The sequence below is a fragment of the Neofelis nebulosa genome, chromosome 7 (assembly GCF_028018385.1).
Source record: "Neofelis nebulosa isolate mNeoNeb1 chromosome 7, mNeoNeb1.pri, whole genome shotgun sequence".
Taxonomy (NCBI): Eukaryota; Metazoa; Chordata; class Mammalia; order Carnivora; family Felidae; genus Neofelis; species Neofelis nebulosa.
Window position 1 is genome coordinate 130505920 of NC_080788.1, and position 144179 is coordinate 130650098.

The 144179-nt window shown below is 40.5% G+C and overlaps 1 protein-coding gene across 2 annotated transcripts; it reads left to right on the forward strand.

The window, feature by feature from the left end:
* Positions 1-11371: 11371 nt before the first annotated feature.
* FLRT2 (fibronectin leucine rich transmembrane protein 2) lies at positions 11372-113791 on the forward strand. Of its 2 annotated transcripts, none has more exons than XM_058739924.1 (2): positions 11372-11484; positions 105034-113791. In XM_058739924.1, the coding sequence occupies exon 2, from the start codon at positions 105420-105422 to the stop codon at positions 107400-107402; it is 1983 nt and encodes a 660-aa protein (XP_058595907.1). In that variant the 5' UTR covers positions 11372-11484; positions 105034-105419; the 3' UTR covers positions 107403-113791. The 2 variants fall into 2 exon arrangements, with proteins under 2 accessions (XP_058595907.1, XP_058595908.1); XM_058739925.1 differs by lacking the exon at positions 11372-11484 and adding an exon at positions 14861-14975.
* The last annotated feature ends 30388 nt before the right edge of the window (positions 113792-144179 follow it).

Below are 144179 nucleotides of genomic sequence, written 5' to 3' on the forward strand. Positions count from 1 at the left end.
TTTGGAAGCGACGTGTTACCAAAATATCAAAAGTTCTAGTGAATACCAAATGTACTCTGATCCATATCCCAAAGGTGGCCTGGCTTCTTAGCTGTCTCGAGTGGCCCATTCATACATAAAAAAGACTTTGCCAATGGGACATATAAATCTGTAAGCAATAACACTTGCCTTTTCATCTCACCCAAAGTATCCATAGGAAGGATTGTCAACAATCTTTTTCTAACTACAACTTTATGGCATTAGTTTCCAAAGGCAAAAAAAAAAAACAAAAAAAAAAAACAAAGTGGAATATTATGGGATTCACATAAATGATTTGACTTATCCTGAGAAAGGAAATCCCCCCTACTGTTCTTAATGGTTATGTGACTGGGACAAGCCATGTTTGTACCTTTTGAATACATATCCCCTTACTCCTGCCTGGTGGGATCCAGAGTCACCCACTAAGCAGGGTTAACTAATGACTGAAATGAAATCCAGTCAGTTAAGAAAATCTCAAAGGCGTCCTGGAGTTAGGCTGGAAAGATGTCACTCATAGAAAGGCTGCACTTTATGCTTTTGCAATGTTTACAGAACCTCTAACACAATGGAACGTGATTAATGAGGTTCTCCGAACTCCCGCCCAAGCACGGGACTTTGTACTTGTCATATCTGAAGATCAGCCCTTTATCACCCTCATAACAGAAGAAATGTAAAACAGAACCCGATCATTTCCGAGAGGAGTTACCCTGGTTTTCATCCTCAAGTAAGCTAAGGGGTTAAATATAGGAGACATTCACATTTTTTAATAAGAATGGCACTTTTGCTTAGGGAAATGCTTTTCTCCTAGATATTTCTACATTAACCATTTTATCCTATGCTTACAAAAAGATGTAAAGCAAGTTTGCCAGAAATTATTATCACCTCTGAGATGAGACATCTAGGGCCTAAGAAAATTGAGTGGCTTCCCTACATCTTCAACTAGGCCTGCTTTTATTCCAAATAGACAGCAACATGCTCTTATACTTAAACACACCCTATAAGGAATTGGCAAAGAACCTGGCTAATTAGCAATTTTTCTTAATATCTTCAAACCTGGTCTCTACTTTTTCCCTAAAGCCTGAGAGTCATGTTAAAAATGAAAAAAAAAAAAAAAAATGTGATTTTCCCTCTATGATCCAAGATTTTTCATTGTGTCAGCTCAAGACGTTGATCTCAACACTTTCCAAATTTTGTTTTCCTGTCCATTTGGAGTTCACACCTCATTAAAGGTTCTCACGCTCATCCCTCTTCCATCTGGGACACCGCTGGGAATGAGTGATAGACGGCTCACAGTAGATAGAGCCCCGCTTCCGACCTCCTTTCTTCTAGCAACAATTTCCGGAGGCCTTAAAAACAAGGTCTTCCTGACTGTAGAAAGGTTATTAAAGAGCGCATAAACTCGATTTCACCACACATCTAGTGGGCAAACTCCTGTTCGAGAAAAAATGAGTGCCGAATACCAACCAGGGCCGACTTTCCACTGAGCACAACTATGTGACTTGTCCTGAGGCTCCTCATGTGAGGATTATAAATCTGTAGCCTGGATCCTTTGATACTGTTGAAGGCAGATGTAGATTATTCTCCATCGACATTTTCATCAGCAGTACCCAGAGAAGCATGATGCCGTTCATCCCATGGTAAATAGACATGACATGCCCTTATTCTATTTTCTTCCTTTTTCTTGTCTGCTTGAGCTAATTTTTTTTTCCAAGTAATCCTCCTAGTAAAATGACACGTTTATCCACTCCAGGCATGGTGGTAGAAACCATGGAGAAACACCTTTGGTGGTTTTGCTTTATTTTCTGGTTGCCCATAGCTCTCGGGCTGTCATCATTTGAGAAAAAAAAAAAAAGACTCTTGATCTGAGCTCCTTGATGGACAAGATGTTGCCTTTATTATTATTATTTTTTTCCCTTTGGTAACTGATACTATGTCTGACTTTCTTCTTCACCCATCTGTCTTATGCTTTCTTATTTAGCCAGAAAGAAAGAAAAATGTGACATCCTCACAAAATGATATTTATATTGCCCTAACTGGACATAAAGAAAAAAGATTCCTGATTGATGAATATCTAAAGAACTAAGCTGTTCAAAGGCTATGTTAAAATTATTGATAATTCTATTATCAAAAATAGATTTTTATTAATAAAACATTATGCTTCCTTGAGTCATAGTAAACAAATGTACTATGTGTTATAAAAATAGAAGAATCATTTGGCAGAGGAGTCTGGTGAGCAGAGAACTTAATACAAAAGCAAAGAATTTGTTTTCCCTTATTGATTCATAGACATTTTTTAAATGTTACTTATTTCCTCCAAAGAATGGAGTGGAAATGCTATGTCAACCTGTATTTTGTTTATTTTGTTTCTAAATTTTACAGATCTCATGAGTGGATTTAATCAGACTGCAAGTGACCTGTTTTTTTTTGAAAAAGTAGGTAATAAGAAGAATGTTTAGACTCACATATTAGTTTATTATTTCTGCTACTGGGCATATTCCTTATTCATTACTCCTAAGATACTTCAAGTCATTTTTATTGGTGATGTAAGGGGATCTAGGAAGAATATTACCAAGATGAAATATTCATAGATGTTGACATCAATCCTTGTAGCTTTTAAAAAATAATTTTATTTAGACGTTTTGCATATCATATAATTCACTCCTTTAGAGTGTACAATTCAATTCTTACTTTTAGTAAATTTACCAAGCTATGCATACATCACCATGAATCATTTTTAAAACATTTTAATCACTGCATTATGAGCTTTTATGCACATTTACTGTAAATCTCTGTTCCCTCTTCCCCTGGCAGTTACTAATTTGCAATCCTCAAAAACTTTGCTACTTCTATAATTTCAATAAATTAAGTCACACAATATGTAGTCTCTTGAGCATAGCTTCTTTTATAGATCAAAATTATTTTGAGGTTCATCCATGCTTTAACATGTATCCCTGCTTTGTTCAAATAGTAGTCCATTGCATGGATATACCACATTTTAGCTACACATTCACCAGCTGGTAGACATTTAGATTGTTTCCAGTTTCCAGTTCCAATAATGATAAATAAAGTTCCAGTTTCCAAACTGGAAACACAATGCTGCTAAGAGCATTCATATAGAAGTGTTTGTGTGGATGTATGTTTTCATTTTCTTGGGTAGATATACCTAAGAATAGAATTTCTGGGTTATGTGATAAGTTGATGTTTAACTTTTTAAGAAGCATTCACACCAAACTGGCTGTACTATTTTATAATTTCATCATTAATGCATGTGGACTCCAATTTCTCTACTTTCTTACCAACACTGGGCATTTTCTGTTTTGTTTTGTTTTGTTTTTTTCTAGTATAGCCATTCTACTAGGAGTTAGATGATATCTCACTGTGATTTTGTTTCCCTAATGATGTTGAGGCTTCCTTAGCTTTCACAGCCTTGCTTCTATAATTTTTAAGTCTGCCTGCTTAGGACAGACATGGGAGAAATGCACAGCGTCTTTTAAGCAAACCGTCTTTTAATTTATAGATGTTTAGAAATAAATTTAAATAACATTGGTTTTGTCCAAAAGGATAAAAAAAAAAATATTGCCTGCTGATGAGAGAATTAAATGTACAGCAGACGTAGCTACACTATGGACAGGTTTCTGGAGATCTATTGTCTACTACCAGTTGCTTTACTCCTTCTGTGACCTCTGACCTGTGGGTGGAGGGCAGGGAGATATCAGACACAGTCATCCATTTGAGGAGGCTGTAAGGGATAAAGGCTCTACAAATGGAGGTATTTTAAAGGATGCCTTCTTGGGTCACCTGGGTGGCTTAGTTGGTTGAGCATCAGACTCTTGATTTTGGCTCAGGTCATGATCCCAGGGTTGTGGGATGGAGCCCCGCATGGAACTTGCTTGAGATTCTCTCTTTCTCTCTCTCTCTCTCTCCCTCTGCCCCTCTCCCCACCTGTGCATTCTCTCTCTCTCTCTCCCTCTGTCTCTAAAATAAAATAAAATACAATAAATAAAATAAAATAAAAATAAAATAAACAATAATGATAAATAAAGTTCATCTTGCTTCTCTACTAACTTTGATCTGTAACCCGTATTCTTGTATCTGCTGCACTTAATAATCGAACACGATTCCATTTACAAAGCACTGAAGTGAAAAGAACAGGAAACTATACTATATAAATGTGGAAATGCAGCAGAATTCCTAGAAATAAAAATAAACACAGAATCCAAGAACAGAATGATTCAGATATTTCCACAGTTTCATATTATGTTTGAAACTCCTTAGATATCTCTTCAGAACACCAAGGAAAATGGGAAAGCCTTTCAAAATCAAGTTTTTAATGCCTTCTTCAGGGAAAAGAACATCATGGCCTTTACCAACCTATAATCCAGACTTTGATCCACAATGGCCCCTCAGTGTTTAGGAAGAAGAATTTAATTCCTGCCCTTGATGAAAGAGTAAAATTCAAATGCTAATAAGTTCATATTCATAGTATATGACTTTCAGTTGTGTCAACAAAATATGGTACAAATGGAAACTTTCAAAGGCGAGGCAGAGTGACAGAGAAAGAGACACTCTCTGTGAGCAACTTCCTCTTTAATATTTTTATTATCAAGTTTTAGTAAGAAGTTAATTTTTCAAAAATGTTTCAAGGGGAAATATGAAATCCAAATTATGCCAACTAAGGAAGCAAATGAGGTGACCAAATCAAGCATGAAAATAACGTAACAATAAAATTAAAAAAAAACATTAAAGAATCACTTGGAAAACTGTAGTTATTTCTATCAGCTAAGTGGGAGAAGCACGAAAGGAAATTGGTCAACAGCAATTTTTGTGGAATTTTCAATGATACAGTGAGAAGACAACTAAGAATTCCCTATGTTGTGGGACTTTATTGTTTAGGTCATTCAAAAGTTGGTTGAAGGACTGGTACCTGAAAGTATTGTTTGGAGCAACTTTACAGGGATCAAGCAACTCTGTATCTTTGAAGCTCTGAAACTTTGTGTAAAACAGGTTACCAGAAAAGCCAGAAATGGCAATACAAGTGAAACCCGTATCTTAAGATTATACAAAGTAAAATAGTTGTCCCATTAAATTATGTTATGTAAAACACAGTAATTACATATATTATAATAGCTTATTTCTTTAAGTTTATTTTGAGAGAGAGAGAGAGAGAGAGAGAGAGCCAGCATGAGTGGGGTAGGGGAAGAGAGAGCGAGAGAGAATCCCAAGCAGCATCCACAGCGTGGGGCTCCAAGTCACAAACCATGCGATCGTGACCTGAGCCGAACCAAGAGTTGCATGCTTAGCCGACTGAGCCACCCAGGTGCCCCAATAACAGTTTATTTTGAGCTTCTAGATAACCCACTTCACTTACTGTTTATTAATTGACCCTAGAAGATAGTTTTGCTTTTCCTTATTGGAGAAAAGAGAAACTGAGGCTTTGGGCAGTTAAGTGGTTTCCCTGATAAAGCAGTAGATACTTGAAGTACCATCATCCAAGTCCAAGTTCAGACCTCCCGCCACTACACATAGCTTAACTGATGTAGTGTTTGTTCTTATAATAATAAGAGTCAGGCTTCAAAACTATCTCTGACCTTCTAAACCTTCTAAAGAATATAATTTTAGTTTTCTAATATATCAGTAGACTGTGGGAAGTGTGTGTGTGTGTGTGTGTGTGTGTGTGTGTGTGTGAATACTTGTGCACACAGTGGGAAGTTATATATATTTATTATATATATTATATATATTCTAATTCAGAATATTTTATACTCATTGATTTAAGTATGTTTTCTCAGATTAAAATGGCGCTTTCTGGGGTGCTTGGGCGGCTCAGTCGGTGAAGCGTCCGACTTCATCTCAGGTCATGATCTCGAGGTTTGTGAATTCAAGCCCCGTGTTGGGCTCTGTGCTGACAGCTTGGAGCCTGGAGCCTGCTTCGGATTCTGTGTCTCCCTCTCTCTCTGCCCCTCCCTTGCTCATGTTCTGTCTCTCTCTGTCAATAATAAATAAACGTTAAAAAATTTAAAAAAAAAATAAAACGGTGTTTTCTTCTTCATCAGAACTGTAGTCAGATACAGAAGGCTTGGTAACATTGTCTACAGTTGTAGCGTCCAGGTTTGAATAAATCTCTGGGTAGATTTTCCATCTCTTCTTGAAATGGCTTACATCTTTATACCAACTGTATACCCTTTTTAAAAAGGCATTTCCCTCACTTATTCTTCCCCAGTGCTGTTGGAGAAGGTTTGCTTCGAGTTTTTGCCAGCTTCCCTCCGGATTCGAGGAGCAACCACTTAACAAATGGCAGGTTTATGTACAAGGAAATCTCCATGGTTTAACGTGCTTTTGTTTCCTGTCAGTATGTACCTTCTGTTTGTGTTCACGCATAATCGTCTTGTAACCTCCATGGAGAGGCAAAGAAACCAAGGCTTAGGGGAAATGGATATTCAAGCAATTACTTCTACACTGATTTTTTAGTTCTTGGCCCAAAGGGATGTCCAGGAGACAGGAGACTCCAGCTGGTACCTGGGGTTGCGGTATGCAGAAGGCTGGAAGTGAAAATAATGATGCAAAGTTCATATAAAATCAGTACATTAGCAAAAGGCCTTCCTTCTACAGAGACTCTGTTTCAGTGCACTAAAGTACTTTGCATATACCTGAGTTGTTTTATTTACCTAATGAGTGTGTAATTATTTGTCAGTGTATCTCCAATGCACTGAAGTTTTGACAGAATAGAGACTAAATCTATTCATCAAAGTTTTGCTACATGTTTCGTGTTTTCTACAAATGTTTGTTGGGTAAATGGGTGAACCATGAACTGTATTGTGCTGCTTCATAACCAGAAGAGTATGCGTTTTAGTGTCACAGATTCACATGAATCAAGCCAAACCCACAAAAAATGCTTCCGTGTGTTTTATTCCTGTGAGAGAAATGAAAAGTTACCTACTGGGGCGCCTGGGTGGCGCAGTCGGTTGAGCGTCCGACTTCAGCCAGGTCACGATCTCGCGGTCCGTGAGTTCGAGCCCCGCGTCAGGCTCTGGGCTGATGGCTCGGAGCCTGGAGCCTGTTTCCGATTCTGTGTCTCCCTCTCTCTCTGCCCCTCCCCCGTGCATGCTCTGTCTCTCTCTGTCCCAAAAATAAATAAAAAACGTTGAAAAAAAAAAAGAAAAAAAAAGAAAAGTTACCTACCCACAGTGTGTTAACCATGGATTTCTTTACAGTGGCTCTCATTTTTAGAAAAAAAGATCGGCTTTTGCTCTACCTGCTACAGAAGCTTATCCATGATGTCAGCAAGCATGTTTCAAGTGTTTACCAGAATAATAGAAATGTAACAGCAACTAAATTCTTTGAGTAATTAGACTAATTAAACTAGACATTTAGACTAATGTATAGACAAACTTGTTGTTTGCTATTGTCCCTTGGAGGGACAATGAAATGAACATCATACTGTCAGAAAACCATGAATGGAAAGGAGGGATAAGAGGTCACGGATGCCATCATTTTGTAGGAAAGTTGGAATTCACCAACCAGCTGTGGCAATGAGAAGCAAGAAGGTAGGAGACATTTTAGAAAAGAACAGGATTTGGGGACTGGGTTTGGGGACAATAAACCCTGGAATAGTTGAAGATGGGTTTAAAATACATAGCCAAGAAGAGATAGTTGAACACTTTCCTGAGGATGTAGATAATACAGGAGGAATTTCCTGAGAGATTATTCCTGGGTGAACTCAATATCTGGGGTGTTTATGAATTGCACTAAATGCTTATTTTGTGCTTTTAAAAATTCTAAATTCATGAAGGTCAGCAGGACTTGTGACTCACTTCCAGAGCACAGAGTATGGAAAAGGACAAATAGTTTGTATAGTGGAGAAACCTTGCACACGATACGTTAGAGAGTGATGATGTTATCGTGAGTGACGTCATGCTGATATCATGCACCACCTGCTACGATGAGATGAGAACAATAGTCCACCTCCCTGGTATTTTTCTTTCCCTGAACCCAGAACTAGAGTTAAATCAGACAAACCTGAACTGAGAGACAAAATACCCTGCCATTATTCTTCAAAACTCCCAGGGTCATCAAAAACAAGGAAAAATGGAGGAATTGTCACACAGAACAGGAGATACGATGACTAAGGCTATGTGGTATCCTACATGGGATCTGTTACCTCCTGTGTTTTGACAAACGTTCCAGGGTAATGTAAGATGATAACATTAGAGGAAACTGTTCAGGTTGATGTAACTTTCCAATGTTTTGAAGGCTGGGACTGTGTGATGTAATGATAATATTGTTGGCAACAACTGAATAACAGCTGAACTTTCTAAAGCATTTTCACATGCACCGACTCATACTGTGACCATACAGAGAGTCTGGTAGAACAGGTATTTTTATGGCCATTTTATTAACGAGTAAACAGTGGCTCAGAGCCGAGCTTACCCGATATCAAAATTTTCAGTGCCTTGGGCTTAAACCATGATCTTATAAACCCAAATCCTGTGTTAGCTTTACTTCCTCAAAGTATTAGAAACACAGTCCAAAGTACATGTGCGTGTGTAGATGGGGGTGCGTACAAATAAATGGAGGGCGACCTAAAAGATTTGAAATGGCAGTCAAATTTCAATAGAGGTAAAAACCCCACTGAGGATCAAAGTCCAAACAAAAAGGAATGAGCTGATTTTTTTTTTTTTACTTTCACAGATGTGCTTTTTCTTTCTCTACTCTTGTACCCTTTTATATTAGTGATAGTTTCTTAATAAAAATAAAGTGACCTCAAAATCCCGGTTTTGTGAGGCTGCTAACTTATTACACTCTGGAGCCCCCGGACCACTTTGACTACTTTTTTCCTTCCTCTGGCTCCAGCAGCGCATATTTCTAAAGCTGATGTAGGGGTCACGTGGTTAAGAAACTCGTTGCACTTATTCTGTTCATACATTGGATGTGATATTTTTTTTGTACTTAATTTTCCTCACCCCCATTGCAATCATCACATCAATAGTCTTTAGTAAGGAGCACATCCAGAGGATATTGTTTCCTTACCATTTATTTAGTTTTTATTTTTTAGGGTTTATTTATGAGAGAGAGAGAGAGGGACACTGCTAGTGGGTGAGGGGCAGAGAGAGGGGGGGACACAGAATCCTAAAGAGGCTACAGGCTCCCAGCTGTCAGCACAGAGCTGGGTGCAGGTCTCGACCTCTCAAACCCTTGAGTTGGGGCTTAACTGACTGAACCACCCAGGCATCCCTATTTCCTTATAACTTATAAACAGCGATAATCTATAATACAAATTCTGTACATCTGCAGCTACCTTGTCTCACATTTTCAGTCTTCCTCATTTTCTGGCAGCACAAATGACAAGGTAAAACCTGTGCAGAGTTCCCTCTTCTTTTAAACCAAAATGTATTCTTAAAGATGAAATAATTATACTGTTATGTCAGGTTAAGGTTTCAGAGACAGAACCTTATGTGGATACTCCTGTACACTTATGCACACCAAGATGAGTATTTGAAAGCAGGTAGATGAGTTATTTGTGCTAAAATGTGGTCTTCCCTGTGGAGTCTGCCGCTTGACAAGCTCTCCCTAGGCTTTGCTGCCCCCTTGGCAAACTGAAAGGATTTACAGCGAAATTCTGCACCAAGCCGGCTGGAAACTGTTCCCATTTCCTCCCTGGGTCGGCCTCTCTCCGGAGGCGTTTGGAATGGCTATTACAGATTCCCATTGGTTTGGGGAGGGTGCAGAGAAAACTTAGAACATCCATCCTGTGGAAAGACACTTTTTTTTTCTTTTAAAAATAACTCCGTTTTCGCAAGAACCACGTGTTACCCTCTAAGTGATTTTTAAAGAACTTTTTCTTTTTTCTTTCTTTCTTTCTTTCTTTCTTTCTTTCTTTCTTTCGTCCAGAATGGAGATGCAGAAAAAGGGAATCTGTTGAAAATTGTCTGAGTTTGCGCCGTGGGTGACGTTCTGGCTCATTTGGGTGTGACGGTGACAGCGGAGGCGGCTGGCTGTCAGTTTCTCTTGTCTAGACTTCCATTCCCCCTCCAGGAGATGACTTACTTCCAACTCCAGTTAACTTCTTGGGAGTCCGGAACACTTAGACAAAGATGCTTACAAAACGCAAAGCATCTGGGTGGCCAAGGCTGAGCCTCCTGTATTTTCTCTCTCTCTCTCTCTCTCTCTCTCTCTCTCTCTCTCTCTCTCTCTCTCTCTCTCTCTCTCTCTCCTTATTTTTTTAAGAATTCATTCATTCATTCATTCATTCATTCATTCTGCTTCCACAGGATCCCGGGAAATATTGTCAATCCAAATCTAGGCACTTAAAGCTGACCTACTGTTTTCAATGTTGGTACGCAGATGTATTGTCTGCATCATCTTTCTTGTCTGTGTTTCCCTTGTTTATTCCGTCCTAAGGCGCGCGCTCTCCCTTCCATCAGCCCATTCACATCTTAAACTCCCTCAAACTCGCCCCCTACCCCATCCTCCCGTGTCTTGGTCTTATTTGAATATGTGGTCGTCTGCTGTGGCTGACACTGGGTGAGTGGGTGGGAGACAGCTCTCCCTGCGTTTTCATTTGGATTTCGCGTGGGTGGGTGGGGACCCTCCACCATTCGTCTCGCACACGCAAGAACAGTTATAAGCTAGAATTAGAATGAGCGGCGAGTTCCACATCTTCAAAGCGCCGCTAGGAAAGGAAATAATGCGGCGGGGGGCGGGGGCGCGGGAGGGAGGGAGGAAGAAACAGAGGAATAAAACCCAACTTTGCTGGCAACTTCAATACATCTGGTAACTGGAGGCAAAAAATAGATTCCGAGGGCTGGGTCTGGTCCGGATGAAACGCTAGGGCTCTTTCCCATGCCGGGGCCGGGCGCTGGAAGCCTGCCACTGGCGTCTTGCCACGCGAGTGCCCGCTGGAAACGCACGTGAACAAAGCTCTGGCCCCGCGAGCCGCCGCCTGCGGTTTCCTTGTCGATTCCAGCTTCTCCAGGGAGTGCAGGGCGCACACAGGGTTAAATTAGTTCCCTCCCCAGTAGGAGGGAGAGGAGGGGGAGGGGGGACGCAGCCTCCGGTCTCAGGCTGGGTACCTTGTAGTTAGTTGTACGGACGAAACCTGTCGCTGTCACTTGTGAGTTGGGCATCTTCCATTGTCGCCGCAGAAGAACCAGCGCCTGGAGGTATCGGCGGCGGCCGCAATCCCCGCGCCAAGGCGCTGCGCTGCTTCCGCCCGGGGTGCGTCTGGAGCCCTCGGTTCCGGGTGCGAAGCAGCTGCGAGGCAGCCGCACCGCGCCCGCCGCGGTGTCCACCCCGAGCAGGGATCAGGTTGGCCGTTCTCAACGATGGGCAGGAGGGACCTTGGCGGTGACCCCTAAAACAATACCATGCCCCGGGAGCCCCGCTGCTGCCGCGCCAGCTTCTTCCCTTTCCACCTCCCCGACCCTGTCGGATTCGGATGAGCCCTCTGCGAGGAGACACGGCGGCCAGGTAAAGAGACAGAGGTGCCAGGTGGAGTTTCCAGCAACTTCCAGGGCTGCTGCTAAGCGGCTGCGCGGGGGGGGGGGGGGGGGGGGGGATACGTGTATTTTTTGAACCAGCGCAGGGGTGGTCATCGGGATGGGATGTTTTGGGGTTTTGGGGTTTTTTGTTTTTTTTTTTCTCCAGAGAGAGCCCAGGCTGCTTAACTCTCCCCCGACTTTAGGGAGGTCTATTTGCAGGTAGAATTCACCTCCTTTAAAGAGTTTTGTAACTGAGCTCTGGGTCAAACGCAAATTTGCTAGTTTGCTAGGAGGATCCATCCCCAGTTGGGGGTTCTCCAGCCATTAAGCTTGCTGGAATCCAGCTTCTCACTTCCCCCGAATGAATACGCTAACTTCTAGGAGTAACACCCCCTACTCCGCCACCCCCGCGCCCGCTCCATCTGCTGATAATGTCACCGCTGTTATCGAGCGGCTGCATCCAAAGCCGGTAGCCCGCCTCCTGCCCGAAACCCGGGACTGATTCCTGGCTAAACGGACGCGGAGGAGGTGCCTTTCCCTTCGAGGTGCATTTCCCTTCGACTTGGGGAGAAGGTTACTTTCTTCCAAAACCAAGTCTTTCTCCAGCTCTGCTGCTCTTCGGTGGCCCAGCTCTGAGCTCGGCCAGCGCGTCTTCCTGGCGCGCCAGTGGGGGCGGTGAAGGCTCAGGGAGCACACCAGGCTGAACCCGGGTTGCGTTCTCTGAGCCGCGAGCGTGGGACGCGGAGAGCCGGCGGAACACGCCACCCCGCACCCCCTGGCGCTAAGTGCGGGGGCCAGGCGGCGGCGAGGAGGGCGGGAGCAGAGCCTCGCCAGCTGCCACCGTGTCCCCGCGCGGGTCCTGCGCAGCCTGGGAAGATCCCTCCGCCGCGCTGACCAGTGTCGGGCTCGGCTCCGTGCCTTCAGCGCCGGCGCGGTCACTTCTCATTTCTAATCAGGCCCAAGATCAAGGTTGCCAGTTGAGGTCGGGGCATTAACCGGGGACATTAAGAATCGGGGAGCAGGGTGATTGGGGCCGACTGGACTCTTACTAGATGCCCGGGAAACTCCTGGATCGCATGGGGCTCCAGCCAGCGGCAGCTGCTGGTGGAGGTGGAGGCCACCACGGCTGTCCTCGCTGGCGCCTTGGTCCTGGAACCTCCCAGCAAGATGGCACTCTGTCCTAGTCCAGTTAACTCCCCCAGCCGTGCCCCCTCCTCCCGTGGATATTTGTTAGTCACACACTGAGTCTGGGGAGAGGAGCGGTTATGTAGATGTGAATCAAAGTATTTTCCTGACCACTTTGCATAACGCAACAGGAGCAGCGACCCGCGGGCACAAACCCAGGTCGTGTGTGCGTGTGTGTGTGCGCGCGTGTGAGCGCGTGTGCCAGCGTGCGTCTCGGGCGTGCGTCTGGGTGGATCCGTGCGTGGCTTGTGCTTAGGCGGCAAATGGGGCGTTTCTCTAAGTCGTCTTAACACGGCTAAGGCACTCAGATAAGTGAAGGCGGTAGACACAACAGGGATGAGAAGGAAATGGAAACAATTGGGAAAGTGGTGCCAAGTGACTCAGGCTTTGAACTGAGGACGGGGAAATCCTCCCGAGCCCGTCGCGGCCACCGCCCCTGCCCCACTCTCGGTCCGCGACAGCCCGTGGATCCCCCCTGCGCTAGTTTCAAGCTTGCTGTTTGCTTCTCGCGTGGCCCCACCGACGGCGCCTCTCCGCGCAACCCCACGCTTGGCGCGAGCTCGCTCTCCCTCTTCTGTTCGCATTCAGCCTCTCTACAGACTTGTTAAAACATGACAGCAACTTACTGGAGCCAGGAGGAGCGACGATGAAACGAGAGCAGAAAACCAGAACCTTTTAAAATATGTTTTCCAAGAAAGAGACGTGCACCTGGTTTTCTTACATTACTCTTTAACCTTTGCAGAGAGATTGCTAAGTGGAAACGTCGCCTGTATACAAATCAGGCTCTTTTTGCTGTCAAGTCTTTTTTCTGAACCTTTGAGGCTGAATTCAGTTGTCCGTGGTAATCTACGGGGAAAGTGAACACCCCTTTTTCCCAGCAGCCAGAGTGAAGGGAGAAAATAGGTGTTCAAAATAATCATGTTAAACTTCGGATTATTTTTCCAATTAAAGTTATTTGATAAGGTCCGGGATCTGGGAATTAACGGGGGATGGGATGGGGGTGGGGGCGCAAATCACCAGGGTTGCCTTCATTTGAAATAACGCCATCTTGGTTGTGAGACTTGTTATATTTTTACCCTCTAATCTCACGTTTCGATCATTTCTCCGAGTCTAAGTAATAGATCCTCTGCCTTGCAAGTACGTCGCAGGCGGGCGGGGTGGGGGGGGGAATCGACTTTCAGCGCTCAGACGGTGGCATTATCCCTGAGAGTTGGGGGGGTGGGAGGGGGTGCAGGCTAGGGAGAGAGGAGAAGGCGTGCTCGGTCCGGGTGGCATCCATGGTGTTGGCCCAGACGCCCTGCAACTCTCTTCAGGGAGGAGAGGGTTAAAAGCCGAGTGCGACTTTGCCTCTTGGAAAGCTTAGGGTTGCAGCCGCGCCTCCCAAGCATTCTTTAAACCAGAAATGTGGGAGGGACTCCGAAAGGGAGGGAGTAAAAGAGGGGGGCAGAGAAAGAGGACTCGAGGAGGGGAGCGCGCCAGAGCGCGGGGGACGGAGGGAGAGGAGGAGCGCGGGAGCGGCGGAGGCGATCCCGCGAATTCATTACTGTAAACATCTCCCGGGGGTGTCAGGAGGGGTGGGGGTGGGGGCCGCGGCGTCTACATTAGCCCGGCCGCGTCCGAGCGTGGCAGCAGTGAGGTCGGAGCAGCCTCGGGACCCACACCGGGGCCGGCGCCGCACTTGGAGCGAGCCCCGCGCCCGCCCCCGCGCAGCCCTGCGCTGCGCCCGGGTCCGGGGCTCTGAGCGGTCGGCTCCGGGGCGTCCGGGGCGCGCACGCCCGCCTCTCGGGCCGCCCCCCGAGGTCCTCCGCTTCCGCGGAGCTCCGGCGCTGCGGGGCCTCTTTCCACTGCCTTCCCCGCTCGCCCTCTTCTTTCGGGACTCGTGGCGCGGTCGAGGCGGAGAGGGGGAGGCGGAGGAGGACCGGAGGCGGGGGCCGCGGCGGCGGCGGGAGCCGAGAGAAAGTGGCATGCCCGAACCCTGGAGGCGGAGGTGGCGGAGGAAGGGGGAAGACGATGCCGCGGCTCCGTAGGGGAGAAAGGCGAGAGCGAGCGAGGCGAGCGAGGCGAGCGGGGCGCCCGGGCTCCGGCCGGCTGCGGGGAGGCGCGCGCCGCTCTGAGGCTCCGGCCTCCGCACCCCCGAGCCCCGACGCTGCGGGCGACAGGGCTGGGCTTCGGCAGCCGCCACCGTCGCCGCCTCCGCCACCCGGAGGACCGAGCAAAAGTTTGGATCTGGGGGAGGACGCGGCGCTGAGCGAGATTACCACCGGGGCTGGAAGGAGACCTCGAGAACCTTCGCAGGTAATGCGCACCCCCAACCCTCTGCTTTCGTGCCCGGCCGCTGGGCTTCTGCGCCTTTGCTGACGCTGGCCAGACAGATCTGACTGAAAGTAAGAGGGAAGCGAAGTTGGAGATCCCGGGGATGGGCACTAAGCGCGGCGAGATCTACAGTCAGGTTAGAGGGACCCGCGGCGCTTCTCTGCCCCCGGTGGGCAGCTGTGCGGGGAGGCGAAGCTCCCCCTGGGGATGGAGGAGAACCCTCGGCTCCAGCTGGGGCCTCTTTTCGTAGCTCGTTGGAAATTGAGAATGTGGATTGGGGGGCTTTTAGTATTCTTCAATCCGGGGGAATGATGCATGGATTGCTAATTCCCACCCTCACCTTCACCCTCTCGCTCTCTCAGCCTTATTTAGCGTCTTTTAAAAATGATAGGAGCCCACTCCCATTCGCCCACTCCGTTTAGCTGGTGCAGGAAAGCAAATCTGGGCGTGTGTGTGTGTGTGTGTGTGTGTGTGAGAGAGAGAGAGAGAGAGAGAGAGAGAGAGAGAGAGAGAGAAAGAGAGAGAGAGAGAGCGCGCGGGAGGGAGGAGGAGAGAAATTCAAGGAAAGGGAAAAATTCTACCTTTCCCCCCTTTGACATCCTCGGATCTTTCCCTTCCTCCCTCCTTCCATTCACCTTCTGGCGTCATAAAATAAAAACTTTAGAAGTCACATTTTTATTGCAGGCTGATAAGAAAAGCATTAACCATTGACGACGTGAGTTTGCAGTGTTTGTAGTGTGTGTGTGTGTGTGTGTGTGTGCGCGCGCGCGCGTGTGTGTGTGTGTGTGTGTGTGTTGGGGGGGGTAGTGGTGTTGCGGAGAGGCCGGTTTTTCCGTGGTGGCCTGATGCGCCATGGTGTGTGTGGGGGGTGAGTGTTAGAGTGTGTGCACTTGGGGAGGGGGTGGGGGGTGTGCAGCGGAGAGAATATGGTCACGTTTCCCAGAACATCAGCCTTACTTAAGCTAACTAAGAAAAGAGCTCCTGCTTTTCCCTCAGAGAGCTACAGAAAGATTCCAGCCCCAACTCTCCAACCTCCCCTTTCCCCCCTGTTGAGTTTTGAGTTTCAAAGCAGCTCCTCCTTTACTGCTGCCACCATCACTATTGGGATCATTATTTATTCACCTGGAAGCTCATCTTGACTCCTCTTGTAAATGGAAATCAGTCTCCAAGACCTTTTGATTAATTTTAGTGGAAGGAATCTCTTGTAAAGCTTACAGTAAGCTAATCAAGTGCAAGGCGCAAATCCGTGTAAATGCTCACACGGGAGTGCAAGGTGCTGATTAGGTTTCTTCACATGCTGCATTTGCTATGCAAAGCCCCATCTAAATGGGAGCTATTGCTTCCCACTCAGCTGGGAGGCTCTTAAATCACACAGCATTTCAGGGAGCTTTGGGGCATGTCCCCTTGCTCACAGGCTGATTGCTAAATGTATTATGTCTAATTTCTCCTAGCCAAAAGCTAATATGTAGGCTAGCTTCCATATAGGAACCCATATTGCCTGTGGACTTAAGTGATATGACCTTCTTAAGTCTCCAGTGAAAGGATCCCCCAACCATTTTGAGGTAATAGAATGCAGGTTGGCGTTTGTCCGGGGATGTATTTAGTTGTTGCAGTATGAACGTAAAATTTTAGGTCAGTATTTAAAGTGTGAGAACTGGACTTTTTTTCTTTTTTATCACTAAGCAATATGCAGCAGATTCATAAGATCGACAGGCCACCATATTAGAAGAGAATAAATCTTTGGGGAATACATATGCCATGAAAAGTTGCCCGTTCCCCATGATGCTATTGTTCTTCCAAATATAACTTTTCTTCCTCTCCTCCTCAAAAGCCCCAAACAGGATAGGGTTAAACCATTTAAGAATTTTTAATGATCATCTATGGCAGTGCAACACCATACTGTCATGTTGAATTGCCAGTATGTGAGTGGAGGAGGTTGGAAGACGAAATTTCAAGCATTATTCAATGTCTCTGCCAGTAGGTACAAGAAATCGTAAAAAGAATTGGGCTAGCTGTGTAGCAGAACCTATTACAAATACAAACCTAGCATGGAAAGAATGCTGGTTTTTGTTTGTTTGTTTGTTTGTTTGTTTGTCTTAATGCCCATGTCTGAACACTTCAGTAGTTTCATTGCAGTTTTAGAAATTCCCAGGGGGGGGGGGATTTCTTCTTTAACAGAAGAAAGTAGATTCCCAAATGACACCATGCTGGGCTGCCTTGAGGTTCCCTAGGCAGTCATGGTTTTTCTCCCCCCCATGCTAGGTTTCAGATGATGTGATCTTATCCGAGTTTGACTTTGACCGGCTGGATCTAATTTGAACCTCCTCTGATGCCTGTTACATTTATATTCTGGCCTGCTGGAGAGTTTGATTTAGGATTTAGACATATCTCCCTGAAGCAACCTTATATCTTCCCAGTTTGAAGCTGTGGTTTTAAGAAAGGCTCAAGTATGTACGTCCAGAAGCTTTATTCTGTAGAGAATCAGTGTGAACATCTGATCTAGTTTGACTCTTTGGTCTTGTAGCCTACAAGGAAGAATTCCCGCTTCTGCAATGAGCAGTGTCTGAAGTTAAAAAATAGCAAAGGGTGTGTGGGGGGGGAGGGGTCTCGGTTTTGCTCACTATTTAGAAGATTCAAAAAAGGTCAAGGTGATGCAGTTTTATTTCTATTCAGGTCAGACCTTTCTGGATAATCATCTTTTGGTATTTTTACTTTAATTTCAATTCAAGTTCATTTTTCACTAGGTTACTTTAATAACTTTGTGGTTTCTGCCATGGTGATTCAAATTCAGTCCATTAGTGACCTCTATCTGTGAGAAGTGAATACTCATTGTTTTTCTTTCTTCTCATCAGTCTGCAGATTATGTAGGGGGAAAAAACCCAAAGGCTCTGTAGTTCTTTCGGAATATTTAGATTTCCGAGCCTCATTTTTCTAATACGGAATTCAGTATGGGTAATGATATTTAACAACAGTAATAAAATGTTACAGGCTAATAGGCTACTAAATGGTTATTCCATATAGCATCGACAGTCTGATCAATATAAATAAAATACCAGTGCTATCCACTGCCAGTAAAAAGATTGTACAGTCAGGTAGACTAATGTTTTGAGACTCACAATGCTGCTGGATGTAAGTGAAATTTTATTGCCCCTAAGTGCTTACATAACAAGGGAAGCTTGAGACAGGCTCAGAACATATATGTGATAACTAGACTTCGTGGTAGCAGTGTGTGTATGTCTTTAAATTCAGCTGTGCTTCTGCTGTGAACTTATGGGACAGATCAAGGACAGGCGAGGTGGGATGTGAGAAGGGTGTCTATAAACAGATGGTCTTTTAAGGAGACTTTTAAAATCTGATTCCTAATCCCAGCTTTGTCTTCTGAGGGTTTTGAAATTGAAATTTCAATTTGAGTTGATTATTCTAAATGGTAATTGAAGACAAAGTTTACTGAATTTCTTAGGTGGGTGGATACCATTATCTGACATTTTCCAGATGGTTTTTGATGGAGTGGTATTCAGGGATATGGAATTTTTAGGAGGTTTTCTTTCTTTTCCCTTGGGCAGGTTTTACGCAAAAGACATTTTTAAAGACATTATTATTATTATTATACAACCATTATAATACCCTAGCCAACTTTCTTTCTTTTCCCCACCTTCCAAATGCTTTGCTTTTTAAAAGTTACGTATTTTTTTTTCTACATGTTGGGGATAGGAATATGACTCCGGTATCTTTTTACTCTTTTCAGCAACGTGAACTCCAATTAAGTATCTGTTTATAGTAAAACACATACACACACTCACCTACACATCAAGAACCCTTTTAAGACAGAGATTCTTTTCAAGGTTTTAAATATGGTTCTTTTTAAAGAGCTACGACACAAATATTGTAATAAAAATATCCTGTGTTCCGATGAATACAGAGACTTATTTCAGTAGCATGGAACAGTAAAACACTGTATTAGCAAAATAATCAGTGGTATTTTCAGTACATGGTCAAAATCTGTTAGAACCTTCATGGGTTTTTTTTTTTTCTTTCTTTCTTGGCGAATTTCACATCTACTGGTCTTTTTTGGTTTTCTTTGATTCCTTCTACTGAGGCTCTTTGAAGTGATTCAAAATTAAACAGTAGCTACTTTTTTTTAGGGAAATTCATCATGGTATATTCAGGATTCCAGAAGAGTTAATGATGCAGAAAAAGTCCTGTAAAACATCTTTCTAAAAGAAGTCCTTCTCTTGTGGGCTTCCCACTTACTGGCCTCCTGTACCATTTGCAGTGAATTGGAACTCCGTTATTTATTTATTTTTCAAATACCACCTCTAACTTAATTTAATGTGGGATGTGTTTCTGCAGAAGCATGCAGCACCATGTGTCTCGAGTCTCCTGAACAAAGCAGTGTCGTTTTTATGGATCTGTAATAAGGGAAAGTCAAAGAAAATATCCTTGTATACTTTGGGAAGTCAAAAGGCCACATTCACGATTCTCAAACACTGGTCAGTTATTCTGCTGATGCTTAATAAGGCCACACGTTTTCCGGCAGTTTAGTGGTTAAAGACCTCAGTCATTTTTTTTTTTTTTTTTAAGCATTCACAAAGTAAATCTCTGGTCCTCCTACCCGTTAGGTGCTCATTAGAGCTGAGCAGTTTTTCTCACTTTCTTCCCTGGTTGCTTTTAAGGGAATGTGCAGGAAACTTGGCAAAAGTTCCTCTGTCCCCTTCAGTTCACAGGTCATGTGTTATATTTCAGTTCTCTTTATTAGAGCTTTCAAGACACAGATAAAAGAATCTTCTATCTGAACCTTTTAAGAACCTGAGGGCTTTTGGATTTAAACCCACCAAAAAGTATCAGGTCTCAAAGTTCATAGAACCTATTAGGTCCTTGGAATATCGAAACCCCCTTCAACAAAGAGTACAAGAACAGTGGCTCCTAAAGTCTGTTCACAAATATAGTGCCCACTGAAGTCAACAGAGGTCATGAGCTGAATGGAAAACATTAGACTCATATCAGTCCCGAAATAGGTCCATGTGCTGGTGTCACTCTTATCCCCAGCTGCCTAGGGGCGTCACTTTCATGAAAATCCAGTGTCAAAATAGCCTCTGTGATAGTTTCCTTTCCCACTTTGCTCCAGAACTTGGACTCAAGTATTTTGAAGAAGGAAATAATGCAGGGAATTCTAATACTCCTCATAGATAGAGGGAGGTGAACGTTACGGAAGTAGGTTGGAGAAGCATTTGACATAGAGGTTCCAGAAAATTCTGTCTAGGCTCCGAGGGATGAAATTGATTCATACCTAGCCTTTCCCCCTCTTCTTGTACCTTTTCCAATTATCACATGCGGGATTTTGTTGCTCACAACTGCCTCTGTGAGTTGGTCTGAGAAAGCCCTATTAGTCAATTGTCTCACTGGATGATGGGAACCAGAAACAAGTAGAAGGCTACGTAAGTCTGCATAGAGTTCCCCTTGAGATCCTTTGGCTTTGCACAAAATGATGAACGTTACATTTTATCCCATAGATGTTGAATTCTCCAGATACAGTTTATAAGTTTCTTCCTTTACCAACCTAACCGAAAAGATTAGAGTTGGATTTTTTTATAAAAATGGTAACAATTATTTCAATCACATAAATATTTAGATGTAAAAAAATAGCATTTCTTGTCTCCCCACCATTATGTTAAATACAAGTTTTCCTGTTGTGGATGGCTTTAATTTTATGATGTAGGCCTTGTGATTTGGGACCTTAACTGTGGTGGGGAGTGAGCGGTAGGGAGATTGTTGTGGAGGAAAGAAAATATATGTCTATATAAAGAAAACCTGTATTCTCATGTCAGCACACTCCTTTCTACATTATGACTTTGGACAAATTACTTAATCTGCTGGAGACTTAATTTCCTTTCTGCAGAGTTCCACAGGGTTGGTGCAGGGTCAGATGAGATTAATGTGTGGGAAAATACCATGATAATCATACAGTGTTATAGTTCCATAAAGGCGCATTATTCAAATTGATAACATTTACCTATGCAAGACTGTCATATGCCAGGATAGTTCTAGGCCTTATATTAAGACAGTGTCCTGCCTTCCAGGAGCTTTGGTTTCTGCGAATGCCATGAGATATCTATCACCCAAGCAGTAAAGTGTCAGTGAAGTGTCCACATCATTTTTTCCTTTCATTTAATGGTGCATTTTCTTCTTTTGTGAGTCTTCTCTGTTTTGATGCAAGTATTCTTTTCACGAATCAAGGGTAATTATGGTGAGATCTGTGTAAGGGCCAAGCTTCCCATCCTTGAGGTTGGCTTAATGTTAGAAACTAAATTTATCACAAATGGATTCCACTGAGGATCTTTTGGGAAGAAACCATTAACATTCCCCGCAGTAAGGCTGTTTCTCTTCTTGGGTGCATTTATACTTCAGTCATCCAAGTTACCTTTTGCAAAACACAAGTCATTAGTAGAATATATGATGGTGTTGGGGCACCTGGGCGGCTTAGTTGGTTAAGCACCTGACCTTGGGCTCAGGTCATGGTCTTGTGGTTCTTGAGTTCGAGCCCCGTGTCAGGCTCTGTGCTGACAGCTCAGAGCCTGGAGCCTGCTTCAGATTCTGTCTGTCTGTCTCTCTCTCTCTGCCCCTCCCCTGCTCACGCTCTGTGTTTCTCTGTCTCTCAAAAATGAGTAAACATTTAAAAATTTATATATATATATATATATATATATATATACGTGTATATATACACGTATATATATATATATATATATACGTGTATATATACACGTATATATATATATATATATATATATATACGTGTATATATATATATATATATACACACGTATATATATATATATATATGTGTGTGTGTGTATATATATATATAATGGTGTTTAAAACTTTGGTTTTGCAACATGAGGCAGGCTGGTGAAAAGCCTGCCTTTTTGGTAGAGCAAACCTAGTGAGCTCATTACCAATGAGTGGAAAGACTTGATTTATTAAGATACCAAATAACTCTCCAAAGGTTGGCCTTATTTTGACATTGTTAGTATCACAAAACCCTTGTGGGACAGTTTTTTGCAACTTATTTTTCCATAGTGTTTTTCGGTTGTGTTTTTATAACTGTCACATCTGAGACATTTTAATTTTAAATGTTTCAAGAGTTAGCGTGTTTATTTTACTTTCCTGATTTGTATACATGTAGGACCTTGTAAAGGTGAATTTGTAATCATTTTATGGTTGCTTAATTGAAGCTTGCAGAAAACACATGCATATGGGAAGTGTATTTATAAAATGTATGGTTAGGTTGTGATTCTTGATCAGAAGAATGTTTTTATCAGTCGTTTGGACTTATGACAATCTGTATTTAATAATGTTCTTTTCAGTTTCTGACTTACAGTTTGCCAAAGTTCTGACACTGCCTTCCTTTTTCTTTTTCTTTCTTTCTTTCTTTTTTTTTAACTGATGAGTATTTTAGCAGTACGTTGTAAAGTACCTGGCCATATAACTATATTTTTACATGACAAATTACCTTTGTAGTTTGGCAAAATTAATCTGAGTGCTTTCTGTTCTGGCAGTGCTGAGTGACACAATAATAACATTTGAAGAAGGAAAATGTTTGCAACTACTCTGAAGAGTTCTGCTAATAAAACAAGAAGAATCTGGAGGTATATGTGTGGGAAGTTAGAAATGCACAAACAAGTCTAAGTCTTAGATACCATGGGGAGGGTGTACTATTACATTCTTAAGCTTGGTGGTGCTAATCTAGCCCATATGTCCCCAACAGAATGGAATAATGAGATAGCCCAAGTTATTTTTAATTGGACATTTTCTTTTCCAAATGGGTCCTAAGGAAACTCTAAATAAAGAGAAGCACAAAATGCAATGAGGGGATATATTTTTGTGTGAATGGCTTGGTACTCATGAAGGAGATATGATTCTTTTAGAGACAGAAGGTATGCACCAGATGATAAAGCTTTTCCATTCATCCCAGAGGTGACTTTTACCACTTACTGTATGCCAGCCATAGAGTAGGACTGGAGAGGCAAGCAATGATGCAGGAGGATCCCTGTCCTTGAGGTTGCCTAGGCTGGGGAGGAGAGAGGGAGACACAAAACCTAATTGCATTATACTTCTACATGACCGAAGATTAGTCAACCCTAAGAAATGTGCCAGGAACACACAGTATTAATGAAAACCATGGACAGATTTTTCAACATCTTTATTATTTTTTTTTAATGTTTATTTGTTTTTGAGAGAGAGAGAGAGAGAGACAAAGTGTGAGCAGGAGAGCGGCAGAGACAGAGGGAGACACAGAATCCGAAGCAGGCTCCAGGCTCTGGGCTGTCAGCACAGACCCCAATGTGGGGCTTGAACTCTTGAGCCGCAAGATCATGACCTGAGCTGAAGTCAGATGCTTAACCAACTGAGCCACCCAGGAGCCCCTTCAGTGTCTTTTAATCTTTATGTCTAGTATAAAATGGGAGAAAACATTTTCTAGTCACCGAGCTGTTCTTCTGAGAGGGTTGAGATAATTATATAAAATGTCCCCCTGTGTGGCACACAGTAGAGGCTTAATAGATGCTGACTGCAGATCCTTCTCTCTCCAAAATGATGATTATTCCACTATGTTACTTTTCCCCTTCTACAAATATCTTTGCCATTTCTCTGGAATCCCAAAAAAAGGCATTTGACCCCTTGAGCCGATTCACCAACAAGATACAGCAAAATAAAATCTCAGTAGTATGCGTGTAACAGAGCATGAAAAGGACAGCAAAGGAAATAAGCACTTCACACGGTGGCAGAATGAGCTCATAGCTAGTGGTGTATCTCACAGTCGGCTGGTGTCATAGGGGTCGGAGAAGGGAGGGGAACAGAAACGAGGACACTTTCGTCTGAGTTCTGGGGAATCAGAAAGTGGTGTCAACTGGGGCTTGTCGAACTTGTGGTTTTGCTGTTATGGTTGTGGATGTTGTTGTTGTTATCGTTGTTCATTGAAAGCACAGGATTTGGCACTCGAAGAGTGCTTCTCCACGCAGCCCCCTTCACCTCCATGCACCCTTCCGGGGTGGCCAATGCCTGCAGCTTGCAACAAAGTCCTGCGTCCAGACTGTGACACTGGGCTTAGTGAGCTACGGTTAGTAGGTCTTTGCCAATGTACAGAGATTTTTATCCGGATGAATTTTAAACACTTGCTTCACACAATTCATCTCACACATGACTCTTGGCAGAGTCCTGAGAGTATTTTATCGTAGAAGATTAACACGCAAATTATTGTTAGGTTTATATGATGCTTAGTTTGTACTTATAGAATGATTGTACCTTGCTGGTATAATGACAGATGCCTGAATCAGAATGATGCTAGTGGATTATCAGTTTAATGTGGAACTATTGCTTCCAGAAAGTAATTTCCAGTGAAATTAAGCAAAGGGGCTTCTAACTGCTTCCATGGGAGATATTCTGAACAAATATAGTGCTCAAGGTCACTGGTCAAAATACACAATGCTGGGGTTATTTTTCATTTATCACCGTAATTGAATGTATGTATAGTATAAGTTTGGCTTTCTACTCAACCGTTGAAATTTAGGTGTTTCCCCCCAGTATAAATCTATAAATTTATTGCTGTAGGAAATTATAGTTAACAAGATGTTAAGCATGTCCCAGACCTCCAAGTCCTGAAGTGCAGAAGCTTTTCCTGGGAAGATCACATAATATATAATGTGGTATATATACATATAATTAATCAAATCGGAGAAGAGAGAAGCAGGCACGAGAGCATAAGGTGTCCACATCTTGGTAAGTAGCTTCTGAACCAAACGTTCTACCCGGCGTAAAACAATAAGACCTTGTTTTGCTACTTTAGAACATGTAAGAGAGATTAACATTCTTTGGAAAGTAGTCTAAAATTTTTCTTTGACTCAAATAGGTAAGGAACAAGTCCAATAGTGCTGACAGCAGTGGAATTTAAAACTCAAGTCTAATAATCTCTGAGTCCCGAAGGAATGCACGGCAGACATCCGTTCTAGTCACGGGCTTGTAACTGGGGATTTGACAAAGGTTGAATCCTTACCGTGTGCCAAACACCATGCTGTTTTGGCGTTTGGGATGTTCTTTCAAAGAAGACTTCATCCTTGCTCATCAAGAAATATGATGGGTTGGCCTAGAGATGCCCTTTGCCAAACTTGACTCATCCGTCTTAATTAACTGGAGAAGTTGGTTAAAAATCCAGGCTCCCGGGCCTTAGGCCTGGAGATTCCGATTTGTTAAGCCTGTGAGAAGCCTGGGGATATGGATGCCCAAAGACTCATGGAATTGGAATTTACTGACCTACATAATTTTTTTAGGATTTTTTTTTCTGACCCAAGATCCAGTAGTTTTAGAATCATCTGGTTTATAGTCATGTGTGAATTTCCATCAGTAATTTTTCTGTGTATTTTGTCACAAAGAAAATACTGCTTGAGTTAACCCAACTATTCTAGGAAAGAACCTTCAGAGGGCCAGACGCCCGGGCTGGCTTCTCTCTTGGTGGCCACAGGCTCCGTATGATGCCTCCAGCTTCCATCCGTGTTGCCTCAACTATTACACTGTACTGTTTTTGGTATCCCTGCAATTACCCTCCTAAAAACCAAATGACATTACTTCGGTCATCTACCACTTGGATTCCCTGTCCCTCTGGATAAAGCCCATCTAAACTTGTTGTCATAACATGTGAGATCCATGAAATCTGCATCTCAAACCATCATTTAGACCTCACTCTCAAGCGCCCATCTCCTGCACCCACCTTTATGATAAGGAATGGCCTCTTGAGCCTTTCCCGTACTGTTTATCCTTTATGTGGAATATTACCTCCTCGCTCTCCATTTGGCAAACTCATTTCCTTTAAGACCCACACAAATGTCACCTTCCCTCCCAGTCAAAATTACTCACTCCTTCCTCTGAGCTACTACAGCATTTTGTTTGTACCTTTATTATTTCCCTGTTCATGTTGTGTTGTACTGTGTCTGTTCTAATGTCAGTCTTTCCCATTAGATTCCAAGAACCTTGGCTCATTCATTCCGTCTCCCTAGTGCTAACAATCATGCCCAAAGCACCTGGTTCTGCAGAAATGTAATTGAATGAATAAATGCATGATTGTGCTGGCCAATCCTGGAAGACAAGAAGATTCATAATCTAATGATAGGAATGGCTTCCTCAGAAGTGCATTTTCATTCCCATAGACTGGTTGCCCAATGGGGACAAAATACAATGCCCACCTTTCTACCTCACTCTAAGCAGGTTTGTCAGGCAAATGCCTGCTGGTTAACCCAACCCTGATCAGCATCAAGCACTCCAGACCACACGTGAGGCAATTCAGATGCCACACTGGAAGATCTGTTTAAAGAAGAAATAATTCCACTTGATGATCTATCTTTCTTGGCGCTGAGTAAAACCATCAGTTAAGTAGATGTGCACGCCGATGTGGTTAACCATAGAATGAGAACTTAACTCATACCATTAACTTTGTGTATCTTTCTTGGCTTAATTAAAGAGAACGAAGCAAAGAACTTGTGAAAATTTTGTGCATTTGTACTCTCATTTTTTTGCCCTTTGCTTTTATTTTGTTGATTTTATCTCAGGCACATGATTTCCTGATGGAGATATCTGAGGAGCCAGGGCTCTCCAGAGAGGAGAAAAGAGGACCTGAAATCATAACTCCTTAATCGCTCTGTCTCCACAAAGCAGGATCCACCTTAGTGTTCATGACGTGCACATGGAGAACATTTGAAGGTTACGATAAATTCTAAACTTTCCAGGTTTAATGTGGTCATAATGGTGACAGACGTTGGACTCTCAGTCCTTCCGCTTAGGCAAAAGATAATTCAAACGATACCTTGCTACTTTTCAAGGTGAATTATCCACTGATGGACAGAGGTGACTCTCATGCATGTGGGCTTGGTGGGTGCAAAGTTTCAGCAACACTTCTGACGCCTAAATAGGTGGAAGATGGTGGAACATAGTTTGATATGCTCCCACCTTAACTTGACCCTTGATTCCCTCGGGGCTGTCTGTATGCTGGCAGTGCTTTCAGTGCCAATAGGAAATACACAGAATGACACCTGAGTTGGTTTTTGATAAGCCACTATGCTTTAATACTAGAGGCTTCGAACATCATCCTAGAAGAGCTTATAATGTTAACTTATGGGGCTGTTTAGAAACAATATGCTCTTCTCATTCTTGAATCACACTTCGTATTAGCAAGGCCATATTGTCATCAGGGGATTAGGCATCACCATAATAATAATAATAATAATAATAATAATAATAATAAACAGCAATATATAAAAGTATGGATCATAGACGAGGCTTATTTAGAGTATGCTTATGAAGTTCATTTATATTATCACACTGAAATCTTCATGAAACCCTATAAATACGTTCTGTTGAGTAATACTGCTAATAACCCAGTTTGACATCACAAGAAACTAGAGTAGAGAAAATTGCCTTAGGTTGTTTAACTTATTTCGTAGCTGTTATCTTTATAGGATAGGTGAGCACTGGGTAATTTCCAAAATCAACATTAAATTTGGTTTTTTCCATGCCTTAAAAATCAAATTCAGAGGTGATGACTCATTGTCCAGTAGGGAATCTGTGATGTAACTTTCTGTATATGATTTTTTTTTAATGGGTAACTATTTAAGAAATCATTCTTTGCTCTTTGCCTGTTGTTTGAGTGAAAATGGTTGTTGGGTTTCTCAAGGTATTTCTGTAAAATGGGAAGAGTGAAGACTTGCTAGTTTGAAAATAAAGTATGGCAACTCTCATCCCATTTTCTGTATTAATGAAAGTCTATAGATAAATGCTTGATTGTGGGGTACATGTTTTACAGAGAACACTTTCCATTCTTTTATTTACCAGCACTAATAATAAATAGTTAAATGAATTGATTTGAGAGTCACCTCCTTTTCCCTGTGGAGGTGATAATGGACAATAGAATGACCAGAGGGCAGATAATAGCGTAAAGCCAGTGGCCCCTGAGAGAGCCTGGAAATAGTGGAGAATTGACTGTGTTATAAATAGGTCAGATTCTCTCCTTTTCTAGATCTATGTAATTGCTCAGCCGGTAGACTATATTGGGTGAAAAAACGAGACAGAGATGGGCTGGAAAGGGCTGCTCTACACTGATGATTTGAAAATAAGCGCAGGATGCGCTTGAGAGTCTTCACCCTGTTGAATGACATTTGGCCATCTCTCCCTTTGTGCATTTTGTACCGATGCACTGATCTCTGCCTATAGCAAAATTGTGTTTTCTGAATTCAGGGATCGTAGTGAAGACCTTCCAAATAACTGTCCTTCCCAGGTCCATGTGAATATTATCCATGCTGCCTTAATTCTTTAATTTCCACTCCTTAATTCCTTCGTTCCCCTTTAGACAGGGCCTAGCTGTCTCCTGGTGTTTCTGGGTTCTTCTGTCACCGTATGCCTACTATCTGTCATGAGGCAGCTCTGGATGAGTGGCACACTTGAGTCAGTATTCTTGAATCACACTGAGTATTAGCAAGGCCGTGTTGTCAGTGACCTGAGTTAATCTAGATGAGCTCATTGATGGAGTTATGAAAGCAGGATCTGCCCAGGCACGGGAGCAGTTTAGTGAATGGCCCCATGGCCAGCCAAGCTCCATACCACACGAAAACACCAGTTCTGTTTGGCCCTTCGGGGAATTCTGTGGTGTTTCTTTCTGCAGCAGTCTGAATTTGGCTGAATTGGGCAGAGCCAAAATATTTGCTATCTACAGTTTGCAACCCAACCGAGAGATGATCAGGCCACGTGAAAGAAACCTAAACATACTAGCGTCACCCCTGCCAGTAGTGACTGCCTGGTTTGTCTGGAGCATATGCTTCTGGAACAGATCAGCCTGTGACCCCGTGTCACTCTTCCCTCTCCACTCTGAGTGCTGACCCGATTGGTTTTCTCCTGGACTTCAGGGTGGGTATGTGTCAGCATGAGCTCGTTGTTCGCAACTGAGTCCCAACAGAGAACTTAATTCATATTTCTTTGTTAAGCAAGTTATGCTGTCTAGAGCCACGATTTTGAGCCATATTTGATTACTCCTTTTATTTCATTTTCAACTGTTCTATCTCTAGTTTTATGCATCTTTTAAAAATGCTGTCCATCTTCCCCTTTCACTTTGGTTCCCTTGTGGCCCCCGCATGTCTTTCCTACCCTGACCTTCCCACCCTAGTTACCTTAGTCTTCCTCATTCCAGGGCTGATGACATTACTTTTCATTATTTACAAGGTCAAGCCTAAACTTCTTAGCTTGATACTCAAGGCTGTTCCTTCTGTAGCTCTCCCTAATCTTCCCAAGGAAAGTTTATCTTCTCTTCTGAACTAAATTTAGAGTATGGCCTTACTTTTATCTTTATGGTAGTCTTACTGTGGTGTACATTTTTACCAAGTGCTTTGTCTCCACTATCTGTGAGCTCATCTAGCGCAAAGATCATGCCCAATAAATGTTTGAGGAGCTAAACTGAACTCAGGTAACTGACCCCAACCACTGCTGTGAAATTTGCACACGGCACAAGTCCGTGTCTCCCTCTATACTGCTTCCCATCAGATTTTAAATATGGAAAAAATTAATAGTGACAAAGTTTGCACAGATAACTCTTACATTTTTGAGTTTTAAAGTTATATAATGGAATAAGCTCCCTTTGTTCCCTTAGTGGAATTTTTTGTCAAAGCAGTGTACTCTTGCTTTGAAAACAGGAAGGTAGAACATTCCAACAACATCATGAACCCTCTGTTTATATTTGCGAAACCTGTAGTCTTTCCAGGCCTTGAGGCAAGAGCAAATAGACATAATCAGAGGCATTAGAACTTGATTATGTTGAATTGGATTCTTATAACTGAGGCTTGATAGCCAAAATTAGTGGTGTGGTAGTTTATACTGAAAGAGATGTTTGCGTTATTGCAAAACCATAGACTTCAGCTTGCTGGAATCTTTGACGGCATCTGGATGTTTTGAAAAAATACAGCAATCACATGCTTTTTATTATCTCTATAACTGTGTTCTTTTTACAAGGGAGCTGCATAAAGACATAGGGTTGGGGGTAATGCAAGGCCATGACGTTTGGATTCAGATTTGAATCCTGGTCCTGCCTCAGCCAACTAGGGTAACTAGAGCTTGTTCGTTCTTTCTTTTCCTTCCTTCCTTCCTTCCTTCCTTCCTTCCTTCCTTCCTTCCTTCCTTTCTTCTTTCTTTCTTTCTTTCTTTCTTTTTTTCTTTCTTTCTTTCATCTTTTGGGTCTACTTTCTCAGTGTTTAAATAGAGGAAAAATAATATGCATGCCTCTCATAGGATCACCATGGCAAATCGATTCGTGATGCTTGATACATATCAAGTACTAGTCAGCATTAGCGCTCTTCCCCTTTGCCCTCTGACTAGAAATAATATGAATTCTGTGGCTTATAAATGGCAATTTTTTTCCTACATGGACAAGACAATTCTTCAGTCCTGTGTCACTTTTCCCCAAAGGATCTCTGTAGGGACACAGTTCCTCCTACTCAGTTTCTCCATATCACTATTTATTTCTAGGGTCCAGAAGAGGATACAATACCCCAGAAATAGCCATTACTCTGTCTCAGTTAGGATACTCACTGCTGAAAAACTCTTAAAATCACTTATTTTTATGGGAAAAAATCTTTCCAGCAGTCTCATCGCCTCAAAAGCAGTGGGTACCCTGGATTATTAGAAAGGAATTATCCAAAGAAAGTGCTCTTAAAAACAACTGCCTGCAGAGGAGTCTGGCTTATCAACAGGCAAAAAAGGAATTTTTCTATTAAATTTCAGCTTGTCACTACAAACATGAAAATAGCAACAGTCATAATATATTCTTTGGGGACAGTGCTGTGAATGTTCACCACTAGGTGAAATTCTCAAGTAAGAGCTTCTAAGAATGAACATGAACCGTTCGAGAACCCTAGGGAATGTCTATTAGGAAACAGGTAAACAACAAAATGGAAGCCATGACAAAGAGAGAAGCAAACAAGGCAAATTAAGTAAATAATTTCATTGCAGACCACACTGTGGAAAATACGATGTGATAGAGACACAGTTCATTTAGCCTGAATGACCAATGTAATTATAACTGAATAATGAATATTTTTTTTTCTTTCTCTGCATAATATTAGTGTCACACTACCATTATGAAGGTGTTTTTCATATGAACACATCACAGCTATGCAAAATTATATTTATTGACTCCTTTTTGGGGAAAAATCAGGGTCCTGTTAGCCTTTACTTAGATTTCAGTTTAAAGGCTTATCCATAGTCTGGAAACACAGTGTTAGAAGATAAAGAAAGATCTACACTATACAACATGAATGTTTTTGTTTTTGGTTTTGGTTTTTTGTTTGTTTGTTTGTTTTTACTTTTAACAAACAGATACTGGAACTTACCCTTGATTATGCTTTTCTTTGTATGGAGATATTGATCTCCTTATGTAAAATATTCTGTAAATCTGGAAGGGGTTTATGGGAAAACTATCGATAGCATTCCCTTTGTTAGTGATGAAAATAACAAGAATAATTATCTTGATGGTTTTAGCTTAAGTTTGGTCTTTTCATGATAAGCATGGAAAGAAGCTGAATTGCCATTGCCCCTCCTGTTCCGTGTTTCTGTATTTCTCAGTCATTCACATAATTTCTATGAAAATGGATAGCAAATATATTCCTGAAAAAAAAAAAAAGTATTCAGATAATTCTTTGTCTTTAAGTGGTGGAGAGATTAGTAAATAATGAGATCCAGAGGAAATCTCTAATTTCATTTAACTGGTAGTTTGAGTTTGAATCTGACTCCACCCTTTTCCCAGAACTTCTCTCTTCAAAATTAAGAGCATGTTACTCAGCATTCAAGAAGAATGAAACCTTGCCATTTGCAATGACGTGGATGGGCTAGAACGTATTGTGCTAAGTGAAATAAGTCAACCAGAGAAAGAAATACCATATGATTTCACTCATATGTAGAATTTAAGAACAAAACAGATGAACATAGGGGGAGGGGGCAGGGAGGGAACAGAAGAGATGGACGCAAACCATAAGAAACTGTTAATGATAGAGAACAAACAGGGTTGACAGAATGAGGGGGAGTGGGGGATGGGCTGGATGGGTGCCGGTACGAAGGAGGGTACTTGTTGTGATGAGCACTGGGTGCTGAATCACTGAATTCTACTCCTGAAACTCATATTGACCTGTAGGTTAACTCGCTAAAATTTAAGTACAACTTCAAAATGAAAACAAAAATTAAGAGCACGTTGCAGATGGAGAAGTGGGAGTTGGTATCTGTGAAATGTGTGAATATGACCCTCAGACCGCAGTTGAAGTGATATAAAGAATAGGATGGGGTGGGGCGCCTGGGCAGCTCAGTCTGTTAAGCGTCCGACTCTTGATTTCAGCTCAGGTCATGATCTCATGGTAGGGAGATCTAGCCCCCCGTGGGGCTCTGCACTGACTGTATGGAGCTTGCTTGGGATTCTCTCTCTCTCTCTCTCTCTCTCTCTCTCCCTCCCTCTTTCTGCCCCTCCCCACTCACATGCAGAGCTGCACTCTAAATCAATCAATCAATCAATCAATCAACAAACATTAAAAAAACTAACAGAAAGTTAAAAAAAAAAAAAGAATAGGATTATTTGGAAAAGTTAGGAAATGGGGTCAGAGAGACAGAAGCTTAAGAAACACCCCAGCAAGTCACTGGTAGGGATAACCTCCAAGAATTTCTTTTTCTGTGTGCAGTAGCTCTTACCCTTCCCCAAGGGATGATTATTGGGAATGGATAAAAATGTGAAATGTTTGTTTTTTTCATGTTGTTCCATCATTTAACTCTGTAGAGCCCAAGTGACAGCAGCAGTGGTTCCGGTGTCACCTCCACTGGTCTTGTTTAATGGGAATGGATGGGAAGGGCAGTTCTCTGTGGTCACGGGCATATCCAAGAATGACCCCACATAGAGGGAACCTCAGGTACTGTGTGGTCGTTCATTGTTGGAATTAGGTGAGCCTGAGTTTGAATCCCAGCTCTACTATTAACTAACTGTGACCTTTGGGGCAAAGTATACATTTTATCCAAGTCTCTTCTGTAAACTGCACACATTAATATTTTTTAGAGTTATTATTAAATGATGTAAGAGATGAAAAGTATCATACATAATGGGATCTTAGTATATTGCTGTTAGTTTTATGTGTTGGGCTAATCACCACTGTATCCTAAGATGGATGGATAGATGCATGGGATGGATGAATATGTAGAGAGGTTCTGCCCTGAAATGTCTAAAAGATTCATTTTAGTTAAGATCGCAGTGGGCCTTACTGGTATACCTGAAGATTTAATTTAATTGTTGCTGGAGGGAAATAATGGTATGAAGTGGGAAACTTGAATATGGGACTCATTCTTCATAATCCTTTTCATTTTTGTAACTCAAGTTTCTTTTATTCCTTAAAGCTTTCGTTTTGGTTTTGCTTTCTGGTCTCCTGCAGTAGGTAGGGCATGTATAATTATCCCTTTCTCAGAGAATCCCGGAGAGAAAAATGAAATGCTGAAGGGCATGTCCCTGTGTTTTGTGTACCTATAGTCATCCTATAAACAGTTGATGCCGTGGATTGAATTGGATTGGCAGTGTGAGATACCCAGAAAATCGTTCAGTTGGTGGGCAGAAGGTCTGAGTTTTAGTTCTGCCCTAAAAAAATCTTTGATGTCTGTCAGATTGCTCAACCTTCTTGGACCTCAGTTTCTTCATCTGTTCTCCACTGGCAAGTTCCAGTAATTGTGTAATTATCAGAATCTGGGGAGCTAGCATTAGAGATTCGGAGCTTGGCTCTGAATTTTGTCTGCTTGGGCTTGTAGCTGCCTTCCCTGCTTCACAGCTTTGGCACCTTGGCAAGGTACGTAATCCAAATAAGCCTCACTTTTCTCATCAGTGCAGTGGCAAGAGCCTTTAAATCAAAACCTCCTTAAAGAGTTGCCTTAGGATGAAACGAGGTCATACGTGGAGAGTGTTTAGCATAGTACCTGGTGCAGTTATGTGCTCTATAAATATTAACAAGTTTTCCAGCATGGCTTATTAAAAAAAAATGATATGGTAAGTTTCTCTGATGTTTTGAAAGAGCAGCAGACATTAATGTGTCCCCTCATTACGCACCCAGCAGCTTAGGTCATGCCCTTCAAAGCTACCAAGGGCAGATGATCACAGAAGAACATCTCACAGGCTTCTTCAAAGAGAGATAGAGTCCCTCTAGCTCCCTCTAGGAGCTCAGTAAATGTTTGACAATGCTAATGCTGATGATTGTCAGAGCATGGAGTTTCCTGGTGCAGACAGGTAAGACATGGGGACCTTTTGGCTTAAGGCAGGATTTGGAAGGCTGATTATGGAACCTTTGGTGTGAGGGAGCTATTCCAGTAATCCTTCCAGAAAGAGGCCTAAACTGCTGTAACTAACAAGTCAGGTCTCTCTTGTATCTGACATTTCTGCCATGCATTAAGTTTCTGGAAATTTACCAGCCTCACCTCCCAGATCTAGTTTCAGAAGACTGCAGAGGTAATGGCATTTTTTGATGCCAGGTTCAAGATGTGACTCTCACGTTTATTTTTAACTATGGGAGTTTTGCAAATTAAAGACTTTCAGGCTCAACACACACCGCAAATAAGGCTGAGAATACTTAGAGAGCAGCCACCTTCCACCTGTTGGCTCTTTTTTTTTGCTTCAAGTAAGGTCGTACGAGTGTCTGCCTTAGTCATTGTTATGAAATGCACACCCGCTCTCCTTCGCAGCCTTCAGACAGAGGAAAAGGATGCAATGGATAATGCGGTATAAAAGTTTATTGGCCAAGAAACATGCGATCAGGACAGAATGTGATGATCAAATTTCCTTAGAATGCAAACAGAGTATTTAGTAGTGGCCAACTTTTAAATGCTTGCCCCCAATATTCCACATGCCCCCCCTTTTTCTTTCTCCTTCTCTCGGTGATACTACTGGGATCATGTATGGGTTCTTTTTCCTTGTTGAACTCCTTGGAACGACAGCTGTCTATGTCATATTTTATCCCCAGTTCCATACTGATCAGGTAAAAAAGTTAGCGATTCAACACATATTTGTGGAAAGAAAAGAAGGAATCAGAGGAGGAGAGAAGGAAAGATAAAGGGGGGGGGGGGGAAGGGGAAGATTTCAAGTTCCCTCCAATAGGCGATCATAAATAATTTTGTTGGTGGTGGTGTTTCTTCACTGTGATTTTGGAAAATGACAGAGCCTTTTTGTGTTATTGAAGAAATAGCATAACAGATGACTTTTGGAGTACAGTGAAACTCAGCTCTGTGTGCTTGACACCGTTATCCAAATTACTGTACAAACAGAATAGATTCAGCTTTATGTTCATTAGTTTGTAGGGTAAGGCATATACTTTTTAACATGAGTTTGAAGTTTAAATTGGAAAGAAAATCCCATCTAGGGCAGAAAGTCAAGCTTCACTTCTCTTTCTATTCTCAGGTAGAAGAAAGGGGAACACATTTTATTTTATTTTTCAAAGCACTTAACTTATTTATTAAAGGACTTCATTATGCTCTGCAAGACACTACGTATATGTAAGTTTAAAAAGGATGCATGACTGGGCCAGCAATCAGCAGCTATTTATAAAAGTCCCAAATACCAGAAAGTTCCAAGTACCAGTTTAGTGGTCTTGAGGGATTTAGTAAACGGTCATCTTACAAAAAAATTTTTAAAAAAATACTGCAGAAGACAAGCATTTGTCAGTGAGTGGTCACAGGCTGCAAATACTCTTTCTACAGAATGGAAGTATTATGTGCTTCATTCCCTGAAATATTAGTCGAGCTAAGAAACACAGTCCAGGTGGGGCGCCTGGGTGGCTCAGTCGGTTGAGCGTCTGACTTCGGCTCAGGTCATGATCTCGCAGCTTGTGAGTTCGAGCCCCGCGTCAGGTTCTGTGCTGACAGCTCAGAGCCTGGAGCCTGCTTCAGTTTCTGTGTCTCCCTCTCTCTCTCTGCCCCTCCCCCGCTCATGCTCTCTCTCTCTCTCTCTCTCTCTCTCTCAAAAATAAATAAACATTAAAAAAAAAGTATAAAAAAGAAAAGAAATACAGTCCAGGAGGCACCTGAGTGGCTCAGTTGGTTAAAGGTCCGACTCTTGGTTTAGGCTCAGGCCATGATCTCATGGTTTGTGGGTTCAAGCCCCATGTCGTGAGTATGCAGCCGCTTGGGATTCTCTCTCTCTCTCTCTCTCTCTCTCTCTCTGCCCCTCCCCTGCCCGTGTGTTCTCTCTCTCTCTTTCTCAAAATAAAGAAACTTCACAATTAGAAAAAAAAGAAATATGGTCCAGGATGTACAACATGTTCATTTTTTTTTTTCGAAGCTGGCCAGTGGCATACATATAACTCTAGGTCCTATCAGACCACATCTTTGCCGCTTGAATGCTTATTTTGAATGGTCCACCCCCCCCCCCCTTAACTGAAAGCTGACATTCCAATTAAAGCTGACAATGACTTCAACTCACTTAATAGAGCTGAGAATCCCTCCCTCTTCATATTGGGATATTTCTTCTTGATCCATTGTTTGTAAAATTTATTTCATTGACTTTGACCAAAGTAGTTAGCGTTGTCAGTAGGAGTGTAGTGTTACGGAGTGTTGGGGTTATGTTTTTGTAGCCATTTCTTTCTGAATGTAAAAACAGAGAGCTGCTGCTGTGAATTTCAATAAATTTGGCCTGGTTAGAACAGAACGGTATCATGACAGGATGCTGGTAAGGTGATCCTAAGGTTCTTCTCCCCTAAAGGCGGCTTGCTGAATGAGAGTCAGAGATGGCACTCTGTCATGAGCCAGCCTCACACGCCCTCACCCCCTGGGTATACATCACACCCCGCAGAAGGCACTGATATGAATTAAAGACCTATGACATCATCTAATAATGCCTGCCTAATGGAGAGAGGTATCATTCTGGTAATGTAATTTTGGTCCTTAGACACTTGCAAGTTAGAAATTTGATATCATTCTTCATGCAAAAGCTGTCTTTATTGAAAGGTAGAATTAGGAAATTTACAGGTGGCAAGGTACTGAAGGCTTTTCACATCAAATTTTACAGTCGATTCAGATCCTGATACAAGGGGCTGAAGGAGGCTGGAAGCCCTCATAATCTTGCTGGGCCTTCAGAGAGGCAGTAGTCACTGTATCAGAATATGCCCAGATTCCTGTAAGATTATGCACAGATCGGCCATGGAAGTATTTCTCCTCTATGTAAAAATCTTAAAACGAATCTGGCAATGAGAAAAGAAAATGGGAAGAAAACCAAATAGTGAAAACTAGAAAACAAATAACTGTTATAACTTTTAATGATTAGAGGAAGAAAATGAGCATTCAAATGTATACATGTTTCTATTTTCTAGCAGTGAGATGGTAATACAGTATGGGTAGAAGGGATGTAAGTAAGAAATTTGCTGTGAAGTTGATACATTCAGTCTTATGAATGTAGATATTTTATACTTTTAAGATCTTAAGATGGTTTTAACTGGAATATCCAGATGATTCTCTTAAAATTAAATCAAAGCATGAGTACCAGGCTGTGCAGTCTGGACATTTAAAATGTCTTGAAAGTTTGGTATTCTAGAGATAATTGTATAAATTTTATCTGCAGTATTTACAAGTTTGAGAGAATGCCCCACTGGGCTGTTGAAAATTAAGCACATGGGAGTATGTGCAGGGCACCGTCATCTCATTGGTAGGAGCTTTATTTGAGATATTCACCTTACCTTTTGACAAGTTCTATCCTGCATCCCAACACCCAGTGGGACTTTATTCATAAAACACAAACAAAACAAAACAAAACAACAACAACAAAAACAGGTGATAACATTCATTTGGGAAAAGGTTTTAACTTGGAAAATGGAATTGTAGCTTGAGCTTGGCCTGAGAACCACACATTCCTTGGAAGGAACCTAGTTTCAACCCAGTGATTCTGCACACGCTTTTCCCTGCAGGGGTACAACTGTACCTGGAAAGAGTTGTAGAAAATGGGTAAGCTGGTCCTAGAGCCAGACTCCTCGGGTTCACATCCCATCTCTTCCTTGGTGCTCAGTTGCTCTAGACAAGTTATCGTGTCTCTGCACCTGAGTTTTCTTATCTACAGCACAGAGATATTATCTACCTTATAAAGTTGTTGAGAAGATTTAATGAGTTGATGGTGCAGTCTGCTCAGAACCAGCGTGGCAGGTAGTCTGTGCACGTCATGTATTAGCTATTTCTATTAACTATAAAGAGTGCTTTTCTAGCACAATTTCTGTCCCGTTTGTCATCAACTAGTAAACGACTTTGTGAACGTTTCTTGCTTTCTGAGTGATAAACCTAAAAAAACATAGGCCCCGTTACTCAACTGGAAGCTAAAGTTATGACTAATTTATAGTGTTCTCTTTTAAAGCTTTTTTTTTAATTAGATAGCTACATTATTAGTTTGCAGATACCTTGAGACCAGAGTGCATAGCATATTTGTTTTGTAAAACATCCACGGCTCCTAACCAAGTGTTGAATGAAGTGATGAACAAATCTGCTTGAACTGCTTTTTCCCTACATTTATAGTGTGAATATTAAAGTTTGTGAATGGAATACCCAGATTTTTCGAAAGGAGACAGACCACATGAGGTACCTACACAGGCCCAGAGATTATAAAAACAAAAGCAAACAAAAAAAGACACTTCTCACAACTGCTTTTTGTAAAGGACCATGTCATATTAGAAAGAAAATGGTGATTGCACCGATAGTTAATCTGGGACCCTTTTTAGGATGTAAAGCAGGTAACGGGCATCTCTAAAAAGTGTTTCTTATGATGTTCTAAGCATAGGTCATAAGAATAAGGAACCCTCTGTGTGGTCTGTTTGCTCTTGGAATACTTACGTCCTGCGCACGTATGTGTTTTCATCTGGGTTATGAAATTGTCATTTGGTAAACAAAACCAGAGGCAGAGGGCTCTCATTTGCCCCCAGAGTTATAGTCTGCTTTACCAGGGGATTTGCGTTTCCACCCTGCAACATTTATCCTTGCTTCAAAATTAATTTAAAAAAAAAAAAAAACAAGTAAATGAAAACAAACCGAGAAAACAAAGTGGATAGGTTGTGGGGGGAGAATCAGAGTCACAGGGAGGTGCTTAGCTGATTTTAATGAGAAGCAAAGCAATGGCCAATGTTCCTGGATAAATGTCGATATGCATTATTAAGTGAAACAGTGGTAAAATATAGACTGTCAGAAGCATTTTTCTTCTGGAGACATGGGGAGAATTGAAATGCACTTTCAAAGGAGACGTCTCTTTCAGTGTTTCTTCAATCATTTTCTGTTTGAAGCTTTAATTACAGTGCTTCTCGCTACCTAATGCTTTCAGTTTAAAATCACATCGGAGAGGAGAGGGGAAGACACAGTTGCTCAGACGAACAGCAGCCGTAACATCAGCATCGAGATGTTTATTCACCGGGGTCTTCCCCCTATGTGATTCCTTCAGAGATCAACATTTCGTTTTGGGAATGCTTTTGTATCATGCGTGTAGGACACAATGTGTCTTTAGAGTAATTGCTATGATATTGCTATTGCCAGAGCAGGTAATAACTTCCAGGAAATAACGTTTCCCAAAATAAAGGAGCTGGCTAGCTCCATGGTCTTCTCCAGGTTTGGCAGTGTGGGTGGCTAGTGGCTTCCGAAGAGTTTAGTGTCCTAATCAAAGAAACCTGTATTTAAAATATAGTCCTAGATCTAGATATGGAACATATAAGCATATACATACGTATAGATCTATATCTCTACACATGTATGCATGCGTATATACATACACTTATAACTGTCATCGTTACTCATGCTGAAGAATTTGTTACTCAGCCTAGTCGATACGTATTCTTTGAACACATGCTCAGCTTAGGGGTGCCGAGGGGCAGAAGACTGAGCCTCTGTCTCTCAAATTACTCGTGGCCTGGGGGTGGAAAGATACGTGAGGAAATATCATTGTGGTGGTTAGCAGGGTGTATGCAGCGGCTTGACAGCCAAGTAAAAATGAGCCTCATTTCCCCTGTGGGATCCTGAGAAGGCTCCAGAAGGAAGTGACCTTTGCGCTGGTCTTTGAGGAAGGAATTACCTAAGCAGATAAGCAGTGAAAGGTCTATCAGGAGCAGTAGGTGATCAATTTGGGACTAAATGGACATCAAAATGAGTGTGAATTCTTTTGTTACCAAATAGTTTAGATGTTCTCTGAATGCACTGTTCTCACTGTCCAGAGGGAAGGGAGTCACGGAGCCAAACCACAGTTGCTTGTAGTAAGGACTGTATGTGATAGGCGATATGTGTATATATACATGTATATGGGATACATAAGGCCCTTTATAAAGCTCGTTTACATTTTATTTCATTTTTACCTCGTAGCAGTTCAACAAGATAGATGAGTAGGATCATTATTTTTTCAGATAAGGAAAGGGAGGCTTTCCAGAAATGGTGTCCCTTGCAAAAGGTCACATGGTTCAGTTTCCCTCCAGCAACTTTCCTGGACTCACCCCTGGAACCGAGTCGGCACTGCCCTTCCCATCCTGAGGGTGGATGGTGGGTTCTGGGTTAGATTCCAGGGTTCCAGTACCCAGGATCCCCCACGTCAACAGCATTTAGTCGGTGGCTTTCCTTAATCATTGGTCACTAATGATGCACAAGTAGTTAGCGGTAGTCAGTGCACCTGCTTGGTCACTATGACTTCATGTGAAATTGGCAAGACTTTTTATCTGTTTCAGGAAGCCCATAGGATTTGAGCAAAAATGTTGACTTTCTCACAGTTCTGCCAGGTCGGCTTCCTTCTCCTGCCAGGAACTCAAACAAACCTCTTACTGCTTCAGGCTTATTTCCGTACTTCAAAGTATTTCTGACAGACAGACCTTGCCTGTTCTACCTCTGACTCTTCAGGGATGGGTAGGTCCGTTTGTTTGTTGGCTTGTTTGTTTGTTTGTTTATAAATTATTACTTATTTACTACCTGGGAGGCGTATACCCACCTGGGAGGAGCAGTTTTGATTTTCCTCATGTGTACCGGGGTGACAGTGTGACCATATAACTAACGGAAACTGGTCCAGAATCAGGAAGTAATGAGCAGAAAAATCCCTTAACCTATAAAAATTAGAAGTGATGTCATACAGCAAAGGACCGCCTCCTCCTAAAGACAGTCTTCCCATGTAGCATCCATTCTGTGCGACAAGGAATTTGTAACGGCTAAAAAAGAAAATGTTGCTCATAAGCAGAAAGTTGAAAGATGCTATATGTGCCAATGTGACTAGGCTGCTTGATTTTGGATTCTGCGATGCTTGTGAGAAATAAAAAAAAAAATGCAGAAGATGTGAGGGCGATCTGGCTGCGACATCTGTCACCCATTGATCACCAGGGTTGATTCGGCTGATCTGGCTGGCTAGGCGGGTGTCCCCTTCCTCCCTCACCACTCCATGTGCGTCCCTCCCGAAGCTGCGCACTCAGTCGAAGAGGACGACCTTCCCCGATAGAGGAGGACCATTCTTCAGTCAAGGGTATACGAGTAGCTGCGCTCCCCTGCTAGAACCTCCAAACAAGCTCTCAAGGTCCATTTGTAGGAGAACGTAGGGTAGTCAAGCTTCCAAGACTCCAGACACATCCAGATGAGGCGCTGCATGTGGCAGTCTGCCTTTCTTAAAAAAAAAAAAAAAATGAAGAGTATTCTTTTCTTTTTTCCCTACAATTAAGATCTTTTTGACTAAGAAAAAAAATGCAGAAGAGCAATTACTCCGTTACTTTAATTACTCTCCTAATTATAACGATAACCTTGTCACATTATCATAATTCCCCAAACAGAAAATGCAGGCTCCAAATTGCACCAATATTTGTTAATTTTACCTTGTTAACGGCTCACTGTCAGTGCGTGGAACACTAAAAATGTTCCCATTACCTTTCAGCAGCAGGGTATCTATTTTCTTCTCTCTCTCTTTCTCTCTCTGTCTCTCTTTTTTGCCTCTGAAAATGACGTTGCATGCTATAGAACATGTTTGTGTTCCGCCACCCCATGATACGAACACAACTTTTAAACACCTCCTCGCAGCTTCCAAAACTATCTGCCGAGCAGTCTGTCATTCTCCCCTGGCTGCTTGATGGTGACAGAGAGCTGGGCACATATCTGGAGAGGGGAGACCCCAGCCTGGGGTGGGGGGGGGCGGGAAAGGAGCTATTTATCAAGGTATCTTACAGTCTCAGTTTATGTTGTTGTAAAAAGCTACCCTGAATGTTCTGTGAGATTATATCTGCTAGAAATTTGTCAGCCATCGTCAACATACAGTAAGGAATAAGGACATGCATTCTTCCAGCCAACTTAAAATAGTCTGCATTTCTTTGCCCTCATTTTCAAAGACACTGACAACCAGGGACACTTGCTTGATGGTGCCATCTGTTAGATTGTGAACAGTGCAGCATGAGTGCTGGGATTCTACTAGAACGCTCCCAGAACCCTGGCAGGTAGACATCAAGGCATCCTAATGCATGAGTCTCGCCCACGTGCAAATCCTCCCTCCATTATTACAGCAGATGACATTGCTGATGTCCAATCAAGTCGCAGAATGACTGTTTGGTTTATAATGAAAATGTAAGGGTGAGACAAAATAGAATCATACCAGAAGCCTTCCCAAGTGGAATGGTAAATCTCCCTTATATTAAGATGTGTGATAATGTAGCCCTGAGAATCATTAGTTCTTTAGACAGTCTGGGCCTTTGGTAAAATTAAGACATCGGTTTGGTCATTATTATGATTGCCTTTGCATTTTCTTGTTGTCCTCCTTTAGTGCCCCGAAACTTCCAGAGCTCCCCATCCTGACTTCTATGGGACATTTTACTCACCGTATTTTTTTTTTTCTGTCCTCAAGCTCCTACCGATAAAACTAGTCTCAAGATGAGCTGGAAACTCATTCTGACCACAGTGAATATAACTGCCATCAGTACTAAAGGTTACTTTTTTGAAAGTATTTACATTTTTGCTTTTGTTTCCCTTGCCTCCGGAGACATGTCTAGTAAGAAGTTGCTGCATTTTCAAACTGTGAGTAAAGCCTTGGGCTAAATGCAAGCAGTTTCTGAAATGGAATGTTTGGCAGCCCTGGAACAACTAATGGGGAAGAGTGTTCATGAGGATGCCATTTTCTTCTGGAAGTTCACTATACACTTGGTTGGCTTCTGAATAACCCACCTGACTCACTCAGGTTTTCAAAAGAATATTTTGTGTCACATAGACTTAGACACTTCTCAAATTCAAACCCAAAGTAATTGGAATGTTATATAAAACAAAGTTAAGTTTTTTCATGATTCCTGTATTTGACAGGGAGGATGTCTGGCAGCGTGTACTGAGAAGACCAAGTTTGAGTGCAGTCTCTATCACCCCTTGGGTTTGAGGACCTAACGCAGGTTGTTTGATTTTCTAGAAGTGCAGTCCCCAGCTCTGTTAACTGAGGTTCATAACAGCCACTCATAGACTTGTTCTGAAGATCACGTGAGATGGTATAATGTCGCGGAGAGAGGGGGAGAGTAGATAGGCGTGAAACACAGGTACCTATAGCTGGTTCCAGCTTGACCCACTGCTCTAGTCTTTTCTTTTTTACTCTAGATACATGATCTCTAATTTGTTTCATGTCATGAAGACGATGATGCTCAATGGGCATCAGTTATTTTCCTGTTCTTTAGAACATTCTTCAGGCAACAGCAGTTCACTAACAGGAGAAAATGCCATCACATGATTGCATCATATTCTTCAAAATGAAGTCTCTTGATGGTTGAACGGTATAAACAACAAGGAACATAATTGGTCAGAATGACCCAGGGGAAACAACCCAATGAAATTAAACAAAGGAAATTTTATACTGTGAGGAAAAATCAATGGGTTGTAACAGAACCCCGAGTGAGGAGACAAAGCTCTTGAATCCCAGAGACCTAGAGGCAATTGAAAAGCCTAGAGCCTGGGGCTCTTGTTTTACTTTTCCAAGACTGTTATAACACTGTTCAATATAAAGATACGTCATAAATCAATATGCTTTAATCTATATTTTCTTACATAAAATCAGACGCGCAGAAGCATCTAAAGCACATGCACTCCTTAAAAGGAAAGAGACACGTCATTTTTTGAGAATTACAGTTTTGTAGACTCTGTGCTGCCCTACGGAATTCAATCATTACAGAAGTCTGATAAAGATGAATTGTCATGGTTATGCCCAAATAACCTCCCAGCAGTTACTTCTGTCACCAGGGCCACCCAACCAGGAAGTGATGACACTGGGATGGCTCCAGTTTCATCTGACTCCAAAGTGTATGCTATTTAAACAAATACACTGAATGACCCCCACCCCCCAGCTCCCGCCTTTTGTGACTGACTTGGTTCAGATCTTCTGTAATATCCAGACCTCAGTACTTAACATGACTTTAGAAAAGAAACACAAAAACAGAGAGGACTTCTCTCGCAAAACAACGTGAAATGTCAAACATCCTAGGTGGAGAGTATGGATGTGTCTGGTATTTGTAAGTAACTTACTAGATGACTCTTGACTCTAAATCTCAGCGAAGATACTGGAGTTGAAAAGGAGATGGGTTGACACATGTAAGAATCTTAGCATAAAACAGCCCTCAAAACAAAGTAGTGCAACACGTGGCACTTGAATAGACATCCAGAAGTCAGGGCTTCTTCCAGAAGAGGATCTTTATCAAAGCAAGTAAAGGATAGGCGGGAGGGTCTGCTGTTCAGTGGATCTGTTTTCAATATTTACATGGCAGAAAACCAAAGTGACACATGGCTACACCTACTCTTCTCTGCCCATACGTGGAGAATATTGTAGCCAACTGGCATTTTTTTCCCCCCATGTCTCACTCACTGAATAGATTTGGCCAATGACTATGCATAACTTGAGTTGGATGGATAGGTTTAGAAACTTCATTGAAGTTTTTAAACTCTTACGGTGAGTAGCAATTTGTAAATGTTAAAAGTAACACTGGTTTCCCTCATTTAAATACAAATGGGTTATCTTAGAAAGATAGAAGATAATCAAAAATGGAACCAACAATATCCATCACTAACAACCTGAACTAGAAACATCTTTAGGTGATGAAAAGCCTAAATCGTCACATCTCCACTGGGTCAACCAAGACCACTCCAAATGCATCTATGGAGGTTCTATGTGAAGATATTTTGTCTTTGGCAAAAAGAGCCGATTTTCTGAGTGTGCCATTGGACTCACAGATAATACAGAAATAAAGTATTTGGAAGTAAGGTTCTGTCACTTTTGTATGTATTTTGTAGACGGTAGAAAACCATTTTCTATGTCTTTTGTAGACATAGGTAACATTATTACAGAAAAATATGACTCTACCTCTCGTGATTGAAACAAAGGATATGTAATTTAATATAATGGCTCTTAAACCCTTCAGCTCTGCATCGTCCTGCAGACCCGCTTCTTCATCTGTATGGTGAGGATTATAATAGTGCTGATTTCAAAGGACTTGTTTTTTTGTAGTGATCAGATGTAAGACTGTATCTCAAAGTGATTTGTAAGTAGAAGAGTACTATTCATGTGCGAGTCCTAGTGGTGATTATTTTTCTGATTCTACCGGAGAGTTCATGCATTAAGCCATGTTTCATGTGGCCTGTCTTGTCATAAGAGGTTTGTATAGTAATACCCAATTTAAACCTATTTCCTTTGGTTCACTAATTTACTGTCTCATATTTCCTGTATAACTGTGAGTTATTTCGCATATGTAATCCTGGCCTTGCCAAAAAGCAAACAATTAATTTTATAATTCAATCAAGCCTTGAAGATTTTCAAGTATTGCTTCCTCAATATTAAGGAGAATTTTCAAACTCCTGAATTGATGGAGTTCCACCTAATTTATATAATATTAAAAGGAAAGCTGTTGAATCTGTACTGGTCATTTCATAGTAAGAAAGAGATAGGAAATTCATCATGCGATCACTGGTTTTATCTTGTGTCTGCCCTCCCGTTTCTATGACAGCAAGAAAAGAGTAGTAGAGTTACGAACTATACCGATTGTAGAAACAGAATTGATAGGATACTATATACAAAAGTCAAGGTACAAAGCCATAGAAATCCTAGAGTTCTTTGTTTGTTTGTTGTTTGTTTGTTTGTTTTTAAAAACTCTACCCCCAACATGGGGCTCAAACTCACTATCCCGATAAAAAATTGCACGATCTACTGACTGAGCCAGACAGGTGTCACTCTAGAGTTTTATTGTTTTTTTTTTTTTAATTTGTTTATGTTTATTTATTTTTGAGAGAGAGAGAGAGAGAGACAGAATGTGCCTGGGGGAGGGGCAAAGAGAGAGAGGGAGACACAGAATCCAAAGCAGGCTTAGAGTTTTATTTTATTTATTTATTTATTTTTAATTTTTTTTTTAACGTTTATTTATTTTGGGGACAGAAAGAGACAGAGCATGAATAGGGGAGGGGCAGAGAGAGAGGGAGACACAGAATCGGAAGCAGGCTCCAGTCTCCCAGCCATGAGCCCAGAGCCTGACGCCGGGCTCAAACTCACGGACCGTGAGATCGTGACCTGAGCTGAAGTCGGATGCTTAACCGACTGAGCCACCCAGGCGCCCCTAGAGTTTTATTTTAAATGAGTCTTACGTGTCTGTCATTTCTATTCCTTTAAAGGATCTTAGGAAAATGTGAATGAAATATCTTACGTTAAGAATTTCCTTTTTGGTTTGTTTCTGGGTTTTATTTTCGGGGGGGTTAGGCAGGATAAGGATAATGACAATCTTCCTGGTCCAAATGACATGCAGTCTGGGGTGTCATATATTGTTTTTGCATAGGAAGAGTGATATTAATATCTTCGGTATGTATGGAGTCATAAAAATAGCTTTTGTCATGATACCTCTTGTGTGCTGTTACTTTTCTCATAAGAAATCTGTCACATTCATTTTAAGTTACGATGTGGATATGAGACGACTAGATACTGTAGTTGTTTTAATGGGCTGGGTGTAAAAATGATGACGTTTATGGAGCTATCCAGAATATTTTGTAGCATCTGGAACCCCACTAGTTTCTTAATCTTATTAGTAGGAATATTACCAGCTCTCCAGTACCTGCATGACTAATGACCAAGTTTATTTATTTTTCTAAATGTTCAAATATTTGAGGAACCAAATCCATGGGGATTTATTAAGAGGTATATGCTTGAGAGTTCCTGTGGTCAGGTTATTGGTTTCAAAATACAGGTTGTTAGCTTTTAAAAAGAGTTGCTATTTTAGGTTGTCATGCTTAAAAGACACTTGGAAATGGCATAAAAAAGACTCCTACATTGAAAGAACTGTTGCAAGTCATGAGGGAAAATGTGCTTGACATCACACTGATGTATGCGTACCTATTGAATTCATGGGTCCTTGGGAAGGTTTAGAACTTGTAATGGAATTTATTACAAAATGCCAACCAACAGGCCAGATCTTAGGGGGAAAAAAGTCACTGCTTGTGGAGTGCTTTTAATAGAGGATGAGATAAGCAAAATGCAATTTTGCAATTTTTATAAGATTGTCCCCAACCTCCAACCATTAGAATAAGAAAAATGGGTCTTGGCCCTCTGGCAAATCTAGGCCACGCTGACAGGTGACCTAGTGTAGGAAAACCACAAAAGGAGAGACATTTACAAATGCTACTATGCCAGTAGTGTTCTGATGAATTATCCCGATTATTCATACAGTGGGGACTGGAGGACAAGGTACGGTCTAACTGGATAGAGATTCTCTTTCATATTGACACTTGCCTAATTCTCTCTGGTTGAAGGCCTTAAAGAGAGCACATGAGCCAACAATAGTTTCTAGATGTGTTAACGTGGGGGAAAGGTCAGTGTTGTGGACTGAAGTACCATGGTGAGCCACGCGTTCATGGGTCAGGGCAGATGGTATTCACTGGATGATGGCTGGGTCTAATTGTAGAAATTTACAAGGGAAACTTTCATTGAGAGATCAAAGTAACAGATTATTATTGCATTCAAGACTGGAATCAGACTTTTCCCTCTAAGAATAAAATGGCTTTGTCAAGGAATCCAGGGGATCATCTTGATTTTTTCAACCTGTAAGATAACACTTGGTAAATTTTCAAGGCTAATCCTAAAGGAGCCATTCTTACCACTCAAAGAGTGTGTGTGTGTGTGTGTGTGTGTCCATGCGCCTGTGCGCATGTGTGCACGTGCTTAAGAAGGATAGGAATCTCGGCTTCTATTTAGGTGACAGCATTTTGGAGAATGCAGTGTTTGGTATTACTCAGTAGTTGATCCAAATACTTTTGGTAGAATACACAGGATTTATATTCCTGGCCTAGTTGAAGGGAAAGAAAATGTCATCTGGTGGCTGAAAAATAATCTCAGTGTTGGGTCCTACCAAATATTTGGCATGAATAAAAAGAAACATATCCCTCCCCTGTATCAGCTTCTAAGGAGTGAAACAAGCATAACTACTTTTCAGTTTGGTCATTTGTGAATTAGTCATGATGAAGAAAACAGTCTGTTTCTGCCAGATGAAGGGTAATACAGTGGAAAACTTTCAAACAGTATAATATTTGTGTTGTGACTAAAAAGTAATGAAAATAGTTTCCACTGGTTACACAGAATTTCTTGTGATTCAACCAGTGTCATTGAGAGTTGGAGGAAGGACACATCGATTGGAACATATTTAAATGAAAAATGTGATGAGACCTGTGCTCAGGAGTCTGTTTTCTTTCTTCCCCAAGGCAGCTGGGCCAGGAAAGATGTGTGCGCTAACACAGCCCTAAATTGGGAGCAGGACTGTGGATTCGAGCTTTACAGAAGTGGTTAGAACCATCCGGTTCAGCTGCTACATTGACATGTCCACGCAGAACACTGTAGGCACCCGGGCACTGTTGTGAACACAGTATTCCCATCACTAGCTTGGTGCCTGCATATAATAGAAACTCCAAAAGTATTTAGAACCTCTAAGCTTCCTTCCAGACTTTTCCCATTAGTCCAAAATGGCGCTTTCTAGGAAAACGGGGACTGTCTTTATACATTGTGTGTTTTTGCCCTATTGCTATATTGTATGGATTAAGAGCGTGAATTCTGGAGCCAGATAGTCTGGACTCAGACCTCAACTCTGCCATTTTCTTACGTAGGAGACTGGACAAGTTCCTTTACCACTCTGCCTCAGTCTCTTGGGTACAACGCACATAATTACATATGTACTCCTGTTGTGAGGTTGTAAGGATTGAATGAGTTAATATCTGCACAGGGCCTAGAAAGGAGCCTAGAACAGAGTAAGTAACTTGATAAGTGAATTTTACTTTCCTGTAGAGATCAGAGGAATGTTTATCTTGCTTAACTTCTATGAACAGCATGGGTTACCCTTCTCCCAGCAGGTGAGTCACAGAAGGCTTGTACAGAGCCACTAAGTGAGGAGTCTTACAACTTATTTCGAAATTACCCCTGTTCTCCTTGTGGTTGATCTCTTGAGAATTTGGCCTTTCTTGTTTCATAATGGGATAAATGAAGAGGAGATAGTAAAAGCAGAAGCATGTTGAGTTGGGGGAAGGAAGTGCCAGGGTAAGAACACGGACCTTTGAGGTAAGACACGTGGCTTTGTTCTAGTTCTGTCGTAGGCTAGTCACTCAGTTTCTCACTCAGTAGGAATGTCTCTGCCCTGCTTGGGCAATCAAAAGAATTATTGTAAGAATAATTATTACAGTGTTCTTCAGTGTTCACTGAAATTAAAAGATGATTGGAGAACCTTAATGACCATGTGTGAGGCACTAATACACCAAGATAATGGTCATTGCTAGGTATATCTCCAAACGAATTTAACTTTCTTTGTGTTATATAATGTAAAGGGGGATTTTCCTTAAGAAATGTGCTCATATTCGGGAAGCTTGGAGCATGTCTGGACCAGAGGGGTACAAAAATGGTGGTTGAGCATCACAGTCGGTTAACCAGCTGTTGGTTTTGTTTTGTTTTGTTGTTGTTTGTTTTTTGGGTTTTTTTGTTTTGGTTTGGTTTTTGTCTTTTCTTTATTTCCATGAACCTCATCTGGGAACCAGGTGTCCCAGTCCTGCCTCCCACACCTCGCCATAATGAGGACACCTCACTGTGGAACCCCACCTTGCCTACTCTCTCCTCCTATTCTTGGGATCCTTACCTTTCTCTTGTCAGTTATGTAATCTTTTGAAACTCAGTTTCCTGATCTGTAAAATGGTGCAGGCTTTACTGACTTCGGAGGTTAATGGACATGGTATGTATATGCCTGGCATTTATTAGCCACTTCTCTCTGCCTCTCATTCTCTTAAAGATTTGTAGGTCAGCCTCTCTTTTATCTCAGAAACTCCAACTATCATACTAACTGATCAGTTAACCCTTTCATGATAAATAGTTAGCATTTAAATATTTTTTAGCATTTATTCATTTTTGAGAGAGAGAGAGAGAGACAGAGTGTGAGAAAGGGAGGGCCAGAGAGAGAGGGAGACACAGAATCTGAAGCAGGTTCCAGGCTCCGAGCTGTCAGCACAGAGCCTGATGCGGGGCTTGAACACATGGAAAGCGAGAGATCATGACCCGAGCTGAAGTCGGACACTTAATTGACTGAGCCACCCAGGCACCCCAATAGTTAACATTTTAACAGTAATTTCCTGGCAACTACACTCCTTCCCTGAAAAAGAAGGACTGCATGATGATGGACTTTTGGGGCACTGTAGCAAAGTAGCGAAGACTCTTTGGGGCAAAAAGAGGGCACTTTAGCCTCTACTGGTGATTACCATTTTGCTTTTGAGCACTTCTTTAGGATTTCTAGAAAGAAAAGAACCCTGTCTGCTCAACAGCTCTGTCATTGCCACAGATTCTTGGCAGCTGACCATGTATTGTTAAGGCTACCAGTGTCGATACAGGTTTCCTTCTTCCAGTCTGGGATGGAGTAAAGGGGAAATTTGAGCTCCTCTGGTTCCCTGGGCTGACCAGAACACGATAGCAGGATACTTTCTCCAAGTGGGAGTGTGGAACCCAGTGTGGAGTTCTCTGGGCTGGGACCATGGAACCAGGGCAGGGCAAGGACGGTTTGGGCAAGAGATCATTTCCTGCACCAAATACCACACTGGGATGCATTCAACTTGGCCCGTAGGGATGAACATTAGAGACAAGGAAACATTAGGAGCCAGGACCCTGTGAGTCCTTTAGAGTTCTAATAAAAGTCTGCAGACACTCACAGTAAGAAATGTATTTTAAGAATTTCAGACGAAGCTTATTTTGTCCCCAAGCCCTCTGGTTACCATGGCTTGTTTTGTTTTTTTTATCAGAGCTACCGAAAAATACATTTATCTTGCTAAACACTGATGAGCCAATGGCAGAATACCAATCCTGAAGTAATTGTATTAAAACATTCTCTTTCGGTGCTTTTGGAGGGATTTTACATTAGCAATAAAAATGATCACAAATGCTGCCATTACCAAGATGTTTTCTCCTAAAAGTTTTGGTCGGTTCAATTTTGGGATCATGCTCATTAAATGTGACAGTGAATCTTAGCGGCTTTTATAAGATGTTGGTATGTCCATTTCATCTGCCACAGTATTCTCTAAACAGGCTTTCTCTGAATGGGCTTATCATATTTCAGCGTAAGAAAAACATCCAAGAACAGAAACTGACAAGCTGCCTTTACCCAAAATAGCACTCTTTTTCTCTACCATCCCCCTTCTCTGGCTTCTGGTATTGACAGCCATCACCCAAGAGGGGGAAGTTGCCACTTGGACACGTAAATTAGACCTTGGCTCCTTTAAAGATGTTCTCTTGTTCTTTTGCCAAGTTTGCATTGGCCATTAAAGGTGAAAGCCCTTGGTTTTCATGGGTTTCAAGTTTCAACTCTAGATTAGAATCTATGTGAGGATGTTCTAAATAACTCAGTAGATATGAAAATTGAACATACAATGATTCAACTCCTTTTTTTTTGTTGTTTTAGGCATTAGGATTCATAGTTGTACTTTCTTACCTCAACCTGACCACAGTATTGGAAGCAGCTAAATGAATTCACATTTAGAGGTCAATTATTTTTTAAAACACTGCATAGATGGGCTTTAACTTGTACACTTAATGAAGGACCAAAGAGTGGAGTGTATGGTTTTAATGAATTCTTTCTGTTTGTGTTTTCCCTTAAATTCTCATTATTTCTTTGAGAACAACTCTGGTAACTTAATATATCCCGTTTTACTTTTTTTTTTCTTCAGTACACTCTATACTGAATTAAGAGTTTAGGTTTTAAAGCATTGTTTCCTCAAGTGTGTAAGACCTGTCTCTAGAGAAAGTGTCCATTTAGGTTTCTCGGTGGTATTGTCTTTGTGTGGTTGTGAGGCAGTAATGGGGCCTGGTGACATTCATAAGGATTTGGAACCCAGAGATTTTCTTCATCTGTTTTGCTCAAGCTTGAGTGGTTTAAAAGATATACTTTATTTCAGTATGGGACGCTATCTGCTAATGTTTTTTTTCTCCAAAAGAGTACATCATTTTAAGAGTCTACCATGGTGTTGGCTTAGGGTTGGCCATAACGTTTTTATATTTGGATCTGCTGTAATATTTTTTAATATTCTAAAATCTCTTTAAATGGACATCATCACACTCTTGTGTATTAGTTTCAGAAACGCTAGCAAACTAGAAACATAAAGAATGTTACGGGATAGGGAGAATATTACATTATTAGGTGAGCAGAGAGTGCATATTGTGACATTTTCATTTAATGGTGCCTAACTGGCAGTTTAAGAGTATAATCCAATGGGTGGGCTGGTTAATGTGGGTATAACAAAGGAAAATAGTTTGTCTAAACTCTGAGCTCTTCCCTTTCACTGACATGTCCAAATCCTGTCTAAAGATTGATGCCAAAGAAGGGAATCAAAGATAACCATTATTTGTCTGGTACTTCAGTAACTTTCTTACCATGGTGGAATGGGACATGAGTAATAAGATAGTGGAGTAGCAAGGTGGGCTGAGGCAAGTCCACTGAGACAGAACTATAGTGGGACTCTCCTTCTCTGACTCTGCATTTCACGTCTGAAGAATACAGTTAGCACCTTCTTTCTTTATCAAATGTGTCTTGATTGGGCTTGCCAAAGCTGTTAATGGCCCCTGTTTCCCATGGTATAAACCATTTGTCAAGAGACACCATTGTTTTATAGTCAGTGAAACGGAAATGTGTGTGTGTGTGTGTGTGTGTGTGTGTGTGTGTGTTGGGGAGGGAGGCATTAGTGCCAACTTACTAAGATTATATATACTTTACAATCAATCTTGTCTAAGCAACCCCAGACATTTTTGGGTGGCATCTTGAAAATGATCTCTGTTATTATCTGACGGTGGTATGGTAGTGAGCCAAACAATAAAATCTTGAGAACCATGGGCCTAAATAGCCATGGTCATAGGGTGCCTGGGTGGCTCAGTTGATTAAGCGTCTGACCTTGGTTTTGGCTCAGGTCATGATCTAATGGTTCTTGAATTCGAGCCCAGCATGGAGCTTTGCACTGACAGTGTGGGGTCTGCTTGGGATTCTCTCTCTCCCTCTCCCTGCCTCTCCCCTGCTTGCACTGTGTCTCTTTCAAAAATAAATAGCAATAGCAATGGTTCGTCTTTTGTGCCAAGCATTCAGTGCTATAATGACATGGGTAATGTACTATCTTTCTAGAAGTCACCACTGGGCCCTGTGTTTTCTCATTTTTGCAGCTTTACTTGTATCAGAAACCTAGGATTTTCTCTTCTCTGCTTATCTAAGTCCCACGTCGCTTCAGAGTGAATCTCAAGTGGCTTATCTTCATGATGAATTCCTGGGGTTTCTTCAACTCATGGTGGTTCCCTTTTCCTTGGAGCTCATAGGTGTTATCAGTTATACAACTTCTCTCATAATTCATCAGCTATCCATCAACTGCCATTTTTACTTTTATGTTGTCCTTTTGTTGTAGTTATTTTGCTGTTATTTTCATTAACTTCTCAAGCAGGTACAGTTATCTCCTTAACCAAGACATCGAGAGCAGGGCAATATGTCTTAGAATTTTTTGTATTATCATCATTAATTAATCAGGTCCAATATTCATGGCAGGGGTTATCAAGCATGTATTGGCTAATTGATTATAAGACAATTATATGCAGACAGTAAGTAGGCCTTGATATCTTTTCCTGCTCATTTGTCCTCCACTTAGCTAGGTACAGAGTTAGTTCAAAACTAAGAACAGTAAAACCTTGGATTGTGAGTAACTTGTTCTGGGAATATTCCGCAAGACGAGCAAACATTTCTAATAAAATTTAGGTTGATAAATGAGCAATGTCTTGCAACATGAGTAGTACATGATGCCGAACATCACATGGTCACAACTGAGCCAATGTTTTTTCTCTCTCACTGCGGGATTGTGGTTGATTGTCTCCCATACTTGGATGCTCAGTCTCAGGCCACAGTGTTTGGCAGAAACCAGTGACTTTTCAGAACGTGGGAAGGTGCCCCCAACTGGCACTAGTGTATTTTATGTCACTTCAAAGTACCTATGGACAGTCCTTTGCTTTTCCATTCAAGAGTAAGCTTAAGAATGCTTAGCTTCATTCTAGGTCAGGCTACCTGCAGATATAGACCCTCTCCTCTGCTGCTTTATTGCCAATTACATTAAATACAGTACTTGGCAAGTTTATTAATACTGTACTGTAGTCAACATCCATGCCAGTGTATAAAGTGACCCCCATGCGGAAAAAGATTCCATTGAGCCAATAGATAACAATGATTCCACTAGTGATAGTGAAAGTCGTCCTACACAATAACACTGCTCTCTTGTCACCCTCACACCAGCCATGAAGCCTTCCAAAGATAAATGCAGATTAATTTGTTTATTTTTCTTTATATTTTGTATTTTCTTTATTATTTTGTACTATACTGCAGTATTGTAATTATTTTTATATGAATATTTTTGGGTTGCGGAACGAATCATCTGAGTTTCCATTATTTCTTTTGGGGAAATTCTCTTTGATATACAAATGCTTTGGATTACAAGCGTGTTTCCAGAATGAATTATGCTCGCAAAGCTTTTACTGCACTAGCAAATACATGGCAACCCAACGGGCCCAGAGGAACACACGCTCTTGCTTCTCATTCTTACCATTTAGTGAGCCGTGTGGCCTTCCATGTGGTAGGTACTTCACACATACTGATTTATTTCATCCTCATGGTAGTTTTTGTAATTACATGCTGATATTTACATTTTGCCAATGACTAAGGGGCTCAGAGGGTTTGAATAACCTGCCCCAGATCTCATGGGCAGTCAAGGTAGAACTTGGATTTAAACAGAGGTCTGAGCAACTCTCAAGAGAGTCTTTATCGCTACTTTCCACTCTACTGAAGTTCTATTAACTATAGACCATGCTTCAGTTTTAACTCTCCAGTTCTTGGCCACTCTTACAACTGATTAGACATACTTTCTATGTTAAAATCTTCTCATGGCTGATCCATGCCTTTGGACATTTGAAGTTCAGAGTTAGCAACCTAGAATTGTCAGATATAGTCCATGGAAGGCAAATTCTCATCGATTTTAAATGGAGGGCTAAATTGTAAATGGAGGAGTTACATTAAATGGTTAGAATATCACAGAGAAGAAAGTCTGCTGACAGCAAGAGAAGGAAACACTTTCTCCTCCCTCATTTCTACCACAGATGCAACATACACGCATGCACGCATGCATCACGCACACACACACACCCCATATCCTTGGAAGCAAAAAGTAATTGAGTTTTATATTCAGTAAAGTGCAATTAGATTTTTCTTTACTCACTTTTAATGCTATGTTAACATTTACCGATACAATGAAGAAACAGCTTACATCTGTTGAGATAATTCCTGATTCAAATGTGGATTTCTTTATGTTATATTGTGATTGGACACTTACTTTGTAGCTAAGGAGTTTACACATTAGCTAAGGATAGAAAAATGTCTCAGCTCCTTCTGTTGGGTGTGCCAACTCTTTCAGCTGTTCAAGCCAGGATGTAAGGAAGAATTGTTTAGAAATGACAGCATGGGGTGAGTTCTGGCATTAGGTGTCAGAGATGCTATTCTCGGCCGTGATTCTGGATTGCGAATTTTGAGTGAGTGATTTTTCCCTCAGCATCTTCCTCTGAGTAGTGAAGAAGTGGTCCATGATAATATTTCATTAACCAGTATTTGGGTATACATGATCTCCTTTGGACATTCTCACATTAACACTTAAGATTTCAGACATCTGACCCCCCTCTAAAGGCTTAATGGAGTGATTTGAGCCATCAGAGAAATCAAACTTATTGTGTCTTCCTCATTTCCTTTTATTAGTCTGGGTTAAAACAGTCTTTCTCAAATATGTGTGTATCCAGACTCTCCCACAAGCAGGTAAACACAGTGCTGTTTGTCCCATAGGGGAAATAATCTGTAAGGGAGTCTCAGGAGTCAGCATTTTCGAAAACCTTCTTAGGAAATCACAAAGCATGGTAATGATTTGCACCATTCACCGGTTCAAAAATAGTTCATTCAAAATTAGCTCATGACTGATCATAAGCCTAATAGATTCGATACATAAAAATACAGCCTTCCCAATTAAATTCAAAGTTTTGATAAACAGTGAATGTATATGTATAAATATATGCATATATATAATTGCATACATGTGTCCTATGCTCTGTTTGTATCTTATTTTATTTTACCTGGCAGCCTTTCATGTGACAGAAACCTAACACGTGGGTGTTTCACAAGTGTTAATACTAGGAAGTCAGAAAGGATCCTGACACAAAAAGGCTATGTGGAGACTTTGGTACTGTCTGTTAACTTGTATCTTGATCCTTTTGAGAGCATTATATTAGAAAGAAATTTGAAGATGCCTTTTTTATCTTTTATTCCTTTCTTTGCCTTTATGCTGCATTTTGCCATTGTTGAATTCACTTTTATTTCTTAAATAAATTGGAGGGGTTTTTTTTTTAGAGTGCAGGGGAATTTAGCCACATGGCTCCTATTAAGCCATCACTTCATGTGGAAATTTGTTCCAGTGCTTCTCATGTGGGTACCAACCACCTTCTCCCTAAATCACGGAGCTCTATTTTGATGTGAGGCTTATGAGGAACCTAAGAGTTCCCTGTTGACTAATTTGTTGTCTTCCCAAATAGTTATTCTTCCAAATGGAATATTTTCCTCTGTCATTGAGTTGCATCTCTTTAGTCTCTTTCGGAAAAAATTTTACCCAGGACATGCTGTTTACGATAGGCAACAAAGGCATCGGCCATCATTTGAGAGGAGACCGGGTCATTGCCAACACCACTAGGATTCATTTAGGTTGAAATTGATCTCTGGGTACCGCCCACCCTTACTATAGACTGACTCAGCAGGAAAGGCCTGTAGTCATTGGGTAAGCAAATATTTTCATTTTGGTTTTTATTTAATAAATTATCTGGCGTGGTTTTCCATGCCCTTAATGGACACACTTGTCTTGTGAAGATGACAGAGACTCGCACAGAGTCTGTACTAGGTGGTTGTGATTACCAAGGAAATAGTTCAGCTGCTCGGACCCAACCCGATTATCACCCTGAAGGTTGTTTATTCCCAAGCATTGCTCCTGAGCTTTTCCCATGTCACCGAGATCTCGAAACCTGAACCCAAATCTTCCCCCCCAAGTCCTTGTGTGTGAAAAGGGCCCGATGTTATATTGCAGGTCAATATTGAATGTGTATATCTGATACTTCCAGATGCCTTTGAATGGAGTGTAGGTGGGTGGGACAAGGGACTTTGTGACCTGCAACCTTATTTCTCATTTTTGGGGGCTGTTGATAATTTGATTAGATCTTACATAAATATTTCTTCAAACTCAAAAAATACCTATCAGTACCCCTGTCTCCCCCTCAAAACATTGTTTTAGAATGGATTAAGGGGTCCTGCAGTTCAAGGAAGAAAAGATGAATGCCTCCAAATTGACTCACTTTTTTTTTTTTTTTTTAAAGTTAGGTTGGAACTAGAGAAATGAGATAGTTCTCTGCTTTGGGACAGGCACATCGGCCTCCCCAGTGGCACTCTCATGCAAAGGGCAGCTAAAGGTAGTAATGAGAGAGGAGCAGTTTGGATTCCCAAGTCCCCCAACCAACATTGCTTACAGCAAGTGTTGAAAACCGTGCCTCGGACTGTCCTTCTCCCTGTGGGGCAAAGCATTAATGAAGAGGCCAAAGGCAGCAATGTCCAGCCCCTCTGGGAGGTGCAGACAGTGAGTGTGTGCATGAGAGGAGACAGAATAGGGGCCTGCCTTTGTTCTACCTCAGCCCCCTTCCAGTCGTAGTTCCCCCATTCAGTGCCTTGGCTTCCGAGTGTCAAATTGTTGATCTGTAAAGAAGTGATAATACTACCTTCTTGGCTGGGCTATCCAGAAGATTAAAGCAAGTAATATATGTTAAGTGCTTAGCACAATGTCTGGGAGAGACATGGCTTTTAAGGAGTTCAGTAAACCTTAATTCCCTCCTGCCTGTAAACCTCCATTTGGGAGGGTATATCTAGGATACTTATTGTGTTAACTCTTTAAGAGATTATTCACAACCTTGCTTATTTATTGTCTGCACTCTCTGTGATTAATAACCTACTATTGAGTTCACCAGTGACCAACGGAGATAAAATGATCTTTCTCTCCTCACAATTTGTGTCGTATTTGAAATTCAGGTCATCAGCAGCAGTCTCAGAAACTCATGACCAAACCCGCAGTTATTTGGGTTTCCTTCAGATTCACTGCTATTTTTTTTTTAATTACATGTGTTTTCCTATTTTCCTTTCAGGACAAGAGCTACGTATTTTCATCACCATGGTTATCTTCTGATGCTTTAAAGTATTTGCCTGTTTTCCTCTATTTGGGCATAGAGGCAGGGACATTGTACTTTGTCTAAAAGTATTTACTGTCTCCAAAGAGTAGACAGAGTAACTTAAATTTATAAAGTGCTAAAACATTATCATTATTTTGTGTTTGGTGCTTGCAAACTCAGAACTTTACATGTTGGGAAGAGCTTTCAACACCTTCTTTCCCTCCTTTGAAAAATAATCAACATATTGCCTCTAGCATTCTTTCGAGGAAAGCCAAAAATTGTGTTTTCTGATTTCTGAGCATATCATTTTTATAGCAATGGCAGTACAAACTGCTTGTACCTTTTGGGGGTAACTTAACAATACATTGTCTTTTTTTGTTAACAAACTCATTCAGATTTAGAGCTCTTCATATTAAAACCAATTACTTGCTTGATGGTAGATATATTCCATTACATTGGAGAAAGGGCATTATAGATACACCTTGGAGGCATTCCAGATCCCCAAGAGCATTCATCTACTGTGCTAAGAAGGGAGCAAACATTCTGATGGCCAGCCCAAGTCCTTGACATGAAAGTCATGATGAGCACATGGTTTGTATTTCTGTTTAGAAAAAGTGAAAAGCCAGTTCTGCCCATGATCTTAAATATTATTACTCCTCTAAGTGTAGCTCCGGCCATTGGTCAGCGAACTCTGCCACCCTTGTTAAAAACAAAATGGAATTTCAAATCTCACAATAAACAAGGAAGAGAAGATGGATGCCTCCAAATTGACTCACCTTGTAACAGATTGCCACTTGTATTCTTCATTTTGGGTTGGCAAATCTGAGGCTCGTGGGATTCCATTGTGGGTGACCCCATTTAAATAATTATTCAAAGGCTTTCAAATCGTATCATTCTGATGGTTGCATTTGCTGTTGGAGTAGAAAACTACAAAGCTGAATCAATTTTTTAAAATTTATTTTTGTATTTTGTCAGTATGTATAAAAATGGAGGATAGGAAGGGAAATGATTCATTTTAAATGAGGTATGAATCCATTTTCTCCTGCAGTGCTGTTACAGAACTCCTGTTGACATTAAGGAGAGGTGAGTGCATCATGAGGAGGAGAATTCTAGTTACTAGCCTAGTGCTGCTATCATTAAAAGGAGGTGCATGGATTTTTATTAATTCCTTGCATCCGTGACCCCCTTGGATATTCTGTTTTCTAGGCACTATGCTCGTTGTTAGTCATCTTCTTAGCCTCCGAGGACCATGCCCTGCCTTCGATATGTGTGCTCTGCTTCCTCTACTGTTGATAGGACTTGAGCCAGAAGGTCAAGGACAGACTTGGGCCTTTATTCAGCAAACAACAATCACTGCCTTTACAGAGTTTGTCAAGCTCTGAGTTGAGGAGGAAAGAGCCAGATATTTTTAATATTGCCTGGGGTGCTGCTCTTTTTATTGTCAACCATGCACAAAAGGACATCCAGTCTGTTGTTGTTTTTAATACATAGACCTCCCTCCCTTTTTTTTTTCTCTATTTCTACGTATAACCATTCAGAAAGCTGCTAAACATTCCAGGGTGGCACTTTTGCTGACTCGTGCCGAAACAAAAATCACAGGGGCACTTTGTTGACTAGGTGGCGTAAAAGCATATTTGCAAACATCATTATCAGATGAGAACATCTTTATATATATAACTATTTTGAATAATAATGGCGGCAGTAGCAAAGCTAACTGATGGATGATAAACCAAGAATCCATGGCCAAGTGGCTGTCTCTAAGAAATCACCTTGCAAATCAGAGGCCAAGTGGTGGGAAGGATGCATTGGCATCCTACCTAGGGCTGACGCTGGCCAAGAAAATAGAGGCCATAGCAGAGTAGGCAAGTTGAGGATTGGGGAATGCTAACAAACCTTGGTTTTTGGTTATTTCATGTATTGACTTTATGTAGCTCAATGTAGGAGCACTTTTATAAGAAGAGTATTCCTTCTAATTGTAGACTCATACAAAATCACAGATAGCTCTGTTGGAGGGTGAAACACCCCTGTCAGGTGGTAAAAGGGGTAAGCTGAGTCTAACTGAAATCTAGATGGCTGTCTATGCTCCTTCAACCCACACGGGCACTTCAAAACCTGGAACCATCTTATAAACCTGGGAAATATTTGTGCAGCAGAAACACATCACTTCCGGTTGAAAAACCTTCCATCTTCTGGTCCTCCCAGAAGCTCTGATAGGAATCAGCTTTTGGAAAGCATTTTGAATTCTTTATTTGAGATGACTGGCATCTGCAGTGAATCTCCACTCGTATTCTAGTCTCCCTTAGCAGAAGAGCCTTCTTCCAGATGGCCCCGATGGGTCTCATGCCCCCCTTCCTCTCAGAGCCCTCTTTGAAGTGCAGTGGTTGGTGGGAGTGAGAAGCCAGAGGGGAGGAGTGGGAGCCAGCTGAAATTCATGCTGCCTGGTGGGCTTACAGGTTTCTCCTTCCCTCTCTCTTTTTTAATGTATATATGATTTTGATTTTGAAATGTTTGCCTTCTCTGGATGAAAGTAAGAGAGAGTTGGTCTGGTTTTAAAGAACACCCCCAGGGCCATCCTGTTTATGCATAGTTGATGGTGACAAGCAGCTGCCACCAAAGCCATTAGTGCCAGGATTAGGAAATTGGGTGTATACTTCTTTTATTTATGCTTGAATTATTGGGGGTAGGGGGTGGCTAAGGGTTGGGACGTTTCAGGAAATTTATAACTGCATTCTGATGCTCTCTCTTCCCTAGTATCTCATTTTCAAGCTACCTGGAGAAAACTGCTTTACCTCTCAGAACCTCAGTATTCTGTATCTGTAAAATGGAAATCAGACTCTTGGCTCATAGGGCTGTTTGGAAGATTAAAGGACACAGTCTTTTAAAGCCCTTTGCATAGTTTCTGGTTTATCATAACTACTCAAGAACCTGAATCCCTTGTCATTATCAGGACCATGTTTACAGTGCAGCGAGTTTTTACTGAATCTGTATAGAGATCTAGAGGGCAAGAACTGACAGGGTCTTCCTTAAAAGCAACACCATTGGAATAATAACGAATACTCTTGGGAGGATATATGCCAATAATCCAGATGAGGGGAGTGGTCATTCGATGCCTAGGCTATTGGAATTTCTTTACATGAGTAGTTCTCAAAAGGGGGTGCTTGGGTCATTTGTAGATTTGTCCTTGAACACTCAGTATAGACTGCTTTGGTTGTCTCAGTTGTGTCACTCAGATGTGCATCTTGTCTTTCTTTCTGTTTTTAGTTGTTTGGATTTCTCCCAAAGTATTTGTGGCTAAAATTCCTTTTGGACTCTGAGCTGCCTTTTTTACATAAGCCTTGGAATGGAGTCAATAGAATGTCAAGATGCCAGGCACATTCAGCTTAATAGCAGGTGGGTGTCTGCCGGTCAGCGTGCCTGATTTGCCTGACAGTAGCAAATTTAGGCCAGAATTAATGAGCCAGAGAAGGTGCCGTTGGTGTTGCAGGATTTCTGCAGAGTTTCCAGAAGTCATTTTGTTTTCTCCTCCTGATGCGATCACACGTGCTGAAGAAATTCGGGTTCACGTACGCACCCTTGTGCGCGAGTGGTGTGTGCGCATACGTTTACCGTGACATCGAGCCGACTTGTTCTTGGAAAATAACCTTGACACACAGACCTCAAAATCTGGCTCATAAACCTCAGGAGAGTTGAGTTGAAGGTAACCGTTTGTCTCCGTCTTTTTAGTGGTCAAGGAGAAGAAAACACGCAAACGCTGAGTAAATCGCTGAGGTTTTGGTTTACACGTCCTAGGACACATTCCTGTTGTATGAAGAGCAATGTCAGAAAACAACAGGTCAGCGGAAGGGAGATCCCCTGGGGGAAGGGAATGGAGTCACAAGCCAGGGACTACTGTGTTCCAATCTTACTTCTGCTGTTTAGAGGATGTTTAACATTGAAAATACCACCTGCCTTTTCACTTTCTTTTCCTCTGGGTCTTTACTTAGGTATCAGGGAGTAGAAAAAGACTAAATATGGAAATGCAAGGGAAGTTGTCGGTGTGCCTCATAGCTACTTCCTCAGCGGTGGCTTTCTAGCTCATCTGTAGAGAGAGAAGAACACAGAGATGGTTCTAGTTTCTTCCCTGTTGATGTTTTAGTTGGTCCTTTTTTCTTACTCTGTGTCTGGCATCAGGCTTTCTCTTGTTTCAGCTTTGATTTCAGATAGACACTCGACTCTGGAACGTATGCTTTCTAATCGTTGGCCACGATGCCCTTTAAATTCCTGTGACCTCCCACGGCGCGATGATATTAAATATCCTGATCTAGATTTGGGCAGAGGATGAATAAAATGGAAATGAGGTTTATGCAAATGAGCTTCCCATTTGTTTGGAGAAGGTCCGGAGGCTGCTGTGGCAGTCATGGAGTATTCCAGGATTCTAGAACAGAGCAAGCAGTGCTCTGAATGACAAGCCCGAGGCTTCACGTGGCTCATTACAGGATGCCACCTACCCCAGAGAAGACTGGCCTCTATATTTAGTGGTCAAAGAAAGGAAAACAATAGTTTGACTGTACCATTCAGCCCTAATTTAAACAGTTTAGAAAATTCTACCACGTCTCCACTTCTCGGAACAAATTGATGGTTGTTCCCTTCCTTTGGTTCAAAGCCCCAGTCCTCATGGACGTCTATAGCGATGAGTGCAGCACGTTAGCACTGGACGATTTCCATTTTCTTCTGGAATAAGAGGTTAAATTCTCCCTGTGCAATAGCCATAAAGTTTGCTATGTGGTATCTATTATTTTTAAATTTATAGAAATAGATTTTAATAATAAAGTTATTTATTTTTATTCAGGAAAAAAGTGTGTGTATTTCTCGGGGCTATGAAGATAGTGCCCAAAGTTGCTTTGCCATATTTCACCAGAATGAAAAAGAGATCTAATATTTGGGGTTATTTTGCAGTGTTATTTCTGAATATTATTCTATCCACAATTAGGACGTGTGACAACAATGATTCTGTCATCACATTTCAGCTTGGGTCATAGCCTTTGAAGGGATGAAGCCCGGGCTGTGGATGACAGCTGTACCTGCAAACGTGGATGCGATCTGGCATTAATGTATGCGTTTCCCTGCAGTGAGGGGCACGGTTCTCTTTTTGTGGTGTTCTTTTGTTGGAGGTTCGCAAATGGAGAGCATCATCAGTGCAGTTTGTCAGTGGAAAAATTAAAGGCTTTGGAGGAAGAGCTAATTTTAAATATTTACTTGACTGTTAATTTTTTCTGAGTCTCTGTCTCCATGTCTCTAAAAGCTGTACATAAGAAGTCTTTCTGGAACGTTCTTAGGAAGTTTAAATGAGAGGATATTTATAGTGAGCAGTACCTCTAACAGTGGAAGATACTTACTTACTAACAGCTGTCACCCCATACCCTGTATGATATACCAGGCGCAAGATATGCTCCGGTCCTAATATATATGCAGGCTGGTGGTAAGGCAAAATGAATGGAGTTTTGATATGATTCTGTTCAGCAGCCAGATGAGCATTAGTTTGATGTAATCTATTCTTACAATTACATGATGTGTGTGTGGAGGGAGGGGGAGCGGGTTGGTAATCATGGTTTGTTTGAATTCAGGAGCCTCTATGAAAGTGATAGAAAACTTGAGTTGGGGAAACTAAGAAAGAAGTAGAAATGATTTGTCCAGTTACTCTGGGAGATCATTTTCAGCCCCACTCATTGATTTTCCTTTGTACTTAGGGTTTTTTTTTTTTTTTTTTTTTTTTTTTGAGACAGTAGAGCCAAGTGGCTATGAAGTGTAGAATCAGGCCAGTCTGGGTCTCAGTTCTGACATTTATTGGTGTTCCTCTTCGGTAAGTTGCTTACCCGCTGTGGGCTCAGTTTCTTCATTGGTATAATCGCAGTAACTAGAGAACCGACTTCATAAGGCTACTGTACGGATTAAGTGAAGACATCTGGAATAAGGTGTCTGGCACATAGTTAGGCACCCAATAGATACAACATAGCGACTTACCATGATGTGTATAAAGGGGATGATAGTTCGATCATATGCCGTCGTTGTGTGGATTACAGGAGATACTCGTGCATGGATTTGTTCTCTAAGAAAGTGCTCAGTATGTTTAGCCGTTTTTATTACCAACTCAGGATGAAAGCACCTAATGTTGAGAGATGTTAAGTAGTGACTGTGGAAAAGGACATCATTTCGTAGGGTTCCGTATGTGTTAGACGTACGTTAATTTTTGTTGTATATTTCTACTGTATTCCTATATTCTGTATAATTTTTTTCAGAATAAAAATTGCTCATTGTTTCACCGAACCACGTTGTGGGTGAAAGCTAAGCTTCCTGCCCACCCCCGCCCCCTGCACTTATCGAAAATTAGAAAGCCATCTGAGAGGAAAGAACCTAGAGAAAATTCCTGTGTGAGGAGTGACATTGTCCTTGTGAAGGGTTAGGTCTCTAAGACTTATATGCAGAAACTCATTGAGAAATAATCTCTGTTAAGATGCTGAAAATTATGGGAGGGAGGTAGGGGGATCCAATCCTGACAGTGAGATTGCCTCTCCTAACATTTCCAAAAATAAATACTTCTGGAAAATTTGTTTCTGTAAGATAAATTAATTTTAATTTATACAATTTTTGTACTGTGCTATAATACTTAAAGTAGTGGAGGTAATGAGAAATATATATATATATATATATATATATATATATATATATATATAAAGTGCACCCGTTTTGTTAAATCAGAAATTAAGGAAACACTTTTGACCCATTCAAAATCTCACTGTTGGCTAAAGTGGAATGGGCAGATTTCCCAAATAGTAGCTTCAAGGAATTAATCCATTGAGTGACTGATGGGCACTCTTTACCATGAGCAGAAGTCAAATGTGGGTTAAAGCAATGAATTTTGGGAGCAGAAAACTTGCAATGGAGTAGCTCCAGATACACCCAGAATAAGGCTGTGGATGCCATAGGGAGAAGCTGTGAGCACACTGCAGAGCGCCTACGGGATGAAGTCAAGATCAGACTGCAGGTCCACTTAAAGGGTATTGCTTCCAGGCATTGTGCAAAGATGAAAATCTAACTTCCTTTACCAGGCGGGAGCACTGCATGCCGATTGCAGTGCTCTGGAGCGAGTGAATGCAGGAACCTCCTGAAAATCAAGGAGAAAAAGGAGGAGGGGGCCTTTCTTAAGCTAATCAGAATCTGACAATGGCTAGAAGGATGTTTTAAGAATAGGCGGTGATTGGCCGCGGTGTTTTGTTATTGATTGGCTCCTGCGATGCACTGGACTGTCTTTATCCCTGTGATAGGATTTATTTATTTATCCCTCAGAGAATATGGGCTCCCCATTCTCCGGAACCTGGGAGCTTTCAGTCTAGGGAAGGCTCCACAACTCAACTGCTCTCATCTTAATCTCTATTTAAGCAACAGTGAACTAGGGCTCCGTAGCTACTTGCCTCACCAAACGGAAGAGCTGATTAGTATTTGCACAGGACTAGGAAGTGTCTTTTATGAATGGGATGTGCACGTACCAGGATGTACAGTATTGACTGGGAGCACTACACTTATATCCTTGTTTAAATAGTTAGCAGAAGCCGTTACATGGAAAAAAAAAAAAAAAAAAAAAAGGAAAGTGCTGAACAGTTTAAAGAGAAAAATGTGGAGGCCAATTAAAGCCACGAAAGGCCTTGTGAATCGTGCATTCTTTCTGTATTCGTGTGCAGGAGTAGACACGGAGGGCCTAGGTTGGGTGACTGGACTCAGTCAGGCTTGGAGGTTCTTCCTTAGCCATTTCTGCAGCTCTTTCTTCCCTTCCTGTCTTTCAGGACATGACAATATGCCCTCCAGAGCCACAGAGGACAGAGGTTCTCCTCTGGGCTCCTGTGGCCACTTCTCCGCTCACATGGCAGGCCTGCCTGGCCTCCGCAGAGAATGACTTCCTGTGCGGTGGCTGGCCGCAGGTGCCAGCCGACACAGGGTGCTGAGTGGCACTGAGAGCTGCTTTATGAGCCCTGCAGAGGCGGTGTGCATGTCTGCAGCTGCGTGTCTGTGACAATACTGGCGTGTTCGGGCATCGCTGGCCCTACCTTCGTCAGGCCTTCTGTGTGGGAGCTATATGAGGCTTTTGTACCCCCACTTACTTGTCATTGCAAACGGGGCATCATCCAAAAAGCATGCAAGGCGGGGCTGGCAGGGGGGCCTGGGAGAGGCAATGAATAAAAATACAAGAGGGCTGAGGAAAGGCAAGAGACAGGGGAGGGCTTCTGTGGCATGGTGAAAGAATATTTAACTTAGAACCAGGAAATGTGGTTGGCCTTCTACCACAGCTGCTGACTGGCCGTGTGACCTTGAACCCTGGTTTCTTTATTTGGAAGCTGGTGGTCTAATCTTGCAGCTACCTGCAAGGTGGAGGTGAGATTAAGGGAGATATAATGCTTGTGGCGTCATCTGTCATCAGCACTCAATAAGTGTCTCTAGTCCCTAAGCCTTTCAAAGCCATCCCTCTGCAGGTTTGAGTTGAGTATCTCCCCTCTGGGTTGAAAGAGCAAGATTGCTTGCTCAAATGTTTTATTCCCCATAACTAGTCTTTTTCAGATTTGATTCATCTCAGACTATCATTTTTCTGGACAGTATTTTACATTGTTGACTAATACTGCCTTCCCCACTCAAAGGGGGCTTGGTAATGTTCAGTTATAAGAAAAGTACTAAACTTATCCTTATTTTGAAAACCACAAAACTTATTTCTGGTCACAAATATAAGGCAGAATTTATTTGCAAATAAATAAACCTGAAGTTAAAGAGTAAAGTAACCAAAAATAGTAATCTCAGTATAAAGAATCCGTGTGTGTGTGTGTGTGTGTGTGTGTGTGTGTGTGTTATACAGGAGAGTATACGTATATGTGTTGGGTATTTTATTAGGTATTATTTTACTTAATGTGTTATTTAAGGTTCTAGATTCTGCAGAATAAAGTTTGTGGAGATTAAGGATGGGTGAATTTTATTTTCTTCTTCTTATATATATCTAAATCATAAGAGATTGGACAATGCCATCTGGCCTTGGACTCTGTGACAGGGTTTAGGTGAAGAGCTGGGAAACAGAGATGAGGTGTCGCATTTTCTTTTCTTTTTGTCTCCTAGCTTATTGAGGAATAATTGGCAAATAGAATTGTATATACATTTTCCTTTCTTTTTTCTATTTTTATTTCTCTTAGGCAGAGAGAGAGAAAGAGAGAGAGAGAAAGTTAGAGAATCTCAAGTTGTGAGAATTTCAGCTCTCTTGTATCTTTATTCAAGCAGGCTCCATGGAGCTGGACCTGAGGCTCGATCTTACGACCTTGAGATCATGACCAGAACTGAAATCAAGAGTTGGATGCTTAACCAACTGAGCCATCCAGGCACTCCTACATTTTCTTTTTTTAATGTTCTTCAAGAGTGCCATTGCTTCAGCTTTGCTGTTAGTCAGCAATAATGATAGCAAATACTCTTATATCATTTATCTCCTTGGCATTGGTTCTATTTGCCATATATATATATATGTAAGCACACATGCATATATAAAATACATATATACACACATATATACACACTTATACATGCACAAACATACAAAATATATGACTTATGTAATTCTTTTTATAGAAGAGGTAAATGAGGCACAGAGAGGTTAAGTAACTTGCCCACAAGTCACACAGCCAGTGGAGCCAGGCTTCAATCACAGGGGGCTGTGTGACTTGAGCTTCTAGCAACTTCACTGACTTCATTGACAATGCTGGTGTAAGAAATCGTGCTCGTTTAATGGGCATAAAGCTTCCTTACTGCAAGGTGAATAAGTTCTAGAGATCTGCTGTATAACATTGTGCCTATAGTTATAGTACAGTATTGTATACTTAACATTTTGTTAGGAGAGTAGATCTCATTCATTGTTCTTACCACAATAAAATGAAATTAAAAAAGAAAAGAAAAGAAACAATGCCTCAGACTGGTGTTTCATAATCCTGATAAATTCCCCCTCTACTGAGGTGTCAATTCTTCCACAGTTTAGGAGTTGAAAATATGGTGTTTTGTTATTTTTTTTCAAGATAAAAAGTGAAATATAAAAAGGGATCCTGGTTTAAATTTTTTTAAGCAATTGAAGTTAAAACACCAGCCAGGCAAATTCTCCTGGGCCTAGTAGACACGGAATCAATTGAGGAATGATCTTGTCATTTGTATAATGGGGCCATGATATTTCTCAAAGTCAGAAGGAAGAAGTTCACATCCAAAATGTCAACACAGGAAGGTAAGCTGGTTCTCATGGAATTTAGGTGAATCAAAGTAATTCCCACATAGCTTGTAAATGTTAAAAATAGTAGAGATTTTTTTTTTTTTGTAATTTTTGGAGTTGCCTTCCCTTTATAAATCAGTATTATCCAGTTTAGCTATCAGGGAATCTCACTATTTTATATTACTAATATCTGACTTGATACTTGGCCTTTGGTTATGTCTTAGGTAAGGTGTTATAATTTCCAGTTTTACCATCAAGTGAGGAAACTCACTTTTACAGTTTTCAAAATGATAAAAAAAAAAAAACATTTCTATTCTTCCAGCATTTCAGAATATGGGCAGAAGTACATTTTAAAAACTGCTTGGTAATCCAGTTTGTAGATGGCTAAGGAATGGAAAAAAAAAAAAAAAAAGCAGAGCTCATCTCGGTCACTCTAATTGATACTGACAACAGACACCATTTCCAAAGAATTCTTGTGGAAGAGCTACTCCTGCTGTCCAAGACTTCCCTGATTTGTTTTGTTTGCTCATTTGATGTGCAAGCTTGTGGTTTCTGGCCCCCTTCACCATCTAAAGCAGAAAAACATATTCGATTCTCAGGCTGTTGTAATTGGAACTTGCTCTTCAACTTCTAAATGTTTCAACAAACAGAAGGACTTGACTGTGGAATTTTTTTTTTCCTTTTTAAGTGGACAGTTTGCTGTTGCTCAGACCCTACCACAGGTTCAACAGGCAAATGAAAACTATTTCTTCAGATGTGGTCACCCTTGACAGTTCGAAAGAACAAAATTAAAACGCTTCAAGACTTGAAATAAAAACTCATCCTTGGAATGAGAGCTCATATTCCAAAGATGATATTAAAATGATATTAAGCTTTCATATTCTCCTTCTAGTCTAAAATTTCCCTGATTAAACACTACCCATAAGGCTGTCTTGTCTTCAACAGCCTTATAGTAAGAGTTCTGGAACCCTTGCTTGGTGAATGATGAGGAAGTGTTCTGGGATGCTGCTTTTATTTGAGCTTCCTTTTTTATTTTTGGTGATGCGATTAGATTGAAATATTCTGGAATGAACCAAACTTGACAAGGTGAGTACTGAATTTTATTTTTTATACTATTACAACTTAAAATGAGCGATTATTCTTGTGGCCTCTTATATTTTCCTTTCCCATCTTCTTGTGTTAAGTGAAAAACACAGGCACTCTTACCAATAAAAATTATTTAAAGAAATACTTATGAGGCAATCAGCATTCCAGTAGCTGGACGAAGTGCTTTGCTTGGATTATGTCTTACAATATCCTTACCCACCTTTCAAGGAAGGTTCTGTTGTATTATTATCAGCATTATGCAGATAAAGAGACCTGGGCTTCCAAAAGGTCAGTAACTTGTTCAGGGTCACGTCACTGGTTCAGAGTTTCTTCACAGCAGTGCATCGACAGTTTGAATTGAATAGCTCTTTGTTGTGGGGTCCGTTGGGCATCCATGGACTCCACCCACTGAATGCCAGTAGCACTGGACTCCACCCACTGAATGCCAGTAGCACTTCCAGTCATGACTATTAAAAATGTTTAGGGGCACCTGAGTGGCTCAGTCAGTTAAGCATCTGACTCTTGATCTCAGTTCAGCATGGTCTCATGGTTGGTGAGTTCAAGCCCCACATCAGGCTCCACACAATACGGAGCCTACTTGGCTTTTCTCTTTTTTCCTCTCTCATGCCCCTCCCCTGGTCATGTGCTCGCTCTCTCTCTCTTTCTCTCTCCCAAAATTAATAAATAAACTTAAAAAGAAATGTCTACAACATTGCCAAATATCCACCAGGGGAGGGGGGCAAAATGGCCCCTGTTGAGAACACTGGTTATGGGGCCTAGCTTGGGAATGTCTTAGATTAATCCCCTTCCTCTAAGATCCCACACTGCATTGCTTTTCTCTGTCCATATAGCAAATAGCTACAGCTCTTAGTTCTTCTTGCCTCTTTCTCTACCCTGCCCTTTCTTTTTTCTGAACTTAGAGTTTTAGCCCATAGTCAATGGTCAATAATGTCTGCTCGTTCATCTCAATGATGGGCTAAAAGTGCAGTGATAAACACCCTCCTATTCTCTTTGTGGGTGTAGTCAGTTAAAATGGCGTAGATGTCTGCACATTGGGAAAGGAATAGAGCACACAAAGCAGCATGCATGAAGAAACATACAGTAAGCATTTTTTTTTAATTGCTCATCTGTCTTGCCTTGCTCAGTGTGTGCTTGGGTGATGCAGTAGTCTTGTGTTCATGGGGTTGACTTCTAATCACTGTGTCCTATGAATAGCTGAGTGGCCTTTTGCGTTTCCTAATTTTTTGTGGTTTTGATGAAATGAGAACCACCCTTGTATCGTGGTGCCTCTTACTGTGACTTTAGAGAGCGGTGTGATGTTAACTGCTGAACACTTTGAAAAGAATCCCGAGACATCCAATTTGTTGAAAAGTAAATCATTATTCAGGGGGATTGATTTTTAAGATGATATGATCTATTTCTTAGTCATCGCTATATAAAGTAGAAGAAAGCAAGGAGGTAGCAACACAAGTCTCTCCCAAGCTATCCTCAGGCTGGTTTCGGTATTGTCAGGAGTAGTCACCTTTTCAGACTTTATAGTCACTGAGGATTTGGACAAACATCATTTTGAATTTTTAAAAATTTTTAATGTTTATTTCTCTTAGAGAGAGAGAGAGAGAGTGCAAGTAGGGGAGGGGCAGAGAGAAAGACACACACAGAATCAGAATCAGGCTCCAGGCTCTGAGCTGTCAACACAGAGCTCAACATGGGGCTCAAACTCATGAACCGCCAGATCACGACCTGAGCTGAAGTCAGATGCTCAACCAACTGAGCCACCCAGGCGCCCCAGACCGATATCATTTTGGGAGAATGGAATGAAAGCACCCATTGGTCTTCATGTTGGTGTCATCTGTCCATTTCCCAGAAGCTGAGGACATATCTGACCTTCTTCCAGTCTAAGTGTGTTTGAAGTGCATTGTCCTATGGGAATTCATTTTCTGTGGAAAGTCTGCAGTGGGAAGCATTTGTTTTTTTTTTTTTTTTTTAAATTTTTTTTTTTCAACATTTTTTATTTATTTTTGGGACAGAGAGAGACAGAGCATGAACGGGGGAGGGGCAGAGAGAGAGGGAGACACAGAATCGGAAACAGGCTCCAGGCTCCGAGCCATCGGCCCAGAGCCTGATGCGGGGCTCGAACTCACGGACCGCGAGATCGTGACCTGGCTGAAGTCGGACGCTTAACCGACTGCGCCACCCAGGCGCCCCATGCAGTGGGAAGCATTTGAACTCTGAAAATCTGAAGATGCACACGCAGGGGAAGGACCACAGTCCTGTACGTTGCTTGGGGAAGTTATGGAGCAGGTTCCCATCAGCACTTGAAATGTAATTTAGGTGAATGCTTAGGTGATCAGAAACCGCATCCCCTTCGGCCTGCAAAATCACCATCCAATTGTTCTTGCCAATTAGCATAGACAAGAACTGAGGATTAAACAAATCTTTATATATCTAGGTTAGTAGACAACTAAATGGTTCCTCTTAATTGCTTTTGATTTACTGAGTGACAGGTGTACATGAATGGTTAATTTATAAATGAGATTCAGTTTTGTCTCCTAAATATATAGCAGTTTTATTGCTTAATAAATATTTCTTGAGCTAAACCCCGACTCTTATGGATGTGAGGAATAAAGAGGCATTATGCTTACATAGAATGCTATATAAATTTAATATGCATTCATCTTATTGTTTTAAACACATAGAGCAGTCAAGAAATGAATGACTCACTCCACTAAATTGAAATAACAAAGTAAATTACAAATTGATTTTTTTAAGTGTCAAATTAAATATTTGTCTACATAAGTAGTTGATTTCACCCTGCCTGAGATGGGTCATTAAAATAGATGCAACAGGAAGAAAACAATAATCTTTTATGAGATTTTTTTTTAAGAAAACACGTGATAGGAAAAAGATGGCTTTCTTATTTCTTAATGTTAATCAATATATTCTGTGATGATGGAAGAGAAAATAGAAAAGAAAGGAAATGGCTCTAGAGAAGGAAGGAGGCAGCTCCTCCTTTGTTCTGTCTTTTATATCCCAATGGCCACATCCCCACTTTTCTCCCACTCTGGTAGCCGTCGGGTTACAAATTGTGGGACACACAGCAAATAGTGACCTTCACCCTCCCTTCCTCCTTTAACAGGAAAGAAAACTGACACACACTTTCTCCTTTGGTGATGAAAGTGTATCAACTCAGAATAAATGGGCAAAGAAGTGCAAAGAAGTATTGGCATTACTCTCAGTCACAAACTGACCACATGACTTCTGCACCTGTTCATGTAGGATGCCATGCCGAGGGCAGTGGGGGATCCAGACGTGGAGAATATGCTGCATTGCCGGTTCCATGAGCTCAGGGCTTTCTTTGTAGTCAATCCATAATATTTTAAAATCACATTAATATTTTGCATAATATTTTCAAATCAGTGGAAAGAAAATACACAAAATATATCTTCATCTCCTGTATGTACTACATCTCAATTCACATCTGATACGGGTACCATTTTTTCCCCAGTGTGCTATATAGTCGCCACTGGGTGACACTATGATTCATTAGGGAAATTTAGGTTAACATCTGGAGAAAGGAGAAAAAGATGATTTGATTAGATGTCTACATAAAATACCAAGATTAACTTTTCATTTCTTCGGGCATAGCTTTCAAATGGTTAACTAAAGATTTTTTTAGACTTTTCTTAAAACTTCTAAGTTTTTCTCTGATGCCTGTGGGCTCTACTCTGTGTTGCTTTTGTAATTCCATGAAGCTAACAGCTGCCTCTTCCTTATGATATTCAGACTCTGTTTCTGTACCTCATCACCTGGCTGCATGGCGAGTAGGTTAATATAAGGTTTACCAAATCTTTCATATGATTTTTTTAAAAAATAGAATTGGAACCCTATTGATTTGATAAGATTGAGACATGTTGAACCAAAATCAGTGGGTTCCAGGAGAATTTTAAATATGTCCTATACTTTCTGGAGATTAGAAATATTGAAGGGACATTGTTGAATATTTATAGTCTATCTGGAAACCAGCTAATAATGTTTTATAGATTTTGGACTCTTTATACCATTGCCAAACTTTATTTCTTTTGGTCATTTAGCATTCTGATTTTTTTTTGAGAGAGAGAGAGAGCTTGCATATGTGCATGCACACAAGTCAGGGAGGACAGAGAGGGAGAGAGAGAATCCCAAGCAGGCCCCACACCTTCAGCACTGAGCCCAATGCTGGGCTTGAGCTTATGAATCACAAGATCATGACCTGAGCTGAAGTCAGACTCTTAATGGACTGAGCCACCTGGGCACCCCTATTTAGCATTATTTACATGTCTCTTGGTTACCTTTTTTCCCCCTCTTGAGTTGAGATTATTATAGACCTGGCTCTAGCATTACAGGTACTCAGTATCTGATTTCTAAAAATTATATTTTAAAAATTTCTATTCATCTTATGTCCTTGGGATCCCATCATTTCTCTGCTTATTTAGAATACTCAGATCACAAATATCTCTTAATAATTTGTTCCAAATTTATCTAAAAACAATATTCATTAATACAAAGCTTATAATATTTAAATATTATTTACATTATATGAAGCAAACAAGTGATTAAAGTTTTAACTGATAGTAGTTGACCATACTTATTCTTTACCTAAAACGATTAGCTAAAATTTGTATTTTCAACAGTAATGAGGTTTTAAGCCCACTCAAATTGTGGTCTTCTGAATATTTTAATGAATTGGCTCTAGACCTAAGCAACTCAATCTACTTTGTCAAGAAAATTCATATCGCAGTTGATAGATCCAGATAATCTAGCAGCCATGTGAAACAGCCTAAACTCTGTCCTGACATAACCAAGATGAGCCTCTTCCTATGGCGGAAAACATGAAGCTTGGACTGGTGGGAAGAGACACACAGAGCTGTAAGCCCTCCCTGAAACATCAGCCCCACCGTCTGATACTCACTAGCATGGCTTCCTTCCACTGAATTTCCAGAAGATAAGAATACACTTTAAAATATAAATTTGTCTTAATTAAGGGCGCCAACTCTTGATTTGGGCTCAGGTCATGATCTCACTGTCATGAGATGGAGTCCCACATTGGGCTGTGCACTTAGCATGGAGCCTGCTTGGGATTCTCTCTCTCCCTCTCTCTGCACCCCCCTCCTCTCAAAATAAATAAATAAACATTAAACAATTATCTTGATTAGAAAGGGTCTCTTAATACTCTAGAGCCCTTAAAATGGGATGAAGTTGGTTTCTAATTTAGAATAAGAGTAAACCCAGGAAAGGAGAGGCCAGTTGTAACAACATCTGACCCATAGGGACAGAAAGAAGTAATAGAAATTCCACAGACACACCGCGTGTATGTCAAGAAGCAGAGACTTGACCCTAAGGAAAGTTACAAGTCTGTAAAAGAAAGTGACGCTCTAGGAGGAAATTAGAAATGTCGGTCAAGACTGAGTGACTGCTGATGGGTGCAAGGGTCTTGCTCAGGTCCTACATATATCTGAAGTTTGCTTCAGGGAAGAGAGTAAGCCATGATTACTACAGTTGCAGGAGTCTGGGCATTTGTGTTTGTGCATGGAACATATGCACATGTGTGTCTTTTGAGTATGGTGATGTGTGCCTGAGCAGAGCTTCATTGAACTGTTTCCCCTGGTATCCTTGTGCCCAGTTCCCTCCTGCCTGAAGGTCTCGGCTCAGATGTCCTGTTTAAAATGCAACCACTCAGCCCTTTGCCACACACCCTAAACTCCTCTTACTGCTGTAGGTGCTCAATAAACAGGAATGTTCTCCCTGAGCACGGAAAGAAGTTTGGCTTCCAGAGTTGTGCCAATCTCCCGTCATTTCCAGTTGAGGAACGTACATGAGGCTTTTAAGTTTTGGTACTTGTAAGTCTTTTTTCTATTTGCATTTCATATAATCCTGAAAGAACTGAAGTTTTCTTACTAGTTCCACACACACCCACATTAACTTAAGTTAATAGGAGATGTGTGTGATAGAATGACCCTGGGTTTTGGAACTCATATAATCCTAGGTTCAAGAGTTGATGGTTATAATCTCTGCAAATTTGAGCACATCATTTCATTTTTCTTAAATTTAGTTGTTCTTTTTTTTTTTAATCTCAAAATTGGGTTAATAGTAATGACCTACAAGAGATTTGTGAGGATTAGTGGTAAGATGCAAGAAAAAGATGCCTGACAAGGTGCTTGGCATTAAGAACATGCTCAGTAGTTGGTAGGCACACATTTTGAATATATGTATGTATGCTTATTTATTTTATATTTGTGTATATGCACGTGGCTATGTGAAATCATGGATTTCAAAGATACGGAAGAAAGAACCCTTTGAAGTCTATATGAAAAGAGCTTAGGAATTAATGTCCTTCTTTTATCCAAGGTATAAGTGCCTACCATGTTCAAAGAGCACCAATAGGATTAATATTCAGAATTTTCTTTGAAGTCCTAATACAGAAGGGCCTGGAAATGAAACCCATAGCTATTTCTATAGGGGGATAACTTCTTAATACCAAGCAACAGGCCCAGCGGGAAAACTAGGCCATTTCTGGTTCACTGCATTTTCCTGTCTTCACATATATATTCTCTCGGTGCCATGAAGAAGGTTTAGAGGGCTTCAGTTGACTGGCAAGAGGTGAGCACGTTCCTTACTTGGTGGGTCACTTAGAGTCAACTTCTACAAATCTCCTAAGGGCGGGTTGGGAGGCCTTTGAGAATTCTTCCCTTGGGGTTGGGCTCATGTTCATTGATCTTTGGACCGGCTTTAGGGTTGCATCTCTCAGGAAATTACAGTTCATTTTTCTGACTATTCAGGAAGGACCTTTTAAAATACCAGTGTCCAACAAACAAACTGTCTCTCCCTGCACGGGTCAGGGAGATGGCTTCTCACCCAGGGGCCAGGAAACAGGCTCCTCTGAACTCATGCAGTTGTTTGTTTTCATGTGTTATCTCTTCTTCCAGATCTGGAGAATGACACAGAACCTGGCCTCACGGATTTAGGTGGGAATCCATTAAAGAATCACCCCCCACCCCCTCGTCTTCACAAGAGAGTTAAAATGAATGAAGTATTTCTGTAAACATGAAAACAGTTGGACAGGCCCTTTTCATGTAGTTCTTCTTTTTCTCTTTTTGAGATGCTCTAGCACATTTGCTATTTGTTGTGCTTATGCCTTGTAGAGAATCGTGGACCAAACAAGAGATTAGACACAAACGCAAGACAGGATTTTTTTAAAGTAACTTCTTCTTTTTCTTTTTCTTTTCTTTTCTTTTTTTTTTTTCCTTTTTTTTTTTTTTTTGTTTCCAATATGGAAAGAAGACTTCAACGTGAGAATTTAGTTTTTGGAAATTTCCAATGTGCAAATTAGATAACAGAATTACAGATTTAGACCTTCTGAAGAAACTGAACCCATCATCTTTTGAAAACCATTTTTTAAAAAAACATTTTCACTATTTAAACTCTTCCTGCCTATCACTATGGCACCTGGGAGAATTTGGATGTTTCATAGACCAGCAGTTACCATGCGACTGCACAGATCAGAACACGCTAACTGTGCCTTGCTGGTTATGTGATGTGTTGACTTTCAATTGATTTTAAGCACACTTTAAATGGTAATGAGAATGCTGAGCTGGGAGATAGCATATGGCTTTAACGATTTGATTCTAAGAAAGCAAGCAAACATTTAAAAAATGATAGAGTTTCATGATAGCGAAAGTCAAGGTGAAATCTGAGTGTTTGAATGACAGAAATTATTTCTTCCCTCTCTATTATTTTCAGCCGCGCCTGTATTTTATTGTGTTAATATGAAAAATAAAGAGGGAAATCAGAATTTGCTATCGAAGTTTAGATCAAATTAAACGTGACATAAGCCTTTGCTCAAAAGGTATGACTCCTTTGGTGCTTTTGAACTCAAATCACCCTTTCAAGCAAAATTTAATATGAAAAGTCAATTAAAATATAATAAGGAAAAATGTAGTTCAAGGAGCTGGAAAATGAGAGAAGATGTGTCAGGGTGTGAAAGAAAAATGAAGAGAAATATTAGCTATTTAGGCATGAACTACTTTTGTATATATGTAAGTGCTCAGTACATATTCTCTTATTAGCTGATAGAAATATGTGAGTAAACGAGATGAGTCGCTTGGGGATATTTTTTTTTCTTCGTCAGGAAAAACATCACAGTGTCATTACGAAGTTAGTTTTCTTTATTTGTTCTACTGGATTTTACTGCCAGCCATTCCCAGCTAAATAACAAAAGTCTGTGAAGTTATTTATTTATTTATTTTTCCCCTTAACCTGCTCTATGTTGATACTGGAAATAAAATGCAGTCGGTTTTTAAGATTTTGGGGGGCTTTAAGCAACTTGTGAGAAGTCCCGTCTGCTCACGGAGGCAGCATGTTTCTCTACAGTTCATGCATTTCTACTTCTGCAGAAAGCTAAAGATATTGGTGAATTCTACAGCAGACGTGTGGCTTAAAATTATATACCGATAGGATGTTACAGCTGAGCGGGATCTCAGCGATGATATACTCCGGTGGTGTTTTTGTTTTTTTTTTTTACACAAACAGAAGTGACTTATTTACAGCCACAAATATAATTTCTGCAGTTGGGACATAACCCTTTGATCTCCTCTGGTTTAGACTCACATTAGTAGCTTTGTATTGCTAGTATTTCACTGTAGTGGTTTCACTTGAAACTGTTACTCCGTTACTTCATATAGAACAATTTATATCCAACGATGAAAATAATGATTCCCATTTATTGAGTCCTTGGTCCATTCAGGCCACTTGCTCGGCAAAGACTTTGCATGGATCCCCTCATTTAATCTTGACACCCACGTTGTAAGGAATTTTTGGATTAGAGGAGTTAAATGGTTTGCTTCTCAGCTCTGAGCTCTGCTCATTAATGGCAGAGAAGGTGTCTGGACACACAAGTCTGTCTGGCTGTATTTATTCATCCTTGAACTAAACATGTTTCCTAATTTAGTTAAATCATTCTGTTGGAATTCTAAACTTCCTTAGATTTTCAAGTGAGTTTAGATGGCAGTGTATAAACGATACTTATCAGAAGCCAGGTATCGGAAGCAGATTCGGGAACCCGTCTTCTCTGTGACTCTCATCATCACACTATCTTCATTCTATTTATTGTAGGGCTCGGCTTCTGATGGTAACATTCAGATGCTCTGAGAAATTCTTTAAATCTCAAAGCTAATTTTCAGTTGGACCCAACAGGTGGCACTCCATCCCTGGGACTCATGGGATGTTCAAGCTGAAAGAGACCTGAGGCATTGTAAAAACCTTCTTCCTGTTATGGTTTTAATACTCAAGAAGAGAAATGAAATAACTTTCCTCAAGGCCACATATGTAGTTAGTAACAACACTGAGACAAAGAGCCAGGTCGCTACAATCCATGGCTATACCTCTGTCTGCTATTCAGACAGGCTTTCTTGAAAACTAATGTTGAGGGGCGCCCAGATGGCTCAGTAGGTTAAGTGTCTGACCTCAACAGAGGTCATGATCTCGTGGTTCGTGAGTTCGAGCCCCGTGTTGGGGCTCCGTGCTGACAGCTCACAGCCTGGAGCTTGTTTCAGATTCGGTGTCTTCCTCTCTTTCTGCTCATCCCCAGCTTGCACTCTGTCTCTATCACTCTCAAAAATAAATAAACATTAAAAAAATGGAAATAAAGAGTAGTGTCGAGTAACGAATTTAATCATCTACAACATATTTTATGCAGCTATGAATTAGGATGAAAGAAGGGAAATGATTTTTTGTTTGTTTTAAATTCAGATGGCAAATGCGACTAGATTTTGGCTGCATGAAACACTCTTGACTCAATAAGCTAAAAATATCTTCCAATGTCAGAGATGGCTATGTTCTGGCTGTTTCATCCCTAGAACATGCTCAAGAATCGTACTAATAAACAGCCTCAAGTTGCTGGCTACACTGGTACAACACGTTGCTATTCCTAATTTTTAAAGTAACTCTGTAAGGTAGGTATCACTATCCCTGTTTACTGGGAGAAAACCATGATTCACTGAAGTTAAATGATTTTCACCATGTCATATAGCTAGTCGTTAGAATATTCAGAACTTGAACACTGGTTTCTCTAGCTATGAAATTTACACGTTTCCCTCTGTACCACATTGGCCTAACAAAATTGAAGCCAATTAACGTTGAAGAATTATCAAGCACATCTAACAATGCCACTCACAACAAAATCAATGCCTCCTTCCTAAACTGCGCCTTAGACACTCAGTTAACGCATTCATTCATCTATCCTTTCTTTATTTCATCAGCGAGTTAACACCTGCCTGTGTATTTTACAAGTGAGGAAACCAGGTCATGGCAAGATTAAGTCATTTCCCCAAGGTCACACAGCCAGAAAGTAGCAAATCTGGGATTTTAATTCGAGACCCAGATAAAAAGATAGGCTGTAGCTGGCTATGAAAATTTTTAAGTGGCAATATCCTCACAAGCAGTAGATACAAATTTTTGAGTGGCGTCACACAATGATACCCCCAGGAAACTCATGTAAGTAATTGAGAGCGGCTAGAAAGGAGATGCTGGGGACAAGGAGATGTGGGACAAAGTGTAGTTTTATTTAGCTCATTATGGGGGAAGCAGCCATCATATGAAGAAGCACTTACAAAGGAAGATCTGGCCTCACCAGTGCCTCATTTGGGTGGTAAGTTTGGAAGAAGGAGGACGAGTGGTGGCCACTACTGTGGAGTCACTGAGGGAACGTCACGGTCACCGGTTAAATTGGAGAAGTCCGAAGAAGAGCTTTGAGAGACCGGTTTGAAATTCTGGCTGGATGTACGGCTGTTAACGTCCATAGGTCTGGAAATCAGATCAGATGGATCAATGTTGGAAGTGGGTTGAAGATTCGGAATTCAGCTTTATACTATTAAAGCAGGAGCACTTAATTGTGTGTTGAAGAGAAGGTCCATGAGGATTGAATTATAAGGATGGTCCACCTATTTAAAATTTTTTTAATGTTTATTTATTTATTTATTTTTTTTTAATTTTTTTTTCAACGTTTTTTATTTATTTTTGGGACAGAGAGAGACAGAGCATGAACGGGGGAGGGGCAGAGAGAGAGGGAGACACAGAATCGGAAACAGGCTCCAGGCTCCGAGCCATCGGCCCAGAGCCTGACGCGGGGCTCGAACTCACAGACCGCGAGATCGTGACCTGGCTGAAGTCGGACGCTTAACCGACTGCGCCACCCAGGCGCCCCTTAATGTTTATTTATTTTTGACAGAGAGACAGAGCATGAGCAGGGGAGGGGCAGAGAGAGAGGGAGACACAGAATCTGAAGCAGGCTCCAGGCTCCGAGCCATCAGCAAAGAGCTCGGCGCAGGGCTCGAACCCAAGAAGTGCGAGATCATGACCTGAGCCAAAGACCTGGCTCAACCGAGGGCCTGAGCCACCCAGGCGCCCCAAGGATGGTCCACATTTAGAGGTTGGGAGTCAAACGGATGTGATCAGAAAAGTAAGAGGAAGACTAACTAGCAGGATATCAGAGAAACTGATGGAAATGGAGAGTTTAAGGAAAGGAAACATGATCAGGAGTAGCAAGCCTCGTGGAGAAGTCAAGGTAAAGGACAACTGAAGGAAAGCAGTAGATTTTATATTTGGAAATCGTACTGTGGACTTTAAGAAAAATGTTTATGTATTTATTTTGCGAGAGACAGAGAGAGCCGGGGAGGAGCAGAGAGAGAGGAGTGACAGAATCCCAAGCAGGCCCCACGCTGTCAGCACAGAGCCTGACGTCAGGCTCCATCCCATGATCCGGGAGATGGTGACCTGAGCTGAAACCAAGAGTCCAACGCTTAACTAACTGAGCCACCCAGGCACCCTCCTCCCCCACCAGTGTGGACTTTTTAGAGAGAAGTTTCGAATCATGTAAGCTGGATCATAAGGAGCCAGAGGGTAGGATATAGAGATGACATGATGTATGTAAATGCAAAGAGAAAGGCAAAGCGGGAGCTTTGGGATTGAGTATCGGGAAAGAGGTTTTGAATAGTGAAGACCTGATCAGCTTTGTTAGCAGAGAAGATCTGGTTGGAGGGGAAACCTTCATCTTAACATCTAGCTGCATAGTATCACCCACTCCAGGTACTTAGTAGATGTTTGTGGAATGTTGTCACTTAGCCTTTTATAAAGCCAGAAAGATGGATAGTACCCTCATTTTATTTATTAAATGCGTGATGAAATCAAACAAACAAATGGAAGCCATGACCTCTAGTTGGCAGGAGGGAGCGGAGGAAGTTGGATGGAGAGCACAGGGTTAAGTTCAGAAAGAAGAAGGTTCGCTCACGGCCGGGCAGGGGCTACAGCTCCCGAAGGCAGTGGAGATGCAGGTACAGAGACCTGTGCGCTGAAGGGAGCATAGGATGAGATGTAAAGGACACAAAATGCGAAAGAGACCACCTGCAGAATGTACCCAAGGCAGGCAGTAAACTGGCAGTCCAAACCCATCAGGGGAAGGTTGAACTCACCACGGACCCACAGACCATTGTCGAGCCATTTTGTCAGCATTGCTTACAAGCCCCTTTGAACTTTAAATGACACAGCGTGATCCTAATAAAGAGGTCCTGGAGCACAGCCAGGCTGCCAAGACGAAAATTATGCCCAACATCACCAATCCCCCAGAGAGACTGCAGGCCCCTGGATAATAGAGGACAGCAGGCTGTCCTCGCAGCTGGTTAATGGCAAGCTGCAGTGGATGGGTGGCCTGGGGAGAAAAGCCCTAAAGATCTTTCCACCCCAAAGGAAACAGCATAGCTTTAGCATCAGAGCACTTGGGTTTCACCCCCAGCTCTGCTACCCACGACTTCGATAAGGGTGAACAGATCCCTGGAACTGCCTGAGCCTCAGTTTTGCCATTTGTAAAATGGCCCAGTGACAAGACTTGCCTCATTAGACGTGGGACGATCAAATGACATGTATGGGAGAGTGCTTTGTAAATGGCAAATTCTATGCAAATATTATCTCTTTAATGGTTTTCATTATTGTTGGTAAAGCTGCAAAGGTGTGGATGGCTAAGAAACAGCACTAGCAGAAAGATTACCCTGTATCTGAGTCCTATACCTGGAGTACAGTACTCAGAAATGCACTTGTCCATGAGTCCACCATGAAAGGTTCTGCATAGCCTGTACAGGTGGTTGCTCCTAGAAGTCGAGTAGAAGACTTTGACAAATAATACTGCTTCTTGGTCTGTATGGAGGAAAGGCTCTTTTCAAAATACACTCATGAGTTTCTTAACCATATCTAAAATTTACCATTAAATACGTATTCGTAGTAAAGAGTAGAGAAGTGTATTTTGTGGGTATATATTTGCATACACACACACACACACACACACATATTCTGTAAATGCATGTAAAATTTTACATGCATGTTTACACAAAATTACATATACAGCTACTTTATTTTCTTTGCTCTAGCCTATAAAGCTGTCTTTTGAAATGATGATACATTTATTCCAGTTTCTCAAAGTAACCGTCTTGCTATAACAACCTTGCAGTGGTCCCTGTGCTCAGATTTAGAGTTACCACTGCAGAATCGTTCCTGCTACGCTCTTGGCTCTTCTCTGGGCCCAGCTCCTCTACTGGAAGGCAACGTAACGCTTCCGATTTCATTAAAGCACCCTGTAGCTCAGAGAACAAATTGGAGAAATCAGGATTGATTACATTCTGTGCTCTCTTTGTCTTCATCAGGATCTGTTCAAAGCCAAGTTAGAGTTTTCAAAGTGAGCGTAGCTTAAGGGGGCTCTACATTCAGTACAGAAAACTGATTTGGTAAAAAAAAAAAAAAAAAACTCCAGTTATTATGAAAAGTGAAATGGAAAGAGTGAGTGTGATTTTGCTTTAAGAACCCTACCTTAACATCAATGCCTTCATTCACCCTGTAGGGGAATGGATCTGGCAACTTATTTATCAAGAAACGAGTTGCTACAATGTCATAAATGGATGGCATATGCTTTGATGTGTGAGAATTCTGCGTGGGGACCCTTCATTCCTGCTGAAAATGAAACTAATAACCATTTGGAAGATATATTGTAGAGAAAAATATGCCATAACCCCAGATGAATGGTCATCTCTCTTTTTGGATTTATTTTGGGGAGCCAGGCAGGGGGGTCTTGAGGTGATTTTCTTCTTTACTACTGGATGAGGAGTTGGAAATGAAGTTAGTCTCAAACGCCACTTCCCTTCCAAGTCCTTCAGATATTCCCAAATATCCCCCCTCTTTCTTTTCAGCCTGGATATAATTTTGTTGATACCTCTATTTATGGCATTTATGACCCTCTGCCTTCAATTATTCATTTATCCATCTTCTTTGCCTTCTTTTCTCCTAAGTAACGCGCAGGCAAGGACTTGAACTGATTTATTTCTGAATTCCCTGAAGGCACTCAGTACAGAGCTCTTCACTTAGCTCGCTCACTTGGTAGCTGCTGAAGCTATTCCAATGAGGTAAACCCCAGAGAACAGGAGATAGAGACCTCTTTGCTTGTGTCTGTAGGGAAGACGAAAGTTGAGGTTCTGGGCATCGATTATTAACAGAAAAAAAAAAGGCTTCTGTCATTAATGCTTTCTAGAATAATCGCATTGACTGAATAACTGATAAGCTCAAAACCAGCATATGAAGAATGACCCTGTCTTATTGTTCATTGATGAGTGACTTCTGCTTGAGGACAAGATAAGGGCAGATAAATACCTTCTGATAGAAGATGAAGGGGTTCTCTCTTTATTTTTTCTTCTCTTTTCTTTTTGTCAGATCTTGGCAGGTAATTGAGACCTGGATTAAGAATGGAGAAAAGGTCAGAGATGAACATTGTACAGATTTCTGGGTAACGAAAAAAGTGACTGCACTGCTTTTGATGGGGACGTGTTGGCTGTGTTAAAATACACCGCTTTTGTTCACGCTCACATCATTGCTTTCTTTAATATTATTTCTGTGAACTCAGGAATTTCAACAGTTCTCTTACCTAAATTAATACTACCCAGTTTTACTGGATTTTAAAAACATTAATGGGGAGTTTTTGTTTTATCATTGTTAATTTGGGGGGATGACATGGGATGAAAAACTGTCACCTATTTTAACATTGGAAAGGAAGAAATTCTGATAGAAGTGATTCCAGCTCCTTCTGTAAAGATATGTGTGACACCAGGCCTAGAAAAGTTAATTGGCATGCCTGTAATTTTTTTTTTAATGTTTATTTATTTGAGAGAGAGAGAGAGAGAGAGAGCAGGGGAGGGGCAGAGACAGAGGAAAACACAGATTCCAAAGAAGTAGGCTCCAGGCTCTGAGCTGTCAGCACAGAGCCTGACGCGGGCCCGGACTCATGAACCGGGACATCATGACCTGAGCCCAAGTTGGATGCTTAATCGACGGAGCCACCTAGGCGCCCAACTGACATGCCTGTATTAGCAGGACATTCGGGAGTAAAATCAGGATCTCAAAAATCTTACCCAAGTCTTCCTTCAGTTATACTTTATTTCACGTTTTCCACCCTGTTCCTCTGTGGCCTGGTAATCTTCTCTAATGTGCATAGTTATTTACCCAGCTAAATTGTAAACTTTTCAAGGACTTGGATCGCATCTTTGACTTCTTTTCACCTTGCACAACCAAGCCTGCACTTTTGAACATTATTATGCACATGAGGTCACACTTCAAGGATTAATGATGGCTGTGGGCAGTATTTGTTTGTACAAATTGCTGTGGATGAAGAAATTGAGAGTTGGAAACCTCCACCAAAGGAAAAAAAAATCAGAAGCAAGATAAATAAGCCTAAGGATTGTCTTTAAAACTGAGGACGATTTCTTTTTTGTTCTTATTGTTTTTTTTAAAGTGGACTAATGGCAGAGGAAATAAAAAGATGCAGATAAACTAAATCGCTCTGAACCGCTGCAGTTCAGCACGCTGCTAGAGAAATACCTTCAAAGAGGGCTTAGAAAATGGGAAAGAAATTAGTCTTTCCTGCTGCCTGTGTGCGCAGAGGGGCGGCCCACGGGGATTAGGAAAGAAAATGGGAAGACCACAGCGGCCGTCCCAGCCTCATCCGGCTGTCAGGGCCCATTAGTGAAGACGGGACGCTTTGACGCGGAGTGTTCAGAATCATCACAGGTCACAAAGACACCACTAAGAATTCATAACCCTTTTGGAGCCTAACTGCAGTGCACCTGATAAATAATTCAGGGAGTCAGAAGTGCCTGGGTGCGGAAGACTCTAAGTGTGCTTTTTAATCTTCTTTAATAACATCCAAGACTTTCCATCTATTTGATTAAATTTGCACTCCCTCTTTCTCTCATCTCCCTTCCTCCCCCCTCCTCTCTTTCTTTCTTTCTTTCTTTCTTTCTTTCTTTCTTTCTTTCTTTCTTTCTTCCTTTCACCTCCCTCCCTCCCTCCTTCCTTCCCTTTCTTCCTTCTTTTCTTTCATCCTTCCTTCCTTCCTTCCTTCCTTCCTTCCTTCCTTCCTTCCTTTCTCCCCCCCCCCCCCATATATGTCTCTCTCTCTCTCTTTTTTTGTCAAGAAATGTCATTTAGGGAGCCCAGTGGTTTGTTTTCTCTTAGCTATATTTTGCCTTTGCTAGCTCACAACAGTAGGTGGAAATAGGGAGCATTATTTCTTTCGGTAATGGTAGCTGTCTCCGTTGGATGGTGCTCCTCAGTTTTGCTTAAGTTGTTGCTTCAGTAAAATAGGTTACGGGTTTCTAGGTTTTAGAACTAGAAATTTAGAACTGCGAGACGCATTTGAAAATGGACATAGTATACAAGTTGTCTATATCAGGTACACTAGGGGAAGTTTATTAAATTTAATTAAGAAAGCATTGAAATATTTAATAATAACTTATAGACACACACACAAACACACAAACATTTAAATGGACAATCATTTGCCAGTCTTTTCATGTAGGGCCCAGGGTTCCATCTGCTTATGGAACTTGCTGGATTCCTGTTTTCTTCCCCAAATGCGTCAACTCTGATTTCCAGTTTGCTTTCTTAAAACATTTAGGCACGAGGAGAGTAATCTGAGTGCAAAATCATCACAGAGTTTTAAGATTCTGCTCTCTCCATATTTGTCTTCCCTAATGTGCCAGCAACTTTAACTGACTTGATATTGAATTAAAAAAACCCTGTTTTTATAAACTATTCAACCATGTTTTCATATGAGTAACTCCCTTTTCATACTTCTGTTTTATTGCTTTATAGAATCTTTATTCTCGTGTAACTACAGTACAAAAGCACCCCTAGCATAATATGGTTGGGAATTCTTGGTAGGCATAGAGCTCGAAAGTCAAGAGTGTGTATATAGATGCTAGACGAACACTGAGCCACCACTAACATCCTCTGTGCCACTGTCGCAGTCAGTGAGGGTACCAATCATCTTCGGGTATGTTGATAAAATCTAATATTGGTAAGGAACTTTCTGCTACACGTATCCCAGCTACTATATATCTAAGATGTGTAACACTCAGAAAATTAAACGTTTAACGTCTCAATACCTACATCACTAGAACGGCAATATAATAATAATAGTTGTAACATAGGGTTGCTGCGAGAATTAAATGAGTTGACAGATCTCAAGCCTGTGACCATGTGCACTTCACAGTTTTACAAGGCACTCAGCACATGCTAGCTATTATTATTCTTATTGCCATGCTTGGTATTCTTACTTCCAATCTATGGAAGTATTTCTCAAACTTTTTTTTTATTGCCCTCCCCTGAAAAGTTGCCTAGATTTTTTCTTTTCCTAAAGACCCCCTTCCCTCCTGACATTTTAATACTGCAGACATTCAGTATGTCTGTTCGTGTAGTGTGGCCACTGGAAAGTCCATAAACTATCATAATATCTAAGGATTTCTTCTCCTTTTTTCCAAGAACCAGTTTGTACCTGCCTTGGGGATGCTGTCCCCCTTGTCAAGAATGCATGACCTATTGTGTTTCAGGTGACTGCACTCCCCCTCTACCCAAGGCAGTGGGGCGCTGTGTTAGAGTGGGCGTGGCTCAGGACATGGCTGAGCAAGTTGACCTGAGAGTCATGCTCACTTCCCCGCTGGATGTCCCCCTCCCTAAGACAGACACTTAGATTTGGGAACTGTTGATACAGACAACCCTGTAAGGAATTGAAGCACGTCAATGATTTTTAGAGTCTGAGAGAGCAATTATAGTTAGACAACATACTTTTCTTAATGACCTCTTAGTAGCTTTCATTTTTTTTTTATTAATGGATTATTATCAAAGGTATGAAGTTGTTATTCATTTGCCTGAAAAGTAGGGGGGGGTGGGTGGATTCTTGAAACTGCTAGGGCTATGACCATGGCACTTGAGAAAAGGTTTTCAGCTCCAAGAGTGAGAAATGCTTAAGGCCTAGAAGCTGAGATTAGGTTCAGAAGGAGGTCCAGAGTGGAGGTCCAGAAGGAAGACTTTCCAGCGGTACGGAAACTCAAATCGCTTTGCAGTCCTGCTCTGAGAGTGAGACGTAAGTGAGCTCTCTTTCTTTCTTTCTTTCTTTCTTTCTTTCTTTCTTTCTTTCTTTCTTCTTTCTTTCTTCTTTTCTTTTTTAAACATTTATTTATTTTTGAAAGACAGAGAGAGACAGAGTATGGGGGGCGGGGTGCGGAGAGACAAAGAGGGAGACAAAGAATCCAAAGCAGGATCCAGGCTCCTAGCTTTCAGCACAGAGGCCGACTCAAGGCTCAAACTCACGGACCGCGAGATCATGACCTGAGCAGAAGCTGGACGCTTAACGGACTGAGCCACCCAGGCACCCCTAGCGAGCTGTTTCTTAATCATCTCAGTTTACAATAGACTCTGGCATATCTTTTTTTCTGCTATGTGGTGAACTACTGTTGTAAGGTATCTCTCTGTTAGTCTACTGGAGCTGCCATAACAAAGTTCCACACACTGGGTGGCTGAAACCATAGAAATTTCTTTTCTCACAATCCTGGAGGCTGGAGGTCTGAAATCAAGATGTCAGCAGGATTCTAAAGCCCCTCTCTTCAGCTTGTAGGTGGTCATTTTCTCTCTGTGTTCTCACATGGTTCTTCTGTGTGTATCTGTGTCCTGATCGCCTCTTCTTATAAGGACACCAGTCATAAGGGATTAGGGCCACGCTAATGATGTAATTTTAACGTAGGTATATCTTTGGAGACTCTGTCTCCAGAGGTGGTCACATTCTGTGGTTCATGGGGCTATGACTTTAACACATGAGTTTTGTGGGACACAGCTGAGTTCATGATAATCCACTACCTGTCGTGTGTGGACATTCAGCAGTGAATTAATGAATGAACGGACGGATGAATTAATGAACGGGTTAATGAATGAATTTTTATTTTATTTTTGGCCGTGTTTGAATTAGGAACTCTGCTCGTTCTTGTGAGTTACTGGTAAGTTTCTTAAAACGTGTATATTTTTATCTCTTTCACCCTGAAAGAGCTAAAATTCCACGGCGGTGTTTCTGTTTTTTCAGTAGCTGTGCACAGTTGCTCTCTCCGTGGTGACACTTCCTCTTATCACCTGAAGGGCACTGTCACCAGCAGCACTGCCCTAGACATTTGTGGGGCCCTGTGCAAGAGTTGGAGAGGGAGGCCCACCTCGGATTTAATCCCTTGAGAGTTATAAACCTTATTAACAAATTGCTTAAAAAGTGTGTACAGTTCTCCTAGGTGACTGATCTGTCTTTTAGAGTGGCCTGGAAGGCCAGCCACGTTTGACTTTAGAAGTCTCACACTCCACCCCATTCTGCATGGAAAATGGCGGTGCAGGCAAAACTGATAGCAACCCTTTTCTCTTCCCTCAGGGGCTGTATCCTGAGCCCCAAGGGACCTTGGGCACACACACACACACAAGCTCTGCATTTCCCCCACCGAGACAGATCGGCCTGGAGGTGCCATAGCCCTGGGAAGACAGATGCAGCTGAGAAGCCTGTCAAGGTTCTGGGAGAAGGTTTCTGCAACCTGGGTACTCAGAGCATAGCCTAGAAAGGCCTATATAGGCTCTGGACGGTCACGGCCTGTAGCCCTGTGCACATCGTGCCCCTGGTGGGAGGGTGCAGGGTGCACGTCTTGAGGGTGATGCTGTGGTCAGTGGTCAGTCTCAGTTCTTTGAGGAGCTCGCCTTGGCTTTGAAATTATTCCCATGCTCTGACTTCCCTGAAGAGGGAGCAAGAGAGGGGACAAAACAGTCTGAGGAAACATTAAGGTCAGGGCTTAGCCACATCCAAAGGAGGCTAATGGAGGGGGGTTGCTGCACCTGAGAATCAATCCCTCCATTAAGTCCTGATCATAAATCTCCAGCTTCTGGCCTCGCAAGTCCCACGAGAGACGGACTCATTCTTTGTAAAGAGATTTGGGTCTAGAAAGTGTGAGCAGATTTCCAGTGGAAGCTGACAATGCCTGGGTTCCTGCACCCTCACCCTGAGTGGGGTCCACCCTTTCCTGAGGGGAGCAGAGCAGCAACCCCAGCACCCTCTTCAGGTGAGACAGAACAGCCTCCATGGAATGATGCGGCCCCGCCTCACCCTGGACAGCACTGGCAACTTTTTTTGTCACTAGGGTCACTAAAAGCCACTTTTTCAAATTATCTAGGGTTATTTGCCTGGCTGTGCTCCTAGCTTCAGAAAACCAAATAAATAAATACATAAAAAGCCAGTGCTTTTCCTCACCACATAGAATAATTTATAGTAGGGACCAATTTACTTGCTAGGGAACAGCAGGTAGTTTGTGCCTTTCCCAGTGAAGGGGACATTATGCTAAGCAGGGTGGCTGGCTTCAGTGCTGAGGATAGAAGGGGAGAGACCCTTCTAATTAATTATGTGGCTGTCTTTCCCCAGCATGGGTACCTCGCTTTGTCTTTTAAGTTCTTGTTTAGTCAAAGCTGTATTTCTTTTATTTATTTATTATTTATACTTCATCTATTTCCAAAGAGAATTTGAGACAGCTGAAAAATGGTGGAGGGGGGGTGGCAGATTTGTCCTGAAGCAGGGCATTTAAAGAGAAAATTCTGACAGAAGAAGTACGGAGCTTACTTTGCCTCACCGAGCCCCTCTTCTCCATCGCATTTTCTGTTCTACTTTATCCCCTCCCCCAAACGTCTTTCAGCTTTTTGCTGTAGAGATTCAGGTTGTCTCTTTTGATCCTTACCTTCTCTCACTGTACCCTCCCTGTTTTAGTCTATTTAATTGTAGGCTTCCCATTGCCCTGAGAATAAAATCCAAAAGGCTTGCTAAAGCCATGAGACTTTTTGTGACCAGGCTCATCAGTGGCCCTCTGTTCACTCCACTCCTCACCAGATGCCAGCCACATTGGTCTTGTAGTTCTGGGAAGAGGTCAGGCTCTTCCTCCATTGATCTTTGCTCCTGCCCTTACTATGCCCAGAGTGTTGTTAGCCTCTCTCTTCCCATGGGCTGTCCTCCCTTTTCCCAGATGCCCCATTCATTACAACTCCTCATTCTTTGGGAATCCCATTCTGCAAAATGTCATCCATGACCTCCATATCTAAACCTACACCTATCACCCACAGTGATATTCTCTGTCACCCTTCTTTCTTTCCTTCATGACATTGCTCACTATCTTAGCATTTCTAGTCTCATGTTTATAGTATTTTTTTCTTTTCTTCTTCTTGACTGTATTTTTCATCTTTGTATCACAAAGATCCCACACTGTGCCAGGCACATAGTAAGTAACCGCTCAACAATCGTTTGATGAATGAATGAGTGACAAACACTAGCTCTAGGAAAAGGTCAGATATCCTTTACTTGGTTTAGAATGTTTGCCAAGAATGTTTGGATTTCTAGAGAGAGTAGCATTCTAATCCAAAGGAATTGGTTTATATTTATAAAATTTTAAGCATCAGGGACCTGGTGAGGAAAGGTTTTTGAGGAAACCACATCACGTTAAGTGGGTGCCCACTCAAAGTGTGTTTTTCTTTGACCTATTTCTTGAATGTTTTGTCTCAGAGAGCAGACCTGCCATTTAAGATGTAATACTTTAGAAGATAAACCTTGTTAGAACAATCATGGTATTCCCAAGGGTCTGGGGGGGGGGGGCACATTTTAGTCAAGTATGAGAGTGTAACTAAGGAAGCAATGAGTAATCTGATCTAATTCCATACATATGATGTGTTGAGACTCATCAGTCTCAATGTTTTAAATTTGCTTTATCATCCCAAACATCCTGTTACTCTCTAATACTTGAGTTTGTAATTTTACTTAGAAGTGAAGATTGGAACTCTATCTTGTACAACTATCAAGTAACTAAGACAAAGATGAAAAAGCAGCCCAAACTGTCTTCTCACGTGATGTGTGGGTTAGAGTTACTGGGACCATCATTTAGCTGTGTTGCTTCCCTCTGGTGGCAGCTTTGTGTACATAGGCTTGGTGGGCAAGCACTGAGTCAGACTGTAGTTTGCTTTTCCTAAAGGAAGGAAGGAAGGAAGGAAGGAAGGAAGGAAGGAAGGAAGGAAGGAAGGAAGGGGAAGGGGAAGGGGAAGGGAAGGAAAGGAAAGGAAAGGAAAGGAAAGGAAAGGAAAGGAAAGGAAAGGAAAGGAAAGGAAAGGAAAGGAAAGGAAAGGAAGAAGTCATAAGGAAGGAAGGAAGGAAGGAAGGAAGGAAGGGGAAGGGAAGGAAAGGAAGAAGTCATCATGTTCTCCTGGTGTGTGTGTGTGTGTGTGTGTGTGTGTGTGTTTGCGGTGGGGAAGGCACTGTTTTTAAACAGAATTAAGTGATTGAAAATGATTGACAGCATGTGATTAAGAAAAGACCAACTTTTCTGCACTTTGGATAAAGTTTGAAGTCTGCAGTGTTCACAAATGAAAGCAGTGCTCTGTGTATAATAAACCTGTAAAAGATCTGCTCATATGTTTTAATTCCCCTTTGTTTGGAAAACATATCTTAAGATTCATTCAAATGAGAAAAGCTGCCAGTGTCGATTTTTTAAAGATAGCTTTTAAAATCTGCTGTGCATTTTTAATATTTTCCTTTGAATTATTCCTTTTCTGCAGTGTGAAACTTACACTGGACACAGTACCAATGGTTCTCATCTGGGGCTTAATTTTAAGTCTTGGAAATCACTTGATTTTATCCCATATCTGATCATGCTGCAGGGGTTGGGGAGGATGCCCTTGAGAAAAGGAGACGGTCAAGGAAAGGAAATAATCATTCTTCTTTTGTTTCTTTTTCCCTCTCATCGCTCAAATCCAGAAATACCCCCCTGAACATAGCCTGACACTTCAGCGTGACAGGTGTTCTGAAGATGAGAAGGTGCAACGTAAAAACTATTTATTCAGTGAGGAAGTTTTGCACCATTTACATTCAGAGCCATCCCTATGATACCGAAATAGGCTTGTGCAATGAATTTTTCATTTTTTAAACTCAAAACCAGATAACTCACCTGCAAATACACACTATGTAATTTCATTTCATGTGCCTAATCAATATCACTGACGGAAATCTGTATTCTCCTTGTGAAGGAGACAAGGTTTTCTGTTTCATTATGCATATTACATATGTGGTGCAATATTTCGGTGGGAAAATGGGTCATGTTTACATTTTTGGATTCAGTTTATTTTTTTCATGAGCTTTTTTATAGCTCTCAAAGTTCCCGGCCTATTTTGTATGAATTGTAACTATGAGGAATGGTAAAGGGGTAAGCAATTAAAGCACAGTTGAACTGTCGCACTGAAATTTGTGTAAACATATATAAGCAGTTGGCATTATTTGAGCAGAAACATGTATTTTTTTTTGTTTTATTTTATTTTATTTTTTTGCAGTAGACCATAACGGCTTCCCTGAATTCGGGTCAGAATCATAGAACCTGAAGTATTAGGTATCTAAGGTGATCATCATGCCTTTCATCAAACCAAGTTTGTAATAATGGGCCAGACTGACCCCATTTCAGTTGATAAGAGCACAGAATTTGATATTGTGTTACAAAAAAAGTATAGTGCTATGATAATTACAGTTACTTTCTAGTTGCATGATTTATGCCTTTTATTAAGGTCGTCTAGTTTCTTTGTATTTGAAGACTATTCATCCGTCTCTCTGTCTATCCCTCAATCTCTCTGGGTAGGTTGGTATTACTTAAAAACTTTGAAGCCGTTTCTGAAATATTATCTTGGCGATTTCTTATGAGACCTCAGACTGAAGATGTCAACAAGGTTTTACAGCCTGCCTCTTCAAACAAAGTGATCATCTGAAGGTCGTTCTTTGATTCATCATTTATTCTATAGACCCTTCTTGAATGTCTGCCATGTGCTGTTGTAGGTCCTGGGGAAACAAGAGTAAGCAAAAGGTGTCTGAACTCTGCCTGTGTGAAGCTTACAGGGAGGTAAGACATGGGTTGCTTCTAGCAAGGCTTTGCAACTCATGACTGAGTTCAAACTCTGTCCTTGTCTTCTATCTGCTGATGGGTCTTGGAGAAGGTCCATCACTTGGAGCCCTGTTCCCTCTGTGGGAGTAGTAACAGTACCAAAGTATTGCTTTATTATGAGTCAGTGAATGTAAGTTTCTTAAAAAGTCTGAAATTGCAAATGCTAAGTTAGAAATGCTCTTAAAACACTTAATAGGTAAATCAGGTGGGTGTTTGCTTGTACAGGTCAGGAGCTAAGAAGACAGAAGGTTTTAGACTAGTCTTTTCGATTTACAACCCCAGGGCTGATTGTTGACATCAGTGAGACACGCTTGTGTGAAAGTAGGAGCAGGAAACAGTGTGGAATGTGAAGATGGGTGGGAGGTGAGAAAACAGAGATATCAGTTATGGACTATTCTTTCTAGAGGTTTGGATCAAAGTCAGGAAAGAAATAGGGCAACAGCTGGAGGGAGGATATGGAGTCAAAGAGATGTTTTTGGTGGAAAATATCAGAAATATGATTGACAGCAGATCCAGTCTAAGACAGAGAGGTTGCATACACAGAGAAGGAGCACATAGAGTTACATTCTAGAGAAGCCTGCAGGGCAAGGGCTCCACAGGAGAGATAGAGTCGTCAACCACGAAGGAAAAGAAAGCGGGTGCAGACACAGATCAGCTCAGATGTTTGGCAACAGAAAGACATGGGAGATCCTGTCTGATGCCTTCTGCTCATCTTCAGATGAAAGTCAGGTTGTCTACTGAAAGGGAGAGAAGTTAGGGAATCTAAAGGAGAGTTGAAGACTGAAGCCTTCTTTGAGGAGAATGAGAGACAAGTTTTCCAGAGAAGTTTAACAGTGTTCCTCGATTTGGTGCAGTCTCACTGTAGGCTGGTGATTTCTTATTTAAGGTAGACTTCATCTGTGCTATTAGGTGACTTTCTCTGGCGAGAACCTGAAACTCGGGCAGGCACAGAGGAGATTGGGCTTGTGATTGGGTGCTTTGTTTGCTTGATTGGTGCAATGAAAGAACAGAGGGAAAGAGAACTCTGGGTGTTGGCAGAAGGATTTTTGAAGTGACAGATTATACACCCTAAGCCAATAAGGAGGAGAATATAGTGGGAAGAGCACCAATTTTTTCTGTTCTTTTCTTTCTTTCTTTCTTTCTTTCTTTCTTTCTTTCTTTCATCACAAAAACTGAGCTGGGATTCTATGGCTAGGATTTGCTATTATTTGAACTTGAGTAAGTCACTGACTTCTCCAACCTTGTTTCCTCATTTGTAAATTCAGGATAATTATGACTTATTTCTCATTGCTCTGTATTTCACACTACTAACAGTGGTTAACACTCAATGAGTATTTGAATAGTTAGCTGAATTTAAACTCAAGTTGGAAATGTACCAAAGCCTAAGAGTACATACAGTGATTATAGTTATTTGCTTATTTCTTCTGTTGAATTACCAAGGACTGTATAAAAACAAGTTCAAATCTCTTGTTCTATCCCAACATAGCTTGCCTCTCAAAAAAAAAAAGGGGGGTGAGGGGAGGAGGGAAGAAAAGAAGATGACTTCTCATTTCATCCCCCTCCCCCCACTCCAGATGAATGCTGGCAGAGTGCCTTTGGGGATATGACTGGCTGGAAGACAGCTTGGAAAGGGACATAAGTATTCAGAGTGAGCCCTGCATGTTTGGATCATAGGGCAGAAGATACAAGAAATATTTCAAACTTTATTTTTTAATATATTTTAAGTGTTTATTCATATCTGAGAGAGAGAAATAGAGAGATAGTGCATGAGCAGGGGAGGGGCAGAGAGAGACAGCAACAGAATCTGAAACAGGCTTCAGGCTCTGAGCTGTCAGCACAGAGCCCAACACAGGGCTCAAACTCATGAGCCCAAGTTGGATGCTTAACCAACTGAGCCACCCAGGCGCCCCAGAAGACTTTCAGAATTTCTGGAGTCAGGTGTTCCAATGGGATTGCTTAGGAACAAACTGTTGCAGGAAAAACAAAAAACAAAAAACGCTGATCTAGCAAGATCTTTCGTAAAATTACTCTATGTTAGATTACTGATTTCACTTTCTACAGATTTTTTTCCCTTAGAATTGAAGGAATTCTTGACACGTATCATCCCGAGTGATTAGTGTACATAAGGTGGCCGTGTGTTGGGTAGTTAGGGACTAGCTTTATTCCTTCAACAGCTTTTCCCACGGTGGCCCTACATGCAGACCTTCTCAAGCTGTAGAATGTGGTGACAGCCAACTTGAGATTCTTTGAGATAAAGTAGGCATGGAAACTTTGCTGTCTGTTTTGCTCCCATCCTATCAGTAGTCATCAAGTCCTTTAGACACCTCCAGTCCTTGGCACCTCGATACTGCTCATCAGCTGAGCTGCAGCTTGGTTTCCTACTCCTGGAGTCCTGGACTCACATGGGGAGAACAGACACTGCGTTCCCTGGCATAATTACTCTGTATTTATGCACCAGTCCAGCTTAGAGGTTTTACTCACTTCAGATGCCAGGCTACTGATAGCTTTGTATTTTTAAGCAGTGGGAGAGGCTTTAGTTTTTGCATGTTGGCTTTAATACCATCGTAAATAACACCAGTATCTAGTATTTTCTTATGGAAATTTTATAATGCCATCCTCCGTTCATACCATCAATATGGCTTCAACCAAATGACTTCATCTCTGTAGACTTCATTTGAGGTTCATGTACATATCTCCTAAGGGTTGTTGTGGGATTACATGAAATAAAACATATTAAAATGCTTTTGGAATTGTAAAGAGCTTCATGCAAAGAGTTACTTGATCTGACATAAACTGATACTCAAACACAGGGGCTCTGTCATAGATATATTTCTAGTAACTAGTTCTCTGCCTGGCAGGGAGTGAGGTGCTCCCCATGTGTTTGCTGGGCTGTACTTGGTGGTGATCAGACCACATGAGTCTTGTCTTCTTTTATGGGCAGCACATACCAAGAAATGGAGGCATCAGCATTGCTAAGATTGTGAAGCAAATGAAAGAAATGAAACATTGACATAGGAAAGATCTGAGAGACCCAGTAAATGTCTCTGCATATTTGCAGTGTTGATACATGGGAAGATGTATGTGTGTATCTCTAAAAGAAAGAACTATGATCAATGAATGAAAAAGGAAAGTGAAATGTCATGGATTCCAAAGAACCAACTCTTTACTCAATTAGGGACAGAAACTCCCAGTTCAGGAGGCTGTGTGTTATGGTTGCTGTTTTCATGTTATTTTATTTTCTTAAGTTTATTTATTTTTGAGAGAGAGGGCGCAGGAGAGGGGCAGAGAGTAGGGGGAGAAAGAATCCCAGGCAGGTTCTGCACCATCAGCATGGAGCCCAACGTGGGACTTAAACCCATGAACTGTGAGGTCATGACCCAAGCTGAAACCAAGAGTCTGACACTTAACTGAATGAGCCACCCAGGCACCCCTATTGTTGTTTTTTAAAGCTAAAAATGGGAATAGCCAAAGCATAATGAGTGGGTGTGTATATTAGATATTAGATAACACTTGAAATGATTTACAGCTCTACAAAAAGTAGGAGAGAGTAAAACTGCCATTTTCTCCATTTGACAAGTGAGTTAACTGGGGCCAAGGGAGGTGAAATGTTGTGCCTGAGTTAGCACAGCTGGCAAGGAAGAAAGCTATCCGGGTCACATATCCCCAGAGCCCAACACAGTTCGTTGAGTGCCTACTTGGGACTCTTAGTTGCTTTATATTCATTATCTCTAGTCTTCCCGACAACATTGTGAGCATGGCTTAATATCCTCTCTTGAGATGTATAGAGTGAGATTGAGAGAGTTCAAGTCAGGTCTCCATCATCATGCTTTTGAAGTGTGGCTGAGCTGAGGTCAAAGCCAAACTCTGACTTACCCCAAACCTTTTGTTCTTGTCATGCCACCACACCTACAGTTCCACCTCTTACAAGCCAATTTGATCCAAAAAAGAGAAAAATCAGTTGCCTCCATGCCTTGAAAACAATTCCCAGTAGCGGTATCTGGGTGGTTGAACTCAAAAGTAAATGATCATCAGATCCACCTGGGGAATATTGACGAAAGACAATGAACATCCTTCTTTGAAGGCCTATTAAACCCCACATCTGCAGGGTGGTACCGAGAAACCCTCTTTTTTCATCATCTTCCTGTAGTGTTTTTGATGGGAAAATGTGGAGCAAATGATGGGAAAAATCCATGTCAAAGATAAAAACATGAAACCAGCTATTTTCTAGGCCTGAAACATGAGGTACTCAGTATATATTTGTTTGACCAAATGAATGGATGTATGAATGAATGAACTACCTCTTTTGGAAGTGGATTGAAAAATATATAGATGTGGGTTTTAGAGGGCTCCATCCTTTATGGACCCTACTTCTATCTTTATTGGTACTGTCTCAATAAAATTCTTCTCTATTAGTGTCTGTTCACCACTGAGTTTAAAAACCATGAAGGCTAGGGGCACCTGGGTGGCTCAGTCAGTTGAGCGTCTGACTTCAGCTCAGGTCATGATCTCATGGCTCATGAGTTCGGACCCACGTCAGGCTTTGTGTTGACAGCTCGGAGCCTGGAGCCTGCTTCGGATTCTGTGTCTCCCTCTCTCTGCCCCTCCCCCACTCACACTCTGTCTCTGCCTCTCTCTCTCAAAAATAAACATTAAAACAAAAACCAAACAAACAAGCAGACAAAAAAACATGGAGGCCAGTCTTGCATCCAGACATGCAGATTTTAATGGACCCAAGGAATGGTCAGTGGAAGCTCCCCAGTGGATGAGGAACAGAGAATGGCAGTAATGAATTTGCCCTCAAAGTTTATGTATTTGGGTTTTTAACATTGGTTGTGTGTTCTCAACTTATTATTTGAACCAACTGCATTGGAAACCACATGGGGACAACTCTTCAAATGTGTTAGAGAATTTTATGCTTGCTGGGAGAATAGCTCTTTTTTTTTGGAGGGGGGGGGCTCCAATTTTAATGTTTTCAATCCTAGACTGACTGGAGCCAGGAAATTGTCTACTGTTTACCTAAAGTGTTTCCTTTCTTTCCTTCCTTCTCTCTTCTCCTCTGTCTCTCCCTCTTCCTTTCTTTCTTTCTCTTTGTTTTGGCAAAGAAAAATATTTGTCTATTGAGAAACTTCAAGGAGCTTGGTTGAGGATCAGTGAAGGAGATGGAAAAATTGTTTCAAGTTAGGGGGTGGCTATTGTTTTATTTTTCCCCACATTCCTCTGCTAATCCCCACATCTTGCCCAGCTAACTATAGCATTCTGACTGTTGTGAGAGCAGTATTTATAACCTATCTTCAGGAATGTGGAAATGTGCACAAGATCTATAAATGGCTTTAGTGTTTCCAGATTGTGACAGAGACATTTGTAGTATAGTTAGGCCTATCGATTCTGCACCTGTGTGTCTGATTTCAAGCACAAATTGCCTAATTCCAGAAGTGCTAAGTCCCCGGTACCCCAGGAAATTTTGCAGAGAATCTCTCTTCAGGTCAGCTTTCTCATTCACACCAGTTCCTTTACTGCACTGTCTTGTCACAATCCAGCCAATGCTAAGACGATTAAGATTTTATTAGGTTTGTCCTGGTGTCACTATATTATGCAATCGGCAGTGCCTATTGACAACTCTTATTTTCTGTACTATGATTTTTATAGTCTGAGTTTATTAAGCGCTCCTGGAATACAGGCTCCTGGAATTAATTAAAAAAAAAACCTTCCTAGGCAGCACTGGGAGAGAAACACTTTGCTGAAAGCTCTAACATGATTTATGTGCTTTGAGTCTCAGTTCCTATGAAAAGAGTTGAATTAAGGTAAAGTAGCCTAGAATAACTGCTGCTCTTACTGTCAGCTTTACCAGACTGGCAGGGCCAGGGTCTTGATGTCTCCAAAGAGCATTTGTTGCCTGTTGATTTACACTCAGTCTTTTGAAACTGTGTTTGCTACTTTCAGTGAAAATTCTTCTTTTTCCTTAGCACCTTCCACTAAACCGTTCTTCATAATCGCTAGTTTCCTGGAAAGGAAGCATACTCAGTGCGGTATTCAAATAAATAGGAAAGGGGGAAAACATTGCCCTCAGTATTTGAAACGCCTCTTGTAAAAGCAAAACCTTTTGTTCCTAATATTTAGAGACTTATAAATGGAAATGGCTAATGACCTGGAAACATGGGCTTGTTTCTTACCTTCTGGAAACTAGACTATCTCAGGGAGAAGTAGGCAGAGTTGGGGAAGGTGCCTTGCCATCCAAGTTTTGTTCCTTCTCTTAGCTGGGCTGAGTTTTACCTCTTGATCCACCTTACAACCTGCTTGGTTCCTTGTACAGCACTTTTTGAATCTCTTCCCTTTCTTGTACCTTTTTATCCTTCAGATCATTACATAGACAGTCTTTGTCCTGCAACGTTTTTCCTGATACCCCAAGGACTAGGTGAGAGCTCCTTACACAGTACCCTAAGTTTAGAACTCCTTATACAGTACTGTAATTCCCTACTTATTCATTTCTCTCCCCTGACTTAATCAAGCTCATGAAGCCAAAACCTACATCGCTTCCTCCTAAGAGTGTATCTTCATTCTAATGCCCAGGCCAATAAATATTGGTTGAATAAATGAATGAAAACCATGCTGCATTTTCATGTTTTTTTGTTTTTGGTTTTGGTTTTTTTTGGTGTCCATGGCAAGAAGAATTTTTAGGTTCTGTTTATTAGAAACCTATGTTTGATTTCTTCTATAAAATTAGAATAATAATGCTAACCTTCTAAGGTACTTGTAAGGTGGTGTAGGTCAGTGATTCTCAATTGGGGGTGATTTAGTCACCCCAGGAGACATATATTTGACAAGGCCTGGAGACATTTTTGGATGTTCACGGAAGCTCCACCACAGAATCATCTGGCCCAAAATATCAGTAGTGCTGAGGTTGAGAAGTCCTGGAGCATACAAAAATGCATAGAACTTGAAAGGTTCAAAGCGATTTTATTTTGCTCTATACGTTGGAGTTCACCTCTTTGGACAACCTAAATATTAATAATTACACAGAGAATAATAGTTTATATTTATTATGTTCTTGTAGGTATCAGGCAACATAAAAGCTTTTCACAAATACTATCTTATTTAATTCTCTCAAGAATACTATGAGATAAGAACTATTATTATTGTCATTTTTCAGGCGAGGAAAGGAAGGCATAGAGTTTAAGATCCTGCAGCTACTCTGTGTCAGAGGTGGGATGAAAAGTCAGGGGCTATGCTCTTGACCATTATACTGTACTGCCTTCTCTATGGATGGAGTCTCCAGCTTAAGGTCTAAAAGGATTTCTGCCCTCAGTATTCGGTAGGAATTCACACTGAAAATATGGAGGAAATTTTAGCCTATTTAATGAAAAAAAAATGTCATCATTGCCTACATGTTTGTAATTTTACACTTGCACTAATTTGAACAAAGATACAGTAGACGGGCTGACATAATATAGGCTGTCGTTGATCCAAGGATTACAACAAATCTATTTGATGTAAGTTTGTGGGATTCCGAAGAAGCTCAAAGAAAACCCTGAGAGTTTGTTTTCATTTAGAATTGAACTTGTCATAGCTGATCAACACATGGTGATCTCGATGGGACTTTTCTCCTCTTAAGGTGGATAAGCAGTGACAGTTTGCCCCATGTAATCCTATTAGGAGATTTCTTCGGGACCACATCCGCTTCTTGCATAATTATAAAAGAACCACTCGTAAGGAGAGTTCGGAGGCCAGAGAGCAAAGCCTGGGGCAAAGGATTGGCTGATGGGGCTTTTACTGTTCTTACAGAAGACACAGTTCAGGCAAGTGGAAAATCTACAATTTGAAAACACGATAGTGTCCCGGTCTGTACTGAGTACTTTGCTAAGCTCCCAGTGATTATTAACTTTGAGGCTGTTAGCTGAGGAACTTTCCAAATAAATTCTGCCATCCTCAAGTATCGGCTAATTGTTTCCAGGGCCTTAAAACTTAGACTGTAAACTCAGTTAAGAAACATCTATTCTCTTTATTTAGGAACTTAGAACCCTGGGGTAGCTGGTTTTCTATCTTAGGAAATTATTGTGTGCTACTATCACATGTTGAAGATACTTGTGGAATGCTAAAAAATGTGTTAGGTTCTATCCTTTGGTCTCACTGTCCTGCCTCCTGTGAAGATCAGATGCTAATAACACCAAACAAATATTTATTCTTTTTTTTAAATTTTTTTTAATGTTTATTCATTTTTGAGACAGAGAGAGACAGAGCATGAATGGGGGAGGGTCAGAGAGAGAGGGAGACACAGAATCTGAAACAGGCTCCAGGTTCTGAGCTGTCAGCACAGAGCCCGACGTGGGGCTCGAACTCACGAACCGCGAGATCATGACCTGACTGAAGTCGGCTGCTTAACCAACTGAGCCACCCAGGCGCCCCACAAATATTTCTTCTTAAATAAATCATGTTTTGTAAAAGTGGGCTCCCCTGATCACAAGTAACTTTGCAAGCTCCTACAGGGCATTAGTGCCTGTCATGCAGACATACATTTTCAAGGGTCTGTTGAGGCCAAGTAACACATATGGTATAACCATTGCACAACTCCACCTCCAAGATGTCATTTATACATAAGATGTCATTTGAGACTGTCTCCGGGGGACGAAAGTGATGAGTATGCCTTATGCTTTCACTCTTCTTGAAGAGTCATTGGGCATCTTCTTCCATTTATTTTATATTTAATAAATTAAAATATTCGAATGGTTAAATGTTACTATGTTTAGGGCAATGCCTCTCAAATTTTAACGTGCACACCCAGGTTCTTGCTAACGTGCAGATTCTGCCTTTCAAACAATTTCCCAGCTTAAGCTCATGCTACTGGACCAAGATCACACTTGAATAGCTAGCTATTAGGGAGCATTGAGATGGCTTAAAAATTTGAAATCTGAGCTTAAGGATGATGTCAGGCTGATGGCATTAAACTAATTTTCCCTATACTATCCTTGGCTGTATTATAAATTATTCTTTAAGTATATAGGGAGATTTTTGCTGGGTTGGAGGGATGGCTCCCGTCTAGTGGCAAAACATATATTTATTTATACGTTGTAACAAAGTAAATAATGTTTGATTTTTAATAAAGTATCATATCTCAATCTGTTTTGGCGTGGAGAAAACTCCCTATATCTCCCCTTCCCTTTTTAAGGTTTTGAACAACAAAACATGAATTTTACTGTTTCAGGTCACCAGTGGCATTTTTTTAGGCGGTTCACAATTTTTTTTTAAGTTATAGAACAAATTTACAATATCCTTGACAGTTAAACAGCATTTGCGGTGTGTTTTTTTTTCTTTTTTAATTATGTTTCTAAAGATAGCTAAGGGAACAATTTCAAATAGTTCCTCTGTGCTTCTAGATATGAGTTGTTTCAATTTCTGTCTTTTGGTGAGAATTAAGAAACTCATAGCTTGCCATGTCCTGTCATGTTGGCTTATTTTGTAAGGAAATAAAATCTGGCACCTTTCAATTATCTGCTTTACCTCTCTGATCTAAAAACAGATGGAACACATTGTAGAGCAGGGAGGCATGATTATCTGTGTATTGCCTTGACTTCCCCAACTGGGTCTTCTATCGTTTCAAAGTGTGCTAAAGGTCTTTCTTTAAAGCGGGGAAAAAAGGGGTGTCCGGGTGGCTAAATTGATTAAGCATCTAACTCCTGATGTCAGCTCAGGTCTTAATCTCAGAGTCATGAGTTCAAGCCCGGTACTGCTCTCCACTCTGGACGTGGAACCTACAAAAAAAAAAAAAAAAAAAAAAAAAAAGAAAGGTAGAAATAAACACAGATGGGAGGAAGGGGGTGGTGTTGAAAAATACCTTATTCCCAATCATGAGTGTGGCAACTCTCAAATCTGTACCTGGAGGTCCTGAAAGAGGGAATAAATACGCATGTATCATGAACTGGAGTTTGGTCCTTCTCCTTAGTACCTTGAGGGTAAGCTGTTTTGATGGAAGACAAAGGTGAAGAGAGATGAAAAATGGGGAAGAAAAAAAAATCTCTCTGCCTTCACGTGTGCTTCTGTGCATTGTGTTTATTCCTCTTCCTTAGGGCATTAGATCAAAAGGACACATCTTTTTAAATGACCGCAGCCGTGCCTATTTTGCATGTAGAAAAGGCTTCACGTTTCTTCTCTCAAGTGGTGTTAGGTACTCAGTCATTTGTTTCATCTTGAAAGAAGATGTGACCAGTTGGATTTGTAGGTAACCATCATTATTGATTCAGTGGATTCAGCAGTGTGCCTTTTGTGCCCTTTCTATTTGGATATTCAAACAGATATTTAAGAGATGGTACTGATTGGGTTGTTGAAGATAAGGTAATTGAATCATGTTCCTTTGTTGAATACCTTTTCAACTAAATTATTGTTGCTTAAAACATCATTTAACGCCAACTCTGTGGCCCTGGCCATTTGGTTCTGGCCATAGTGTTCTTAAAAGGCATCTAGTAACCAGAACTTCATCCATCACTATCCTAAACTGACTTTTTTCTCTCTACTTTCCTCTAACAGAGTGCAGATTGAGCTTAACCAAGAAGTTCATAGTCTGATCAACACTGACCTGATCTACAACATCAGAAGGGAGTTCTGCCTGCCCAGTTGGGCCTCTGTTGACTGCAGATAACTTGGCTTCACTCATTGCCTGTGTGGAAAATTCTCCCTATTGATTTTTTTTTTGTTGTTGTTTTGTTTTTTTGTTTTTGCACATGGAGGACAGTAACAAAGACAGCAACACAGGCTGATAAGAGCAGAGATCACAGGAGAATTCTTTTATTACAGGCCCTTGGGACTTTTCCTCTAGTTGGAGTTCTGGACTTTAACAGAGCCCTTTCCAGTCATTTTGGTTTTGTTTCTTGTTACTTTCCCACCACCTTGTATTTTGTTTCCGTACTTCAGAAATGGGCCTACAGACCACACAGTGGCCCAGCCGTGGGGCTTTTTTCCTGAAGTCTTGGCTTCTCATTTCCCTGGGGCTCTACTCACAAATGTCAAAAACCTTGGCGTGCCCTAGCGTGTGCCGCTGCGACAGGAACTTTGTCTACTGTAATGAGCGAAGCTTGACCTCAGTGCCTCTTGGGATCCCGGAGGGCGTAACCGTACTCTACCTCCACAACAACCAAATTAATAATGCTGGATTTCCCGCAGAACTGCACAACGTACGGTCGGTGCACACGGTCTACCTTTATGGCAACCAACTGGATGAATTCCCCATGAACCTTCCCAAGAACGTCAGAGTCCTCCATTTGCAGGAAAACAACATTCAGACCATTTCGCGGGCTGCTCTCGCCCAGCTCTTGAAGCTCGAAGAGCTTCACCTGGATGACAACTCGATATCCACGGTGGGGGTGGAAGATGGGGCCTTCCGGGAGGCTGTGAGCCTCAAACTGTTGTTCCTATCCAAGAATCACCTGAGCAGCGTGCCCGTTGGGCTTCCTGTGGATTTGCAAGAGCTGAGAGTGGATGAAAATCGTATCGCTGTCATATCAGACATGGCCTTTCAGAACCTCACGAGCTTAGAGCGTCTGATCGTGGATGGGAACCTTCTGACTAACAAGGGCATTGCCGAGGGCACCTTCAGTCATCTCACCAAGCTCAAGGAATTTTCCATTGTTCGGAATTCACTCTCCCACCCCCCTCCTGATCTCCCAGGTACACATCTGATCAGGCTCTACCTGCAGGACAACCAGATCAACCACATCCCTTTGACAGCCTTCTCAAATCTGCGCAAGCTGGAACGCCTGGACATATCCAACAATCAACTGCGCGTGTTGACTCAAGGGGTCTTTGATAATCTCTCCAACCTGAAGCAGCTCACTGCTCGGAATAACCCCTGGTTTTGTGACTGCAGTATTAAGTGGGTCACGGAATGGCTCAAATACATCCCTTCATCTCTCAACGTGCGAGGTTTCATGTGCCAAGGGCCTGAGCAAGTCCGGGGGATGGCTGTCAGGGAGCTGAATATGAATCTTTTGTCATGCCCCACCACGACCCCTGGGCTGCCCGTCTTTACCCCAGCTCCAAGTACAGCCTCGCCAACGACCCAGCCTTCCACGCTCTCTGTCCCAACCCCTAGCAGAAGCTACATGCCTCTGACTCCCACCACAGCCAAACTTCCCACGATCCCTGACTGGGATGGCAGAGAAAGAGTGACCCCGCCTATTTCTGAACGGATCCAACTCTCTATCCATTTTGTGAATGACACGTCCATCCAAGTCAGCTGGCTCTCTCTCTTTACCGTGATGGCATACAAACTCACGTGGGTGAAAATGGGCCACAGTTTAGTAGGGGGCATTGTTCAGGAACGCATAGTCAGCGGTGAGAAACAGCACTTGAGCCTGGTTAATTTAGAGCCCAGATCCACCTATCGGATTTGTTTAGTGCCACTGGATGCTTTTAACTACCGAGCTGTGGAAGATACCATTTGTTCCGAGGCCACCACCCATGCCTCATATTTGAACAATGGCAGCAACACGGCTTCCAGCCACGAGCAGACGACTTCCCGCAGCATGGGCTCCCCTTTTCTGCTGGCAGGCCTGATCGGGGGCGCGGTGATATTTGTGCTCGTGGTCTTGCTCAGCGTCTTTTGCTGGCACATGCACAAAAAGGGGCGCTACACCTCCCAGAAGTGGAAATACAACCGAGGGCGGCGGAAAGACGACTACTGCGAGGCGGGCACCAAGAAAGACAATTCCATCCTGGAGATGACAGAAACCAGCTTTCAGATCGTCTCCTTAAATAACGATCAGCTCCTTAAAGGAGATTTCAGACTGCAGCCCCTTTATACCCCAAACGGGGGCATTAATTACACGGACTGCCATATCCCCAACAACATGCGATACTGTAACAGCAGTGTGCCAGACCTGGAGCACTGCCACACGTGACAGCCAGAGGTCCAGCGTTATAAAGGCGGACAGTAAGACTCTGGAGAACACACACACGTGTGTGCACCGAAAGACACACGAATTACATTTGATAAATGTTGCCCAGATGCATTTGTGCATTTGCATACTCTGTAATTTATACGGTGTACTATATAATGGGATTTAAAGAAAAAAGTGCTATCTTTTCTATTTCAAGTTAATGACAGTTTTGTAACTCTTTGCTTTTTAAATCTTAAAAAAAAAAATAGTTGCTGAAGTACTGTACAGGGTTGTACCATGAGAACCCAATGCCAAGGCTAAGGAGTGATTCTTCCTCATGATGCACATTCACCATTTTACTGTTGAAGCTGTCAGAATAAATTCCTTTCTTATGGTTGGTGGTCAGATGAAAAGGCACATGGAAACGGACTCATCAGGGCAGGCTACACAACATGGGGAAAACAAGGAATGGCCCAGATAGATATCTTTATGCTATTTCTATACTTCCTGGTGTGGAAGGAAAGTTAAAAATTTCAAAGTAGAAGAAAGGAGGTAGTTAACCCTGATTTGACCCAAAGCAGGAAATCTAGAAAGCATCACAAGGAAGCCCGTTCCTGTAAGATAAGTTAACCGAACCCGGCAGAATCCAGAAAATGATGTGGGCTTTGAAAAGAACTTCAAACCCGGGGGTTGGCTTTCTGACTGGGAGCTTAAAATCACCCCTCACGCCTCCCTGATCCTATGTGATAACAGAGTTAGAGACCTGAGTCTGATTCCGGCCATCTTCAGGGACAGATAGGATGTTCCAGCAAGAAAACTCCCTTTAAAAGTGTTACTATTCAAATTATATGTCAGGTTGAATCACATTCAACAGAGATATATTCTAGAATACTTTTTTAGAAGAGGCTAATAAAATAACGGGAAGAATTATATTGAATGGAATTATTTTTGATAATGAGAATTATTTGGGTAGATTCACCGCAGCTATGTCAACATGATATTTAGACCAAAAGAGATCAGTGTTTGGAATATACTAAACTTGTTATTTAAAAACTGTTGGTACCATTTAGACAAAAGCAAGTGATCAGTGATTCTGCTACACTTCATCAAACGACTTTGTTAGTATCATGTTGAAATAGCTTGAATTAATACCTTTATCCCCTTGCAAATTTGTCTTCCAATCACCTCACCTATATTTTCGTAACTAGCCGTTTATGCTAGATTTTTCCCCCCACTCTGCTTAAACTTTGAAAGAGAAAATGAGATCCCAGTCTCGGGTCCACAAAATATCCATATATACTTATACACGTTAAAATGTATACCAATTTTCTCTGCTGATAATTCTATAAGGACATATCAAAGCTGGCTGAAATAATGTATTTTTTTAAAGCAATACTGAGTTTCCACCTTGGACCGATGTTCATCCTATTCCATTTTTGAAATTTCATTTATTCCCTTTCAGTCTTGGATGTCCCTCTTCTTTCGGAATTGTGGAGGGATGATCTATCTTACATTAGTAGGATCACATGGAACAAGTCAGAGAGCACAGGCTCCTTCCCCTAATCTTGGCAGAGTGGGCAAAGAGCAGAGGGCATAGAGAAGAGAGGGATGTCTGTGCTTAATTCTAGATATTTTCAAAGCAATGCCCATTTTCACAAAGTATGTATAACTCACTCCTTTTCATCCCGTAGATGTAGAAGGGCTATCGATCACCTACATTAACTAAAAAAACACACCATTGGAAAATTCCTTTTAAAATCAAATTCTGCCCTGTGTTGTGGATTTCCTTTACCACTGGCCATTTTTTAGGGACCTGTGAAATTGATGTCACACTCATTTTGGCTTTCTCTCTCGCTCTTTCTCTGTCTCTCACTTTTAACAAAATAGAACTGTGATGTGTCTTCTTTGTAAGAGTTTAGGTATAAAACGCTATGCAAGTTTTTCTTTATAGTAAGAGCTTTATTTTCTTTAATAACGTACCCCCCAACTTATATGTTTTAATCTCCCTTGTCCCTCAGAATAAGCAGAACATATAACTGAAGTTATAATGTTGTAGAGGCAAGAATCGAAACGGCAGTCAGTTGAACTGAAATTAGCTGTTAATTAATTTGAATTAATTCTAAAGTGACTTAGGTTTCCATATGAGTTTATTAGCTAGCAAAATCTGGCTGTTGCTTGTTGAAAGTGAATTCCACACAGCAAAGGGACAAGACAGTCTGTGAAGGTGATCAGTGTTAACAGTAAGCCATCTACTATTCAGGACAATGACTTGGGGTTGTGTGTATTTAAACGGATAATTCCCTTCCACTGTTGTCTTCTCCTTGGCTGTGTAGATAAAACTATGTGTTCACATTATGGTACTTTGACTTTTGAGGGGTTTTTTTTTCTCTTTTATCCACAAAATAATCATGCTCATTTATTTATATTGTGTGTTTAACCCCCAGCATCATATTTGGCTGCTGAAACATTTTAGTTTCGAGCCAAGACTGATGTTGGAAAGGTTTCTATGATGTCTTGTGGGATTCACAGAATTATTTGGGGCTTGAGAGGTACAATGAAGTCCTAGTCACGTGAAGGGGCCTCTGCTAAAAGACGTTCCTGAAGAGATAGAACCTAGTTGCAGTCTTTGCTTTGATCTTGCGCACAGTATGACGGAGGCTGCTAAAAATACGATCAGTGTCTCGTTTGTCATAGCATACCTGGGGCTCTCACGCCAGGATAGGAAGCCCATCACGGAATTTGTAATGTCTTACGTGTCTTAGGAAAACTGCTGAATAACCAACCGTCAGTGTTGGCTTAGGCTTTGATTGGCATCTTCAGTCGCGGGAGGTGTGTTTTGCTGAAACATCTACCCTCTAATGGAGCCTCTCTTGCTGCCATTGTTATGTACTTTTAGATTAGCCAAGAGTCACAGTTGAAGATGCAGGCCAGGACCATGAACCAACAAGACATACACCCTGGCTTATAGAATTTGATGCTGTTTGACCAAACAGGCTGACTTCAGATAACACACGGCCACTTTCAGAGCTAGGCAACTGTCACTGTGCAGAGGAAATTCTAAGAGTAAAGGGTGTAGCCGTGATCACACAGATGTTATTGATGGTTATTCATTCCCAGGGTTGTCATTAATACCTGCTTGTTGTGGGGAGATGTGTTTGAACAGGGAGAGGCTCTGTGCTCCCCTCAAAACTGTCAAATACATTGGCAGTTCATCACAACGGATGGCCACAGGCAGAGACAAAAAGTGTGTTTCCCTGCCCAGTTTCCTTGTATGAGAAGTGGAAAACATTCTATCCCCTGAGAAATAATGCGATTTCTAATTACCTGGATGTCTGTTGGAAATATATAAGATATGTTCCCCAAGGTTTAAAAAAACAAACAAACTGTGTTGCTGTATTGTGACCAGTCTGGCAAAAAATACTAATGAAGTCGCTAATTTTAAGGCTCCGTTTCCTACCAGTGCCGATCATGATGGTCTTAGTCACTTCCCAAGATCATAACTTAACTTCCCCACGTGGAGAACCAGCTCTGCATGCGGTGAGCAGAACACCCAATGCAAGCAAAAGTTACAGGGAACGGCTGAGGCAGATCACCTTTTGACAGTGAACTGGTTAGTTTTCATCAATTTCTTTGTTTACAGCATTTTTCTCTACCCTACAACAAGGAGACATTGAGTTTTACGTTAGAACAAGAACAGTTTTGCCCATGATTTACCTTTCCAGCTTCATGGGAGTGCAAAGCAATTTCTTTGTGCCGCAAAGGGCAATACAAATACAAAACAAACAAACAAACAACTCTCCTAATTCTTACTCTTGTCAAAACTGACCTGATGCTCTTTTTTAAAAAGTCAAAATACTAATGAAGAAAGCTATGGCTTACATCCTTCTCTGATTTCTACATCAGGGCCATAAGACAATTGACCACTGGGGGATGCTTGTCACAGAATGTGGAGAGAAAGTTTTGTCCATGTATGATACTGTTGTTACAACAAACCAATCAGATTCTTTTGCTATAGTTTTCATTTTTCTTTTTCTAGAGGCACATCATCCACCAGAAGAGCACAAAGCAAGGCCATCGTAACAGACATTTTTAAACTAGTATGCAACACACACGTACGTGCACACACACACACACAACCACACGCACTGAGGCATTTATGAAGATGTCCATGGGATATAAGATTTATAACTTTTTGAGGCAAGGTGAAGGTGTCACCACTGTCTGTCCCTCTAAGACCAGTATATATTCACCAAAAGTTAATCCCAATGGTTTGTTATTGTTTGAACCACATGTTGATTTCCTTCTGGTTTATGTTTAGTGTGTTCTCATAACAAGGGACTGCAAGGGGCTGGAAGATTCTGCATTGCACGTCCTCTGAGACCTACCATGCCGCACACCTTGTTAACTACAAACTTCACTCTACACTATACAGTACCTTGTTGATATATTCAGTAAAGGCTTATTTTAAAAGAAAACCACATTTTGTTTATCTGAGTAAGTTCATTGGGTTATAGCCAACACTTGCATTGTTAATGTGAAAGAGAAATTGTTAATGTGGAAGGCTTCCTGATGATGCCTGAGGGTGGCAGGAATAAAGGAGGTGATAGGATTTTTCCTTTTCTCCTACCTTGAAGACAGCTTCTGTTTTTAAAGCCATTTAACCTTTTTTTTGTGTGTGAGGGGTTTATATGAAATCTTCATGTTCTTTTCTACTTCCCGACTAACTTGTGTGTTTGTCTGCATATCTTTTCAGTATACACCATACATCACGAATATTGTTTTGTATTTGTTAAATCTGTATTGCTTAGGATAGAGATAAATACGAATGTATTAATCCAGTCAGAAGAGCCCCCCCCCCCCATTTCATAACATACACTATTGGTTTTAAAATGTCAATTTTTCTTAAGAATTCCCATGGTACATTTCTACTTCAGATTTGTTTATAGCTCATGCACCCATACTTCTAATGAGCACTCATGAAAATGTATCTATTCACGTGCTCCAGTTCAACTCGGATTATTCTCACGATTTTGCCAGACCCCTTTCCTCTAACTCTTTAATAATGTATTTGACAGAGATTAAATCAGGAAACAAAATCACGACACTTCAGTTAACTAGTATTAATTATTTGTAGAATCTATGTTGGAAAATTAAGTATGCAAGACAGTGGTCACTGGTGATTTATATTACACTTGGGAGATTTTGTGCCAAGTAATGTCCATGCAACTCTCAGTCACTTTTACCAAGAATTGCAGACTTTATTCTGTGAAGACCAGACCCTTAGTCAAGGAATAAAATTCGTTAAAAAAAAAAGTTTATTACAAGTCAGCATTTGGCTGACTTCAGAAGTTTTGTAGAAGAATAAAATACAGTCTTAGGCAAGTCAAGCACATCTTCTTCCCTGTGTTCCTAAAGAAATCTGTTCACCCAAAGTATTTATTTTTCATGTACCTTCTACAGAATTCTATGTTAGGTTCTTTTGGGGATTCAGAGAAAAACATGACTCTACCACTAAGGAGCTCACAGATTGTGCAAGAAGCTCGTTTTCGAACACATTCCGGAGTCTCAGAGACCATGTAATAATTTTACATTCTCTCAACCTCAACAGAGTATCTAAGGTGACGAAAGAAATAGACGTACTTCTTGATACATTTGATGTTGTATATATTAGACGATCTTGGTGTTTAATAGATGATGCAAAGTGATGGTGCGTTGATGAAATTAGAATTGAATTTGAATCAAATCTTCAAACATATACTAAGTAATTGAACATTTAGGAATTGTGTTTAGTAATTAGACATGCAACTTTAAATTTCCGCTGGGCACCAGAATATAAATTAATCTAAAACAATAAAGAATGGCACCTGACAATTCTTGAGCACCAATGTAATGCCACATTTAGAATGCTTTGATACATGTGGTCACATTTTGTCTTCAACTATGTAAGGTGTTTCATCTTAGCTTTTCAGCATGTAAAACTTCCCAAGAAGTATAGCGATTCGTCCCTGATCATAAAACCTGTGAATGGCAGAAGCGGGCGTTAACCCCAAACGTGATTCTTAGACTCTTAAGTACCTTCTCGCCTCTTAAATTGACTAGCTTTGAGATGGACTAGCCTTCAGGACAACTTCTTTGTCAACAGTTAAAATTTGTGATGATCGAGATATCACAACGTCACTCGGAGGACACATATATTAATTATTGTTTGTGGCAAATCAAGGAAACATTCTAAAAACCTAAAAATATTTGTCTTTCAAATCCCATTCCTGTTTTTTTTTTTAGAGAAATTCTGTGTTTGTTATTATTGGGTGGCTGCACATTTATCTGACTTGAAAGCTTCAGATGGAATCAAGATATGCCTACACCCACGGGGTGAGCTGAAAACTATTAAAAGGACTTGAGTGAGGTTATTTTTAGTAATGAGTTTGTTTCTTACTTGAGAGGTTGCTGGAAGTATTTTGTAGATCCTGCTGAAGATGCTCATATGTCAGAATCTATTAGGCCCTTAGCAAACTGGCTCCTGGATTTACAATTATTTTTCATAGCACAAATAGAAAATGTGCGCTTTAGAGGATTTTGTAGGAGCTTTGTTTTTATTAGTTATATGGAAAGTTAAGGATAAAGCATTTGTAATGGTACACTCTAAAAACAGAGGTCTTTTTAGCACACACACACACACACACACCAACTGATGAACCCGTTTGCCCATTTTCTTGGTGTGAAGTCTAAACTAAATGAAAAATTCATTACATCCTTAAGGAGATTCTTGTCATTTCTGTGACATAATCAACGTCCATATTGGGTTAATCTATTCCTAAGCAAATATCAAATTATGCTGGTTCAGATTCTGCTAAACTCCCTGGTTTGGGTAGGATGGGCCTGTGTTAGTTTAGTTTTGTTTTCATTTAGCAACTATTTGATGAAGCCTGGTAAGTTTTGGTGCTGATTAAGATTGCTTTCCGGGACAGCCAACTTGGCATCATCAGAAATCTTTCCTGAAAGTTATGGTGCTCAACACATGGGCCAGGTTTTTCCTGTCTCTTTGCCTCCTTTGAGCACTCGCACTCTTACATTTAAGGAATCATACGGCAGTTCTTACAACACTTACATGCTTTCTCAAATGTTTTTTTCTCCTCTCCATTTCCTAACTCTGACATGGTTAAGACCCTTCCTGTATTCTCTAGTCCACCTGCATCTTTCCTACACACCGTGGGACAAGGTATAATAGTCTATAAATAATGCCTGATTGTGACAAGGCATTACCATGATTTTAAGAGAGAATTCAAGCTCTTTGTATGACATAATGTATCATATATACATTATTCCCTGGCATTCCTTACTAGTATGTCCTCCTCATTCATTATGTTCTCTGGACTAGATAGATACTTGAAATCAACCAACAGTCTATCTCTAAGAAATGTCAACTCCTCTATACTGCTGTAGTTTTGCTCGACATTTTTTATCCTATGACATTCACTTTCTCCTTTGCTTGGTGAACTGTTCCTTCTTCAAGATATGACTCAAGTGGCCCCCACCTTTGGGAAGCTTCTCAAATCACATCTGTCAACTATCTGACTCCTCTGTGCAGTTAATATAACTTCAAAATACTTTTCTTTATGGCATCTATATTTTGTGGGTTTTCATGGGTATGTTTCATGCCTATATTTTAACCCCCCGGAGACAGCGGACAGACTCTGCCAATTTTTGTATCTCATCCAGTGATGAGTAAGTACAGTGTCCAGCCCTGGGCAGGTGTCTCGTACATGCTTTTGGGTAAAATGTGAACAGAGCACATGGGACAATGAAGTGATGTCAGGTGTCCCCAAACAGCAGCACTTCAAATAACAGCTACCCTGTCAACCTCCTACGGCTGGATGACTTTCTTAAAAGCCTCCGAATGATCGGTGGAATTCTGGATATGCAGAATTAGACTTGCTCAGAAGCTACGATATGAATTTTACAAGAAACAAAACATACATTTCCTAAAAAAATCTTTTGTTTACCCATGACTATTTTTAGAGAAATTTTGTTTTCGTGATTATTTGTTGATCACACATTTATCTGATTTGAAAACTTTATTATGTTTATACCTACAAGGAAGGCTGGGAGAACTATTCAAATGATTTGAAGAACATCCTTTTTATATTTTACAGAAAACCCCAAAACTCTGAGCCAACTTGCAAAAAGGCATATAAAGACATATCTTAAAGAATTGTCTTACCAGATGTCATCATCATGAGAAATACACAAAGTATGGATAGACATAAAGTCCAAGTAAAACATTTTGACACTTTGCTAGGCATGATGAACTTTTCACGTGTAAAAAAGTAGATTAGTTTTTTGTTTCCATCAGCAATATCAAAAGGGACAGTTGATATTCACTGTGTCATATCTTATACCTAAAATATGGCATGTATCATTTAGAGGTCCACATTGTATTATCTTGATTATTTGCTCTACAAATAAATAGTTCTCTTCTAGAAATGATATTCCCATAAAGAAGGATGCAGTGGAGGTGGTAGTTATTAAAACCTCAAACTTGAAACAGGCTGACTTATTTTGGAAACCTGTCTCTGCCAATTGGCTTTGTTAATAACTTATACTTTATGGTCCTCAGTTTCCTTTACCTGAAATGGAGACAGTGAAGTCCAACACATATGGGGGTTGCCAGAAGTGCAGGTATGTAGAGCAGTTAACAGTTTGCCAGACTCGGCAAGCATTGAATAAATGGCATTGGACACGATATATTTTCAGACAGACCTCTTTCACAAGCACAGAGTGGCATATTGTCCACTTTATATGAAGACACCCAAGTTCATGAGTATTAAGATCAGCATTATACAAGAGTCATGTATTCAAAGGTAATTAGCATCCCAAATTTCACATAATTGTGTACAACCATTATCAATACAGTCCAACAGGGAGTTTTCCATTTTTTCTACTTTTTTTTTTTTTTTTTTACTGGAAAAGTTAGGGAAAGTGAGGCACCATAAGGTAGCACAGAACAATACCAGGTCCTCTGTCTCATGATGGGTGGGACCATTGAGCATCACTGTTGAAAGGAAAAAGAATAGACTTCTCTGTAGTGTAGCTAACATATTTCCTCTCTGATCTTCAGAATACACATACATGTGATTATTGCTAAAAATTAGCACAGAAGTATCAAATGTGCTCTGAGAATGAGTGTTCAGAAGACATTGGGAAATTAAAACTAAAAAAAAGCAAGATAATAACTTTCTGCTCAAAAATCTATAATGTTAAATGACATGGTTTTATTTCGTTTTACTATAACCAACCATAGGATCTATACCGGCACTTGGCTGGCAGATAGCGGGGCTGGTAACAACCAAACGGAAGAGCATGTTAATGGTTCTGCAGTGTAGATGTGACAGTCTACCATCTGTCACCCAGTTACTTTTTGCAATCAATGCCATTCTTCATTTTGCAATCTTGTTGTAATTAAGAGGCATACGTCCTCTTTGACTAGGTCATGTTCTTTTTTCCTTGGGTGCATGGTAATTGATGGTAGTGAAAACAGGCTCAAAACAGGTCACTCATTTGGACTCTATATTAGCGTTATTTTCCTTTTATCCTGCCTTTTCTTGTTTAATAAAGGCAGAAGGTTAGCCATTCAGATGCTAAGGGAAAAATGCTTTCTCTTCTAGTCCTAGGCTGCAGAGTTTAATTGGTTTCGGGGCAGCTATTCGGCAGGGAGAAGTCAATATTGGCATTCCCCTGGTCTATAGCCAATTTCTCTTCTCTTTGGGCTGATGTCTGTTTTGATAGCTTGCCTCCCGGCTTTTTCTGTTGTTAACTTTTTACATATTGACTCTTACTAGTTGGAATACAGTGTGCTCCACTAGTGGATCTTGAATAAGAGGGAACCATTTGCTTTGTAATGGAGGCCAATCACCTCTGACAGAAAGCAGCAGTTTCTATACAGCCTATTGTATGGGGCTTACTGAACATGATGAACCTCTCTGATTCTGAGTTCAAATCTGTCCAGAGTTTTCCTTGCTCCATTCCATGGGCTTTGAGTGTATTTATGCTTCTATTTCCTCATTGGTCCTTGAGGTTATTACAATAATTACCTCAGCAGCAACAATACAGCAAGGTGCCTGGCACACACTAAAGTGTTCAATGTCAGGTGCTTTCTGAAAATATGGGGAATTAATATCCACAAAGTTGGATTACACACCTTGGATCTCCTTTGGATCATGGGTCAGACCATTCATCTCTCTGGCCTCTTTCTTCTAGTAGAGAGCATAAGACTTTGGTTGATTTCTTAAGTTCTTTTGGACTCTCAATTCTGTTTCACTCTTGTCAATTTTCCATGAAGCTTAGCTATAGTGAATTGGGCTGATTTATGCCATGTGTTTTCATGAGTTTCCGGAAGATACGTATGGGAGAGAAAACAGGGAGCATGCAAAAATTCCATTTCATTGACTTTATTACAAAGACTAGCACGTCCCCCATTAGTTACAGCAACAGTAAACTCAATATGTTTGGAAAGCATCATGCACAAGTATGAAAAGAGCCTTGGAATCACAAAGAGCTCCCACGTGATACCTGTGTGTTATTAATGTTCCTAAACCTCATTTTCTTCATATGTGAAATAGGGTAACAGTACTTGTGAAGAGTCAATGAGATAATTTATGTCAAGTGTTCGGTGCAGTAACAGATTCATTCAAGCTCATCATGGCTGAAAAATGACAAATGAATAGGAAGAGAAGCAAGTGGAAACAAAGCTCATTCTTATTAACTCAATTATCTTTCCCTCAAAAGAGAGAAATTCAAACTATGTTACTAAGTAGACATATTTATAAAATACTTTATTTCGATAAAAAATTATTAAAGATAGATTTCCCTACAATAAAACTTGTATAAAACAAGATTGTTTCTTAAAATACTGAGTGCATCTTCTATCTTTGTAAGCCTTTTATGTAATAGCTATTAAACTTTAAATATTCAACAGAAAAGAAATTATGATAATACCCAGGAAAATGCTGAATGATAAATGTACTTTATTTTTGATGAAATAGAACAGATTTTAACACTGACTGTGCCACTTCTTATCTTTGAACCCTGAAAAAATATACAATTGTGGTCTTAAAAATAAAGAAAGAGTTTTTAGAACAATTAGAAAATACTTCTTTCCAAGGCCTTCAATACATTTATAAAGCCATGGCTTACCAGATAGCAAAGGATGTTAATTTGAAAATATTTACCTTAAAGTGGTTGCCTAAGAATCCCAGCCAGTAAGCAATAGCTTTAATTGATCACATCATACATCTGAATTTAATAATGAAACATTGCTTTATTAAGGATGTTTATATAATGCAGCCTTTCCAATAATTTATACCATCTAATGATGGATATTTTAAATAAATAGCTTGTAGCTATGTACTTAGAAAGTGATCCTTGGGACTCAGATCAAGGTATCATTATCTGTTCACTTCTTTTACAAGCTCACTTATTCATTATGTCCTTGTTATGGAATTTTTAAAAGTTTGTTACTTCTATGAAAAGAATTTAGTAAAATGTAACCAAGTTAATACAATAATTATTTTCGAAAGTTAGTTAAGCCTTATGCTACCTCTGTAAAGGACCAAAATCGCATTTTAAAGGAATTTATCAAAGCAAATATGACAAAATTACTTAATAGTATTTTTTTCCAAACATTAAAATTCTGCCTGGCAGTTTAAGAACTTACAAGTAAATCAAAGATGAAGTCATCTGAGGGAAAAGTACGTAATTGTTAATCAATTTTGCATAGTGAAGGAAATTCAAAACTTCAGAGATATGCTTTTGAAATAATTTATTTTAACAAAGTTTTCGTTAATGAAAGAATTACTACAAAGTGAGTCTATTGTAGCATAACCTGAAAGCCAGTGCAAGCCAGTGCAACTGGAAAAGTAAACAACAAACAAACCAGCATAGGGAAGAAAGATAGAAAATGTTTACATAAAATTACCATGTTAATGGACAAAAAGCCCCCATCAAAGACAAAATGAAACACACACACACACACACACACACACACACACAAAGTTTTACAGAGCAGTGATTAAAGTATGGGCAAATAAATTGGGGTGTGAAATGCATTTTTAGGGAAAAACACACAATGTGTTTTGTAGGTACATGAATCAGCACACTTACATATACAAATAATTTGTGGCATGGGTACAAGATAATCAGGTTTAGTTTATAAAATGTAATAAAAAAGAAACATCGAGACCAAGAAGTTATCAAAAGAATTAACAAGTAGTTTAAAATATTAACCATCCAGGGGCGCCTGGGTGGCTCAGTCGGTTGAGCGTCCAACTTCGGCTCAGGTCATGATCTCGCAGTTCGTGGGTTCGAGCCCCGCGTCAGTCTCTGTGCTGATGGCTTGGAGCCTGAAGCCTACTTCAGATTCTGTGTGTGTGTGTGTGTGTGTGTGTGTGTCTGCCCCTCTCCTGCTTGCACTCTGTCTCTCTCTCAAAAATAAACAAACATTTAGGGGAAAAAATATTAACCTTCAAGTACTAGAAATCTGAACTGCTCTTATTAAAAGTTATTTGAGAATCCACAGCATATATGATGGTGGAAATTGCAATGGTTTTAGAGTTCAAATATTGGCTCATTGACTTACCAGCTGTGTCCCTAGCCAAATAATTAACCACTTTAATATTTGGTATCTTATATCTAAAGTGCTATAATAAAAAACCCCTATCATTGTGTTGGCGTGAGAATTCATTTAAAGTTACCAGCACAGTACCTTGTACCTAGTGATCGCTCAGCTATGTTAATCCCATCCAACTTCTTTCTGTCATTTCCTGTCTCTTTCCTTTTCTATCACCCCTCATAGAACAAAATGCTGTCTTGTGCTCCTGTAATGAATACAGACACCCCATGGTTTATTCTTTCATGAGATCCTGAGATAGAGAGAGGTACTATCTCATGCGACCAGGAGTGACAGAGCTTTGAGTGTGGATCCACCCATCCACATTTCAACCAGGCATGCTCATGTATTGCTTGATTTAAATTAAGTTTTAAAATGTGTTCATTGCCTTTTGAGCTTCTGTGGGTGTCTGTGGGAGAGCTGATGGGCATGTACTTTTGCAAATTTTTCATGATGTAGTCTCCCCACATTAGCAACAACAGAGTTAACCATACATACCTATGTAACTGTGCCAAAAAGGAAAACAAAACAAACAAACAAAAAACTTAGGGGCACCTGGGTGGCTCAGTCAGACTCTTGATTTTGGCTCAGGTCATGACCTCAAGGTTTGTGGGATCAAGCCCCGTGTCGGGCTCTATGCCAACTGCGTGGAGCCTGCTTGGGATTCTCTCTCTCCCTCTCTCTCTCTGCCCCTACCCATCTCACGCACATGCAAGTGTGCATACTCTCTCTCTCAAAATAAATCAATAAACTTGATTAAAATTTTTTAAAGCTTAAATTCCTTGTGGCTCTTACTCTTTGCTCTGTCATCCTTCACTTTGTTTGGAATTCCTACCAGTTTCTTCATTCCTCTGATTCCAGGCATCCTCGCCAAATGGGTACAGGTTACCTAGGTTTTCAAGATGTAGAATGTATACTAGCCATTATGATGGGGGCTGGGCATATGTGTCTTACCCAAATATAGCAATTACCAGTAGAGGGTGGGACAAAAGACAACGGAGTATGGTTGGAAAAAGGAGAAATGGCAGAGTTTGGAGTACAGGCCACTAGGATGGACAGCCCCTGAATGGGATCCCAAATTTGGGGGCAGCATTAAGGAGGGCAAAGGTCACCTGTGTGTTTGGCATTCCATGAAGTGCACTGCTGCTGTTAGTAGAAAGCTTGAGGCTGAAGAGAGCGTATTCGCTGAGCTTCTTCCTTCTTTCCATGGCCGCCAACCTTCCCTGATGACTGGTAGTCACCTGGGTTCACAAATGGGCTGCAGGTTCACCTGAGATTTCATCACCAGTTCACCTCTCCCTCTACGCTGTCCTTCCTCCTCACGCATCCCTTTCACTCATATCAGTTGAAAGAGCCTTCTCTAATAAGCCTCTTGTGCTCTAGTCTGTGTGCAAGTCTGATTCCCTGAGAAACCAACCCACCACGGCCTGCTTCACACTTCTGCTCAGGGCTAAATGTCACTAGACGTAGGACTATAATCACATGAAGGGGTATGACTGAGCCCAAAGGTGTCCCCTATTTATTGAACAATGTGAAATAAAATTAACTTCACGTTATAACCTCTGACCATTTAGTTCTGTGAATTTGAATGACGTACATCAACGTATACTCACGAGGTCCAACTTTGATTGCATGTTTATGGCAAACCTAGTGAGTTAATCAATATTGAACCTTTCTCCGTCTCTGATGATTGTCAAATTTCTAAGAAAATAACTCTAATATACCTTAAACATAAAAATTTAAGGAAAACACACAAGGTACCAAAAAAACCCCAAAAGAACAGTTAACATTCAATTCCTTGAAGCCACATGAAACCAAAGTTTATCAACTCTATATGAAAAGAAAAAGATATATGGAAAAGGCAATCGAAAAGCTTGGTGTGTTAGTCTAACTAAATCCAACTCTGTCTGCTTGATGCACGGCAGAGGTAATCACTGAGAAATCCCACGTATGGCAGGAAAGGGTCTATTGGAGAGGCGGCCGGAGAAAGAGACAGGAGGGCAAGCCTGAAACCCACCTCCCAGAAGGAAGAGAGGCAGAGAAATTTAAAGGCAAAGGAAAAAGATGGGGTAAAAATTTACAGCTGCATTTATTAGTATGCAGCTGAGATCAGTCCCATTGACCCTTTGGTTACTGGTTTCATGAGAACAAGTGTTTTCTGTGGATAGACAAAAACTAAAGCAAACTGAAAAGAATTTCCAGAGCAGGCGGTCTCTACTCTGTAACAAATGTTTTCTCATGATCCAATTATTTCGACCATACCTGAAAAATCCCAGGAATTTTCTCAGTCATTGGCTGAATGCTGGGAACATGGGTGACTCTCACTCACTTTGGCCCAGTTTCCTTCTTTCAGACATAATGCCACTTGACAAATGCAGCTATCTGGATGGCAAGTTGTTTATGAGCACATCTTCTCCTTATGTGGACAAAATCTTGATGGGAATAAAAAAGTTGAATTCTTTTTGGAGTAGTTTATGGTTTAGAATAAGCAGGGGTTTTTTTTTTTTTAATGTCTATCTGTTTTGAGAGAAGAGAGAGAAGTTGAGAGGTAGAGAGAGGAAATCCCAAGCTGGCTTCACGCTGTCAGCTCAGAGCCCAATGCAGGGCTTGATCCCACGAACTTTGAGATTATGATCTGAACCAAAATCAAGAGTCGGAAGTTTAACCAACTGAGCCACCCAGGTGCCCTGAGAATGAGCAGCTTTTCTTGAAAGCAGTTGCCCACATGGGCAAGCAGAGGATAAGCACTAAAGGCTATCAGGTATTCTAGGCTCCAAATTTACTTTCTATAGATGCAAAAGTAGAATTCTGGGACTCCAGCAGAAATCCTAAGACTTCTGATTTTACTTTCTGCTACTGACTTTTTTAATATGCCCAAGGAGTGGTAGCAATGAATGATTTGTCTCAACCCTATCGGAGGGCTGCTGAATTTTCTCTTATGATTTTGGCTAAGATTAGAGTGCTTAACAGAATTTATACTTAGAAACTTTTTTGCTATCCTTATATGCATCTCCCATTTCAGAGATGCCATAACTGAAGCCCCCTGAGAGAATTACTCCATCTGTAAGTGATGGAGTCAGCTCTGACGCTTTGAAACACAGGGCTTAGGATTTCAAATCAGGTGTTTCCCCTCACTGCATTTCGCTACTTTACTAGTGAGTTTTCTTGCAGTTATTATTATTACCTAATGACCTAACTAGTGCTGATGCTGTGATGAGCCTGTGGTAGGCCATTCTGAAGATTAGTCCAAAGAGATCTGGAAATGACCAGTCTGAGCACTTTATTCCCCAAACTGTATATTTTATCAGAACAGCAAGGTAGTCAGTGGATTAATGACCCAACCATCCTGCTGACTACATTTCGAATCATGCAATTACAGATTTTAATGCAGATCATGACCCAGCTTTCCTTGGCAAGTAAAATTGAGTCACCAAAGTATATATACCACATATCAGACATCTTGAGAATTGTTTTGGTATTTTCTTTAATCTTTGGAAAAGCCATTGGGGCCTTCTTTAAGAAGCAAATTAGAAGAGACAAAATTCATTAATAATAATAATAATGAGACTTAGTTCTCTCATTAAAACCTCTGCCATTACACAACAATTTGCTGCCATAAATTTCCTACTTTTTAATAAATGTGCCTTGTGAATATTACTGAGTCTATATACATGTGCTAGATTCTTACTGGTCTCTCTCTGTCTTTTCTGTTGGAGTCTGGCATCTCTGCAAAGAACTTCAAGCCCCTTGATTAAAAGACAGAAAAGTTCTCAAGGAACCTGGTGAACATATCTTGAGAAACCACCTCCTGTTCTCTCTCACATATGGCTTGAGAGAATCAGTGGGGACATTCCTAAAATACAGATCCCACCTTAGGGTTCTCCATAGCATAGCTGAGTACCTGTGTGGAAATCCTTACTCACCACGTGACCTTGGGCAAGTTGTTTAAACTGTAGCCATCATTTCCCCCATAGATTTGGTATAAGTTCTAAATGAGTTTAAATGCATATAAGGCACATCCTATATCCAGTTCTCCATAATGTGGGTAGCAATATTATAATCCCACCTGTAGTACACTTGGTCTATGACTTATTTGTAGTGCCTTGCTATCCTGATAATAAAACATTTCTGCTCAAACTAAATAAAGCAAAAGTGAAACTAATGACAGGGCTTTGCAAAGCATAGTACCCCCCACAGATAAAAAGCAGGGAATGTAGTATATAATGCTGAGGTGCATGGTGTAAGAGTTAACCTTTTTGACAAAGCCCTTAGGTATGGCTGATTGGTATTTGTCATTCCTAATATCTTTTATATACTTTTTTTTTTCCTGGAAGAAATCTAGCACATGTATAGGACACCCCTGCATGCAGGGTTCTAGATGTCAGTTGGGCTTTGCAAATTACATGCACACGTGCAAAATTTCCAAGATAATCGTGGAGTGGAGGCTATCTGCTTATTAATATGTGGGTTTAGGTATAGAGGCAGTCACACAAGGTAGCTATAATCAGTGTCCCAATGCCTGAGGTCAAGAGCCAATAGCAAGAGAGCCCTGATTTCTAGATAAAGGCTACAGTAAAATGTTATTGCATACAATAGTTTAAGGGGTGGCCCCAGACTTCTCCTCCCTTAGCCATTTCTTGCTCTTCTTCTGGGGCTAGTGTCAGCCTCTATAAACAATAGATTTTTTTTAAGTCACCTTTTAAATAGGAAATAGAAGGAAGAATTTTTGCATGGCGACATGGAAATAGTTTAAAAATAGTGTTTTTTCCGAATGTTGGTAGATCATGGTTTGTTACAATGAAAGCTTGAGCTGATGATATTAAAGAAAATAACCGTTAAGCTGTCCAAAAATTATGCACATTTAATATATTGTGCACACCTAATACTTGTATTAAATCCTCTCCTGTTTAAAATACTGGAATCATTTCTATCTCTTGCATTTTATTCTTGTTGGATGAAGTATTTGGAACGCAAACTGGTTGCAATTCTATTTACTCAAAGATATAAATTTGGTATTGGTTACCTAACCTGGTTGTGAAAGAAGAGACAATTCTATCACTGTGTAATGGAACATTAGCAATTCTTGGCTTGCAGTGGAAAAAAAAATCAGCTACTGAAATTATTACCTGAGGTCACTTAGAATGAAATACCTATTAAAGCCAAAGTTTTGGTGAGCTATGTGATTTCTTCAATAGAATTTTATGATAGGAATATAAATATAATAATTGTGGGGTAGGCTAGCTCCTTATGACTGGACTGAAATGTGTAGAGAAAGAAAACAGCTCAGCGTTTTAGATACTTTGCTCAAGGCAAGTCAGAGGCCCAGAAAGCATCCATGACTACTCCCCACAGTCTTTTGTATCTTGTAGCTGCAGGGCTGCTGTTGGCAAAAAAAAAAAAAAGAAAAGAAAAGAAAAGAAAGAAAGAAAAAAAGAAAAAGAAAGAAAAGGTGCACAGTGTCAGATCTTGTTTATTGCTGAATTATAATGTGGGCTGAATCACAGCCTCACCAGGTCTCCTCTGTAAAAGTTACGGCATTGATTGGGAAAGACTGAGAACCTGGAAAATTCAGATGGAAATATTAGGTGGATATAGATTAATGTTACTATACTGATTGTCCAAATCCAATGAAACCTCCTTGCCAGTAGAAGCCCATTATCCCTGTTGTAAAAGGTCAGTTTTTCCTGACTTGGGGAACTAACTTGCCTGAGGTAACTCATGTATAAGGAATGCCATTTTTCCTCATTGCTTGTCCTTGCCACTTTACTGCTCTCAGACCTAGAGTTAGAATCAGTTCCCAGGGTGTTAGAAGAGGCCAAAGGGTGAACCAGGAGGAAAAGGCTAAAACATGGGGAAAATGTCGTGGTGTTTTGTTTTGTTTTTTAATTTTTATCAGCTGAAACCTGGGGAATATGTGTGGCAATAGATTTGAAGGAAGTTTCACCAGATGAGAAAGATCATAAACACATTGGTTGAAATTAACCAATATGTGTGCACCCACTAGAATCTGCATCTAATGTGCTTTCCCAAGCAGCTCAGAGTGATTCTAACTGTCTACTGGATTGGTTGCCTAAAACCTGGACTCAATAATGGCTCACACAAAATGAAGGTGAGATGCAAGGAATCTTTGGTATGTGGTAAAATCTGCAACTTGGGGGCATATGAACAGAGGAGTGATTTATCATCTGATTCACTTTACTTCTAATTATGTCTCCTACGAGAGTCCAAAGGGTATTTATTTCAGTGAGGCATTTAGCAATACATTGATGAAGCTGTCCTATCTTGGACAGAAATGATACTGCCGTTGAAATGGGTTCTATGTTTAAGTGGGAATGATGGAATCCTGGAGTGAGAGAGGTCAAATGACAGAACTTATTACCAGGTATAGGGTGGACGTGATTATAATAGGCATTAAGAGTAAAGTAGTACAAATATGGCTTACCCATTTTCTAGGAGTGGATATTTATTGTAACTTCATGAATAAAATAGATGTCCAGCCAACTTAACTCATATTACATTGTACAACTGAAGAAATGACCCAGGTATGACAAATGAGAGCCTGGCTTTAATTATGACAATGGAATGTCATAGCCACGTACCAAGAGTTACCCAGAGTCAAGTTGTAGGGATAGTGATTTCTACGTTATCCCCATTTCACTTGCTTCTTTCACCCAGAAGAGGTTGGCTCTATTTTGGAGAATGGCAGATCTAAGTTTAATCAAGTGGTGACTTCAGTTGCCATGGTTGTAGACAATGTGGTCTTTATTGGAAAAAATCAGCTGAGCTGTGACATCTTGATTTCAGCTATTAACCTAGAAATGGTCATAAAATACCTTTTTGTTTTATCTCAATAAGCAAAGACACCAAACCGGTTTGCTTTCACCTTAATTAACATTTCTCATGGTGATCTCATGCATCCCTTCCAGGGGTCTTGACCGTTTCACCATACTAGAAGATGTCACACAGGTCTGCCATTTAATGGCATCAAGTGACTGAAATTGGAGAGCTATGAATATATGATATCCTAGCCAACTTTGTAATTTACATACATGCTGCAAGGTAGGAGAAAACACCTCATGAAAATTCAGGATTTACCATCTTTTTCATATTTCTGAAAATTCAGAGAGACATGTCTGAATATCCCTTCCAAAGAAACAGGCCCACTTCTCGGTGGGCTTCTGGATGTTTGAAAGCAAAAAAACACTAATTTTGGATGTGCTATTACAATATCTTTACCAAGTAATTGCTAAGACTGTGAATTTTGTTTGTTCCAGAAGAAGAGGAGACTCTCTAGCTCATCCAGGCTAAACTGCAAGCTGTTCCCTATGCCGCTTGGTCATAATGATGCAGCAAATTCAATGGTGTCTAAAGTGGTTGAAGCAAATGGCCTTGTCGTTTGGAAAATCTTGCAAATCTGATAGGAGATGAATAATGTAGACCTTTTGGGTATTGAAACAAAATCAGGTTTTTTTCCTGATATTATTAATATCCTTTTGTGAAAAAGAGTCTACTTTGCTAATAGATGCTAAGAGAGGCCAAACACTTGACCATTGGACCCCCAAGTGGCCATGCAACCATAGCTATCATTCTTAAAATGAACTAACCATAAAGTTGAGCTTGGGCAACAAAAAACCTACATGAAATAGAAATGGTATATATAAGATTGGCTCAGCGCTCAAAATTGTTGTTTGAACAATTGTTTACCCTACCAATGGATTATGTGTTTGTGCATTGCCACTTCTTTAACCTATGCTTATTCCCCAGAAAAGCTATAGAGATGAGAAATCTTCCAGGTGGGCAGATCACTGAGTAGTGCATGTGCTTGTTCACTTTGCATGGAAATGAAGGTTGCCAGAAATATGAATACAATTTGGAAGACTGGTAATAAGGAGATCTAGGAAAGAGGTATGTGGAAGGACCTTTTAGAACTGGTAGAGTCCATGTGGATATTAATGTCCCATAATTCTCTTCTGAAGCCATTCCCAGCTGAAGAACCTCTCAATAATTGTGTGAATACAATGACTCATTATAAGAATGTCAATAAGTTACTTTCAATAGCCGCTTCCCCTCGCTTGCTCAGTAGATTCATGAATTAAAAATTAACAACAGCAAGAATATAGGTTAAAACATAGATTCAACAACATGGCTTATTTGGTTCAGTTCAATATCAGTATCCATATCAGTATCAATATCCAAGCTGCCAATCGCAGAGACAAATGCTGACACTCTCACACATCACCATTTACTAGGGGGACCAGCAATCTATCGGATGACAGGTAATGTCACTGGACCCCTTCCATTATGGAAAGGGCAAACATTTATCCAAATTGGAATAGACAATTCTGGATATGGATTTGTCTTTTTTGTGGCCATGCCTCTGTATCTGTTGACTTATTTAATGGGACATTATCAGAGTGACCCACACAATACTGTTTTGGGGAAATGCATTCATTTATGATACAAAGGTTGAAAAAATGGACTCAAGTCAATAGGATTCACTTGTGTTATCATACGCCACAAGCTGCCTGAAGCAACTGGCTTTTTAAAACAGTATAATGTACTATTGAAGACTCAGTTATAGCATCACTTGGGAGAAGATACCATGGGGGGATGAGGGCACAGTGTTTCAGAATAAGAAATGTGATCTGAATTAGTGACCAATACATGGTACATTTTTATTGTTAAATGCCATGTGGGAATTACCTTAAGCTATCCCAGAGGTCACTGAATACAAAGAGGCTCACAGACTAAACTAAGATGCCCAAATCTTACATGACCAACTCAATTTAAAACACATGACAGGGGTGCATGGGTGGCTCAGTCAGTTGAGCCTCTGACTCTTGATTTTGGCTCAGGTCATGTTCCCAGTGTCGTGGGATCGAGCCCACATCTGGCTTCACACTCAGTGTGGAGCCTGCTCGGAATTCTCTTTCTTCTCTCTCTCTACCCATCTCCTACTCATGCTTTCTCTCACTCTCTCTCAAAATAAATAAATTTAAAAAAGAACATGACAGAAAGTAAGGGGAAAGAGCTGAGATCAGTTAACACTATTCTTAAAATAAGGTGCAAGTGAGCTTAAGGTCTAAGGAAGGGTCTCTAATAGATAGAAGTACTCTGGGGCTAACTTACCCTACCCAAGAAACACAGGGCCATGCCTAGCTGGCAAAAGCAGTAGACCGCCAATTGTTGCACTAACAGCTATGTATTTTATTTGCATTTATGAGAGACAGGACACATTGGTTCAGGATGAGTTTCACAAATGTGTGGCTAATCCTCAACCCCATAAATTTGAGTACCTCATACGCTTTGCGTACTTTTAGTGTGTCAGGAGTATTTTGTGCCTCAGGTACCTCATGTATATTTAGCATATCATGAATATTAGGTGGATTTTGGTCTTCCCATATCTTTATATCTATGTTCAGCACACAGAAGACATACTTGTTTATCGATATTTAACATGGCTAACATAGCTCATAGGTTACTAAGTTTATAACACATCTTATGAGTTTTTTTGTGTGTGTCAGTAATAGACAGCAGAATTGAACGCTTTCTAACAATAGAACATATATAAATCATGCAAAGTATATGTCTGGAAACCAAGCTATGGAACTGAGAGAGGAGACATTTATACTTCATCTAGAGATGACTCAGAATATTTACCTTTCTATTCACATGACCTTGAGCTGCAATAGTTTCAAGATCTTTGCACTCAAAGGAAGACTGATTCTCTTCCAAGAAGACACACACCAGTGATTCCTGTGAATTCTAAGATTACCATTGGATAATTTGGTCTTCCCATGCCACTTAACCAATAGTTGGAGAAGTTAACTGCATTGGCTGGCACAACTGATCCTGATTATCAAGGAAAAATAGAGTTGTTTCTACACAGATAAGGAGATGTATATTGGAGCCTAGGAAATTCTATAGGATCACCTTTTTGGTCAAAATTTAAATGGAAGAGAAACTTAACAGAAACCCATGGGAGAGGGGAAGGAAAAAAAAAAAAAAGAGGTTAGAGTGGGAGAGAGCCAAAGCATAAGAGACTCTTAAAAACTGAGAACAAACTGAGGGTTGATGGGGGGTGGGAGGGAGGGAGGGTGGGTGATGGGTATTGAGGAGGGCACCTGTTGGGATGACCACTGGGTGTTGTATGGAAACCAATTTGATAATAAATTTCATATATTGAAAAAATAAATAAATAAAAATAAATGGAAGACCATACCAACCCAGTAGAGGCAGAACCATCAACAATAAAGACCACTCAAGAATGAGGATTCCATTCCCTTATCTGGCAAAACAAACAAACAAACCAAAACACCTGACCAATTTCAGTACTGGGAGAGGTACTCAAAAGTAAAGGTAATGGCATTAAGATAAAAGCTGTCATCAACAACATCTGTGATCTTGTGACCAGTTGCAGAATAAGGAATTCATAATCCTTCCTCTTTTCTTCCTTGCCCTGTTATGTATGTACTGACTTTCCTTTTTACCTTCTTTTCCCTCTACAATTTTATATACACTATGATGTTTGTAATTTGGTCCTCCAGTTACAGACTATCCGGTTAGGATTAAGACTGGAGCTGAAGGATGATGACAGCCCAGCTATGGCCGCAGTGACAAATACATTTGGGGAGAAATACAAATATTTCTATTTGTATAAAGAATGCTGGTGCATATATATGAGGCAGGTGCATATTGAAGTCCCCCCCCCCCCCGCCGCCCTTTTTTAAAGTAGAAGTTGCAGGCCTTGAGTTGCCAAAGAGCGTATAGGATACAGTCAATTGGCACTCAGCATCCGTTCTCACATCCTTCTGGGTGTTGTCCTGTATTAAAGAAGCTGCAGGCCTAAAAAGGCATTTCCAACCCCCCTGTTGCTAGTGGTGTAGATGGAAATTAGGTAACACCATCAGATGTACCTTTTTGAAAGGCAAACTGAGGCAGAGGCCATGCTTATGCTGCTGTTTCAGTTAGCAAGTTCACTGAGACCTGAGTGCAAAGAGCAGCTGAGATGGGATAGTTGCAGGACTGAGCAGCAGTTTTCCTAATTCCCAGAGAACAATCACTCAGACGTGTTCTAGAACTTACTGTGATTACTTGCATTGGCGGTCCCCTTTTTCTGCTCCTTCAATTCTCCCTACAATTTTCCATCTACCTATTTTTTTTTTTTTGCCTAAATACCTAGGGTAAGTTTTATTTCTTGAACTGTATCTCTGACTAGATATCGGTATTCAGTTGTGTCTACCTCCTTACCTACCCCTGGAACTGCATCAAGGACACCGGCTTCAGTGGTCATCTGTCTGTGTGATTGTGTGTTTCACGATTATCTCCTGTTTCATCACAAGATCCATGAAAGTAGAGACAACAGTTGTTTTGGTCAGAACTTAGCACAATGCTTCGCACTGTAAGCAGAAGCAGAAAAGGCAGACAGACAATAGTGAAAGTGGCGAAAACAGATTTTATTTAGAAACTATTGCAACCAGGGAAAAGAGAGCTCAATGTAGAAGTGGCTTCAACTGTGAACACAGCAAGGACGGGGCTGGGGAATTTATAGGGGGTGGATTTATAGCCAAGGAGTTAAGTGAGTTGTCAGTAATGGACAGTTAACTATGAGGAAATGTCAAGGGCAGGGGGAGTCTTGTTTAACAGAGTTAGGATTCATCCTTTCCACAGGGCAAGGTCATCACATATCAAATGTGGAAGATTCTCACAACATGACCTAGCAGGACACTTGCTACAAGTGGGCTAGGCAGGCTCGAGGCTGAGGCCTCATTGAAACGAGGGCTCAGAAGAAACTGTCTGAAGTTTAGTCAAGGAGAGAGACTATCACACGTAGTGGGACTTAAAAAACAACAACTTTGAATGCATAGATTTGAAACCATGTGTAAGCTGGTACAAAGTTTGTAGATTTTTTTTTTCAAGTTTTAAAAAAGTTAATTCCAGAATAGATAGAAAGTTAGCATACAGTGTTATATTAGTTTCAGGTGTATAAAACAGTGACTCAACAATTCCATACGCTACTCCGTGCTCGTCATGATGAGTGTACTCTTTAATCGGCATTGCCTAATTCACCCATTCCCCACCCACCAGTAATTTACCCACACCCATGTAGAGTAGTTTGCCACAGACAGTGCTTCAGAACTAATGTGGGCAGATATTCCATATCTCTGGGGAATTTTGATACTGTCCCCCGTCATTATGCCAGTACCTCAATGTGACTTAAGATTGTCTTGAAGTCTGGCTCCAGGATCAGAGCTGTAAATGTATTCATTTTAAACATGATGTTAAGAATCTGAAAATGTACTAATTATTAATTTTCTATTCTACAGTTTCCTCCAGAAAGCTCCAAAGTATTTATTTTGGGTAACAATTTATTTGAGCAGAAATCACTTGACCCAAATTTTGATGATTTAATAGCTCATTGAAAGAACTAGCCTGAAGCAGATAACAAAATCTGTTGCAGATGCGCTAACTCCTATTCGCATCCGTTGGTCTTTTGGTTTATGTGCTTTAATAATTTGAAAAACAAGAGGATAATCAGGAGCCAAGATAGATATGTGTGTCTCGAGGCAGAACTTAATTCAAAATTGTACAAAATATTTTGTCAGATGAACTCCTTAACCACATTTGTTATCAGTGGCACAAAATACATTGGATTAAGTTTTTGAATAATGTGCAAGGATGGTGTCACATTGATCCTAACAAACAAGCAGCTCAAGATCGCAACCAGAGCTCTGTTTCTATCACACTAGTTTTAGGTAAAAGATTGCAAGATGAATTCTTTCAAAATGGAGTATCTGATTGTATCTGCACTTTTCATCATTATAAAATTTAATGAACTTAATATCACTGACATGTTGGGGTCATCTTTGAAGTCTTTGATTATCTTTATTTGAATTTTGTCAATAATTTCTGAGAAGAAACCATTTTTTGGGCAAAGGCAAGGAGTTCCTGCTTTTAATATACATCTATACACATAGAGAACGCTTTCTCATATTCTGAAGAAGAGTGTAGAGTTTCTGTCCTAGTTGATGGTACAACTTATTGCTTTGTTATCTTTTTTGTGTACTATTTTATATTTTTTATGGGGAAATCACTATTATTTACCCACACAGAAAAATAAAGACAGCAATAAGAAGAACATTCATATACCCACCAACTACCCTTGTCTGATCTTAATATTATTCTACGTTTACTTCAGGTCTTGCGTTTATTTAAAAAATATATACAAATATAGTTGAAGCCTTTGTGTCTCTTATCTGTCACACTAGTCTCTTTTACTTTCTCAAACATTTACTATGTTCACATGAATCAATAAACCGTGTATAGTGTTGTTTTACATGTTTTAAATATACACCTAAATGGTTCCAACGTCTATGAATCATTCTCTATCTTGCTTTTTTGTACTCAGTGTCATGTTTGTGAAATGTACCTATATTGTTTTAACCCATTCATTCTCAATACAGTATAATATTTTATCATACAAATATATCATTTGACAAATAATATGAGAATTTAACTTTCACGTTAGCATGCTGATGAACATTTAAGTCATTTTACATTTTACATTTTAGGATCACAGAATCTTCACTGAACATACTTTTAATAGCTTATATATGAGAGTTCTTGATCATATATATCTAGGATTTGAATTGCTAGATTGAACATTCAATTTTCATTTGTAGCTCTACCTGATATTACCAAATTGTTCTCCAAAGTGTTTGTACAAATTTTAATTCTCACCAGTTATACATGAGAGTTCTCATTTCCACACCCTTGCTATTTCCTATTGTAAAACATTTAAATGTCTGTCTATTTTAGGAAAGGAAACAGCACTGTTCTGATTTGAATTTGCATTTCCCCGATTCTTCTGGTGTTTAAGCTTCTTTTCATTTATTTATTTTTTTTATCCGTTTGGAAATTTGGTTAATTTTTCCCTTATCGGTTCAAGCCCTCTATATATGCTAAATAGTAATTGTTAGCTTGTTATATTGTCTGCAATCATTTTAAAATTTATTTTTCTTAATACAAGACTACACATTTTTCTCTAAGTATGAGTTTCACCATCTCTCTCAACTTTTCGTGTGTAAGTTTAACATTCAGCTCTAGAATCTAGTTCTGATTCAATTGATGTAACTTCTTTGATCCATAAATTATTTGGAATGTCTCCAGGATTTATTTGTTTTATAGATATATATCTTTAATTACTTATTCCTAATTATTTTCATTTAAGTTGAGAATATGGCCTGAAAATATCCATTCTTTGGTATTATGATTTGTTTTATGGCTTAGTAGAATTTGGTCATTGCTTGAAACGAGTGTTTTTTCCCTAATTGTTATTTATGGAATTCTATGTAACATTAGATTGAGCTAAGATTGCCTCATTTTATCTTTTCAACTTTTTGTTTTTACCTGCTTGTTTGATGAATTATTGAGGTAAATTTTTAAATGATTGTGCATGTGGCAATTTGTCAATTGTGTCATGTGTTGACTCTATGTTATTAAATGGGTAGATTTTAAACTAGTTCTATGTTTTTGTTAAGTTATTCCTTGTATAAATATGTCTGACCCATTTCATTTCTCAGAGGGACATTTCACTTTATTGCCTTAGACTCTATTTTGTTGTTATCATGGTTACACTAACTTTATTTAGGCTGATATTTTCTTGTTGTGGTTTTTTCCCCCTTATTTTTAGCCTCTGTCCTTATCCTTAAACTGTCTCTTAAGAGGAAGTTCCCTCCCGCAACTGATTTGGAAGATGCATATTCTATTTTTATTTTTTTAAAAAGTGGTTTCCTGACAATCACAGCAAGCCTGTTTGAGTTAAAGTCCAAATGAATCAATGGTTTCTTATTTCTCCTGAATAATGAGAGGACTTTCAAACATGTTACTGTCTTTCATCCATGCCTATTTACATATGCTGGGAGCTCACATACGCATACATCTGAAAAAAGACTTTTCTATTAAATAGGGGCTTCAAAACAACACGAAGAAAATCATCCAGATTATATAAGTCTCATTAAATGAACTGTTTAAAAGTAAAGCAATGAACAAAGAACATCCAATATTTCTTAGGAAGGAAAATAAAGTATTATTAGAAGTATGTTTCATGTTGCTGAAGATTCTTTCATAAACATATTATTTAAAGTCATTAGAATTCTGTTTTTAGCACAGAAGACGTTTTCAGCACAGAAGATATTTTAATGATTTGTGCTAATATATTGTTTGGAGAATCTCTAAATAACACTGCTAGTTTTTGTTTTGTTTTGTTTTGTTTGTTTGTTTTTTTGATATGCAGTAGCATTTACACTAAGGAGCATTTTTTTTTATAACTGTTTAGGAAAGACTTCTGTTCCCTGACATGCTTCTTCTTCACTGAAGAATACCCAAGATAGCAAGTTTTCTTTTTTTTTTTTTAAGTTTGTTAACGTTTTTTTATTTTATTTTTTGAGGGACAGAGACAGAGCATGAGTGGGAGAGGGGCAGAGAGAAAGGGAGACACAGAATCCAAAGCAGGCTCCAGGTTCGGAGCTCTCAGCACAGAACCCAATGCAGACTCGAACCCATGGACTGTGAGATCAAGACCTGAGCTGAAGTTGGACCCTCAGAGCCTGGAGCCACTCACACACCCCACAAGCTTTCTTTGAGAAGCAATGTGCATTTTCCACCTTGGGGTGGGTTTTACTTTTGTTTTTTGGTTACAGAAAATATTTTCTGAGAATTTTATTCTTGAGTTGAGTTTTTCATTTGATAAGCAAACAAAAAAGACATTTTTATTTTTAGACGAATTATCCCTTATGAAAATATAAAACTTTCAGACAATCAAAAAAAATGAGTGTGTCTTTTATTAGGCTATAACTTGAACATAATCTTCCTCTGTTAGTGAGCCAATTGCACAATTTGAACCTCTGGCTTTTTGTTTATGTTAAGTTATATCAAATGAAGTTGCTCAAAATGAGTATATCACAACTAATAAGTATAAAAATACTGTTAGTGATTTACAAAAACGTAGAAGTTATCAATGAATTTGCTTTATTTGAACCGTTTTTGGTTTTCAAATTTCCCCCACTCCTTTTAATAAAGGAAAGAAAAGAAATCTAAGTTTCAGTCATTAATCCACATAATAATATCCTAAAATCATTTCACTCTGAGTTGTAGAACTTTGATCCCTTTGATTTGTTCTGCTTGAGGAATGTCATATTCTATGCTGTGAATGGAAGTTCCCTTTAACCACATGAGAACTAGGAGAAAGTCAAGGTTTGAACCCAAGTCAGCTAATACACAATGGCTGGGATGATGGTCATTACCTACAACAAGGAAGGCAGAAAGTAAGTTCCAGACATTTACAATGATGCATCAGAACTCAAAACACATTTAAAAACAAAAACAAACAAAACAAACAAAAAAAAATCAACTGGTGATCCATTTGAGGGTTTATGTAATTAGGCTAAAGCTATTTCCAGTCACATATTACAAATGAAATGTTTTAAGCAAAGTCAAAAAAGAAAGAAAAAAAAACACTTTAAAAAGCAACCCCAGACACAGAATAGTTTTTTCTAAGGAACAGATGTAACTTGGAAAGATACCAACTTCGTCATCCTAGATGACAAATCTTCTGGTGGCATCAATGGAGTGCCATTTGGCTAGTCAGCCCTGGGTGAAGAATATCCGGAGGTTCTATGTTCAGCCACTGAGGATGCTCCATTAAGTCATTTAAGCCAAACTTCCAAGCAAGTGATCTCCAGAATCTCAATTTAACTGTATCTTTTAGCGGTTTAAGGGAAATCTCTGGCAAAGCTAAAACTGCTTCTGCTAGGGGACCTATTAGTATTCTCCACAGTGCTACTCAAACTCACTGCCTTTTCCTAGAAGCACATGAAGGAAACTCGGAACCAGTATACTGTATTCCCCTCACCAAAGCCACCTTGGAGAGAACGTGCCCTGAGATCCGGAGACGTGGCAGCCACAGAGTTACTTTGATTGAGTAACTTAACCTTTGTCCTCATCTAAGTGCCACTCCTGGCCTGTGTTGCAGGGACATTTTGAGAAGAAGTCCATGTGTATGAACTTTTCGCTGGGTGTTGCTATTAGAGAGACATCGTCAGGACAAAACTGAGTAGCCGCCTAAGAAATGAATGAAGAAAACAGAAAAAAAGATGCCCATTTTTCTTTTAAAGTAAATTACGAAGAAGCTGTACCTTTGTTTTTCATGATACTAAGAAGGTGCGATTTTACAATTTTATCTCATATCAGTGTCATTTTACATGAACTGATTTAGTGTTACTTATCTTGTTTTTCAAAGTTATCGGATGACAATCAGAATAATTTCTCTTAATCTGAGAGATGTTAAAAGAAAAACTGGGGGCGCCTGGCTGGCGCAGTCGGTTAAGCGTCCAACTTCAGCCAGGTCACGATCTCGCGGTCCGTGAGTTCGAGCCCCGCGTCAGGCTCTGGGCTGACGGCTCGGAGCCTGGAGCCTGTTTCCGATTCTGTGTCTCCTTCTCTCTCTGCCCCTCCCCCGTTCATGCTCTGTCTCTCTCTGTCCCAAAAATAAATAAAAAATGTTGAAAAAAAAAATTTAAAAAAAAAAATAAAAAAGAAAAACTGGTTGGCAAAAGGACTTTGACATTCATGCCTGTGCCAAATATTGTCTAGTTCAGTTTCTGGTGGAATGACTGAAATGAAGAGACCGGCCTTCTTGCCTGTGATCTTTCTGTGAATAATAGCACAGATTTGAGATGGCTATGAAAATGTCATGTATTAATTTGTAAATAACTTTCTCTATGTAATTGTAATATATATTAATTGTGGAAAATCTAAGAAAACACATGAAATATAAAATAAAAATTACTCATATATTCTCATCGCCCAGAGCTACCAAATGTCACCATTTTCATATCTGTACGTGTATTCTTCTTTAAAAAAATAAAATCCGGATAATCCAATCTAAACAGATCTGAATCCTACTTAAGCAACTTATATTTATAAATTTACTTTTTGAATATACTATTCCATCTTATTGAGGCACTAACCTTTATTTAACCAGTGGTCCAATGAAGAAGGATACTCAGATTAATTTTTTTTCAGTAATATATTTAAAGTAACATGAACAGCTTCGTGCTTGTACACTTTGAATAATTGGGAAAATTAGGCAAAGGTCTGAATACGTTTAAGCTTTTATTTCATATAATCACATTCTTTCAATAGTTTGTACCAAGTTACAGATTTACCTGCAGTGTATAAAGACCCCCGTTTTCTGCTAGCCCCGCTAACACATTGCTAATGTAACAAGGTTGGAGCCGTCGCTGATGTCTTCTTGGTAAAATCATAAAGCAGACTCCAACCAGATGTTGAAATAACACCTGGCTATTAACAACCGTTAAACAAATTGAAGAAGCATCTTTAAATTCAATCCTGAAAGCTCTTCCTCAACATTTGAAAAGCTTGAGGCAACAGAAGAAGAAAGAATGCATTAATTTGAACCTAGGGGTCCATATGCTGTCTACAAATCAGACCCATTAGCTTTGCTTACCTTATGGTTTGGCTATCACGTGGAAACCATCTTTGCTGCCAAGGAGAGATAAAAGTGTACATTAAAAATACATTGCACCTTATCTCACGGAAGCGGGTGAAGAGGCTTTCATTCTTTAAGCAGACTGACTCTGCCTTTTTGTTGCATGTGTTTAACGAGAACTCAACATAAATGCTAGCAACATGCAATCTGAGCATGCTGTTCCAGGAGCAGTGTCTGCCATCTGCTTGGGCTAAATGGAACTGCCCAGCCTTTGCCTCCCTGCCCTTGAAACTCGACTATTGGAATTTAATTACATGATTGTATGATTAAATCAAAGAGATTGAAAGGTTAAAGCTAACGTCCCTAGAGGTGAAGCAGGCCCCAGGCTCCTGAAACAGCTGGCATGGGGGAGAAAGGTCCCTCCTGGCATGTCAGAGAAGGAAAGGTAATGAGCTTTTCTGGGGGTGACACTGATTTTGTTTTATTGGATGCGGTGCTGATTGGGAAGGAATTTTAAGTTATGAGGTCCAGAAAATGACTTTGAAAGCTTTCTTCTTTTCTTTTTCTTAAGTCAAAGTACTCAAGAATTTTTATCCCCCTTGATTTAGCCCTTCGATTCCTTTTGCTCTTTAGAGTAATTTTGAGAGTCTGGAACATATTGTCTGAAAGTGAACGAATTAGGAAGGCAAAAGAGAATCTGGGACTTATTTCCAATAGATGTGTTGCCTCAAACTTACCTCCAACAAATCAGTGTTATGCTGCTGTCAGCATCAAGATAGATATTTTCTGATGGACTTTGGCCTTGCGAGTCCTTTTGGAAGACCCATCAGATATCAGCCAATGAGGGGAGTTAATCAGTTGCAAACAATCACCTGAATTTTACGCATACTGCGCACTGAGCATAGCAGGAGGTGATACAGCCCAGACTCAGGATAATAAGATTTGTAGTGGGGAGCAGAACCTGTCTCTATCACTTACTGGCATTGGAAAATTACTTAACCTGTACTTGATTCAATTTTCTCATCTGGGAAATGGACTAATAATGACACCTACCTTGTGGAATTGTTAATCAGGATTAAACTGGCTAGTTACTGCCAGGTACCTGGAATGGGGCCATTATAAAGATGAGTTCTTACGGCTGTTAGATCAAATGAGGGGGATATCCGATTTCTCTTTCATTTGATTGCTCACATACTTGGAAAGTATTCCTTTCAGAGAGGTCGACACGTGCTACTTCTATGTTTCTTTGACAAATTCCTCTGTGCATGCAGAGTGTGCCGTGAGAATTATCACATAGATTGATGACAGTATCATATGGCCTGATGGCTGCAACTGTAGAGTTTGCGGCATGATTTGGTGACAAAAATTATTCTGGCGGGGAGAAGAGTAATAGAAATGGAGGCTGTGTTACTCAGAGGACTTTCAAATCCTCAGTAGCAAAGTCCATCTCTCATCCCACCTTGTACTTCCCTTAGTTTAGCTTCCTTGCATCCTGTCATCTTGAAGCATTCCACACTGGTTACATTTGTTTATGAAAAGCTTATCCATCAAGGATAGGACAAAGTGTTGCTTGCTCGTGGAAAGCAGGGATATTACTAAATCAACAGTTACTTGCACAGATTTATGAGAGAGACAATGTCTGGCCTGCAGATCAGCTCTTACTAGTGACTGCAGAGATCAGAGGAAAGATAGACTTTAAATGCAGAATGACATGGGCATGGTGGGAGTGGGTAAAAATTTTCCACTAGTGAGTATGGTGAATATTTGAAACAGTGTGTATTCCTTTGTCCTATAGGTTTTGTTCCTATAATTATAACAATACTTGTCTACATTTCCACACCTGGAAAGGAATGACACCTGGTTTGTACTTAGCTCTTGGCAATCTCAAAGCCCTTATTCTTGACCAGGATGCCATATTGTACTGTGTAGAGCAATACAAGTGCCATAATAATAATTACCCAACATTTATGGAACTTTTCTATGGACTGGGCTCTTCTAAAGAACTTCAAAGTGCATCCTCATATCAAAAACACAATGATAATTAGCTCTACTTTACAGATGAAGAAAATAAAGTTTGGCATCTAATGAGGCCAGACTTACATTCAGGTCCTGTAAGTCAAATCCCATCCTTTTCTTAATTGTATCATATTAAAATATAAGTTTAGTCTAGAGTTTGGGAGAAAAACAAATAGCTACATATGTGAAGCATTAGGAAGCAATAAAAAACGATGAAAAGAGTTTGTGTATAAGGAGGCGGAAACCCAAGTTCATGGCTCTGATCTGCCACAACTCTCTGTATCAACTTGGATAAACCAGTTAAACATTCCATACAATGAGAGAATTTGATGAATTACTGTTGCACATCCTTCCAGACGACCACTCTGAATATAAGCACCAGGTTATTGATACAGATCATAAAAATAAAGGTGATTAAAAGGAGAGAGACCTCATTCTTAAAAGTATGGACTACATCTGATGTCCTCACTTTATTCGTTTTCTTTCACTTGTCTTTCCTTTTTTTAAATGTTTATTTATTTTTGAGAGTGAGAGAGAGAGAGAGACAGAGCATGAGCAGGGGAGGGGCAGAAAGAGAAGTAGCCACAGAAACCAAAGCAGGCTCCAGGCTCTGAGCTTTCAGCACAGAGCCTGATGCGGGGCTTGAACCCACCACCAGAGAGATCATGCCTTGAACCAAAGTCGGACGTCCAACTGACTAAGGTATCCAGGTGCCTCTAGTTTTCTTTCACTTCTCAACGCATTTTTGCAATAGGTTTCTTTTATCCCAAACATAGAACTACTTTGACAATGGTCTCCAATGACTTTCCATTTCTTATTTTTAGTTGTTTTAACTATTATTATATTAGTTAAAGAATCTTTTTGTGCCATGAAATTTGATTCATTGAGACTCTGATGAAAGCTATAAGATCTTTCGCTAGAAAAGTATGCTAATGCATAAAAACGCATTTCTACATGTGGTCTCAAGTGACCCACAGTGCCAAATACTGCATTCTGTTCAAGAAGAGGAGGTCTAAGGAAAATCCTGTGAATTTGTCAAGGACTTTGTAACTCTCTGCTGTTAAAGTTTGGACAAAACTCAGAAATGATTGTAGAGGGAAGAATTTGAATCAATGAATCCACTGGAAGTTTGTGGAATTTCTTTTTGAAAAAAGGACTATATAAAGAAACAGCATTAATCCTGGGAGCATTAGAAATGATCTTATTTAAAGTCTTTCTTTTATAAATCAGGCAAATTATCTATAAGAATGGAAAGCAAACTTTGACATTATAAAATTACTTGACTAGATCCTCTTTATTTCTCCCCTTCCCCCAGCCCCAACCTAGGGCCAAGGGCAAAGGAAGTTGTCAACATCAGAGATATGTTACAAATTATTTCTTTTTGAGTATGTATGTGGGATTTCCATTTCGTTCCATTTTCATTTCCCAATGAGAAGGGTCTTACAATCTGTTTTGGCTTGAATTTCATGCTGTCTATCCATGAGCTTGTAGGGGTAATGGAGAACAGAACTAAGTGGCATCTTGCTGTGCACATAGGAGAAAGAAACGATAAGATAATTAGATAAGCAAAGTGATAAATAGCTTGGGTGACAAACACATGCTGACTACTGCTCTTTTCTCCTGATTTGAATCAGAGGTGACATCCCCTGCTACTTCCTTTTACCATTTTTCTACCAGTGCCAAGGATGGGCAGTATAAAGTGAACCCATATGAATGTTGCTTTAGCCACTGAATGAATGACTATGAGCAAGTTGTGTAATGACTCCAGACCTCATTTCCTCATCATCTGCAAGTTTGTTGACAGGTTAATTTTTTTTGTGTGTGTGTGAAGATCCTAGTGAAATTTCTAGCACAAACAAACAAAAAATCAAAAAGAAAAACAAAAAAAAAAGTAAAGGAAAATAGTTATACAAAATCATAATGAGCATTCAGTTTTCCATTTTGAAAAAAAAGGGAAAAATATATTCTCTAGGTGTCCTCCACCAGTGCTATATGAGAAGTTCATGTTTACATGACTGTGTATATATGTACATATAGGCTCTCTCTATATATAGATACATCTATCTGTATCTATATTTCTCTATAGCTATCTCTACATCTATCTATCTATCTAGAGATTTATTGTAAGGTATTGGCTTCCATGGTTATGAAAGCTCTAAAGGCCCAACATCTACTGTCGACAAGCTGGAGTTCCAAGAGATCCAATGGTGTAGATCCAGTTCAAGTCAAAAGACATGAGAACCAGGAGAGCTGATGGGGTAAGTTCCAGTTGACATGCCAGCAGATTTGAGGCCCAGCAAGAGCCAGTGTTTCAGCTCAAGTCTGAAGACAAAAAAACAACCAATGCCCCAGCCCGACATTAAGACAAAAGGAGCTGAGTCTTTTGGTTGTATTATCAATTGATTGGACGAGGTCTACACACATTCAGGCGAATAACCTACTCTACTCAGTTAACCTCCTTCAGAAACACCTCATAGATATATTCAGAATAATGTTTGGCCAAATGTCTAGGCACCCCATGGCTCAGTTAAGTTGACATGTTAAATTAATCATCACACCAGAGAATTGTAGATGCTCCGAATTTGAGGAAGATGGAATTTGGCTGACTCTGTATGAATTGGATGTTCCTTGTGACTTGTTTTTTTGTAATCAGAAGTCTGCTATAAGGAGAGACAGAGCAAACTGGAAAAGACTACAGTCCCAACACTCTGAGCAAACCATAATAGGTATGACCTATTCTTTTTTTTTATTTTTATTTTTTTTATATATATTTTTTTCAATGTTTTTTATTTATTTTTGGGACAGAGAGAGACAGAGCATGAACGGGGGAGGGGCAGAGAGAGAGGGAGACACAGAATCGGAAACAGGCTCCAGGCTCCGAGCCATCAGCCCAGAGCCTGACGCGGGGCTCGAACTCACGGACCGCGAGATCGTGACCTGGCTGAAGTCGGACGCTTAACCAACTGCGCCACCCAGGCGCCCCAGGTATGACCTATTCTTGAGTGTGAAGTTCGACACAGCCTACTGAGCTTTGCTGTCCCTAAATCTGATCACTATTGTCAATATGGGTCAAATTCCCTTGTGTAGCCCATTGGAGTTATAACAGTAAACACTCATCTTGAAACTTTGCTTTGTCTTTCTTGAATAGGGACATAAGATCAAATCCCATAGACAAAACGGAATTTGGTCATGAGAGGTATAATGTCCCAGGCAGGAAGTCTATCATAATGACTGTAAGGTTTCACCTGCATTCACCTGAACATTCTCCAATATCATCCCTCCCTAAACGTAATTATGCATATCCCCTTACCTTGCTTATGACGCATCTTTGCTTCCAACAGATCTTAAAAGGGCTGTGCCAGCCACTTTGAAATCTGGCCACTCTCATGAAAAAAGTGGTACCTTGGTTTCCATGAACCAGTCAATTCTTCATGACAGGAGACAGATGTCAACACCTAACACAAAAGCTGCTTTTGGTTTAATTTGGAAAACTGTCCACTGGACAATCGATCTCACAGAATCTACTTAGTGTGATTATCAAAGTATAATAAATTTCATTGAAGAAGAGCTTTGAATGCAGTTAAATGAACACCTTTGACACAAAATG

Coding starts and splice junctions, on each gene's coding strand:
- FLRT2 (XM_058739924.1), top strand. CDS start 105,420: ATGGGCCTACAGACCACACAGTGGCCCAGCCGTGGGGCTTTTTTCCTG.